The sequence below is a fragment of the Heteronotia binoei genome, chromosome 18 (assembly GCF_032191835.1).
Source record: "Heteronotia binoei isolate CCM8104 ecotype False Entrance Well chromosome 18, APGP_CSIRO_Hbin_v1, whole genome shotgun sequence".
Classification (NCBI taxonomy): Eukaryota; Metazoa; Chordata; class Lepidosauria; order Squamata; family Gekkonidae; genus Heteronotia; species Heteronotia binoei.
The window spans coordinates 39333603-39475302 of NC_083240.1; the positions used below are offsets into that span (position 1 = coordinate 39333603).

Consider the following 141700-nt stretch of genomic DNA (forward strand, 5'->3'; position numbering starts at 1 on the left):
TAGAGGAAGGGTGAGTAGACTAGGTCTGACTGACACAGTAGGGACAGTAAGTTCAGACAAGTTAGGGCATTTGTTTATTTTTCCCTTCACCCCTTTTACTGTTTTATGCACCTTGTTTGTTATATTGCACTGACCTTTTAAATCAGGGGTGGGGAACCTCCGTCCCAAGGGCCGTATATGGCCCTCGAGGTCACTTGGTGTGGCCCTCGGGGATTGCTGGACAGATACATAGATTGCCATGTGGCAGCCTCCCTGGGGCCTGGCTGGCCAGCGAGGATCGTGGGGCCCAGCCGTGCTGTGCAGCAGCCTCCCCAGGGCCAGGCAGGGATCACAGGGCTCAGATGTACTGTGCAGCAGCCTCCCTGGGGCCTGGCTGGCCGGCCAGAATTGCTGCAGGGCCTGGAAAAGTTACTGTCACGGTTCAGTTTGCACTTGATTATCCCAGATGGTGTGGCCTAATATGCTAATATTAGGGGATGGGGTCTAATATGCTACCGAGTTCCTGCTGGGCTTTTTCTACAAAAAAGCCCTGGACCTATGCATTTGCCTAGGGCAGCAGGGCGTTTGTGTGTGCCAGATTAGGCTCTCCCCACATGACTTCAAATAGAAAAACAATTATTTGCATTAATTTTGCTGGCCTGAAGCATTCTTCCTTGGCAGAGCACTGTTTTTTAAGCTGATAATTTTTTATGGCCTGCGAATGATGTTATAAATATCTATATGGCCCTTGGCAGAAAAAAGCTTCTGTCACACTTGGAACTTCAAAGTAAAACGGACCATCATTTGTAGCAAAGTTAATCAATTTATTTGAGAACTAGTGGTCTGGGACAGGTACGAGTTGAGATTGATACAATTCAAAGCACAGCATACTATTTTAACCACTCACATCAAAAGCTAAACAATAAACCCATTCTCACACTTTCCGGAGGCAATTGCCGGTTCTCAGGCCTCCTTATCTCTTTCCCAAGGAAGGAACCCTGCTGGTTACCTTGAGGCTTACTATCTTCAAAGTCTTACTGTGTTTGTTAGCGCTATGCATGGAATTTCTCACTGTGGTTAGTAACTGTTACAAAAGTGTTTAAAATGCAAACCTTTATTCACAGGGTTAGTGGAATCATTCAAAATGGAGTTAGTTAGGGCAAGGAAACATAAGCAGTTCAAGGCATGTTTAGGCAAGTAAGTTACAATGTCCGACAGGTTCCCCACCCCTGTTTTAAATAAATCTTTTTTTGTTGTTGTTCACTCTGCCTGATCCTCACACCTATTACTTGGCCGAAGCTAAGGGAGGCCTGGAAGGGCTTGGGAGGGTACTCTGAGCCTTCTCAAGAGAGACCCTGAACCCAGAGTGGAGGCAGTAATTGGTAAGACCCCCCTGAGTTGTGACACAGACAAACAAATTAAAGATTTTTTTTAAAAATAAAACATGCTGAAATGGTTAGCGCTCGTTGGTCTTAACGGTGCTTTCTTTGTATCTCTCCTGTCAGATCGAGGGAACTAGGCAAAGGACGCTCTGGCTCTTTCCTTCCTTCTCCAGGGGATCAGGACGGGGAGGAGCCTCAACTAGTAGAAGGAAGAGAGGTTTGGCTCAGTAGCTCTGCTGTGCCATTGAGAGAGCCTGGGAAAGCAAGCTCTCCCTCCCCTCCGCCACCTCCCCAAGGGAGGAGCCACAGCCAATGGAGAAAATAGAGGCTTTGCTCTGTAGCTTCTGTGCAATTGAGCAAGCCTGGCAAAGCAAGCTGTGATGCAGAAGGAAGCAAGAGAGAGGGGGAAGGAAGCAGATGGCAGCCAGTTGCTTGGGGGCCTGATTCAACTCCTGGGCTGCATGTTTGACACCCCTAGCCTAGAGAGCTGATGGTGGAGTTGGGAAGGGTCCTTGGTGAAATACAATGCCACAGTGCCTCCCCTCCAAAGCAGCCATTTCCTCCAGGGGAACTGATCTCTGTTGGCTGGAGATCATCCGTAATTCTGGGAGAACTCCAGGCCCCACCTGGAGGGTGAAGAAAAACGACAAACTCACTCCGTGTCCAAAATAATTCTCTAATCCACAAAATACAATTTGGAATTTGGAAGATGGTCTCCTGAAGGAGGATAGTTCATATCCGAAATGAAATTGGACCAGCTCTTTTTATCATTGGACTACACTTTAAACGTCAAGTCTTTTGGACAGTAGTTGTGCATTGCGGAAGGCCACTGCGATTGGTCGACCAACATCTTTTGACCATCCGTGGCCCAAAGGACGTCTGGCTTGCCTCGACCAGGGCCGGGGCCTTTTCGGAATCAGCTCCCTACAGAGATTTGGGCCCTTCCGGAGGGCCTGTAAAACGGAGCTAGGTCTTTGGTTGAGGCAAGCGGACGTCCTCACCCTACTGCACCATCCAGCTGGCCTCCCAGGAATGGCTGCCACTTCATTTGGGGACAATACTGTTGACATTTTGGGGCAACTTAGGCTGCCCACGGTAATTATGCCTCAAGCGCTTATACCATCCATGCCGTCTTGAACGATTGACTTAATGTATCGGTTTCATTGTTTTTAACTATTTTGATGTTTTATTGTCGGTTTTAATGTTTTAGCTTGTTGGAATCCGCCCTTCACGGGAAAGGGCGGGCTATAAATATACAAAATAAAGATGACTAAAAAAATTGCATTGGATGGTCTTTTGGCTGTATCATTGATTTGTTATTCAAGACTATAAATTGTATTCTGTGGATTACATAGAGAATTATTTTGTACACCAAGTGAGTTTGTTGGTTTTTTTCTTCCATTCCTTTTGCCTCCATGATCTTGGGGAGGGACGGTGGCTCAGTGGTAGAGCTTCTGCTTGGGAAGCAGAAGGTCCCAGGTTCAATCCCTGGCATCTCCAAAAAAGGGTCCAGGCAAATAGGTATGAAAAACCTCAGCTTGAAACCCTGGAGAGCCGCTGCCAGTCTGAGAAGACAATACTGACTTCGATGGACCAAAGGTCTGATTCAGTATAAGGCAGCTTCATATGTTCATATGTTCATATCTCCGCTGACCCCACCTTTGCCAGAGGAAAGGCCTTCCACTAGTAGAACGGGGCAGAGGACCTACCCCATACATTGTAGAGAAGTAGGGATGCCAACCTCCAGGTGGGACCTGCTTCCCCCCCCCCCCCCCAATTACGGTTCATCTCTGGATGACAGCAGGCCCAGTGCTAGGCTTCCTGGCGCCCTAGGCGAATCACCCACTAGCGAATCACCATTTGTAAAAAATATAGGGAAAATGAAGAGCCCCAAACTTGAAACTTTTCACGTTTTTAATTTACTGATTTTTAATTTTTCTAAAAAACGTGATAAGTTATTAAAAAATTGTGAGAATAAGGGCTTGCCGGTCACACCAGGAAGGAGAGTGGCGGGATTGGATGAGGTGGGAGGCCAAGTCACACAGCGGGGAGCGGGGGGAGTGGCTTGGCTTTGTTGAGGGCAGCTTGATGATGGGAGAGGACAAGGTGACAGTGGGCAGGAGCCAGGGTCATGCGTTGGGAGGGGGCGCCCAGTGGTGTTCCCTTGGCCAGGTGGCGCCCTAGACGACTGCCTACTTTGCCTACTCCCACGCACCGGCCCAGGATGACAGAGATCAGTTCCCCTGGGGGATATGGCTGCTTTGGAGGGTGGACTCTATGGCCCTGCACCCCACTGAGTTCCTTGTCCTCCCCAGGCTCCACCCCCAAACCTTCAGGAGTCTCCCCCGATTGGATCTGGCAACTTTCCCCCTCAACCCTCTGCCATTGGGCAACCCTGGGAGGAAGCTGTTTTGCCAGCTTTTTCGCATCTTTGCTGGGACTGCCACCTCTGGGTGGGGAATTACCTAGAGATTGGAGGGGGGGGGGGTTGAAGCCTAGGGGGATTTCAGCAAGAAACAATGGCGTGGAGTCCACCCTCCAAAGCAGCCACTTCTTCCAGGGGAACTGATCTCTGTAGTCTGGAGAGGAGCTGTAACTCCAGGGGATCCCCAGGTCTCACCTGGAGGGTGGCGACCCTAGCTGCAGCCCCATGTGCCTATAGAGCAGCCCATAGAGCAGGGGTGTCGAACATGCAGTTTGGGGGCCAAATCAGGCCTCTGGAGGAGGGCTCCTATCAGGCCTCCGAGCAACTGGCTGTCATCTGCTTCCTTCACCCTCTGGGTGGGGAATTACCCAAGATGTAGGCTGCTGTTTGTTGGATGCTTTATTTGGAGAGTATCTCTTCTTCCCCTTGCTGTAAGCTGCTTTGGGGTCCCTGTAGGGAGAAAAGCGGGATATAAATATTGATGTATAAATGCTGCATCGCTTCGGCACTGAGCTTAGGCACTTAGACTCTGAGCTTCAAAGTATAGGGCAGGATATAAATCCAGTATCTCTCTCTCTCTCTCTCTCTCTCCACCTTTCTCCCCCCTCCCTTTCTCTTTCTTTCTTTCTTTCTTTCTTTCTTTCTTTCTTTCTTTCTTTCTCTCTCTCGCTCTCTCTCTCTCCCTCCCTTTCTCTCTTTCTCTCTCCCTCTCCCTCCTTCTTTCTTTCTTTCTTTCTTTCTTTCTTTCTTTCTTTCTTTCTTTCTCTCTCTCTCTCTCTTTCTCTCTCTCTCCCTCCCTCCCTTTCTCTCTCCCTCCCTCCCTCCCTTTCTCTTTCTTTCTTTCTTTCTTTCTTTCTTTCTTTCTTTCTTTCTTTCTTTCTTTCTTTCTTTCTCTCTCTCGCTCTCTCTCTCTCCCTCCCTTTCTCTCTTTCTCTCTCCCTCTCCCTCCTTCTTTCTTTCTTTCTTTTCTTTCTTTCTTTCTTTCTTTCTTTCTTTCTTTCTTTCTTTCTCTCTCTCGCTCTCTCTCTCTCCCTCCCTTTCTCTCTTTCTCTCTCCCTCTCCCTCCTTCTTTCTTTCTTTCTTTCTTTCTTTCTTTCTTTCTTTCTTTCTTTCTTTCTTTCTTTCTTTCTTTCTTTCTTTCTTTCTTTCCTTCTTTCTTTCTTTCTTTCTTTCTTTCTTTCTTTGTTTCTTTCTCTCTCTCTCTCTCCTCCTCCCTCCCTTTCTCTCTCTTTCTTTCTTTCTTTCTTTCTTTCTTTCTTTCTTTCTTTCTTTCTTTCTTTCGCTCTCTCTCTTTCTTTCTCTCTTTCTCTCTCTCTCTCTCTCTCCCTCCCTTTCTTTCTTTCTTTCTTTCTTTCTTTCTTTCTTTCTTTCTTTCTTTCTTTCTTTCTTTCTTTCTTTTCTTTCTTTCTTTCTTTCTTTCTTTCTTTCTTTCTTTCTTTCTTTCTTTCTTTCTTTCTTTCTTTCTTTCACCTCTCCCCCCCTCCTGCTATCTATTTCCCTCCCTGCCGCCCCGTCCCTTGGCAATCCGCCGCGGTCCTCTCCCACGATCCAGGCCGAGGTTTGGCGGCAGCCGCGCGGCACGGTCGGCTGGCTGCCGCCGGCCCCTTATTGACTGAAGGGCTGAGTAATGCCTGCCAGTTGTGTGGAGCAGCCCTGGGGGCGGCAGCTGCGGCGGGCCGGGCGGGCTGTGTAGCGGGGGGGGGGGGGTCTCGCTCCGCGGCGCCTGGAGGTCCCTGCCGCAGCTCGCCCTCGCTGGAGAGAGGCTGAGGTGAGCCGCTTCTTCCCCTTTGCTTTTTCAAACTTCACTTTGCCCCCCCCCCCTCTCTCTCTCTGTGCCTTGAGCTCTCCAAATGAAATGCCGCAACCTCTCGGAGGAAGTTCGTTGCCAGTCCTGGGTCTTTTTAAAAAAACCCTAAAAGATAGGAATGTTTTTTTTCCTTTAAAAATGCATTTGTCAAAGTCAAACTCGGGAAGTTACTTGGTGATCTGAACGGCCCGCTCTGTGCAACCGGCAAGTCGGTAGGGGAAAACAGCACGCCTCCTGTTCACGCAGGCGCCTTGCGGGGCCGTCGGATAAGCGGGTTGGTGTTTTCCACCTTTGCCGCGGGCTGCTGAACCTGCCGGGAGGGAACGCTGGGCAAACAGGGACATTTGGGACAGAACGAAGTCCCCTATTCTGATTTGGAGTCGTGCACCTTTTAAATGTTAAAAATTGAAATTGGTTGCAGGTTCTACTGTTGCAAAATGGGTTTGTTTTTAGGCTTCTTGTTTCTTTGTAAGAGCTCTGGGTGGCACCCTCACTACGCTTTTCTCCTTTTTTAGCTTACCAGTAATCTTATAATGTTGTCAAGGCCCTCTTGGCCATTGGCAGGGGATGGGGGGTGAGGTTCAGGTTGCCTGCTCCAGGTTGGGAAACTCCTGGAGATTTGAGGTAGAGCTTGAAGAGAGGAGAGGGACCCCAACTGGGTACAATGCCAGTGAGTCCACCTTCCAAAGTATCCATTTTTTCTAGGAGAATTGCTCTTTGTAGTCTGGAGATCAACTGAAATTCTGGAGGATCCCCAGGTCCCACCTGGAGGTTGGCATCCCCATGAACCCTGCAAAGTAAGCCATGCTGAAAGTGACTGGCCCAGGGGGAATTTGAACCCAGGTCTCCCTGGCCTCCATTTGATTCATCTAACAACCCTGAGAGAAGAGATACAGTGCCTGAAAGTAAGTGCTTGTGTGTCTGGGAGATGTCTTTAGAGCTAGCTACCTTCTGTGCTTCTGCATGAGTTAATGTTCTGAGTGCAGGTGGTTGTACCATGCCTGTGCATCTGGAGTTATTAGACTGTCCCGTTGCAGAGGTGTGGCAGAATTGCCTTCCCAGGGGAGGCCGATTGGGAAAAGCACAGTAACTCACACAGGGATGCAGCAGGCATCCTCCTTAATTGGTGGGGTATTTGAAGCCGCAGGTGCCTTTTAAGATTGTTGTTTTATCAAAGTCACACAGCATTCACCATGTTGTTATAAGAATAAAATGAAGGCCGGGTGAAAGTAAGATAGGATAAAAATAATGATCGCCTGAATATTTTGCCCCCTTGCCCCGTTTTATCCAGATTTAGCTTGGAGTTTCACTGCAGACGCACTGAGAACTGGGCATGTATGTTCTGTATAGCAGAAATCGTTAGCGAACAGTTGGCCTTGTCAGTCTCAAGGCTACGTTTGTTGAAGGAACCAGAGGAGGCTTGCTGTTTAATTGGCTATCTTTGCTAATTAACTTTCTCTGTAACTTAACCTCTGTCACACTGATCCTCGGGCGGGAGCGCTTGTGGTTTCTTTCACTCTAAGCAACCTCTTGTTGGGGTCATGTTTTTCGAGCAGAAGGGATGTCAGATTGCAATTTGAGGTTAGGTAAACATTTCCCTCCCCCCCCTCATTCAATATTTTCCTTCATAAAACAGGCTACAAAACAGTCGGCAAGGTCTGTTGGATTGGATTACAGCTGAGAGCCGGTTTGGTGTAGTGGTTAAGTGTGCGGACACTTATCTGGGAGAACCGGGTTTGATTCCCCACTCCTCCACTTGCACCTGCTGGCATGGCCTTGGGTCAGCCATAGCTCTGGCAGAGGTTGTCCTTGAAAGGGCAGCTGCTGTGAGAGCCCTCTCCAGCCCCACCCACCTCACAGGGTGTCTGTTGTGGGGGAGGAAGGTAAAGGAGATTGTGAGCCGCTCTGAGACTCTTTGGAGTGGAGGGCGGGATAGAAATCCAATATCTTCTTCTTCTTCTGATAATAAAGCATTTGGTGCTGCTCTAAAGCCTGCTACCCAAGTGAAGCGGTAGACAATGTAAAAGCCGAATGAACTAGCGAAATTGAGGCTTCTTCCCTTAAATATCCCACGACAATGGACTTTGCATCTTTCTCCCCATAAAGGCGAGCGTGGGTGGTCGAACAGGCGTCGGCAAGAGAATCCTCAAGTTCTTTTGTCGATGCCCACACCTGATTTCATTCCAATGTGTCACTGCTGAAGGGAGACATTGTGTTGCGGGTCTGCAAACCGAAGAGTCCAATTAAGGCTTAGGCCTGGTTTGCACCTGCGGGGGACTGGAGTGGGAGAGACCTGAGTTAGCAGGATGGGCTGCATCGCTTCAGGTTGCAGGGGGAGGAGAAGCAGGGGCAATGCCGCTGCCCTCCGTCAGGACCTCCCTGGGGAAAAAGAAAAGGAAATTGACACAGCGAAGCGGAGGTGAAGAGAAGCTGTCTCCCTGCTGTTGCTAGTGTTCTGTTTGCCTAGAGCAGGGGCGGCCAAACTGTGGCTTGGGAGCCACAGGTAGCTCTTTCATACGTATTGTGTGACTCTTGAAGCCCACATTGCCCCATCGGCTGGCTTGGAGAAGGCATTCACCTCTTTAAATCACTTCTCCAAGCCAAGCCAAGTCAGTCAGTGACTTGGAGAATGCATTTAACCGTTAACACTGCTTTCTTTCCACCTCTCCTTCCCTCCTCATCTATTTTCCTTCCTTCCATCTGTCTTGCAGATCTCAACATCTGACGTTCATGCCTTGCGGCTCTCAAACATTTATTCTATGTGGCTCTTACATTAAGCAAGGTTGGCCACCCCTGACCTAGATGTTTTGGTCCTTAGTTAAGGACTATTCAAAGCTAAAGAGGTGCAGTCCATTAGCTTGCACCTGGGTTTTGTCTCCTCCTTCCCCCCCTTCCCTGCATATGCGAAGACAGCCAGTTTGGTGTAGTGGTGAAGTGCACGTACTCTTATCTGGGAGAACTGGTTTGATTCCCCACTCGTCCACTTGCAGCTGCTGGAATGGCCTTGGGTCAGCCATAGCTCTGGCAGAGGTTGTCCTTGAAAGGGCAGCTGCTGTGAGAGCCCTCTCCAGCCCCAGCCACCTCACAGGGTGTCTGTTGTGGGGGAGGAAGGGAAAGGAGATTGTGAGCCGCTCTGAGACTCTTTGAGTGGAGGGCAGGATATAAATCCAATATCTTCATTTACCTCACAGGGTGTCTGTTGTGGGGGAGGAAGGTAAAGGAGATTGTGAGCCACCTCTGAGACTCTTTGGAGTGGAGGGCAAGGATATAAATCCAATATCTCCATCTACCTCACAGGGTGTCTGTTGTGGGGGGGAAGGTAAAGGAGATTGTGAACCGCTCTGAGACTCTTCGGAGCGGAGGGCGAGATATAAATCCAATATCTTCATCTACCTCACAGGGGTCTGTTGTGGGGGAGAAGGTAAAGGAGATTGTGAGCCGCTCTGAGACTCTTTTGAGTGGAGGCAGGATATAAATCCAATATCTTCATCTACCTCACAGGGTATCTGTTGTGGGGGGGAAGGTAAAGGAGATTGTGAGCTGCTCTGAGATTCTTCGAGCGGAAGGCGAGATATAAATCCAATATCTTCATCTACCTCACAGGGTGTCTGTTGTGGGGAGGAAGGTAAATGAGATTGTGAGCCGCTCTGAGACTCTTTGGAGCGAAAAGCGAGATATAAATCCAATATCTTCATCTACCTCACAGGGTGTCTGTTGTAGGGGGAGAAGGTAAAGGAGATTGTGAGCCGCTCTGAGACTCTTGGAGCGAAGGGCGAGATATAAATCCAATATCTTCATCTACCTCACAGGGTGTCTGTTGTGGGGGAGGAAGGTAAAGGAGATTGTGAGCCGCTCTGAGACTCTTTGGAGTGGGAGGGCAGGATATAAATCCAATATCTTCATCTACCTCACAGGGTGTCTGTTGTGGGGAGGAAGGTAAAGGAGATTGTGAGCCGCTCTGAGACTCTTTGGAGTGGAGGGCGGGATATAAATCCAATATCTTCATCTACCTCACAGGGTGTCTGTTGTGGGGGAGGAAGGTAAAGGAGATTGTGAGCCGCTCTGAGACTCTTTGGAGCGGAGGGCAGGATATAAATCCAATATCTTCATCTACCTCACAGGGTGTCTGTTGTGGGGGAGGAAGGTAAAGGAGATTGTGAGCCGCTCTGAGACTCTTTGGAGTGGAGGGCAGGATATAAATGCAATATCTTCATCTACCTCACAGGGTGTCTGTTGTGGGGGAGGAAGGTAAAGGAGATTGTGAGCCGCTCTGAGACTCTTTGGAGTGGAGGGCGAGATATAAATCCAATATCTTCATCTACCTCACAGGGTGTCTGTTGTGGGGGAGGAAGGTAAAGGAGATTGTGAGCCGCTCTGAGACTCTTTGGAGTGGAGGGCGGGATATAAATCCAATATCTTCATCTACCTTGACAGGGTGTCTGTTGTGGGGGGGGGAAGGTAAAGGAGATTGTAGCCCTCTCTGAGACTCTTCGGAGTGGAGGGCGGGATATAAATCCAATATCTTCATCTACCTCACAGGGTGTCTGTGTGGGGGAGGAAGGCAAAGGAGATTGTGAGCCGCTCTGAGACTCTTTGGAGTGGAGGGCAGGATATAAATCCAATATCTTCATTTACCTCACAGGGTGTCTGTTGTGGGGGAGGAAGGAAAGGAGATTGTGAGCCGCTCTGAGACTCTTCGGAGTGGAGGGCGGGATATAAATCCAATATCTTCATCTACCTCACAGGGTGTCTGTTGTGGGGGAGGAAGGTAAAGGAGATTGTGTGCCGCTCTGAGACTCTTTGGAGTGGAGGGAGGGATATAAATCCAATATCATCATCATCTTCTTCTTTAGCAAGCCCAACTATTAGAAACAGAAGGACAAAGGGGCAAAGGGCCATGCTGCTATTGCAAACTTGGTGTAGTATGAAGTTCAAGTCCAGTGGCACCTTTAAGACCAACAGAGTTTAATTCTGGGGATAAGCTTTCTGTGCATGCAACCTTCTTATACCTGGAATAAAACTTCGCTGGTCTTAAAAGGTGCTCTTGGCCTTACACTTTGTTCTGTTGCTTTAGACCGACACGGCTGCCTGCGTGAATCTGTGTAGTAGCTCTTGTCATTACTGAAGATGGGCACCACTGATATTTTCATGGGTTAAGAGGGAAAATCCCCTTACAGTGTGGTTGCCAGCCTCCAGGTGGGTGACAAGAGTAAACCCTGAGGTTCTGTGATAGCCAGTCTCTATATCAATTCACCCAGTTTTTAATACTTATAAACCTCTTAGTACTATTTGAAACATTCTCACGAAACATTATTCCAAAACGTACGCTGATAAATAGAACACCTTTAGCGAACAAAAAGGAAGAACATAGTCTTTGAAAGTTCAGAATAAACTGTCTCATAATAATAAAGTTTCGTCCTTCCGTATGTTAAAGGGAATCCTTGGTCCGCTTGCTCCTGAGGAGACCCCACGATGTTTCTTGAAGATTCAGCTTGAGATGTACCCAGCGCAACACAGCTACGAGGTGGTACTTTTATTTTCCCTCGTTTCACCAAAGGCTTTGACCAGTTTTTTACAATTTCATCAGAGCACAGGCAAGATTCCAACTCTTCTCCTTCAAAACATTCACAACTTTCAAAATAGGACTTGCTAGCCCTCCCCTCCTTCCTCCCTAAGGGAGGCGCCTCAGCCAATGGAGAAAATAGAGGCTTTGCTCTGTAGCTCCTGTTCAGTTGAGCAAGCCTGGCAAAGAATGTCTTGTGAGAATGTTTCAAATAGTATTAAGAGGTTTATAAGTATTAAAAACTGGGTTAATTAATATAGAGGCTAGCTATCAAAGAACCTCAGGGTTTACTCTTGTCACCTTTTGCTGTGATTCTCTGTGTGTTGCTCAGCCGTCAGGTGGAGCCTGGGATCTCCTAGAATTACAATTGATTTCTAGATGACAGAGCTCAGTTCACCTGGGAAAAAATGGCTGCTTTGGAGAGGGACCTGTATGGTGTTACACCCGACGGAGGTCATGCCTCCCCCAAGCTCCGCCCTCATATCTCTTGGAATTTGGCAACCTGGAGCTGGCAACCCTACACAGGGAAGGGGCCACAACCTTTGGGTGCAGTTGAAGTTCTGTAACTTTTTGGATCCTGGCTTATATTGTGTTTTAAGATCATGTAGCAAACGAGAATGGAGGAGAGGAGGACGATGTAAGCTGCTTTGGGTCCATGTTAGGGAGAAAGGTGGCGGGGGTGGGTGGGTGTAAATGAATTAAATAAATTTAAATAAATACGTATGTTTTTGAAGCAGCTTCTAAATCAGGGGCGTCGAACTCATTTGTTACAAGGGCCGGACCTGCCGCAAATGAGATCTTGCCAGGCCGTGCCATATTTAAGATTAAGAAGCAGAGATACAAACTTTAGAAAGGACACAGACAAACACAATTAAAGGGTTTTTTAAAAAACAAAACTTAAAACATGCTTAAAGATTCGCACTCAGTCTTAAAGGTGCTTTCTTTGTATTTCTCCCATGGGATCCAGGGATCTGGGCAAAGTAAACTGTGGCTCTTTCCTTCCTTCCCCAGGGGACCAGGAGGGGGAGGAGCCTCAGCCAATAGAAGGAAGAGAGGCTTGGCTCAGTAGCTCTGCTGCTTGATTGAGAAAGTCTGGCAAAGCAAGCTGTTCTTCCCCATCCTTCCTCCCCAAGGGAGGAGCCTCAGCCAATGGAGAAAACAGAGGCTTTGCTCTGTAGCTCCTGTGCAATTGAGCAAGCCTGGCAAAGCAAGCTGTTATGAAGAAGGACGCAAGACAGAGGGAGAAGGAAGCAGACGACAGCCAGTTGTTCGGAGGCCTGATAGGAGCCCTCTGGTGGCCTGATTCAGCCCCCGGGCCGCATGTTTGACACCTTTGTTCTAAATAAACATACAGAACCATTGTTGGTCATGGAATAATGGCCTGCAGTGAGCCCATCAGTAATTGAAACTTTTGAGAAGAAAGCTGAAAACCCCACTCATCGCCTGTGTTTAATGTGGGATTTCTTCAGGCCGAGATAACGGAGACACCGAGGAGGCAGGCCTGTATGTAAGCTGTCTTCTCTGTAAATAGAGGGAGGAAACAGCCATACACAAGTTTGTCCCGGCTTATTCTTGCTTTGGGTGATCCTGAGGGTTTCACCTAGGGTAAGAAGTAGTGCTAAGTTCTCCACTGGAAGGAACAGGGATGTTTCAGAGTTTCACAGTCATGTGCTTCCACTTTCAAAATTCGCATTTGTGGCCTGGCTTTTCCCTGCTCTGGATAAACCCGCAGTTGCCCTGGGCTGGATAGCTACCTCCTTGAATATCCTCCAGGTCCCCAGTTAGGGGTCAGTCACCAGAGATCGACATAACTTCCAGGTGCAGACACACGCTCTCACACACATGCACAAAATACAAAAATACAAGAGAGAGAGAGAGAGAGAGATGAGCCTGTAGTTGGTTACGAGTGTTGGACAAGTATCTGGGAGACCTGGGTTCGAATTCTGACTTGTGCCGTAGAAGCCTTCTGGGTGACCTTGGGCCAGTGACACACACTCATCCTAACCTACTTCACAAGGTTGTTGTGAGGACAGGAGAATGATATAAACTGCTTTGGGTCCTGGGCAGGAAGGCAGGATTATAAATCGAGTAAGTCAGTCCATACATTGGAAAGCAACTAGTTCTGGCTAAAATGGCTGCCTGTTTTTGCATGAAAAGGGGATAAAACAAATTTGCAAAATAAGCACACTAGCAAAGAAACTAGGCAGCAAATATCTTAATATCTAAATAATATCTCAGTCTGACCCAAACAGAAATCTAAGGTGCTCAGTGACATCCAATAACAGCACAGTAACAGCATTTAGAGAGCCAGTTTGGTGTAGTGGTCAAGTGTGTGGACTCTTACCTGGGAGGAACTGGTTTTGAATCCCCACTCCTCCACTTGTAGCCGCTGGAATGGCCTTGGGTCAGCCATAGCTCTCGCAGGAGTTGTCCTTGAAAGGGCAGCTGCTGTGAGAGCCCTCTCAGCCCCACCCAACTCACAGGGTGTCTGTTGTGGGGGGAGAAGATATAGGAGATTGTAAGCCGCTCTGAGTCTCTGATTCAGGGAGAAGGGCCAGGTTTAAATCTGCAATTCTTCTTCTAATCAAGAATAAATAAGGACGCCATCTAGGGATTAAAATTGTGTACGTTTGAAACGTTTTAGTAACGTATTGTGATTTTATTGTAACAGTTAATTTTACATTGGTTGAATTGTTGTGAGCCGCCCTGAGGCCGCCAGGGGAGGGCGGGATACAAATATAATAAATAAATACTTGCAGCAGATCTCTGGGGAGAGAAAAGGGGGAAATGGGAACCTCTAGAAATGAATGGGAGCTGCTGCTGCTGCTGCTGTACAGGAACGTTTTTGGAACATTTGACATTAGCCAGCCCCGCTCACACCCCCACACCTCATTAAATAGCTGGAATACTAATCCAGGTTTTCTCTGGCTGCTGATAGGGTGCTTCTTCCCCCTCTCCTTTCCGGTCGCCTTTGGCCTCCAGGAGCGAATCTTTCCGTATCTCTTTCTGTTCCCTCCTCAGCTGTTGCTTCCTTGTCATAGCAACTGAGCGGTTGTTTGTTCGGGTTGCTAAGGTTTCTCCTTTGGCACAATCGGGCCCGGCTTACGCAGCTGAAGGTAATTGCACAGCACCGGTTGTTGGTGGAAGGAAAAGCAGGAGAGAGACTCCACCTGACCTCCTGAAGTAGGAGTCCTTCAGAGATGGCGGGAAAGTGACAGATTGTGGGGAGGCCCCACAGCGGCCAAGGGCTCAGAGCCGGATTAACAATTAGGCCAAGTAGGCCCGCTCCTTCAGGGCCCGTGGGCCAGCTCCTCCCCCACCCCCCAGTTTCTCCGCTGCTTGGAGCCTGCACGGCACAGCCAGCAACTGAGCTGCTCTTTGCCTGACTTGCCTGGTGCAGTTGCTGCTGGTGTTGTTGCCAAGTTTGCCTCTCGCTGCCTCTCCCCTGCTTGTCAGAGGGGCTTTTAAGAAGGTGCCTGCAGGCTGCAGTGGGGGCCATGGGCAGTGGGGTGGGCACTCGGACTCTGAGATAATTTGCAAGGGCTCCCCCCCCCCCAAGATTTTGACCACCTAGGGGCCTCCATAGGGTTTGATCCGGCACTACGAGGGCTGCTTTTGTCGGCCAGTCGCCTGGCTGTGGGTCAACGTACCAAGTTGTGCGCTTGGCAGGGATGCAAAATGGGGCAGCGCTCGCTAGAGATGATACCGAATTTCCCAGCTGTGTCTTTTGGTTTTCTTTCTCCCTTGTGAGGGCCGAAGCATCAATTCTGCACTTTCCTCTCTTGTTTTCCTCCTCTTTTTCCCCCCTGTTGAACCTGCATATTTTTGTTTCCCTCCTGAAACTTTCCCCCTCTGTTATACCTGCAGATTTCACCGTCCCATTTGTGTTATTTTCTTCAGCATGCGAGTGGTGTAGAATTCCACGTCTTTGATTCCCTGCTTGTTCCTTGGGGGAAAGTAAACCTGTGAGTATTTGTTTTGGCATTACCTTGTAGCTTGCCGCGTTGAATTTTTTCCAAAACAATTTGTGTAAATACAAATACTTTGTGTCGCTTGGATATAATCACGCAAAAGGGGGTCTCACGACAACTATGAACAAAACACAACAACTGAGGAAAGGCGTATTTGTATCCTTTCGGCTCCCCAGGATTGATTTCTGAGGGGATGAATCTGCTTTATTTGGTTTTCTAAAAAATGATTGATACCCTGATTTTTTTCCCAGTCATGACCCAAAGTGGCTTAAAATGCCATTCTCTCCTCCATTTTCTCCTCACAACAACCCTTTGAGGTAGGTTAGGCTGAGAGCGTGGCAGCAAGATTCCATGGCAGAGTGAGGATTCGAACCTGGGTCTCCCACATCCTACCCTGACATTCTATCTCAGGGGTGTTGAACTCATTTGTTATGAGGGCCAAATCTAATATAAACTATACCTCGTCGCGCTGGGCCTTGTCAGGCTGGGCCATGTGTGTACCTATTTAAGATTAGGCAGTAGAGATATAAAAAAACATGCTTAAAACACGAGCACTCGTATGTCTTAAAGGTGTTTTCTTTGTATCTCTTCTTTATGCTGGAAAAAGCCCTGTGTGAAACAATGCTGCAGTCAGGCGGCGTGGCCTAATATGCAAATAAGTTCCTGCTGGGGCTTTTCTTAAAAAAAGGATAAAGCCCTGGAGAGGTTGAAGGCAGCTAGGAAAAGAGGAGGATCCAAACTGAGATGGATTGGCTGAGTCAAGGAAGCCCCAAAGGCCGCCTCAGTTTACAAGATCCAAGCGAGGCTGTTAACAACAGGGCATGTGGGAGGGCCTTGATCCATAGGGTTGCTATAAGCGGGAAGCACCTGGACAGTGCATGACGCCCACACACAAAATAACATTGAAACCGAATTTGGTTCTCCGTCTGGAAGCCGGAAGCCGGACGGAGCTCTGGGAGTCTCCTTCTGCTGCAGCTTTAAAGACAGGGTTGCCAAGTCCAATTCAAGAAATATCTGGGGACTTTGGGGGTGGAGCCAGGAGACTTACTTTGGGGGTGGAGCCAGGAGCAAGAGTGTGACAAGCATAATTGAACTTTGATGGGAGTTCTGGCCATCACATTTCAAGGGACCACACACCTTTCAAATGCCTTCCCTCCATTGGAAATAATGGATAGGGGCACCTTCTTTTGGGGCTCATAGAATTGGAGCCCCTGGTCCAATCTTTTTGATACTTGGAGGGTATTTTGAGGAGAGGCACTGGAAGCTATGCTGAAAATTTGGTGCCTCTATTTCAAACAGCCCCTTTAGAGCCCCAGATACCTGCAGATCAATTCTCCGTTATACCCTATGGGAATCACTCTCCATAGGGAATAATAGAGTGCCCAGCAGGCATTCCCCCCCCCCCCCGCCCTGCTTTCTGATGATCCTGAAGCAAGGGGAGGGCCTCCAAACGTGAGGATCCCCTGCCCCCACCTGAGAATTGGCAACCCTATTTAAAAGGGATCCCCAGAGTCCTTCCACTCCCGCAGGAAGCTTCAGCAAGAAACGTTTCCCTGCAGAAATCAGTCATGTGAGCTGCCTGCAGCGTTCTCACCCCGCCCACCTCCGGAGAACCATGCCAGCTACCCTGGGAACGTCAAGTTCAGAGGGTTAAGGAAATAGTGGTGACATAATCTGCCCGTTTGCTGTGCGGAGGTGAAACAAGGAACAGAATAATAATAAAAATACTAATAATAATCAATAATAATAATAATAGGCTTGGAATATGGAACTGGGTTTTGTCTCCTTTCCTGCCGTCATGAGCAATTTTCCCTCTAATCTGTGGAGTCTTGTTAGCAAAAATTCTACTTTGTGAGCTGCTGGCATTAAATTTGCTCTTCCTGAGCGAAGACTAAAATGCAGGAACTGGAGGCTAAAAAACTCTGCGCTAACTCACACTAACGCAGCTTAGAGGGAACACTGCTCGCGAGTAGGTCATGCCATAATGGGGGAACCTCTGGATGCTATTACCATTGTGCAACTGTTCCCAACTTGAAAGCCCCTGCTTTCTGTTTTTGCTTCTTCCTTGGGCGAACCCTTGCGCCGTTTTCTGTTTCCTCATGCCAGGGGCTTCCTGTTAACTGTACACGATGGCCATTATTTTTGCATCCTTTGCATTGTAAAAGAAACAGACCCATCATTCCAGCCGTGGAAAATGGAAAAACAGAGAAGCTCATGAGGCATTGTGCAGAAACAGGAAAGGGATGATCAAGAAAAAAAGTTCGGCATAAAGAAGACGACGACATTGGATTTATATTCCACCCTCCACTCAGAGAGTGGCTCACAATCTCCTTTATCTTCCTCCCCCACAACAGACACCTTGTGAGGTGGGTGGGGCTGAGAGGGCTCTCCCAGCAGCTGCAAGAGACGCACAGCATGTGTGAAAGAACCACATGTGGCTCCTGAGCCCTAGCTTGGCCACCCCTGGTCTAGAGCAATCCATCCCTCGTTTCTCATTCCACATTGCTGAAGTATATGGTAAGTCTTGATTGGTCTCCCTTTTCTGAAATTCCCCCAGGGTTTGTGTCTGTGTAGCAACCCTCCCCTGCTTGCCGCAGTCTACCTTTATGCGACTGAAGGCTAGAATTTGATGTGGTTTTTTTTTTCAGTGGGTTCAGGATGCCAGATTCTGACCCTAAAATTCCCATGGTTGTGCTTTGCGGAACGTGCGGCTCCTGCGTCAAACTAACTTAAAAAAAATGTTTGCATTTTGTTTGCAGAGAGAGCCAGTTTGGCGTGGTGGTTAAGGGTGCGGACTCTTATCTGGGAGAACCGGGTTTGATTCCCCACGCCTCCACTTGCACCTGCTGGAATGGCCTTGGGTCAGCCATCGCTCTCGCTGGAGTTGTCCTTGAAAGGGCAGCTGCTGCGAGAGCCCTCTCAGCCCCACCCACCTCGCAGGGTGTCTGTTGTGGGGGAGGAAGGTAAAGGAGATTGTGAGCCGCTCTGAGACTCTTCAGAGTGGAGGGCGGGATATAAATCCAATATCTTCATCTACCTCACAGGGTGTCTGTTGTGGGGGAGGAAGATAAAGAAGATTGTGAGTCGCTGTGAGATGCAGAGTATAGGGCGGGATATAAATCCAGTATCGTCCTCCTCCTCCTTGCATGTGTGTGTAGCTGGAAGTCATGACCTCTGGTGACTGACCCCTACTGGGGGCCCTGCTTCAGGGAGGTGACTGAATAAAGCCTGCCTCTGCCCCCCCCCGGACTGCTGGTATTCCAAGGAGGTCTCCCATCCTAGTACTTGTCAGAGTCGACCCTGCTTCGCTTCCAAGATCTGACGAGATCGGCCTTGCCTGGGCTGGCCTGGTCAGGGCCTTCAAACTCACCTTTGTAGGGAGCAGAGAAATGTTCCGGCAGGGTCCCTAGCTCTTCCATTGAGTTTAGCATTTTTTTCAAAAAAGAGAAGTTCGAGGGGCAGGCCGGCATGCAATTCCTGACCGTTTGCGTCAGGTGGGAAGTGTGTTTTGCCTTTCAGAGTCAGAGCGAGTGGGTCCTTGTGCTCCCATCTTCTGCGGCTGGGAACTGGGCAGACGGGCAGCTGTGTTTGTCCGTGTATTTTTCCTGCCGGTAGATGAGCCAAGGCCGAGCTGCCTTTCCCCCCAGTTTACGGAGCCTTGTGTGAGAGAGCAGATAGTGAGGAAGGGAGTCTGCCGATGGAGAGAGGCCGAGGTTGCGAGGGAAAGAGGCTTATGGCAACTGGCGCAGGCTGTTTTTTTGGGTTCAGAGGGCAGCAGAACTGGCTTTTTGACACGCACTCGGTGAGCAGCACGCTGTGTTTTTTCTCAGGCTGCCTCCTCCAAATCTATATTTACTTGCTGGCAAATGCTGCTGCCAGGAAATGCAAATATTGAATATATGTGCCTCTAAATATTTAATAGGAAGGCTTCTGTGAGCAGCTGTGGAGAGGCCCCCGGTGGGTTGCGGAATCCCTTCGGGGTGAGTTTTGCAGCTCTCGGCGCTGTGCCCTCGCGCCTGTGTCTTGTTAAAACTGTTGGGAGGAGCAGCGGGTTGGATCCCTTCAGAGCCTTGCTGGATCAGGCCCATCTGGCCGGCCAGAGGTTGCCCCAAAGCCTGCAAGTCGGCCGTGGAAGCTGACGGCCTCTCCTGTGGGGTATTGTCTCCAGCGTCTGGTACTTGGAGGTAGACTGCCCGTTCACGTGGAGGGTTTAATGAGCTGGCATGGTTAAACCAGCTGGGGAGGGGGCAGTGAATGGAGTTGTTCGGCTACCCAATTGGAGAGCCGGTGGTTAGAGTAGTTTGTTTGGGGCTGTGAAGCTCGGAGTCCAGGCTCTGTGTTAACAGGGGAGCTCGCTGAAGGCAGTTTCCCGTCTCTGCCTGAACTGATTTCACTCTGAAGGTGGGAGGGCAAGAAACGGGGGCCATTTCTGCCTCGTTCAGACTCTACCTGAACGAGGAAGTACTTCTTCACCCAAAGGGTGATTAACATGTGGAATTCACTGCCACAGGAGGTGGTGGCGGCCACAAGTATAGCCACCTTCAAGAAGGGTTTAGATAAAAATATGGAGCACAAGTCCATCAGTGGCTATTAGCCACAGTGTATGTGTGTATATAAAATTTTTTGCCACTGTGTGACACAGAGTGTTGGACTTGATGGGCCGTTGGCCTGATCCAACATGGCTTCTCTTATGTTCTTATGTTCTTACCTACTCCAGAGAGATGATCCCTGCGCCGGGAGGCATTCTCCTCTTTTACTGTGACACACGCCATCAAAGTTGTTTTTTGAGCAGGGGTGCATTTAAAAAAAAAAATTACATTGTTTTTCATCTGCATTTCTCGCCAAAACTCAAGGCTGATATACAGTCAGCAGAATGGGACAGCCGATAAGCAAAATAATAGGAGTAGGGTTGCAGTTGTGTTGCCAACCTCCAGGTGGAACCTGGGGACCTCCTGGAATTGCAGCTGCTCTGAAGACTACAGAGCTGGGTTTCCCTGAAGAAGGAGGAGACCGTAGATTTATATTCCGCCCTTCTCTCTGAATCAGAGTCTCAGAGCAGTGTACAATCTCCTTTATCTTCCTCCCCCACAACAGACACCCTGTGAGGTGGGTGGAGCTGAGAGAGTTCTCCCGGAAGGTGCCCTTTCAAGGACAACCTCTGCCAGAGCTATGGCTGACCCAAGGGCATTCCAGCAGCTGCAAGTGGAAGAGTGGGGAATCAAACCCGGTTCTCCCAAATAAGAGCCTGCACAGTTAACCACTACACCAAACTGACTGCTTTGGAGGGAGGACTCCAAATGACATTAAAGTTCTTCCTTCTCCCCAAACCCTGCCCTTCCAGGCTTTCCCCCCAAATCTCCAGAAATTTCCCAGCCTGGATTTGATAACCTAGAGCAAGGATCCCCAACCCCTGGGCCATGGGCCGATACCGGTCCCGGTCCGTGACCTGTCAGCAACTGGGCCATGAGTTGTATAATTATTTCATGTAGTAATAGTAAGACAATGACATTGGATTTATAGCCTGCCCTCCACTCCAAATCTCAGAGCAGCTCACAATCTCCTTTATCTTCTTCCTCCACAACATACACCTTGTGAAGTGGGTGGGGCTGAAAGGGCTCTCACAGAAGCTGCCCTTTCAAGGACAACTCTGTGAGAGCTATGGCTGACCCAAGGCCATTCCAGCAGCTGCAAGTGGAGGAGTGGAGAATCAAATAAGATAAAGAGTCTGCACTCTTAACCACCACACCAAAATAAAGTGCACAATTGTATCATCCCGAAATCATCACACACTCTCCCCCTCCGGTCCGTGGAAAAATTGCCTTCCACAAAACTGGTCCCTAGTGCCAAAGAGGTTGGGGATCACTGACCTAGACTACAGATATCTGAAACCAAGCAGAAATCCATGGCAGAGCTCAAACAAAGTATAACAGTGGACATGATATAGATTCAGGTGGGAAGGCATGTCAGTCTGAAGCTATAGAACAAATGTTGAGTCTAGATGACACCTTTCAGACCAACAAAGTTTAATTCTGCACATAAGCTTTTGTGTGTATGCACACTTCTTCAGATACAGTTGGTGTGCATGCACATGGAAGCTTATACCCAGAACTAAATTCAATTAACATGATATGTTAAGCAATTCAGAAATTACATTGTACTGTGCATATGTACTGTGCATTGCAGTGTAGTCCACAGTCCCTGTCCTGTTTTTGAAGTGTTTTTCTGAACCATTTCGTTACAGTGCAGACCAGGGGTGGCCAAACCGTGGTTCGGGAGCCACATGTGGCTCTTTCAGATATATTGTGTGACTCTTGAAGCCTCCACTGCCCCATTGGCTAGCTTGTAGAAGGCATTTATTTGTCTCTTTAAATTACTTTGCCAAAACAGCCAGCTGCTTGGAGAATGCGTTTAAAGTTAAAGCTTCCTTCCTTCCTTCCTTCCTTCCTTCCTTCCTTCCTTCCTTCCTTCCTTCCTTCCTTCCTTCCTTCCTTCCTTCCTTCCTTCCTTCCTTCCTTCCTTCCTTCCTTCCTTCCTTCCCCCCCACCCCCACAAACATCTGACGTTCATGTCTTGCAGTTCTCAAGCAGCTGACGTTCATGTCTTGCAGTTCTCAAACATCTGACGTTCATGTCTTGCAGTTCTCAAACAGCTGACGTTCATGTCTTGCAATTTTCAAACAGCTGACGTTCATGTCTTGCAGTTCTCAAACATCTGACGTCCATGTCTTGCAGTTCTCAAACAGCTGACGTTCATGTCTTGCAGTTCTCAAACATCTGACACTCAATCTGTGTGGCTCTTATGTTAAGCAAGTGTGGCCACCCCGGTGTAGACTTCTCACCTGGGCGAAAAAGAATAATGTGGTTTTTGTGTCCTTTGCAGAAAAGCCAGGAGGGTGGGAGTCTTCCGGACCCCATCGGGCAGGACGTTCGTGATGTGTGGCCGTGACTGCAGTTGCAAAGCAGTTTAACGCATGTTCTCTTTTCTGCAGGCTTGATGCGACCTGCCACCTCCAAAGCCCCTTGCCATGGCTGACACGATTTTTGGCAACGGAAACGACCAGTGGGTTTGTCCGAACGACAGGCAGCTGGCGCTGAGGGCCAAGTACGTGTCCAGAGCAGCCTCCTTGCAGCCTGCTGAGTGGGTGGATGGAGTGGGGGAATCAGTTGGCAGGTTGCCTGGGGCAACTTTCAGTGTGCCTTCTCCAAGATTTTTTTTAAAAACTTAGCCACAAGGTTGCCCTCACTGATCTGAAGTTTTGTGTTTAAGGACAAAAGAAGAGTCATGCTGGATCAGACCAATAGTCCATGTTCACCTAGTATCTACTGGGACGAGGGCTTTCTTTGTGGTGGCCCCGGTTTTTTTTTTGTAGTAGGAACTCCTTTGCGCATGAGACCATAAACCCCTGAGGTAGCCAATCCTCCTGGAGCGTGCAGTGGGCCCTGTAAGAAGAGCCCTGTAAGCTCCAGGAGGATTGGCTACGTAAGAGGGATGTGGCCTAATATGCAAAGGAGTTCCTGCTACAAAAAAAGCCCTGTGGCCTCCTTCCAGATGGATGGTATGTGGGCCCTTCACAACTTATCATTTAGCTTTTCATTAGTCAGGTCTGTTTATGCAGGGTGCCTCTTAGTTTTCTTTGTATTATGTTTTTAATTGATGCCTGTTAATATTTTAGCTGTTATTAGCTGCATCGAGACCACTCGGCGGTGAGAGGCAGCATATAAATCTAACAGCAATATACAACAGAGGTTGAGGCCTTCCCCTGATGCTGCCTCCTGGCTCTGGAATTCAGAGGTTTAGTGCCTCTGACTGTGGAGGTTCCCCTCAGTCACCATGTCCAATAGCCACTAATAGACCTACCCTCCCTGAATCTATCTAATCCCCTTTGAAAGCTGTTTATTCCTGTGGCCGTCATGCCATCCTCTGGCAGCGAATGCCACACTGGAATCACTCTCTGCCTAATTTCCATTTGTCTGCCCTGAACCTACTGCCCATCAGCGTTTTTGGATGCTCTCGAGTTCTAGTTCGGCCCCTCCAGAAGGGGGGAAAAAAAAGCTTTCTAAATGTGGCCAATAGGATGCACACTGACGGTGAAATACAGCTCGTTGCTCAGTAGTACTATATAAACCCTAAACCCGACTGCGAAAATGTAAATTGTTCAGCGTGAATTCGGGCTCATAGCTAGAGAGTGAGAGTGAGAGGAGAGCCCGAGAGAGAGTAAGAGAGCGTGAGAGAGAGAGCAACACAGAGAGAAAGAGAGCACGAGATGGGGACAGTGAGAGGGAGAGAGACAGTGACAGTGAGAGAAAGCACGAGAGGAGAGCGACAACAAAAGCGAGCAAGAGAGCGACAGGAGAGAGAGAGAGAGCGCGACTAGTGAGAGAGCACGAGAGAGAGCAGATGAGAGACAGAAAGAGGGAGCGCGAGAGGAGAGAGTGACAGCAAAACTGAGTGAACGAGAGAGCAGGAGAGAGTGAGAGCATGAGACAGCAACTGAGAGAAAGCGCGAGAGGAGAGCGTGACAGCAAAACTGAGTGAACGAGAGGGCAGGAGAGAGTGAGAGCATGAGACAGCAACTGAGAGAAAGCGCGAGAGGAGAGCGTGACAGCAAAACTGAGTGAACGAGAGAGCAGGAGAGAGTGTCAGCAAGTGAGAGCATGAGAGAGCGACAGAGAGAGAGTTCAAGAGAGATCTGGGGCCGGGTGGCTGGCCGCTGGAAGAAGCAGACAAGCGCCATGGCCCTCCCACCCAAAATTTTATCACCTGCCCCTCCCAACCCCAAAATTTCTGACTACAAGGCTGGGTGAATTGATGTGTAGGGCTGCCAGTGGGGAGTGCCTGGAGATTTTGGTGGCGGAGCCCGAGGAGGGCAGGGCAAGGCATGGGGAAGGGAGGGGCTTCAGTGGGGCATAATGCCCTCGAAGTCCGCCTTCCAAAGCAGCCATTTCCTCCGGGCGAGCTGATCTCTGTCACCTGGAGACCACTTGTAAGGAGGGGGGGGGGGAGATCCCCAGCCACCACTTGGAGCCCCACTGGTGTGACATTCCTGTGTTTTGCATTGGAGGGAGCAGCGCAGAATGACTTGGCAAGTCGGTTGCCCAAACAACGTTGGGTTTTTTTTTTTAATGTAGTCGCTCATCTAAGCTTCAGAACGGTTTCCTTCCTTCTCCCCTGTTTTCCTTGTAGGCTTCAGACCGGCTGGTCCGTGCACACTTTCCAGACCGACCGGCAGCGCAAGACCCAAGCTCTCAACGCCCAGGAGATGGAGGTCATCCTGGAGGTCATCCAGCGGGCGGAAAGACTCGACCTTATTGAGCAGCAAAGAATTGGGTACTCTTGCCTCGCAGCTTCCTGCTTCCTCCTTACAAGACTTGCTGTCCTTTCCCCTTCGATTTGCTGACCCCTCGGATGGGTGGGAGCGCATCTCCACAGCTGGTTTCTCAGTTGTCCACATGTGGTGGCTGGGGGGGAGAGCGGTGGGTGCAGAGCATGCTGAGGGTGATGGGATTTCTTCTCACTGAGCCATGCTTCCTGGAGCATGAGAAACCATCTTGGAAGGGGCTATTCTTCGGGTTGCCAGCTCCTGGTTGTGAAATGCCTGGATATTTGGGGGGCAGAGGCTGGGGAGTGTGAGGTTTGGGGAGGGACATCAGTGGGGTACAATGGTATCGAGCTCACCTTCCAAAGCAGCTGTTTTCTCTAGGTGAGCTGATCCGCTGATCCACTGGTGGACCTCCTGATGGCACCTGGGTTTTTTGGCCACTGTGTGACACAGAGTGTTGGACTGGATGGGCCACTGGCCTGATCCAACATGGCTTCTGTTATGTTCTTATGGACCTCCTGATGGCACCTGGGTTTTTTGGCCACTGTGTGACACAGAGTGTTGGACTGGATGGGCCACTGGCCTGATCCAACATGGCTTCTCTTATGTTCTTACGGACCTCCTGATGGCACCTGGGTTTTTTGGTCACTGTGTGACACGGAGTGTTGGATTGGATGGGCCACTGGCCTGATCCAACATGGCTTCTCTTGTGTTCTTATGGACCTCCTGATGTCACCTGGGATTTTTGGCCACTGTGTGACACAGAGTGTTGGACTGGATGGGTCATTGGCCTGATCCAACATGGCTTCTCTTATGTTCTTACGGACCTCCTGATGGCACCTGGTTTTTTTGGCCACTGTGTGACACAGTGTTGGACTGGATGGGCCATTGCCCTGATCCAACATGACTTCTCTTATGTTCTTATCTCTGTTACCTGGAGATCGTGTAATCCTGGGAGATCTCTAGCCTCCACCTGGAGGTAAGTAGTCAAAACAATGGACTGCAGTGCCACATGTGGCTTTTTCACACATATTGTGTGGCTCTCGAAGCCCCCACCACCCCATTGGCCAGCTTGGAGAAGGCATTCCTCTCTTTAAATCACTTCTCCGAGCCAAGCCAGCTGACGACTTGGAGAATGCATTTAAAGTTAAAGTTGAACATATGAAGCAGCCTTCTACTGAATCAGACCCTGAAATCAGGTCCATCGAAGTCAGTATTGCCTACTCAGAGTGGCAGCGGCTCTCCAGGGTCTCAAGCTGAGGTTCTTCACGCCTATTTGCCTGGACCCTTTTTAGTGGAGATGCCGGGGATTGTTTTCTTTCTACCTCTCCCTCCTCATTTGTTTTCCTTCCTTGCCTTGAGACTCCCAAACATCTGGTGTTCATGTCTTGCGGCTCTCAAACATCTGACATTTATTCTGTGTGGCTCTTGCATTAAGCAAGTTTGGCCACCCCTGGACCTTGATGGTCGAAGGCAGATTTGTGTGTCTACGCACACTTCTGCTGCAGCCCCTCCCCTTTCCCCACGACACTCCTGCTTGGTGTATGTCTGCGTGACAAGGTTTGCATCCCCTTGCTGATAAGAAGGCCGGCGCCCGCAGCAGGAAAACAAATTGCGTATTCCGTCAGGGCAGCAGGAAGTGTGACCCGGCTCTGGTTGTGACAAATCCGTCCCCGGAAGATGGATTCTGCTATTGGGAGCATGACGGTAGCCGTGCATTATAAAACCTCGGCTGGAGCACATAATTGTGGCTTTCTCCTCCGGTGTCCAGAGGCTCCTTGTGAATTGACGAAGATCACTGCCGCCTTAATACTCCATTAAAATGAGAGATTTCTTTACGGCCGCGGCCCGTTTGGTGCAGCTGACGGATTGAGCGGCTCAAAGCTGGGAGTCGGATAATATTTAAGCCACTCGGAGCTTGGAGTGGCAAGCTGCCTGTGCGCGGTCGCCCACTTCATCTCTCTGTAATTCTCTGGGAAACTGTTTGCCTGGAGTTATACGCTGGCTTACCATTTTCTAGTTTTCCATCCAAAGGGTGTCCGCCACCCCCATTAGCCAGAGTTACTGGCTTATTGCGGGGGGAGGGACCCTAATCTCTCTGCTTCTCTGGTTGCTTGTGCTTATAAGAAGAACATAAGAACATAAGAGAAGCCATGTTACATCAGGCCAATGGCCCATCCAGTCCAACATTCTGTGTCACACAGCGGCTATATATATATATATATATATACATACATATACACACACACACACACACACACACACTGTAGCTAATAGTGTGCTTCTAGTGCAAACATGCGGCCCGGGGCCGAATCAGGCTCCTGGAGGACTCCTATCAGACCCCCAAGCGACTGGCTGCCATCTGCTTCCTTCTCCCTCTCTCTTGCTTCCTTCTGCATCACAGCTTGCTTTGCCTGGCTTATTCAATCACACAAGAGCTACAGAGCAACACCTTGATTTTCTCCATTGGCTGAGGCTCCTCCCTCTCCCGGTCCTCTGGGGAGGGAGGGAAAGAGCCAGAGCTTCCTTTGCCCAGTTCCCTGGATCCCGTGGAAGAAATGCAAAGAAAGCACCTTTAAGACCAATGAGTGCTAATGTTTTAAGGGTTTTTTTTGTTTTTTTAAATCTTGAGTTGTGTTTGTCTGTGTCCTTTAAAAAGTTTATATTTCTGCTACCTCATCTTAAAAGGTACAAAATAAGAGTCGATTGCACCTTTAAGACCAACTTAGTTTTTATTCAGAACGTAAGCTTTCGTGTGCTCTTAAGCACACTTCCTCAGACGAGGAATCTGGCACAGCGAGCAGAGCCACACATAGCTGGTAGGCAGTGGCCCGGAATGCAAAATGGTACAGATTGAAGAACCAATGACAGGATAGTAAAATTATCTGGTAGGGAGCGGTTTATAATGTGAAATGGTACAATTATAAAATCCGATGACAGAATAGTAAAATTTAACCAATTGAGCAAACCTTTGATCTGAGTAGCCTGAGCGTGCGAAAGCAACAAAACAGCAGTATGTCAAAATGTGAGAATGTCCGTTAATGGCTCTATTGCTATAAAGCTGGGCTAAAAGGAAGTATGGTCTTGCTCACTGTGCCGGATTCCTCGTCTGATGAAGTGTGCTTAAGAGCACACGAAAGCTTACGTTCTGAATAAAACTAAGTTGGTCTTAAAGGTGCAATTGACTCCTATTTTGTTCTACTACTTTAGGCCAACACGGCTGCCTTCTTCGATTTAAATAGGTATCCCCATGGCCCAGCCCGGTCCGACAAGGTCTCATTTATGTCAGATCTGGCCCTCATAAGAAATGAGTTCGACACCGCTGTTCTAGTGTCTTCTGTTTAAGGATGTTACCCAGTTTCATGTCTGCACTGTTTCTATTGGAAAAATCCAAAGTTCGCACATGGGTTGCATCAGAACGGCTTTGCTGCTGCTAGCAAGGTACACCTGTCTCCTACCACTGCTGGGATGCACGCCCACGATGGGGAGCCGTTTTCTCCCTGTCACATTGATGTTTGGAGTCAGATGAGCCCCTGTGGAGCTGGGCCCCCTCTGTATTATGCCCCCCAAGTAACTCTTGGGGGAGCGGTCCTCATTCTCTCCACTCAGTATGACGTTCAGTCTTTCCATGGTGATGAAACTCCATAGAAATGTCAATATTTCTAATTCTCCGTGTGGCCAAATTGGGGCATACTTAAATCCAGACAGATCTATCTAGAAACCTGAGAAAAGCCCCAGGTGTGCAAAAGAATCTGAAATCTAAAAAACAAAACAAAACTGGGGATGGGGTTTTAAACCTATCCAAAATAACTTGAAGCACCACCTGTAACTTTAAATGGCCTGTGTGGCCGTTGCTAGGCAACCACAACAGTATCACCACTTGAAGCCTTGGTTTTGAAAAACAGTACATAGCAGAGGAAGGTGTCTGGGCCTTCCAGTGTTTGGCCTTTGGGAAATAACTTGATACCATGCAACTTGCATGATAGTCTCACCCAAACCAACTGTGTGCCAGAGTTTCAGACTAGAGGTCTGGGATAGCCAGGTTCATAACTGCCATGGAATTTAGCCAGGTCATCTCTCAGGCTAACCTATTTATTTTATTTTATTTATATTCTGCCCTTTCCCAAATGGGTTCAGGGTGGATAACAATGTTTTAGAAACAGTAAAACAACAGTTAAAACCAATAAAAGTGAACAATACAGTTTGGTGGCTCAGTTGGGCACACCATAATACTCTATATCCAGGCCTTGAATTCAGCAGGAGCTCACAGGAGCACAGCTCCTGAACCTTTCTGAGGGCTCCCCCTCTTCCTCCCCACCTACCTTGTTCATTGAATAGTAGGTGCAGCTGCATAACAATCCCTGGATTAGAAGAGCGGGTAGCCAGCCAGCCATCAGGGGCTTTGTCACACCCCCAGCAGTCCTCATTAACCCCTGGAGAAGCCCACGCCACCCTTTTCCCATTTCTTATGTGATTTTGGGTGGTGGGTGTCTTGCTGGCCTTTGACCAGGGGGGGTGGGGGACGGCCAAGGAGAGCCCCAGATGAGTGAGGCCTGCTTGGGCTGGTTGGATCTCTAGCCAGACCAAGCAGGCCTCGTTCACCTGGGGCTCTCCTTTCTTGCATCGGGTTGCTTTTGGCTGGGGGGAGCATGTGCTAATGAGTTATGCTAATGAGCTCCACCACCTGTTTTTCTACAAAACGACCCCTGCCTACATCACAGGGTTCCTGTGAAGATACAATGGAAGAGAAGGCCAGGGCTTTTCTTGAGCAGGAACACAAAGGAATGAGTTCCGGCTGGCTTGGCGTCAGGGAGTGTGGTCTAACATGCAGTGAGTTCCTGCTGGGCCTTTTCTACAAAAAAAGCCCTGTGTGAAACAGTGGTGATGTCAGGGGGTGTGACCTACTAATATGCAAATAAGTTCCTGCTGGGCTTTTTCTACAAAAAAAAGCGCCCTGGAGGTGGCTATAAGCTGCTTGGGCTTCACAGTGCGGAGAAACACGGTGTATAAATGTGGTAAATGAATAAGAAATATAGGTGAAGATAGAGGGCAGATAGAAGGTAGGTGGGTGAGACGGGAGAGAAGGAAAGGTGAGAAGATGGGTGCTGCCAGGATGAGGGCGAGAGGAAACAGCAGAAATTGAAGGCCAAACTAGATGTGACGGTGTCCACGGGTTGGACCTGTGGACGCCGCTGACATTTTAAAGAGACTTACAAATGCCACAAGGGCCTGAACCTAGTTGGACCCACTGCACAGCGGCCTAAGGTGGTCTCGTCCCTCCTTCCCCATCTTTTCACGTGCGGAAGCAGCTGCAGGAGGTGCATGGCTGTTGGAGGGGGCGGGGGGGGGGAGAGTGAGTGCCTCAGCCTACCTGTCAAGCCCCGATATTCCAAATAATGATTTCCTTTGTTATTTCAAATAGAAGCATTTATTCCAACTCGAAGTGCTCCACTGAAGACAGTCAGTGGGAAAAAACTGAGATACAAATGGTTACGTGCATATTATAAAGAGTATCATAAACAACTACTAAACAGGAGGCCCCAGAGGTCAGAGGTTAAAGAAATACTCTTTAACGGTTCTACTACAAAAGGTTTCTCACAGGAATGCTACGAGATAAGGGGCTTGGAAATTAGGGAGTATGGCTTTCACACACAACAGACCTATTGAGGACCATAAACAACTCCCTGCCAGATGTCTGTGCCTACGTGTTGACTAGTAAATAATGGAGAGGGAGCCAAGGACCTTGAGGTACCAGACAGGTTTCTAGATACAAAATAAGGGGCTTGACGCTACCCTTTTGGGTAGCGAGAGCCAGTTTGGTGTAGTGGTTAAGTGTGCGGACTCTTATCTGGGAGAACCGGGTTTGATTCCCCACTCCTCCACTTGCACCTGCTAGCATGGCCTTGGGTCAGCCATAGCTCTGGCAGAGGTTGTCCTTGAAAAGGCAGCTGCTGTGAGAGCCCTCTCCAGCCCCACCCACCTCACAGGGTGTCTGTTGTGGGGGAGGAAGGGAAAGGAGATTATGAGCCGCTCTGAGACTCTTCGGAGTGGAGGGCGGAATATAAATCCAATATCATCTTCTTCTACCCTGCTGTGAGCCAAGCCAGGTTCAGGCCCTCACAGCATTTAAAAATTTTAAATGGCACAATCATCCATGAGTCTCACTTGTTGACATCTGTTTTGGCCATGAGGTCCCCCCCTCAGAAGTCCTTGGGGGCTTCCCGCTGTATACCTAGGCCATAGTGTTCCCGAGGAGAGGCTGCTGGGGTGGGGGAAGCTGAAGAAATGGGGTAAAGGTCTATTGGCTGGTGGGTGGGGAAGCGAGGAAAAGAGGAGCTGGCTCATGTTTTTTTCCAGAGAAAGGGAGGAGAACACAGATCTAGTGTGGAGGGGAAATGAGACCCACCCCCCACAAGTCCTTGCTATAGTCCACCGCTTGTTACTTTTATAACACAGACCAGTTTTTGCACCAAGAGCATAAAATTGGCGCCAAAGGAGTCAGCGCAGCAGGAAAGCCGGCAACATAAAGGAGCAAAACTGAAAAGCTCACAATGTCAACAGCTAAGAAATGAATCACCGTGTCTTCTCAAACCCTGGCCGGCAATTCAGTATAGCCTGTGGTTCCTCCAAAGCATTCATTTTGGCCCAGCGGATTCAGAAGTCTTTTAATTTCCAAGCTTGTTGAGCGAAGGCAGGGACGGGGTCTGAGGAGGCGCACAAGGACTGGTGCGCCTGGGGGCAAAGTATTTGGGGAGCTTTTCTTCCTCCTGGATTGTGTTAAACACGTTCTCTGAGAGGTGCCTTTAATTCTGTCTTGAGAAGTTCAGATCTTCCAGGCCTTGTGTGTGGGTGACAAGCAGAGAGATGTAGAGAGTGACAAGCTGCATAGTGCAGAGATCTTAGGGATGAGCTGAGGGGAATCCGTCCTGTGCTTTCGGGAGCACGGGTGGCTTTTCGTCCCTGCTGCAGACTCACCTCCTCACACTCACACACCCTACAAAACTTTACTCTCTTCCCCAGAAGTGGAAAATTAGCCTTACTTGGCGAGGGACAGTATTTTTCTATGTTTCAACAGCCATGTTCCAGACTCATCAGTGGCCGGGGAGTCAAGCCAGTGCATCACAGGGCAATTTTTGCCATGGAGCGTGAACCCATTCAGCTTCTTGGGTGGGCGGTGTGGAGAGCTGAGGGGAAAGAGGCTGTTTTTGACACTCCTCTCCAGGCCCGTACCTTAACCAGGGGCCCATGGGGCCTGGCCCCCGATGGGTTTTGGGGGCCCATCACCCCCTTCCCATGACTCAAAGCATTGACCGTGAGATTTCTGTAATGAATGTCAGTAGATCAAAAGTAGGTTTGCAACTTACAGACACACACCTGACCAACACCTGGACAGCATACTCAAGATTGCTACAGCAGAATACAACAAGAAATCTACAAAATTTTGGGTTATGACTTCAAGAAAATTGCAGAGACTTTTTTGCTTGGATTACAATTAGAAAAATTTCCAAAGGAAGACAGGACTTTAATTTGGTACTTGCTCTCAGCTGCTAGGACATTGTATGCGCAGCTTTGGAAACAAGGAAAAATACCAAAGAAATGGGATTGGATTGTGAAAGTTCTATCTTGAAGTGAAATGGACAAATTAACTAAAACTTTAAAAGTCTATGACTTAGATTCGTTTAAAAAGGAGTGGAAGAAATTCAAAGGATATATGGAGAAAGAGTGGAACATAAAAAGACATTGGACAATTTTTTAGTATTAATTAAAAGTATTATATTTTGATAGATTAGTGGTACCTTTAGAATTGAATTCAAATTTGTAACTTCGGGGAAGTCAAGATTGGAGGGAGGGGTGTGTGAAATATCATATGGTTTAGTGTAAGAAAAAGATAATTAAATATTGTAACCATGTGTTATTAATAAATTGTTAAAACGAAGATTGCTACAGCAGAGACAGGTTCTGTCTTCAGATTCTGATGCAGTAATTCAGAGCAAGAGGTGTCAGTTATCAGAGACTGTTAAATAGACACAATATTGCAAGAGTGCTAATCTAGTACGCATTTTAAAGGGTTTTTTTTTTTTAAAAAATATTTAATTGTGTTTGTCTGTGTCCTTTATCAAGTTTATATCTCTGCTACCTCACTTCACATTTTATGACACGCATGGCCTGGCCTGACAAGGCCCTCATTTATCCGGCCCTCATAACAAATAAGTTTGACACCCCTGATCTAAGCTTTAGCAGGCTTCAAAATGGGTCTAGGACGTGCTTCCTCTCAACAGTCTCCTTTTTGCAGGCGTTTGGTGGAGCGACTGGAGAACATGCGGAAGAGCATGATGGGCGACGGGCTTTCTCACTGCCTGCTCTGCGGAGAGACACTCGGCTTGCTGGGGAGCACGGCCGTCTTTTGCCAGGACTGCAAAAAGGTGAGTTGGTGATTTGGCATCTTGTGGCTTTTTGCTGCATTTGACTTTGCGTTCTGCATTGGGGTTTTAGCTTGGTCTATCCATGATTCTCTGTGCTCAAGGGGTCGAGGGTGGGAAAAGCAACTAAAATTTTGCACTGCACAAAAGGAATTCTGTGACATAAGAACATAAGAGAAGCCATGTCGGATCAGGCCAATGGCCCATCCAGTCCAACACTCTGTGTCATATAATGGCAAAAAAAAACCCTAGGTACCTTCAGGAGGTCCATCAGTGGGGCCAGGACACTAGAAGCCTTCCTACTGTTGTCCCACCAAGAATACAGCGCATCACTGCCCAGACAGTTCCAACAGTACGCTGTGGCTAATAGCCACTGATGGACCTCTGCTCCATATGCTTATCCAATCCCCTCTTGAAGCTGGCTATGCTTGCAGCCGCCACCACCTCCTGTGACAGTGAATTCCATGTGTTAGACTGTGACCTTTTGAAATGAAGCAACTGTCTGTAATTCCTGCTATTAGCATTGCCCTGCAAACATTTTGGTACCACAACATTTCCACTTTTAGAAATGTAGAAGAAATTAGGCTGATGGCTGGGGAATGTGGAGAACATAGGGGAAGGAAGGAATTTCCCCAAACCTGATTTCTTTGTGAAGGACAAAAGAAAGGAAAGGTCCCTTGTGCAAGCACCAGTCGTTTCTGACTCTGGGGTGATGTTGCTTTCACAACGTTTTCACGGCAGACTTTTTATGGGGTGGTTTGCAATTGTCTTCCCCAGTCATCTACACTTTCTCCCCAGCAAGCTGGGGACTCATTTTACCGACCTCGGAAGGATGGAAGGCTGAATCAACCTCGAGCCAGCTACCTGAAAACCCAGCTTCTGCTGGGGATCGAACTCATGTCATGAGCAGAGTTTAGGACTGCAGTACTGCAGCTTTAACACTCTGCACCACGGGGCTCTTTTCTATGTGAAGATTTCCCTACAATTTACATTCAGAACCTCTAACTTTTTACAAGTACTTGCTCAGCAAAGATTCATCAGTGGTCTTTGATGCTGAGGGACACCTAAAAAGAAGCCAATTGGATGAGCTCATACCAAGGGCTGTACCTAAAGAAGCTCTGATATGTCTCTCCCCTGGGAAGACTCCAGATGTGAAATCTAGCAGTCAGGTTAGGTCAGGGCTATTTTTTGGAGCAGGACCTCCTTTGCATATTAGGCCACACCCCTCCAATGTAGCCAATCCTCTAAGAGCTTACAGCGCTGTTAGTACAGGGCCTACTGTAAACTCCAGGAGGATTGGCTACATCAGGAGGGTGTGGCCTAATATGCAAAGGCGTTCCTGTTACAAAAAAAAGCCCCGAGTTGGTTAGATTAGAGCAGGGCTGGCCAAACTGGCTTAACACAAGAGCCACATAGAATAAATGTCTGAGAGCCATAAGACATGAATAGAAAGGAAGGAAAATAAATGGAGAGGGAGAGGTGGAAAGAAAACAACTTTAACTTTAAATGCATTCCCCAAGCTGCTGATTGGCTTGGTTTGGAGAAGTGATTTAAAGATACAACTGCCTTCTCCAAGCTGGCTCATGGGGCAGTGGTGGCTTCAAGAGTGACACAATATATGTGAAAGGGCTCTCGAGCCACAGTTTGGCTACCCCTGGATTAGAGTATTAAAGTGTTGCTTGCAGACTGTAAGCTGGGGAGTGGATTTGGGAGGCTCAAAGCCGGCCGCTAACACTTTTCAGGCTGGGTTGGTGAACCTGTCTTGGGCTCAGTTATTCCTGGGAGCAGCCTCAGCCCTGCAGCGATGCCGAGGGAAGGGAGAGAAGCATTGTTTTTGGAGCAGTGGTTTCCGAGACGGAAGAGTTCCCTTCCCACACGGGCCTGCCTGCTGACAGGAACTCCAGGACCCAAACTGAGAATTAGGCATAGGTAACAAACAAAAAAAAGCCCCGTGGTGCAGAGTGGTAAAGCTGCAGTACTGCAGTCGGAGCCCTCTGCTCACGACCTGAGTTCGATCCCGGCAGAAGAAGAAGAAGAAGAAGAAGAAGAAGAAGATATTGGATTTCTATCCCGCCCTCCACTCCGAAGAGTCTCAGAGCGGCTCACAATCTCCTTTACCTTCCTCCCCCACAACAGACACCCTGTGAGGTAGATGAAGATATTGGATTTATATCCCGCCCTCCACTCCGAAGAGTCTCAGAGCGGCTCACAATCTCCTTTACCTTCCTTCCCCACAACAGACACCCTGTGAGGTAGATGAAGATATTGGATTTATATCCCGCCCTCCACTCCGAAGAGTCTCAGAGCGGCTCACAATCTCCTTTACCTTCCTTCCCCACAACAGACACCCTGTGAGGTAGATGAAGATATTGGATTTATATCCCGCCCTCCACTCCGAAGAGTCTCAGAGCGGCTCACAATCTCCTTTCCCTTCCTCCCCCACAACAGTCACCCTGTGAAGTGGGTGGGGCTGGAGAGGGCTCTCCCAGCAGCTGCCCTTTCAAGGACAACCTCTGCCCAGAGCTATGGCTGTCCCAAGGCCATGCTAGCAGGTGCAAGTGGAGGAGTGGGGAATCAAACCCGGTTCTCCCAGATAAGAGTCCGCACACTTAACCACTACACCAAACCGGCTGGGTTCAGGTAGCTGGCTCCAGGTTGACTCAGCCTTCCATCCTTCCGAGGTTGGTAAAATGAGCCCCCAACTTGCTGGGGGGAAAGCGTAGGTGACTGGGGAAGGCAATGGCAAAAGACCCCGTAAAAAGTCTGCCGTGAAAATGTCATGATGCGACGTCACCCCAGAGTCGGAAAGGACTGGTGCTTGCACAGGGGACTACCTTTAAAAAAAAAGAAAAAGCTGATTTGCATATTGTTCATGTGGCATGTGGATTTCCCCCTCAAGGTTTTTTCCGTCACGTGTGCACTGTCTACTGTAGATTCTGTAGCCCTGTGTTGTGCTCTTGGTCTGGTTGTGTCTTTGTTTTTTGTTTGTTTGGTATTTTAATTTTTTCTTTTTAAGTTGGAGTTTTCCTTGGTTAAGAGCCCCGTGGCGCCGAGTGTTAAAGCTGCAGTACTGCAGTCCTAAGCTCTGCTCACGACCTGAGTTCGATCCCTGGTGGAAGCTGGGTTTTCAGGTAGCCGGCTCGAGCTTGACTCAGCCTTCCATCCTTCCGAGGTCGGTAAAATGAGCACCCAGCTTGCTGGGGGGGAAGCGTAGATGACTGGGGAAGGCAATGGCAAACCATCCCGTAAAAAGTCTGCCGTGAAAATGTTGTGAAAGTAACGTCACCCCAGAGTCAGAAACGACTGGTGCTTGCACAGGGGACCTTTCCTTTCCTTTCCTTGGTGTCCTCTGTTCGCCTTGCCGTTTTTCTGGGCCACGCGTTCAATCCGCTAACCCTCAAGGCTCCTTCATGCTCCACGAAGCTTTTAAATTACTAGGGAAGCAATCCCCAAATGACAGGTCAGCATGGGGGGTGTGTGTGCCTGTGAGAGCCAATTTCAGGATGGTTTCTGGACAGGTAGGAATTAAGAAAGCTGGGAGGGGGGGGTTGCATTTGTGGGGGGGAGTTCTTTTGATTGAGCTGCCAGCTCCTACCTTTCCTTTCTTCCTTCTGTTCTTGTTAGAAACGCAGAGGAATGCATCGGGGATAAGACTAAATTTTGAAAGCTGTTTTTTGATGCGAATATTCATGTTTTCCCCTTGCCACTTCTGGGTTAGAAAATTCCTGGAGGTTTGGGAGTAGAGCCGGGAGAAGGCAGGGTTGGGAAAGGGGAGGTTCCAGTAATGTAAAATCCACCCTGCAAAGAGGCCGTTTTCTCCAGGGAACTGATCTCTGTGGTCTGGTGATCAGTTGGAATTCTGGGAGATCTCCAGGCCCCACCTGGGGGCTGGCAGCTGCACCAGAAACAATCTTGCAAGTCTTGCTTTTCCCGTCAAGCTTATTTTTCCCCTGGACTATTTTTTTCACATTAAAATTAACAATTTTCCCAGCTTTATTCTTTCATTGGTGTATCTGTCTGTCGAATAACAGACCGATTTCCCACTAGTCTTCTGCTGCTCTCACACTCCTCTGCTCTGTGGGGTTCCGTCGGATGTCGCACTGTCTGCCCTGTGGTTGCAACCAGTTTCGCCTTTTTCGCGCAGCAAACAGAAAACGGTTTTTAGAGGATCTTGTTTGCTGCGCAAAAGAGGCAGAGTGAGTTGCAGCCGGCGGGGGTGGGGGCGGCAGATAGTGTGAAATCCGACGGAAGCCACGCGGGGAAGAGGAGCGTGCGAGCGGCGTAAGGCCAGTGGGAAATCGGTCAGAAACAAAGATGCAGATGACTAAGATGGTTCAGCTGTAGGAGGCGACTGTGGAAACCCCAACAGAGCTACACCGGTTTGGTGCAGTGGCTAAGAACAGTGGACTCTAATCCGGAGAACCGGGTTTGATTCCCCAGTCCTCCTCGACATTCAGCCAGCTGGGTGACCTTGGGTCAGGCACAGTACTCTCAGAGCTCTCTCTGCCCCACCTACCTCACAGGGTGTCTGTTGCGGGGAGAGGAAGGGAAGGAGATTGTAAGCCACTCCAAGTGAAGGGCGGGGTATAAATCCAATCTCTTCTTCTGGTTGTAGATGGGAGAATCCGGATTGTTAGTTCTGTAATCTGCTTCTATTGCAATTTTTCTCTCTGTCTTGCTTTCTCAGCTTAATCTGCATTGAAGTTGCTTTTAAGAGCTGTTATTTGAACTGAGCAGTGCCCCACTAAGTGTGACCCTGACTTCTATGCAAACGGAGACTCTCTGGCAAAGGGGCTCGCGTGTGTGAGCACTGGTCCGGGGTCTTCCCTGAAAAAACCACAGGGGCAGTTATGACATGAACAGGTTTATAAACCCCCTCAAAATCAAGCTGCTGCTCTGTTTGTAGATGGATAAGCAACCAAGGAGAGCCCCGTGGCGCAGAGTGGTAAAGCTGCAGTACTGCAGTCCGAGCTCTCTGTTCATGACCTGAGTTTGATCCTGGCGGAAGCTGGGTTCAGGTAGCTGGCTTCAGGTTGACTCAGCCTTCCGAGGTCGGTCAAAGGAGTCCCCAGCTTGCTGGGGGAAAAGCATAGAGGACTGGGGAAGGCGATGGAAAACCACCCCGTAAAAAGGTCTGCCGTGAAAATGTGAAAGCAACGCCACCCCAGAGTCGGAAACGGCTGGTGCTTGCACAGGGGACCTTTCCTTTACCTTTTTAAGCAACCAAAGAGAATCACAGACAGAAAGGGAAGCAACAATTATAAAACCATGATGGACCAATTACCTCCTTACCATATATTTATAATTCTGAACACCTTGTATTTTACTCATTCAGAATACATTCAACAACAGACTCTTTGTAAATATATAAATTAATACACAATACCAAAGTTCATGGAAGTAGAGTAAATTCAATTTCACAGTTCCTAAAGGTAAGAAATTCAGCCCCACACTTCATGAAAGTCGCTCCAAGCTCCAAACTTGACAGGTAGCAAGCAAGTTGTGGATTCTTGTGAGCAAAAAATTCTACTTTGTGAGCTACTGGCATTAAAGTTGTGAGCTACTACATGAATTAGTTGGCTCTGGGGCCATTTTTCCATTTGAGCTGAGACAAAAATATGTGAGCCGGAGGCTAAAAAACTGTGAGCTAGCTCACGCTAACTTATACCGTTTTCGCACACAGCTTACCTCGCAGTCACAATCCTGTTCCCTCCGCAGCGTCTGTCGGATTTCCCACCATCCGCGCCAGAGTTGCAGGAAGTGCCGCGGCGTTTGCGTAGCAAACGTAAACTGGGTTTTAGCGGTTTACGTTTGCTACGCAAAAGCTGCGGCACTTCCTGTAACTTCGGCGCAGATGGTGGGAAATCCGACCGGACGCTGTGGAGGGAACAGGATTGTGGCTGCGAGGTAAGCTGTGGGCGAAAACGGTCTTAGCTTAGAGGGAACACTGGTAGCAAGTGCTTGTAATGGAAGCAGCAAAAAGAGCTTGTAGTGCTCATTTATCTTCTCTTCATAAAGGTAAAGAACTTCTCATGCCTCCTCCACGGAGACATCTGGCTCAGTAATACTCTGTTTCAAAGGAATCTTTTTCAAGCAGGGCTTGAGAAGAATCCCAGTCCCGTGTTCCTTATATTCCAATATTTCTCAGTCTCTCTTTCTCATACAAGCACCCATTCTTTGGAGATAATGAAACTGAATTCACTCGACTTCCATGAACTTTGGTATTGTGTATTGATTTACATCAGGGGTGGCCAACGGTAGCTCTCCATATGTTTTTTTTTGCCTACAACTCCCATCAGCCCCAGTCAGCATGGCCAATGGCTGGGGCTGATGGGAGTTGAAGGCAAAAAACATCTGGAGAGCTACCGTTGGCCACCCCTGATTTATATATTTATAAATAGTTTGTTGTTGAATGTATTTTGAATCAGTAAATATAAGGTATTTATAATTATAAGTATATGGTGGGTGGTAATTGGTTCGTCGCAGTATCATAATGGTTGTTTTCCTATTTGTAGATGGAGCAAGGCTTGTCTGCAAGCTTTAAGTTCTAAATGCCTTTAAGCATCTCCCATGTGACATATTCCGCTCAAGGGAAAGTGGGTGTCAGAATTGATAGCATCCCTTTGGACTGCAGATGGCGGATTCCAACTTTCAGTGTTCATTTGTGTGTGTGTGTTTTTTTTAACTTCCCTGCAATTGGACGGCTAGTGCAGCAGGGAGAAAAATTCCATTCTGTCTCTTTGCTTGCAGGCTGGCTTTCTATTTGCAGGGAGTTTATTCACACAGTGGAGGATTCAACAATAGGATCCTTCTGCAGTCTGATGTGAGGACGGTCCATTCTGGTGAGAGCCAGTTTGGTATAGTGCAGGGGTGGCCAACGGTAGCTCTCCAGATGTTTTTTTGCCTACAACTCCCATCAGCCCCAGCCAGCATGGCCAATGGCTGGGGCTGATGGGAGTTGTAGGCAAAAAAAACATCTGGAGAGCTACCGTTGGCCACCCCTGGTGTAGTGGTTAAGTGTGTGGACTTTTATCTGGGAGAACTGGGTTTGATTCCCCACTCCTCCACTTGCAGCTGCTGGAATGGCCTTGGGTCAGCCATAGCTCTTGAAAGAGTTGTCCTTGAAAGGGCAGCTGCTGTGAGAGCCCTCTCAGCCCCACCCACCTCACAGGGTGTCTGTCGCGGGAGAAGAAGATAAAGGAGATTGTGAGCTGCTCTGAGACTTGGAGTGGAGGGCAGGATATAAATCCAGTATTGTCCTTGTACTGCTTTCTTCTTCTTCTTTCTCCTTTCTTTTTCTTTCTCCTCCTCCTTTCTTCTTTCTCCTCCTCCTCCCTTCTTTTTCTTTCTCCTCCTCCTCCTTTCTTCTTTCTGCTCCTCCTCCCTTCTTCTTTCTCCTCATTCCCCTGAACGTGCGAACGGGGTCCTTATTCTGTCACCGCAGGGACTTTCTTGGCACTTGACAACTAACAGGTTTATTGCGGCACGGCTAATTTAATCCCAGTAATCCTCAGATTAATACAATCTATTAAAGAGCAGCTAGGGAGACGAGGCAGAGAACGTTGTCCAAGCTGCTGCTTCTGCCTGGGCGGAGGGGGCAGGATTAGCCCCCTTCAGAAACCGAGGTGAATCGCCAAGAAGGGAGGGATTTAGGAGTGGGGGCTTGAGTCCCGCAACAACCCAGCTGCACTCTAAGGCTTCGTGATTTTTTAAAGCCACAGTGAGCCACTGCTTTCTGAACAGGAACCTAGAAATAATTCTTTCTGTCTGTTCAAGACTGCCCACTTCAACTGCTAGCCCGATCTCATCAGATCTCGGAAGCTAAGCAGGGAGAGATCTGGCTGGTATTTGGATGGGAGACCTCTGAGGAATACCAGGGGTGGGGCACGGAGGCAGGTAATGGCGAATCACCTCCGAAAGTCTCTTGCCTTGAGAACCCGAGGGGGCTGCTTTAAGCCAACTGTGACTTGATGGCTCTTTCCACCATCAGAGCCAGTTTGGTGTAGTGGTTAAGTGCATGGACTCTTATCTGGGAGAACGGGGTTTGATTCCCCACTCCTTCACTTGCAGCTGCTGGAACGGCCTTGGGTCAGCCGTTGCTCTCACAGAGTTTGTCCTTGAAAGGGCAGCTTCTGGGAGAGCTCTCTCAGCCCCACCCACCTCACAGGATGTCTGTTCTGAGGGGAGAAGACAAAGGAGCCGCTTTGAGTCTCTGATTCAGAGAGAAGGGCGGGGTATAAATCTGCAGTCTTCTTTTGAAGGACCCCGACTGATTTCTGTATGACTGTGTTGTGCCCCCCCAGCTTTGGTGTATGCCTTCTGTGCAAGGCGGAGGGGCACCAAAATAGGGATCTTGCCATGGCTCAAATAATAGAAGCATACATCAAGTCTTTTATTTATCATGCTGGGGACCCCTGGGGAGATCTTAATAACTAGCATTTTAAGAAAACTCAAACCATAACCTGTGCAAAGCCGTCTTCTCCCCCTCCCTCCAAGCGAAGCAAATTGTTTTTGATTCCTTCGTGATGTAATTAGGGGGAGAGTTTTGTAAAAATTGTCTTGCTTTCAGTGTACGTAGTTTGCTTTGAAACTTCCAGAAGTGCCCACAAGGGGGGAGCACTCGACTGTCATTTCCTTGGGAATGGTAGCTTTTGAAGGCTGAGCATCTCTGCCGCAGAGGGACCGAAAGAGGGGGCAGTTAATTCTTAGCAGAGAAAAGGGGTCGAGGTTCAACAAAGGATTGGGGGGGTGGGAGCTAATGATTTGAGGACAGCTGTTATCTCTCGCCCTTGGGGGCACCCTGTCTGTCTGCAGCAACTAAAACGAAAAGGAGCCTTGCGATACCTTAAAGCAGGGGTGGGGGACAGTGACTCTCCAGGTGTTTTTTTGCCTACAACTCCCATCAGCCCCAGCCATTGAACATATGAAGCTGCCTTATACTGAATCAGACCTTTGGTCCATCAACGTCAGTACTGTCTACTCAGACTGGCAGCGGCTCTCCGGGGTCTCAAGCTGAGGTTTTTCACGCCTATTTGCCTGGACCCTTTTTAGTTGGAGATGCCAGGGATTGAACCTGGGACCTTCTGCTTCCTAAGCAGATGCTGTACCACTGAGCCACTGTCCCTCCCCATCTGTGGCATGGCTTCAGTAGTTGGCCATGCTGGCTGAGGCTGATGGGAGTTGTAGGCAAAAAACACCTGGAGAGCCACTGTTCTCCACTCCTGCCTTAAAGACTACCAGATTTGTCAAAACCCAGTTTTAGGTATCAATTAATTTGGTACTCTTTTAAAGTACCACAGGCAGGTTTATTGTGGCATGGATAATTTAATCTCAATAATCCTCGGATTAATATAATCTATTAAAGAGCAGAGAGAGAGAGAAGAGGTGGAGAACTTCGTCGAAGCTGCTTTTTCTGACCGAGGGGGAGGAGGGTGGGCAGGAGTAGCCACCTTCAGAAGCCTGGCTGAATTGCCTAGAAGGAAGGGGTTCAAGATGACTGACTACTTAAAAAAAACAACAGTTATTGTGTGCATGGTTGGTTTGGTGTAGCGGTTAAGTGTGCAGACTCTTATCTGGGAGAACCAGGCTTCATACCTCACTCTTCCACTTGCAACTGCTGGAGTGGTCTTGGGTTAGCCATAGCTTTTGTAGGAGTTGTCCTTGAAAGGGCAGCTTCTGGGAGAGCTCTCTCAGCCCCACCCACCTCACAGGGTGTCTGCTGCGGGGGAAGGAGAGAAAGGAGATTGTGAGTCGCTCTGAGACTCTGATTCAGAGAGAAGGGCGGGGTATAAATCTATGGTTTTCTTCTTCTACATCAGGCCTCATCTGAAAAGGCCACTGTTTTAGGCCAGGTACACTCTCCAAACTTGCCATTTTCTCCTGGGGAACTGATTTCTGCAGTTTGGATTAGTTGTATATTAGTTACAGGAGATCACCAGGCCCTACGTGGAGGTTGGCAACCCTGTAGATACCCCATACCCAGTCCTGACACTTCAGCCACGATGTGCAGCGGGTTTCACAAAGAACTTTTTTCAGCTCTGCGATGTCCTTTTTGAGATACGGTGACCAGAACTGTATACAGCAGTCCAAATACAGCCGCACCATAAATCTAGATATAGGGGTAGGGGTGGAATTCTAGCAGGAGCTCCTTTGCGTATTAGGCCACGCATCTTTGATGTAGCCAATCCTCTGAGAGCTTACAAAAAGGAGCCTTGCAAGCTCCAGGAGGATTGGCTACATCAGGAGTGTGTGGCCTAATGTGCAAAGGAGCTCCTGCTAGAATTCCTCTCCTGTATAGGGGCATTATAATATTGGTCATTTTATGTTCAGTCCCTTTCCTTATAATCCCTAGCATAGAGTTTGCCTTTTTCACCGCAGTTAGCGCTCGTGGGCATTGGCAAAGCCTTGCAAACAGGCAGCCTTGATGTGTCCAGGCCGGTTTTTCTCCCTCTCTCAAAATACCAGAACTCAAAGGCATATAGTGAAGCTGATGGGCAGTAGTTTCAGGACAGATAAAAGCAAATGCTTCTTTGCACAACGAGCGGTGAAGATTTGGAGCTCGCTGCCAGAGGATGTAGTGATGGCCACAGGCATAGATGGCTTTAAATGGGGATTACACTGATTCACGGAGGACAGGTCTGTCAGTGGCTATTAGCCATAGTGACTAAAGGGATGGTGAGGGACGGTGGCTCAGTGGTAGAGCATCCGCTTGGTAAGCAGAAGGTCCCAGGTTCAATTCCCGGCATCTCCAACTAAAAAGGGTCCAGGCAAGTAGGCGTGAAAAACCTCAGCTTGAGACCCTGGAGGGCCATGAATGGGGCTGTGGCTCAGTGGTAGAGCATCTGCTTAGTAAGCAGAAGGTCCCAGGTTCAATCCCCGGCATCTCCAACTAAAAAAGGGTCCAGGCAAGTAGGCGTGAAAAACCTCAGCTTGAGACCCTGGAGAGCCATGAATGGGGCTGTGGCTCAGTGGTAGAGCATCTGCTTAGTAAGCAGAAGGTCCCAGGTTCAATCCCCGGCATCTCCAACTAAAAAAGGGTCCAGGCAAGTAGGCGTGAAAAACCTCAGCTTGAGACCCTGGAGGGCCATGAATGGGGCTGTGGCTCAGTGGTAGAGCATCTGCTTAGTAAGCAGAAGGTCCCAGGTTCTATCCCCGGCATCTCCAACTAAAAAAGGGTCCAGGCAAGTAGGCGTGAAAAACCTCAGCTTGAGACTCTGGAGAGCTGTTGCCTGTTTGAGTAGACAAGACTGACTTAGATGGACCGAGGGTCTGATTCAGTAGAAGGCGGCTTCATAAGGGAGCCTCTGCATTCAGAGGCAGTAAACGTCTGACTCCCTATATGAGGAGGCAATGTCAGAGAAAGGCCTCAGCTTCTATGTTGTTGGCCCTCTGGAGGAGATGGCTGTCCATTGTGTGAGAAGATGATGATGATGATGATATTGGATTTATACCCCGCCCTATACTCTGAATCTCAGAGTGGCTCACAATCTCCTTTTACCTCCCCACCCCCCACAACAGACACCCTATGAGGTCGGTGGGGCTGAGAGAGCTCTCACAGCAGCTGCCCTTTCAAGAACAACTCCTGCGAGAGCTACGGCTGGCCCAAGGCCATTGCAGCAGCTGCAAGTGGAGGAGTGGGGAATCAAACCCGGTTCTCCCAGATAAGAGTCTACGCACTTAACCACTACACCAAACAGGTTGCTAGACAAGATGGACCCCTGGTCTGATCCAGCAGGGCTCTTCTTACGTTCTTTGGAAGGCTTCGGCCTCTCTGTTCCATTGTTCCTCCAGAGGAGCCGCTTGGCCACTGTGTGAGACAGGACGCTGGACAAGATGGACCACCAGTCTGATCCAACAGGGCCCCAGCAGCGGCGCTGGCGAGCCTGCACAAGGACAGTGCCCAGGCCAGGCACCCCCACTGCCGCTCACCTCCTCGGTGAGGGTGAGCTCGATGGTGGCCCCCACCATGGCAGCTGCTGAGCCTCCTATTTCCCTTGCCTCTGAGGTGAGGGCGGGTGGGCCAAAACCAGCGCCTTCCCCTCAGGGCCGCACTCCAGGCAGCAGCCTCAGGCTGCCTAACGGACGCGCTGGCCCTGGGCCCCAGTTGATCCACAACGCATTGACCCTTTAAGCATTCAAAGGTCAACTGTTTTCTATGGGTGGAAATTCAGAGACTCCCATCTACCACCTACTGATACAGTGGCCATTTAAAGTTTACAGGGCCGATGTGGTAGGGAGCAGCTCGGAGCCCAAGCGGGCAGCCTCTGGCTCCCTCTCTCCCTGTTCCTGCTACCTTGATTGAGGGGGGCACTTTTAAAGGCGGAAAGACCCGGCTCTTCCAGCCAAAGGAAATGGTGGCCCTTGGAAGTCTGAGAGGCACAGATGCTGAAGAAGAAGAAGATGATATTGGATTTATATCCCGCCCTCCACTCCGAAGAGTCTCAGAGCGGCTCACAATCTCCTTTCCCTTCCCCCCCCCCCCACAACAGACACCCTGTGAGGTGGGTGGGGCTGGAGAGGGCTCTCACAGCAGCTGCCCTTTCAAGGACAACCTCTGCCAGAGCTATGGCTGACCCAAGGCCATTCCAGCAGGTGCAAGTGGAGGAGTGGGGAATCAAACCCGGTTCTCCCAGATAAGAGTCCGCACACTTAACCACTACACCAAACTGGCTCTCCATCACATCTCTGGAAACTTGACTCTCCTCAGGCACCAACCCCCCAAACTCCCAGCATTTCCCAGAGCAGGGCTGGGAACCCTAAATGGTGGCGCCAGTTTGGTGTAGTGGTTAAGTGTGCGGACTCTTATCTGAGAGAACCGGGTTTGATTCCCCACTCCTCCACTTGCACCTGCTAGCATGGCCTTGGGTCAGCCATAGCTCTCGCAGGAGTTGTCCTTGATAGGGCAGCTGCTGTAAGAGCCCTCTCAGTCCCACCCACCTCACAGGGTGTCTGTTGTGGGGGAAGAAGATATAGGAGATTGTAAGCCGCTTTGAGTCTCTGATTCAGAGAGAAGGGTGGGGTATAAATCTGCAGTCTTTTTACTTAGAAACAACAACAACAAAACCACAGCTTGATTTCATGCAGGTTTACTCCAAACTTAATGGGGGAAATGCCTAGAGACTGGGGGGGGTGGAGCTTGAGAGGGTAAGTTTTTGGGAGGGGATGGACAGCAGAAGAAGAAGATAGAAAATATTGGATTTATATCCCGCCCTCCACTCCGAAGATTTCAGAGCGGCTCACAATCTCCTTTACCTTCCTCCCCCACAACAGACACCCTGTGAGGTGGGTGGGGCTGGAGAGGGCTCTCCCAGCAGCTGCCCTTTCAAGGACAACCTCTGCCAGAGCTATGGCTGACCCAAGGCCATGCTAGCAGGTGCAAGTGGAGGAGTGGGGAATCAAACATGGTTCTCCCAGATAAGAGTCCGCTCACTTAACCACTACACCAAACTGGCTCTGCAGACCACTTTATCTTTTCTTTCTCCCCGGCTAAAGGAATTGAAGGAAGTGGCCAGTGGTGTGCCCCTAGTGCTCTGTGCAAAATTTGGAATGGGGAGTGACCAGAACAGCCCTCAGAATAGAAATGGGGGGTTGCAGCTACCTCACTCCCCCTCTTCTTCTCCCTAGACATCCCCCTCCCAGCCTGGAGAGTGCCTTCCAGTTTGTTGTAGTGATGAAGTGTGTGGACTCTTATCTGGGAGAACCAGGTTTGATTCCCCACTCCTCCACTTGCAGCTGCTGGAATGGCCTTGGGTCAGCCATAGCTCACACCAGAGTTGTCCTTAAAAGGGCAGCTGCTGTTAATAGCTCTCTCAGCCCCACCTACCTCACAGGGTGTCTTTTGTGGTGGTGGGGAAGGTAAAGGAGATTGTGGCCACTCTGAGACTCTGAGATTCAGAGTATAGGGTGGGATATAAATGGAATATCTTCTCCTCCCCCCCCCCCACTCTTGGGCTGCAGAGCCAGGGCAAAACTTCCTGTCAAGTCGGCTGATTCAATAACGAGGCCTTGTTGATACAAAGTAGCTAGTTTATTGATATCATTGTTCTCGACTACAGGGAGATTGGAAGACTGGGGTTCATACAGTAAAATGTATTCATATAAGGTACACTTCAAACGGATTCTTAAGGGAGGGGCACTATGCAGGGCACATTCACACATTGATGTTACAATTTCGTTCTCAGGCCGATTCTGGCCTTGAGCGTCTCCTCCCACGAGACCCAGCCTGAGAAGGCACCATAATCTCTTTCACATATTCCCATTTCAAAGCAAACTACATAACAAAGGGAAGGAGGGGGGAAAAGGAGAGTTCAAGCTAGCAGCATTGGCATACAGTATGGCTTTTACCCAGGATGCTTCCCTCCTGAACCAAAGACTGAGTACAGACTTGACCAGAATTAAAGCAGACTTGACACTTCCTCCCAGCTCCAGGCGTTGGTGACTCTAGGAAGGGCTGTTTTGGTAGCAGGACCTCCCTTGCAGATTAGGCCACACACCCCCTGATGCAGCCAATCCTCCAAGAGCTTACAGGGCTCTTTGTACGGGGTCTCCTGTAAGCTCCAGGAGGATTGGCTGCATCATGGGGATGTGGCCTAATATGCAAAGGAGTTCCTGCTACAAAAAAAAGCCCTGGCTGGGGGAATGCGAAGAGTATATTTCACTTTCCCTTCAAATCTTCCTTGTCTCACCAGCCTTTCAGAGCATATTCATTCCTATCGGTCCCTGAACAGGAAATCTGGTGCAGCAGACAGGTATTAAGTGAGCTGCCGTGTGTGTGTGAGAGCAGGAGGAAGAGAGAGTCGTCTGTCTTTCTTTAAAAAAAAAAAAAATATCACACAGACAAAGCAAAACCTTAGAGCGGCACTTGCCTGTAATAGCCCTGGGCAGAGGTGTCAAAACCAGGTGGAATTCTGGGAAGGGCTTTTGGAATAAGCATCTGCCTTTCTTTTTCTGCAAGGAAAGGTTCTGCGTTCTGCATGCCGAATAGATAAACACCACACAGTGGACCCGACATGCTTGGGAAGGCTGCATATCCCTTCTCCCTTTCCATTTCTGTATTCCCTCGTCCCTTCCCTTTTTCAAAATTTCAATAAAATACATGTAACCAAGAAAGGCTATATAGCAGGGCTGGCCGACGGTAGCGCTCCAGATGTTTTTTTGCCTATAACTCCCATCAGCCCCAGCCAGCACGACCAGGAAGGTAAAGGGGATTGTGAGCCACTCTGGGACTCTGAGATTCAGAGTGGAGGGCGGGATAGAAATCCAATGTCATAATCATCAACGTGGAGGTTCCATTTAGGCTTTGTAGTTCATCGCCGTTGATCAAACCCCTTCCTCTGTGGATTTGCCTGTGGGCCTCTTCTGAACCTAGTGGCCCCTTACAAACCTCCATGGATCTGCCTGTGCGCCTCTTCTGAATCTAGTGGCCCCTTACAAACAGGACTTATCCTGTGCCAGGGAATTCCACCGGTTAAACTAACGCATTGTGTGAAGGAGGGTGTTCTTTTTTCTATCCTGATTTCTCCTGCCTGTCGTTGTCTACTGGGTGGTCCTGACGTCTCGTATTTGGGGAGGAGAAAAAATCCCTCCCTTATGGCAGGGGTGAGGAACCTTTTTTTCTGCCAAGGGCCATACGGATATTTATAACATCATTCGCAGGCCATAAAAAATTATCAACTTAAAAAAGCCAGTGCTCCGCTGCGGGAGAATGATTCAGGCCAGCAAAATTAATACAAATAATTGTTTTTCTATTTGAAGTCATGTGGGGAGAGCCTAATCTGGCACACACACACACACACCCTAGGCAAATGCATAGGTCCAGAGCTTTTTTTGTAGAAAAAGCCCAGCAGGAACTCAGTAGCATATTAGGCCACATCCCCTAATATTAGCATATTAGGTCACACACTCATTAGCATATTAGGCCACACCACCTGGGATAGTCAAGTGCAAACTGACCAGTAACTTTTCCAGACCCTGCAACAATTCTGGCCGGCCAGCCAGGCCCCAGGGAGGCTGCCACATAGTACATCTGGGCCCTGTGATCCCTGCCTGGCCCTGGGGAGGCTGCTGCACGGCACGGCTGGGCCTCATGATCCTCACTGACCAGCCAGGCCCCAGAGAGGCTGTCACATGGCTCGGTTCGGTCCAGCAATCCCTGAGGGCCACACCCTCAGGGACGGAGGTTCCCCACCCCTGGCCTATGGCATGTCATCTGAGAAACCTCCATCATGCTCCCTCTTCCTCTCGGTTGTCTTTTCTCTGCACATTCCAAGTTTCCTCAAAGGGAAGTGGCTCCGATGCCCGGACTTCTCAGGTTGTCCTTTTCTGCGTCTCCTCCGCTTCCCGGCTGCCCGTTACTCCTTGCTATGTTTCCCTGCTCTGAGGCCCAAGATTGCATTGCTGTCAATATCTCCCTCTCTTCACTCAGTAGTCCGTTGCTTTCAAATGCTCCCGTTGATGGAGGCATTGGGAAAGATATAAACCAGGCGTGGCCAAACTTGCTTAACGGAAGAGCCGCGTAGAATAAACGTTAGATGTTTGAGAGCCGCAAGACATGAATGTCAGGTGTTTGAGAGCTGCAAGACGGATGGGAGGGAAGGAAGGAAAATTGATGGGGGGAGGGCTGGAGAGGTGAAATTTAAAGAGACAAATGCTTTCTCCAAGCTGTCCAATTTTAGTACTTTAGACTTTTTACTTGAGGCAGTGGGGGCTTCAAGAGCCACACAATATGTGTGAAAGAGCCACATGCGGCTCCCGAGCCACAGTCTGGCCACCCCTGGTATAGACTCACATTCAGGCTTTGAGTCAAGACTGAGGTTCTCGACTCAAAGATACAGTTTCCACATTGCCAAAAGCGAAAGTGTGCAGAAACATAGCCCCTTCCCCCTCCAGTTCCCATAGTCCAGAGCTAGTGGTTCTCATGGTCCCAGCCGGGAACTGTGCTTTGAAAACGTGAAGTGTAAACACCTCCGTTCCCAAGATACCATTCTTCTTTACGGCAGTCTTGCAAGGAAGCAGCACTTAGAACAGGTGGTGTGCAAAATCAACACATAGCAAAGGAAGAGAATGTTGGAAGGCCTTTAGTTGAGGCAGCGGGCGTCCTATACTAGCCAGTGTAGAGAGCCAGTTTGGTTTGGTGGTTAAGTGCGCAGACTCTTCTCCGGAAAAACTGGGTTTGATTCCCCACTCCTCCCCTTGCAGCTGCTGGAGCGGCCTTGGGTCAGTCATAGCTCTCACAGAGTTGTCCTTGAAAGGGCAGCTGCTTTAAAGAGCTCTCTCAGCCCCATACACTTCACAGGGTGTCTGCGGTGGGGGAAGAAGATAAAGGAGAGTGTAAACCGCTCTGAGTCTCTGAGGGCAGGGTATAAATCTGCAGTCGTCTTCTACTATCGGGCTCTCCATTCCATCGGCCAGCCCTAGGCTGCAGTACCATTCTGTCGTAATATTACTTTTTGCTGGGCCTAATTCTCAGTTCTATATTTTTTTAGTTTAGTTTATTTGCAATTTATATCCCGCCCTTCCCACCAGGAACAGGGGTGGCCGACGGTAGCTCTCCAGATATTTTTTGCCTACAACTCCCATCAGCCCCATCAGCCTCCCATCAGGCTGATGGGAGTTGTAGGCAAAAAACATCTGGAGAGCTACCACTGGCCACCCCTACTATATAACACGTGCCAAACCGAGCTGCCATCTAGAATTGTTTATGATTCTATTGTGCTGTTCTGTTGATATGTTTTAATTGCTCTTTATATTGTTTTTATAATGTTATCCCCCCTGAGCTCTTTCGGGATAGGGCGGAATAGAAATGCTCTAAAATAAAAATAAATAAATACATTAAAAACATCATTCAGAAGCATTAACCCCATCGTGGCCAGGGTACTTGCCAACTGCCCTTGGTAATCAGTCGGTTAGATGGGAACCTGGGACCTCAAAGCTTCCCCTTTCAGCCTTCTCAGGGATGAGCTTTCTCCTTGGCCAGCTGGTTCTCCTACACTAAGCTCACTTTGATTGGGAGCGCTGCAACAGAAGCCACCCAAAGCCCGGTTATAGTCTAGGGCTTTGTGTGGCTTCTGAGAGCTTTGGATCTGCTTTACGGCATGCGCTCACCTGTGCTGGCTCCCTTCCATCGCTGGAGCCGAGGAACCTGACCTTTCGGTGCCTTGCATAGCAACTGTGAGAACCAGCAGCCCTCCGCGGCTCTTCCCACTTTTGTACCTTTTGTGTCTTAAAAGATGCTGATTTTTCTCGTCTCTTCTTGTTTTCCAGAAAGTCTGCACCAAGTGCGGCATTGAGACTGTGGGCACTTCGAAACGGCCCCTCTGGTTGTGCAAGATCTGCAGCGAGCAGCGAGAGGTGGGTACGGTGGAAGGGCATCTCTGGCATTTGCAAATTCTCTCCTCTTCCGTGTAGTTGAACTGCAAAGGTAAAGGTAGTCCCCTGTGCAAGCACCAGTTGTTTCCGACTCCGGGGTGGTGTTGCATCATGATGTTTTCATGGCAGACTTTTTATGGGATGGTTTGCCGTTGCCTTCCCCAGTCATCTGGGCAAGCTGGGGACTCATTTTACCGACCTCGGAAGGATGGAAGGCTGAGTCAACCTCGAGCCGGCTACCTGAAAACCCAGCTTCCACCGGGGATCAAACTTAGGTCGTGAGCAGAGAGCTTGGACTGCAGTACTGCAGCTTTAACACTCTGCGCCACGGGGCTCTTCTTAATAATAAACAGACCCGACTAATAAAAAGCTAAATGATAAGTCCTGCAGGGCCTGCATACCGTCTGATAGCTGGTTCCACCTGGAAGGGGGCCACAGGGCTTTTTTTGTAGCAGGAACTCCTTTGCATACTAGGCCACGCCCCTCTTATGTAGCCAATCCTCCAAGAGCTTACAGGGCTCTTCTTACAGGACCTTGCTCGCATTACTGCAACTTCACTCTGCACAACGGGGCTTCTTCAGAAGTAGGTTAAGGGCCACCAAATTCCTTTCAAAATTGAGGAAAAAATTTCTTTGTTTTTACCCGTGAAAAAAAAGTAGCTGCAACGAATAGTATTAATAGTGATAATATTGGATTTATATTCCACCCTCCACTCAGACTCTTATTGTCTTAGAGCGGCTCACATTCTCCTTTATCTTTCTCCCCCACAACAGACACCCTGTGAGGTGGGGGGGGGGGGCTGAGAGGGCTCTCATGGCAGCTGCCCTTTCAAGGACAACTCCTACGAGAGCTATGACTAACCTAAGGCCATTCCAGCAGCTGCGAGCGGAGGAGTGAGGAATCAAACCCGGTTCTCCCAGATAAGAGTCTGCACACTTAACCACTACACCAAACTGGCCCTCTAATATGCTAGACTTAGGAGAAGGGGGTTTAGTTTCAACTGCACTCAAGAGTAGGCATTTAGCCCTCATTGTGAATCTCCCGTCCTCCATCGGAACCTGAAGTCCCCCCAGCTGGCAAGATGGCACCACATCTAAACATATTTTTTAAACAAAGCTCGGTTGTTGGCTGGTGTGGAGGCAGCTGGTCTCTGGCTCTCACGTCTACCATTTCCCAGGCGGATGGTGTCACATCTCAGATCTCAGTTTCCCTTTTGACTTCTGTAAAGCTCTTTGCTCAGTTTGCTCTGAAGGGCCATTTTCTTTCTCTCTGTGGTGCGTTTGACTTCTCCACACTCCTCGGGGTAATTGCCTTCTTTTAAAATACTTTCTCGAGGGACAATAAAATAAAAATTCACGACCGCTGCATGGAAGATGCCATTAAAACTTCTCCGGTTCTCCGAGCGTCGTAAACAGTAGCCAGCGTGCGATAACCTTCGGTGCTTTTTCTGCGACTGAGGTACTAATTCTCTCATTCTTCTCTTTATCTCCCTTTTCTTTAGGCTCAGTTCTGTTTCTTTTCTTTTTTGGCGGCGTGGGGTGTGCGGGAACGAGCGAGAAAATGACTGGGCTGAAAGAAGCCCAGTCTCCTTTGCCCTCCAAATCTGAACCTTTTCATCTTATGCAGTTTTATTGCTGGTTCCCTTTCAACTGCAGTTATGAAACCAAGAACCATGGAAGAAGGATTGCTCGCTCTCTTCCCTTAGGGCTGAAGTTTCCCCCTTCTTGCCTTAACCACATTTGCAAGATGCGTGGATGCTGGGTTTCATGTTTAATGAGGTTCCTCAGAAACCAGGATTTAACACCAGTGTGCTGTCGGAAAATGCCATCAAGACTCACACCGTTTTCGCACACAGCTTACCTCGCAGTCACAATCCTGTTCCCTCCGCAGCGTCCAGTCGGATTTCCCACCATCTGCGCCGGAGTTATAGGAAGTGCTGCAGCTTCTGCGTAGCAAACGTAAACTGGATTTTAGCGGTTTACGTTTGCTACGCAAAAGCTGCGGCACTTCCTGTAACTCCGGTGCAGATGGTGCAAAATCCGACCGGACGCTGCGGAGGGAACCGGATTGTGACTACGAGGTTAGCTGTGTGCGAAAATGGTCTCAGTCAACATACAATGACCACGTAGGGCAAGGGTAGCCAAACTTGCTTTAATGTAAGAGCCACATAGAATAAACATCAGATGTTGGAAGGAAGGGAGGGAGGGAGGGAGGGAGGGAGGGAGGGAGGGAAGAGAATGGATTTATATCCTGCCCTGTACTCTGAATCTGAGTCTCAGAATGGTCACAATTTCCTTTACCTTCCTCCCCCCACAACAGACACCCTGTGAGGTAGGTGGGACTGAGAGAGTGCTCACAGAAGGTGCCCTTTCAAGGACAACTCCTGTGAGAGGTATGGCTGACCCATGGCCATTTCAGCAGCTGCAAGTGGAGGAGTGGGAAATCAAACCCTGTGAGGTGGGTGGGGCTGAGAGAGCTCTGACAGAAGCTGCCCTTTCAAGGACAACTCCTGTGAGAGCTATGGCTGACCCAAGGCCATTCCAGCAGCTGCAAGTGGAGGAGCGGGGAATCCAACCCGGTTCTCCAAGATAAGAGTCCATGCACTTATGATGATAGATAGGAAGGAAGGAAGGAAGGAAGGAAGGAAGGAAGGAAGGAAGGAAGGAAGGAGAGGGAGGGAGAGAGAGAGAGAGGTGGAAAGAAAGCAACTATAACTTTAAATGCATTTTCCAAGCTGTCAGCTGGCTTGGCTTGGACTTGGACAAGTGACTAAAAAGTGACTAAAGAGAGAAATGCCTTCTCCAAGCCCAGCCGATGGTATTTTCCACACAATATGTGTGAAACATAAGAGAAGCCATGTTGAATCAGGCCAATGGCCCATTCAGTTCAATGCTCTGACACACAGTGGCCGAAAAACCCGGGTGGCAACAGGAGGTCCACTATTGGGACCAAGACACTAGAAGCATCCCACTGTGTCCCCCGCCCCACACACATGGCTCCCGAGCTGCAGCTTCGCCACCCCTGCTGTAGTGTTTTCAAGGCAAAGGACTGTGAGAGGTGGTTTGCCATTGCTTGGTAGCAGAAACCTGGTTATCCTCGACGGCCTCCCATACAAATACTAACCAGGGCTGATGCTACTTAGCTTCTGAGATATAACAAGCCTGAGCCATATAAGAGCGTGCCGGCACTTTGCATATTGTGTCATTAGTAATAATAATGTAAACTGTTGCGCTCGCTGGCTAAATGGGCTGGAGCGCCTTGCATGATGCTGCATAGAAAGAAGGTAGCGGCAGTACACGCTCTGTGCATTCTGCCTCCACACAAGGGCAAATATCGGTACTAGAAGTTGAATTCAGCAAGTGGATGGTTGCATCCTGTGCATAGCCGCTCCGGTCTACACTGAGAGGCTCTCACTAGTGAACTGTGTAGCTCTATGCAGGGCTTTTATTGTAGCAGGAACTCCTTTGCATATTAGACCACACACCCCTGATGGAGCTTACAGATCCTACTGTATGCTGTCGGAGGACTGGCTTAATCAGAGGGGTGTAGCCTAATATGCAAAGGAGTTCCTGCTACAAAAAAAGAAAAGAAAAAGCCCTCTATGCATCTCCAAGGCTGTGACTAGCAGAATTAGAATCAGTTATGCCAGTTAAACAAATACCCGAAGGCTGCCGCAACATTCTGCTACGTCGTCTTCTGTGAGCAGCCAGTTAATAAGTACATATTGAGAGGGTGCAATTCTGTTGCGCTTGCTAAATCCTATTGGGTGCAGAAATTTGATATGAAGATCAGAGGTATGGAGAGTCCAGCAAGTGCCTCCCCCCCGAGAACTGACCCGTCTGTCTTGCTTTTGGGCTCTGCTTCAGCATTGAGATGAGTAGTTGAAATGCTCTAGGGCACTGTTTCCCATTTGCAGGGTCGGGACCCGGTACTGGGCCATGGAAGCCTCACTACCGGGTCACAAGAAAAGCCAAAGCTAGCCCCGCCCCCAGCAAAGCATGACCTCTGCTCTGTTTCCTTCCTTCCCCCATCTCTGTGTTGTGCAGAGAATAGCTAGCCTTGAAGACTGACACAGGCTGCAAAGCCTGAGCTCCATTTGGCTTCCTTCCTTCCCCTGTCTCTGTGTTGTGCAGAGAAAAGCTAGCCTTGAAGACTGACACAGGCTGCAAAGCCTGAGCTCTGTTTGCCTTCCTTCCTTCCCCCATCTCTGTGTTGTGCAGAGAGGAGCTGGGCTGCCTCTCCTATCTTCTCCCCCTCTCCCAGTGTTTGAGAGAAAAGCTGGCATCCACTGGCACTTTAGATCCATGAAGTGTTCTTCAAGGTATGAGCTTTCATGTGCCTTGCAGTATGTTCCTTTGGGAAGATTTCCCGGGAGGCCTGGGCAGCAAAGAAGGGGTGTGTGTTTTTTTCAGCCGGGAGGGGCGGGGAGTGGGCATTCCAGTAGCTATTTTTTTTACCAAACGACCCCTGGGCAGAATTGTTGCTGGCTGGGGTAATCTGATGGTGAGTAAGGCTTTTTTCCCCTTTGTCCCCCCTTATTTCTTTTTCCGTCTGCAAGGGATCCTCTGTCTGTATTCTTGGTGCTGGGAGTTGGGGGAAGCAACAGTGGGAGGGCTTCTAGTGCCCTGGCCCCACTGGTGGACATTCTGGTGCTTTTTGGGCATTGTGTGAGAGAATTTTGGACTGGATGGTCCACTGGTCTGATCCAACATGGCTTCTCTTATGTTCTTATATTCTTTCTTTCCATGTCTTTCTTTTCCTTTCCTTTCCTTCCATTTCATTCTTTTCCTTTCTTTCCTTCCATTTTTACTGGATGAAACTTTTCTGTTCATCATACTGTTGTTGCAGACATAGGAGCTCTGTCAGTGAAACATTGGCATCCCCAGTTGTAGCCAGCTGGCCTTTCTATGAGATTTCTGTGTGAGTGAGTGAGAGTTAGAGGTGTGGGGCAGAAAGAGATCATTGGAGATTACTGCTGTATATCTCAACAGCCCTGGAAGTGATAGTACTATAAACTTGGCACCATTTTACTGGTCCTGCTTTTAACAGCTGTCTGACACCAAAATTAAATTCCTCCTGTAGATATTAAAAAGGATGAAAGAAGTTCACTGGCTAAATATCTGCACAACAGGTTGCTTTTAAAGGCATGGGAAAAACAGCCAGTAAAAAGCCGCAAGCCCCTCATAAATATCCTTTTTGGGATAACTGCAGAAAAGCTTATAAGAACTTTATATAACTTGAAATTAATTCATTAATTGCAGTACAATTCTCTGCTATCTTTTACAGCAATTTCCCAGTGTTTCAGTCAAGGAAAAGTATGAAAAATAGCTGTCAAAAGATTTTCTTGAAACCAAGCAAGTTTGGTTATAGCTTGAGGCAGGGTTCCAGTAGCAACAACTGAAGGAAGGGCCTACTAAATTTGTCAGCATATTTTGAGGTATAGCAGCTGCTAGGGCCCAGTGTGGGTGGTACACAGCACTGGCATTCCTGATGGCAATGACAACAGCACTTCCAACTGCATACACTGGCCAGTGCTGTTGAGGAAGGGGTTGTAGGTGGTGCAGGCGATTGAACATGGGCATTAGGAGTGCTTGCAAGCAGGAGAAGAACACACAAACAGATAGGTGCATGCAGGTGCGAGGGTGGAAAGAGAGGATCCTGGGAATGTATGAAAAAGTTGCAGACCACCCACTTTCCACCCCCATTTTGGCTCAGCGTGAGTTTCAGAGAGATTTTTCTGAAAATGAAGTTACTTCAGAAGGTTTGGGGGAGTGCCCTGGAAGTGACATCACAGGAAAAGGTGGAGTTTTGGTTCAGTGTGCCCTGGTAGTGACATCACTTGGCCTTGACCTGGAAGTGACGCCACAGGAAATGACATAATTCCTGTCTCCCGGCTCCACTCCCAAAGTCTTCTGGCTCCACCCCTGAATTTTAGTGGGCCACAAAGGAGAAGTGTAAAAATAATGGGGTAATGAGAAAGAAAAGTTTGGGAAACCCTGCTGTAGGCCAGAGGAGTCAAACATGAGGCCTGGGGGTTAGGACCGGCCCTTGGGAACATAGCACCCTAGGCAGACTCGGCCTGCCGCACCTCCCCCCCGTGGCACCGCACCCCCTCCTCCTCCCTTCCCCCCCAAGTCTATTTAAGTGCCTGGAAACAGCAGTGGAGCGCCGCACTCCAGGCTATCTAAAGGCGTGCCCCCTCCACTGATCAGCTGATCTGTGGTAAAACAGTGGCACTCTGTCAATGCCCGGGCAGGCCAGCAGCAATGGACCACAGAGCCTGAAAGGGCGACCGCGGTGCTGCCTCTTCCCCACTTTCTTCCCATCCAGGAAGTGGGAAGGAGGCAGCGCTGCGGCCGCCCTTTCAGGCTCCGTGGTCCGCTGCTGCTGGCCTGCCCGGGTATTGACAGAGTGCTGCTGTTTTACCAGCTAATCAGCTGATCGGTGGGGGGGCATGACTTTAGATAACCCAGAGTGCAGCGCTCCGCCACCGGTTCTGGGCATTTAAATAGACTTGGGGGGGAGGGAGGAGGAGGCTGTTGAGCAGGCAAACTAAGCGTTTGCCTAGGGGGGAAGGCCGAATTTGGTGCCCCCACCCTGCCGGCACCCTAGGCAACCACCTAGTTTGCTTAGCGGGTGAACTGGCCCTGCTGGGATCTGAATCAGGCCCCTGGAGGGCTCCTATCAGGCCCCCAAACAGCTGGCTGTCATCTCTCTTGCGTCCTTCTGTATCGCAGCTTGCTTTGCCAGGCTTGCTCCATCGCACAGGGGCTACAATGTTCCCTCTAAGCTGTGGAGTCTTGTGAGCAAAAATTCTACTTTGGGAGCTACTGGCATTAAAGTTATGAGCCACTGTATAAATTAGTTTTCTCCAGGGCCATTTTTCCTGAGCTGAGACAAAAATGTGTGAGCTGGAGGCTAAAAAATGCTGAGCTGCAGAGCAAAACCTCAATTTTCTCCCATAATTTGAGCGAGAGAGAAACCTGTTCCAGAGTTAAAACCATTTCTTAAAAGAAAACCCATACCGCACACCTTTTCAAGCAAGAAGCAATTGCAGTATTCATTTTTGCAGAAGAGAAAAGGATAAAGCAATATTTATAAATGCAAATGTGTCTATTTAGGAATGCACTCCGGCACTGTCAAGGCCTAACCATGAGGTTGGCAGAGAGCCCTTAGTATCTCAAACACTGGGGTTAAATCCCTTTAGAGTCCAGATTAGCTGCCAATCAAGAAACCGGACGGCCCTGACTAAACCCGACCCTTCCTTTTTCTGACCAGAAAACACTGACCAGAGTCGTTAGGTCAGAAACACCCTCCGTCTCAAGAGCTCAGAGCCACAGCGCTTCACATCTAGATGTTTTGACTCTGATTGGGCTGATTCCGCACTAACCTTGCTCCACGCCAGGCTTCCGTTTCTCTCTGGAGCAAGCTAGCGATTTCGTACCAGCTGCTCCATGCCACCATTTTGCTCGGGGAAAACCCGTGTAAACCTGAAAAAACAGGTTTACGGTGCAGCACGGCAAATCGTGGGTTTTCCCTGAGCAAAATGGCGGCAGGGAGCAGCTGGTGTGAAATCCTTAGCTTGCTCCGGAGAGAAATGGAAGCCTGGTGTGGAGCAAGGTTAGTGCAGAATCAGCCTGGAACTCATCGATGTAAACAGTTCTTTTTAGAGCAGAGTGCAGAATGAAGAGCCTCCTGCAATGCCTTATGGGAGGCAACCAGAGTGGCCTAAGCAAATGCAGGCTGCTATATAGAAGGCCGAGCACAGAAGAAGAGATGCTTTTATGCTGTGGTGCCGGAGAAGAATCGAGAGTCCCTTGGGTTGCAAGAAGACCAAATCAGTCAGTCCTAAGGGAAATCAACCCTGACTGTTCTCTGGAAGGTCAGATGCTGAAGCTGAAGCTCAAATACTTTGGACACCCAATGAGAAGGGAGCACTCACTGGAGAAGACCCTGATGCTGGGGAAGACAGGAGGCAAAAGAAGAAGGGGACGGCGAAAGATGAGATGGCTGGACAGCGTTTACTGATGTAACAAACACCAATTTGAGCAGACTTTGGAGGATGGTGGAAGACGGGAGGGCCTTGCGTGACTTGGTCCATGGGGTCGCAAGGAGTCGGACTCGACTGTGCGACTGGACCACAACAGCATACAGAACTGCCCCCATCTTGCCTATAATTCTGCCACAGAACCTAAGAAGCAGCCGACAGGGAACATTCTTGCGACAGCAGGACCAGTTCTAGGTGGTCTTGTTTGGAGAGCCAGTTTGGTGTAGTGGTGAAGTGTGCGGACTCTTATCTGGGAGAACCGGGTTTGATTCCCCACTCCTCCGCTTCCACCTGCTAGCATGGCCTTGGGTCAGCCAGAGCTCTGGCAGAGGTTGTCCTTGAAAGGGCAGCTGCTGGGAGAGCCCTCTCCAGCCCCACCCACCTCACAGGGTGTCTGTTGTGGGGGAGGAAGATAAAGGAGATTGTGAGCCGCTCTGAGACTCTTCGGAGTGGAGGGCGGGATATAAATCCAATATCTTCTTCTTCTTTGGCTAGGACTCTTAGAACCCGAGGGCCTTTCTGTGCCCCAAGGCTCACCCTTCCATCTTTCAGTAATGAGAATTCAAGGCCTGCAGAGTGGTCATTCCAATGCTCTTTCAGTACAAGCTGGGCTAATCAGCCCAAGGTGCCAGGAAGGGAAAATAATTTCAAGGTCAACTGGAAAGCTGGGAGAAAAGCATACCTTGCAGATTTAGGTCCAAACCATCTAAAGTTCAGTGCACGCTCCAGCAGGAACCACTCCCTGTGCCTCTCCCCCAAGGCTAATTTTTTTCATTTCCTTCCCATAATTTTGCTACTAAGCGTTCTAGAGGGCAGACTAAGCCAGTAGCTGCACTTTTTAAAAGGTGACTGCCCTCTGGAAGCAAGAGGATTAATTCATTAAAGTCTGTCACCCAGCAACAGGTCATGGGGATGCATTAACAGAGTTTGAGCTGATTTAGTGGGGGTGTTTTGGGGTGCCTGGGAGCAGGGCTGAGTTTATGCTGTGATCCTGTAGAAGCTCAGAGAAGCTGTCAGGGTCCCATTTTCCTGAGAAGGTTGCATTTGTTTTTAAAAGCAAGGCCCTAGTCCTCAAGGCTGCAAATACACATTTAAAATTGCAGAAATGTGTCCGTTGAAATCTTGGAATCGCAGAAGTGGCTGAAGGAGGGCCAGACCGACAATACGTTTGACGTGATTCCTCCAACCGTTGCGGTCGTACATGCCAGCAGGGCTTTTTTTGGTAGCAGAAACTCATTTGCATATTAGGCCACACCCCTTGAAGCAGTCAGTCCTCCCAAGAGCTTACAGTAGGCCCTGCAAGAAGAGCCCTGGAAGCTCTTGGAGGATTGGCTGCGTCAGAGGGGTGTGGCCTAATATGCAAAGGAGTCCCTGCTACAAAAAAAAAAAAGCCCTGCAAGCCACAGGGAACGAACGTTCTCATGCATGCCAAGGCCTGATTTAGGTCCAGACTACTGTGTAGAATAAGGTGGACTTTGACCTTCCCTCCCATGCTGTTTTCCTGAGCCAGAGTGGCCAGGTTGGTGCAGTGGTTAAGTACGCGGACTCTTATCTGGGAGAACCGGTTTTGATTCCCCACTCCTCCACTTCCAGCTGCTGGAATGGCCTTGGGTCAGCCGTAGCTCTCGCAGAGCTGTCCTTGAAAAGGCAGCTTCTGTCAGAGCTCTCTCAGCCCCACCTACCTCACAGGGTGTCTGCTCTGGGGGAGGAAGGTAAAGGAGATTGTGAGCCGCTCTGAGACTCTCAGATTCAGAACGGAGGGTGGGATATAAATCCGTCATCATCAACAGGGAACACTCTGCTTCACTAGAGGGCTTCACGTAGAGCTGACAGCAGCACGTGGAGCTCCGCAGCTGGGCAATGGGGCCCCCCCCTTAGCTGTTTCAGCTGTGGAAAACTGTGCACGAAGGAAGGCCGTAGCCCCTCCTCCCCCGTTGCCACGCTCACGAGGCAGTGAGCCCCGACAACGTTTGTTCTTGCCCTGACGGAATGTGTGACTGCGCGTCACTGGTGTCAAATGTGTCATCTGGCCTGGCCCAAAGGCTCGCGGCCTTCCGTGCTTTGGGGCCTCTTTGATGCTTAGGAGAAGCAGCAGAAGCAATGCAAAATAGTAGGCCTGGCATGGATTAAGCAAATGTACACGAAGCAGATCTGCTGGAAGGAGGAGGTGAGCTTCTGCGTCGCTTGAGAAGATTATCCGGAGCGGATATTGAGCAGCTTTCAGTCATTTCTGGGGTGAACGGAACCCCCAAAGCCTATCTGCCACGGTATTGCAACTCAGATGTCTCTAGTTTTGCCTCTTTTTTTGGTTTGGCGCTCTTCCTCCCCCTTTCCAAACCTTACAACATAGTCCTCTGACTTCATACATCTGTTCGGGGCGCCTTGAATGGGGCCAGGAACCTTACGGTGGACGTTTCGAGCTCAGCTCTGACGCAGATGCCAGATTTGGTCTTGCCTAATAAATAGCTGGATTTGTCATCGGGAGTTCTTGTTCTGCTTCTTTTAGAAAGGCCGAAGCCTTGAACGCAGAGCATCTGAGCAGAGTGTTTGTGCGCGAGGAACAGAGGCAGGAAATGGGGCGGTTTCAGTTCCTCCACGACTTGTTTTGGGATGGCACTCACCACTGCTGGGCAGCGTTTCCTCTAAGCTGAGTTAGTGCGAGCTAGCTCACAGTTTTTTAGCCTCCAGATCACACATTTTTGTCTTTGAAAGGTAAAGGAAAAGGTCCCCTGCGCAAGCACCAGTCGTTTCTGACTCCGGGGTGACGTCGCATCACGACGTTTTCGCGGCAGACTCTTTTTACGGGGTGGCTTGCCATTGCCTTCCCCAGTCATCTACCCTTCCCCCCCAGCAAGCCGAGGACTCATTTGACCGACCTCGGAAGGATGGAAGGCTGAGTCGACATGGAGCCGGCTACCTGAACCCAGCTTCCGCCGGGGATCAAACTCAGGTCATGAGCAGAGGGCTCCGACTGCGGTACTCCAGCTTTACCGCTCTGCGCCACGGGGCTCTGCTATTTTTGTCTTAGTTCAGGGGAAGTGGCCCCAGAGCAAACTCATTTATGCAGTAGCCCACTATTCCCAGTAGCTCAGGAAGTAGAATTTTTGCTCACAAGACTCCACAGCTTAGAGGGAGTATTGCTAGCGAGTACCGGCACTTTATTTTCAGGGCTCTGCTGGGTTCTGATACTTGTATACCCAACCTGCGTCATTCATCCAGAGGAAGAGAGAGTGGACCATCAGCAGCTGCCTATTGTGGCCAAAAAACCCAGGTGCCATCAGGAGGTCCACCAGTGGGGCCAGGATGCTAGAAGCCCTCCCACTGTGCCCCCACCCCCAAGCACCAAGAATACAGAGCATTACTTGACTCAGACATAAGAACATAAGAGAAGCCATGCTGGATCAGGCCAGTGGCCCGGCAGAGCAGAGGGGAACTGGTACACATCAGGGCAACCTTATATACTTTTTTCCACAAGAAGAGCCTGGGATCTGTCAGAGGGCAGTCCTCCCTTAGAAACTGAACTGTCTTTGTATTGCTGCCCTCACTTCATACACCCTGACTTTACAAAGTTCCGGGGTACCTAAGTCTGTTTCCTTAAGAGCAGCAGAAGCTTAGTGCATTTGCAGTGCACATTTAAGAACATAAGAGAAGCCATGTTGGATCAGGCCAGTGGCCCATCCAGTCCAACACTCTGTGTCACACAGTGGCCAAAAAACCCAGGCGCCATCAGGAGGTCCACCAGTGGGGCCAGGATGCTAGAAGCCCTCCCACTGTGCCCCCACCCCCAAGCACCAAGAATACAGAGCATTACTTGACTCAGACATAAGAACATAAGAGAAGCCATGTTGGATCAGGCCAGTGGCCCATCCAGTCCAACACTCTGGGTCACAAAGTGGCCAAAAAACCCAGGCGCCATCAGGAGGTCCACTAGTGGGGCCAGGATGCTAGAAGCCCTCCCACTGTGCCCCCACCCCCAAGCACCAAGAATACAGAGCATTACTTGACTCAGACATAAGAACATAAGAGAAGCCATGTTGGATCAGGCCAGTGGCCCATTCAGTCCAACACTCTGTGTCACACAGTGGCCAAAAAACCCAGGTGCCATCAGGAGGTCCATAAGAACATAAGAGAAGCCATGTTGGATCAGGCCAGTGGCCCATCCAGTCCAACACTCTGTGTCACAAAGTGGCCAAAAACCCCAGGTGCCATCAGGAGGTCCACCAGTGGGGCCAGGATGCTAGAAGCCCTCCCACTGTGCCCCCACCCCCAAACACCAAAAATACATTGCATTACTTGACTCAGACATAAGAACATAAGAGAAGCCATGTTGGATCAGGCCAGTGGCCCATACAGTCCAACACGCTGTGTCACACAGTGGCCAATGTGTGTGTGTGTGTGTGTGTATATATATATATATAGTTTAATTTATTTTTTTATCTAATCAGATTTATATCCCGCCCTCCCCTGACAGGCTTAGGACGACTAACAACAAATAAAAGCAACATAAAATATTAAAAAACAAAACAAAATATACAATAAAATCCTTTCCGTGCATTTTATAGTCATTAAAAGTTCAAGATGAGCGTTGATGTTCTGGTTATTCAGATGTTTCTGGCTTCAGTTACGTTAGTTCAGCGAGACTGTCGGTGCTGTGGATAATAGCCACCTTCCCTTAACGGTTAAAGGCAAGTTTGAAAAGTTCGGTCTTAATGGGCCTGCGGAACTGTGGCAGGTCCCGCAGGGCCCTGATGTTTTCGGGGAGGGCATTCCACAGAGCGGGGGCTATTTCCGAGAATGCTCTGGCGGTTGACAATCGAGCGTCTTTTGGTCCAGGGATCTTAAGGAGCTTTTGGGACCCTGCAGGGGGTGGCGGCTAAGGGACATTTAGGGAAGTAAGTGATTTTCCATCTGGTTCATCTTTTGTAGGATTTGTTTTTCCTATTTTATCTATTTAATTTCTCCTCGTTGGGAACCCAGAGTGGCTTAACTTTGCTCGCCTCTCTTCCATTTGACCCTCGCAGCAACCCTGTGAGCTAGGTTAGGCCGAGAGCGCATGACTGGCCCAAGGTCGCCCAGCGAGCTTCAGTGGCGCGCAGCGGGATTTGAACCTGGATCTCCCCAATATTCACCCGACACTCTTAACCGCTACACCGCACTGGCTCTGTTTTTTTTGTGTGAGAAGGCAGAGGTTCGATATGCCGCCAGGGCCCAGAGATGCTGACGGGTCTCCCCTCCATCTGTTAAAGACACCGCTTAGCTGCCGTCCCCTGCCTTCAGTGGCAATGAGTTCCAAAAGAGTTAACCCTGGTTCTGAATGGACTCTGGTGAGTGGGGGGAGGCAAAAAGAAGAAGAATTGCAGATTTATACACTGCCCTTCTCTCTGAATCAGAGAGCGGCTTACAATCTCCTAGACATTCTCCCCCCACAACAGACACCCTGCGAGGTGAGTGGGGCTGAGAGGGCTCTCCCAGCAGCTGCCCTTTCAAGGACAACCTCTGCCAGAGCTATGGCTGACCCATAGCCCATGATGGGACCCATAGCCCATGATGGGACCCTTGGACCATCATTAGGACAGCCAAAGGATGCATCACACAGACCCCAGGAGGCTGGCTGGGCAAAGGCCTACCCCATATGAAGCCACCTTTCCCCCTTCCCACTGATCAACCAGCTCCAGCCAGTTTGGTGTAGTGGTTAAATGCGTGGACTCTTATCTGGGAGAACTGGGTTTGATTCCCTACTCCTCCACTTGCACCTGCTAGCACGGTCTTGGGTCAGCCATAGCTCTGGCAGAGGTTGTCCTTGAAAGGGCAGCTGCTGTGAGAGCCCTCTCAGCCTCACCCACCTCACAGGGTGTCTGTTGTGGGGGAGGAAGGTAAAGGAGATTGTGAGCCGCCCTGAGACTCTTTGGAGTGGAGGGCAGGATATGAATCCAATAAATCCAATATCTTCTTCTTCCTCTTCCTCCTTTTTCTTCCTCCTTCTCCTTCTTCTTCCTCCTCCTCCGGTTCTGCCCCCAGGAATCTCCCTAGAGCTGGCAACCCCCACCTACCTGCTCCGTACCCCTCTTGGCTGTGATTTCAAGGTCTCGCCCCCTGCCCCGCAGAAACCTCTTTGAGGCCAGTTCTTGTAATAACACTTTTTATGCAGCGCAGATAAAACTGCTGTTTCTTCCTTTTGTCCCAAGCAAAAAAAGTCTTTTAGAGGCTCTTTAATCTTCTGCCTGAAATACGTTTTTTCTAACGCTTCTCTTCTCTGTTTTTAAAGAAAGACATCCCCCCCCCCTCCTCCTCGGGACGAGGTGTCTCGTCAGTTCATTATTAGCTTTGCTGCCAGCCACAGAAGCAAAATTGGGTTTTTGGATATTGCTTCATTTTCTCCACAACTGCCCCCCCCCCCGCCTCCTCCTTGCTGCCTTTTCTTTGTAGCGAGAGCTGTGTGTATTAAATGTGTTTAATAAGCTCCCTTCATCACAATCTTGCTCTTACCATCTAAATTGGAATGTGAGGCGTCGCCTTCCAGGAGCCCCGATGCACGCTGGGCTCGGCTGCGCAACCCGGCCTCTTTCTCTCTCGCTCTCTTTTTGCTTAAGCATCCTCCCTCAGCTTGACTTCCTCTTCGGCCGAATCGCCCGCGGGCAATCCGCTTGGCCTCTTGGAGCGCGTCTTGTGCTCGCTGCGTTAAATACCGTACTCTGCTTGTCCTCTGGATTTCGGAGAGCATCAAGGAAGGCCCGCGTGTTTTGGGGAACCCCTGGGAATCTCCGTGGCAGGTTTCTGCCTTGGATGCAGGGCCGGCTCACCCACTAGGCAAGCTAGGCAGTTGTCTAGGGCGCCGGCAGGGCGGGGGCACCAAATTCGACCCTCCCCCTACGTAAATGCCTAGTTTGCTTGCTCCCCAGCCTCCCCCTCCTTCCCTTCCTGCCAGGTCTATTTAAACGCCCAGGAACGGGTGGTCGAGCACTGCTCTCCCAGGCTATCAATCAATCAATCAATTTATTCGGCCAATGACCAGTACAAGTCAAAAGCAAAAAGTATTCAATAAAACATTTAAGAATAAAATTGATCTAAATATAACACGAATATCTCTAAGATTAAACATTTAAAATCCATACATAAGAATTTGGAGAGCCAGTTTGGTGTAGAGGTTAAGTGTGCGGACTCTTATCTGGGAGAACCGGGTTTGATTCCCCACTCCTCCACTTGCAGCTGCTGGAATGGGCTTGGGTCAGCCATAGCTCTGGCAGAGGTTGTCCTTGAAAGGGCAGCTGCTGTGAAAGCCCTCTCAGCCCCACCCACCTCACAGGGTGTCTGTTATGGGGGAGGAAGGTAAAGGAGATTGTGATCTGCTCTGAGACTCTTCGGAGTGGAGGGCGGGATATAAATCCAACATCTACCTCACAGGGTGTCTGTTGTGGGGGAGGAAGGTAAAGGAGATTGAGAGCCGCTCTGAGACTCTTTGGAGTGGAGGGTGGGATATAAATCCAATATCTTCATCTACCTCACTGGGTGTCTGTTGTGGGGGAGGAAGGTAAAGGAGATTGTGAGCCGCTCTGAGACTCTTTGGAGTGGAGGGTGGGATATAAATCCAATATCTTCATCTACCTCACAGGATGTCTGTTGTGGGGGAGGAAGGTAAAGGAGATTGAGAGCCGCTCTGAGACTCTTTGGATTGGAGGGCGGGATATAAATCCAATATCTTCTTCTTCTTAAAGTCTGAACCTATTATATAGCTCTAAGATTTAGAATCATGAAATGGAATGGCCTTGGTTCAGCCTGGAATGGTCTTGGGTCAGCCATAGCTCCCAGGCTAACTAAAGGCACCCCCCGATCAGCTGATCAGCTGAAAACCATGTGGGAGACTCCAGGCTCCTCTGCCGGCCCTCCCACACACTCACTGGCAGCGCTGGGTTGAGGGAGCAGACCAGCAACAGCGGGAAGCACCAATGAGCCTCTGAGAAAGTGACTGCTGCCGCTGCGTCCTCCCCACTTCCTTCCCAATTAGGAAACGTCGTTCCCAGGCATCGAAACAGACCTGGCGGGGAAGGGAGGGAGGAGGAGGCACGGTGGAGGGGGGCGGTGGGCCATGAGTCTGCCTAGGGCGCCGTGTGGCCTAGGACTAGTCGTGCTTGGATGCAGGGCTGGCCCTGCCGCTAGGGTTGCAAAGTTCAATTCAAGAAATATCTGGGGACTTTGGGGTGGAGCCAGGAACAAGGTTGTGACAAGCACAATTGAACTCCGAAGGGAGTTCTGGCTATTGTTTAGGGTTGCCAGGTCCAATTCAAGAAATATCTGGGGATTTTGGGGGTGGAGCCAGGAGCAAGATTGTGACTAGAACGATTGAACACCCAAGGGAGTTCTGGCCGTCACATTTAAAGGGACTGCACACCTTTTAAATGCCTTCCCTCCATTGAAAATAATCAAGGATAGGGGCACCTTCTTTTGGGGCTCATAACATTGGACCCCTTGGTTCAATCTTTTTGAAACTTGGAGGATGTTTTGAGGAGAGATACTGGATGCTATGCTGAAAATCTGGTGGTTCTACCTCAAAAAACAGCCCCCCAGAGCTCCAGATACCCACAGATCAATTCATGGTACCCTATAGGAATTGGTCTCTATAGGGAATAATGGAGTGCCCAGCAGACATTTCCCTCCTCCCCACCCCCGGTTTCTGATGACCCTGAAGTTGGGGGAGGGCTGCCAAACCGAGCGATCTCCTGCCCCCACCTGGGGATTGACAACCCTAAGAAGAGAGCATAAAAGGAGGAGAGCCAAGCACAGATAGGGTGGGTTCTCTCTGGGAAAGGCTGCAGGATAGAAGGCAGCAGGGGAGATCCCTTACCCAAGGGGGTGAGTTCTGGTATTAGAGGAAGGGAATGTCTAGCTAAAGGCGTCAGGGCTTCTGTTTCTTTGCACCCACCTTTACTGTATAGATATTTCACTGTTTTTACCCACTTATTATTTGAGCACTGTAAATAAACTTGTCGTTGTTATCCTGCCTGGGTCCTTCCGTCTCCTTGGTCACAGTTAAGAGGTATTTACTAATAAGAAAGATAGAGGGGTGGTTGGGTGCTCTGGGCCCTCCCATGCAGACCCTTTCCGGAGTGGTGGCAGCCAATAGAAGGCCCTCCGAGGCCCCTGCTGTGTGGACAGGAGGGTTTATTTCCGTTAATCTGCAAAATTGTATTTTTTAATGAATACCGCAGGAGCCCCTGGGGGCCCTCCCTCGTTTTGGGCAGACCCATGAGATTGGCACAAGCAACTCCGTTTCCAGTTGGATGCCGTAGTTATTGTTGTCCCTTGCCCGTTGTGTTTGTCCTTAGGTCTGGAAGCGATCCGGCGCCTGGTTCTACAAAGGCCTCCCCAAGTACATCTTGCCCTTGAAAGGCGTCGGCCGAGCCAAAGAGCTGCCCCTGAGGCCTCACCGTGTGGAATCGCCAACCCTGGAGGTCAAAGGCGTCGCCACGACTCGCTCCTACACCTGGGCCAGGGGAAGAGGTCAGCCTTCCCCCTCCTGCTGTTGCCAGATAATGGGCCGCTTGGGGAGGGGGGGGGAGTCGGCGCCTTTGTCGTCTGTCACTCTCGCGTCAACCTGCAGAGCCGCCTGCTCTGTACGAAAAGATAAGAGCGGCCCTGCCGAATCAGACTGAAAGGCTGTGTAGCATCCAGTTTTGCGCAAAGATTAACCCAGCTGCACCTGGGAAATTCGCAAGCAGGACACAGGCGTTCCTGTTGTCTCCGCGCATCTGTCATTCAAAGACAGACAGTGACCGATTTCGCATTAGGCTTGTTCCAGGTGGAGAGCCCTTTTGCTACCAGGGCGGCTCTGCATTTTTGCACAAGTTGCCCTGGAGCTGTGAGTTGGCGGCAAGCAGAAACTGCTTGTCAGAGGATCTCGTTTGCTGCGAAATAGCGGCGCGCCAACTTGCAGCTCCGGGGCAATTTGTGCGAAAATGGAGAGAAGCCCCGGTAGCCAAAGGGCTCTCCACTTGGAACAAGCCTAATGCGAAATTGGTCTGCCTCTGACCATGGAGTTTCCTGTTTTGCAGCTGGAGAAATGAGACCGGAAGTGAGACCTGAGCCAGGGCTTCCCAGTCAATGTTCCAGTTTGGTGTAGTGGTTAAGTGCGTGGACTCTTATCTGGGAGAACCGGGTTTCATTCCCCGCTCCTCCATTTGCAGCTGCTGAAACGGCCTTGGCTCAGCCCCAGCTCTTGTAGGAGCTGTCCTTGAAAGGGCAGCTGCTGTAAGAGCCCCACCCACCTCACGGGGTGTCTGTGGTGGGGGAGGCAGGTAAAGGAGATTGTAAGCTGCTCTGAGTCTCTGATTGAGAAGAAGAAGAAGAAGATATTGGATTTATATCCCTCCCTCCACTCCGAAGAGTCTCAGAGCGGCTCACAATCTCCTTTATCTTCCTCCCCCACAACAGACACCCTGTGAGGTGGGTGGGGCTGGAGAGGGCTCTCACAATAGCTGCCCTTTCAAGGACAACCTCTGCCAGAGCTATGGCTGACCCAAGGCCATTTCAGCAGGTGCAACTGGAGGAGTGGGGAATCAAACCCGGTTCTCCCAGATAAGAGTCCGCACACTTAACCACTACACCAAACTGGCGGGGTATAAATCTGCAGTCCTCTTCTCTTCTTACTGCAGCTGAACATCAGCCCCTCAGTGAAGATCCAAAGCACCATTTAAAAAAAAAAAAAAATAGCACAGCTATTCAAATTTCGAACAGCCAATCAGAAGGCTGGCTGGGCAAAAGCTTTACTCGGCCCTGCCCGCTTCCTAAAAATATCGGACAGGTGCCGGAAAAGATTTCAGCAGCACGTGCCCGCTGGCCAGACGTTGGGGACGCCTAGTCCAACCCTTCAGTCTGCTTGTACAGCTCCATTGGAACCTTGCAAGCTTCCCTTTTGGGTCTCCCTTCAGCTGATGCTCAGGGATATACTTCCTGATGGAGGCCTAACTGTTGACTGATCTAATTTTTTTTTTTTTAAAGCCCTCCTTGTGCTTGGTCCGTCACTACAGCCAGCCCTTGAATTCAGCAGGAGCTCACAGGAGCGCAGCTCCTTAACCTTTCTGAGGGTTTCCCCCTCCTCCTCCCTCCCTCCCTACCATGTCCATTGAATAGGAGGTGCAGCTGCATAACAATCCCTGGATTAGGAGAGCGAGCAGCCAGCCAGCCACCAGGAGCTTTGCCATGCTCCCCCCCCCCGGAAGCCCTCATCAACCCCTGGAGGAAGCCCACACCACCCTTTCTCCACTTCTTATGTAATTTTGGGTGGCGGGTGGCTTGCTGGCCTTTTGACTGGGGGGGAGGGCGGCCAAGGAAAGCCCCAGACGAGTGAAGCCTGCTTGGGCTGGCTGGATCTCTAGCCCAGCCCAAGCAGGCCTCGCTCACCCAGAGCTCTCCTTTCTTGCTTTGGGTTGCTTTTGGCTGGTGGAGGGCAGCATATGCTAATGAGTTATGCAGTAAGAGCTCCACCACCTATTTTTCTACAAAAGGACCTCTGACTACCTCCGCCGTTGTTATGGGGCCTTATTCCTTGAGGTCCTTCAGCTGATAACTGACATGCTGCCCTGTCCTTTTTTAACACAAGAGTCCCCAAACTCTACTTTCTGCTTCCCTCTCTCCTGTGCCACAATTAAACCCCCTGAGCATTTTAATCTCTAACAATGACCTCCCCCACTTCCTTCCCCCGCTGCCGGATCAATAGCCGGGAATGAGTTCTGTTTGATTTCTTTTTGAATGCTGAGATTAGCAGTCCCTTTTCAGCCTCCGGTTTATCAAATGTCTGCAGTCGGCATGCGGGAAAGGAGACTGCTGGCTACTGCAGCTGCTTTGGGCTTGGTCTCATTGGCGGCAGCCCGGGAAGCGACGTGAGGGGGCCTTTGGCTTTCTTTCTGCCGGTCTTTTAAACCCCATTCCTTTAACGAAGCGCTCCCAGCTCAGAGGTAATGGTGTCATTAAGGATGAAAGCAACCGGCGGGCAGCTGCGAGGTTAGCGTCTCTCGGACACTGTCGGCCGTTCCAGCTGGAACCTGCGCGGCTCAATCATTAGTGCTCTTTTTTTCTTTTTTCTTTTTTGGTCGAGCCAAATTGATTTTATTTATTTAGGGGATTTTTAAGCCTCCTGCTCAGAGGCAGCTTACGATTAAAATCGTAAATTGTCACTAGAAGAACGAGTAGGCCATCAAGACATGGAAATGCAGCCCCATGTGTTGTCTTTACCTCTCTTGAGCCCTTGGCTCAAAAAGAAGACCGCAGATTTATACCCTGCCCTTCTCTCCGAATCAGAGACTCAGAGCTGTTTCCAATCTCCTTTATCTTCTTCCCCCACAACAAACACCCTGTGAGGTAGGTGGGGCTGAGAGAGCTCTCCCAGAAGCTGCCCTTTCAAGGACAGCTCTGCAAGAGGTATGGCTGACGCAAGGCCATTCCAGCAGGTGCAAGTGGAGGAGTGGGGAATCAAACCCGGTTCTCCCAGATAAGAAGAAGAAGACTGCAGATTTATACCCCACTCCTCTCTGAATCAGAGTCTCAGAGCGGCTTACAATCTTTTATACCTTCTCCCCCCCACAACAGACACCCTGTGAGGTAGGTGAGACTGAGAGAGCTCTCCCAGAAGCTGCCCTTTCCAGGACAACTCCTGTGAAAGCTATGGCTGACCCAAGGCCATTCCAGCAGGTGCAAGTGAAGGAGTGGGGAATCAAACCCGGTTCTCCCAGATAAGAGTCCGCACACTTAACCACTACACCAAACTGGCTCTCATAGTGTCAGCCTTCTTGCCAGGGGATTCACCTGTCCCTTGGCCTGGTGGGGGATCCCCTCTCCAGGTCAATCAGCCTGATCTTTTCTCGACGGTTATGTTGCCATCATTCTCTTGTGGACAGTTTCCCCCTGAGCAGTTCAGAGCTACTATAGGGGTTTAAGGCCAGGTTGCTATAAGGTTGCCAGGTCTTTCCTGGCTGCTGGAAGACTGTGGATGTATACCCCACCCTTTTCTCTGAATTAGAGTCTCAGAGTGACTCACAATCTCCTTTATCTTCTTCCCCCACAACAGACACCCTGTGAGGTGGGTGGGGCTGAGAGAGCTCTTCCAGAAGCTGCCCTTTCAAGGACAGCTCTGCGAGAGCTATAGCTGACCCAAGGCCATTCCAGCAGCTGCAAGTGGAGGAGTGGGGAATCAAACCTGGTTCTCTCAGATAAGTCTGTGCGCTTAACCACTACACCAAACTGGCTCGGGGGGGAGGCTAGGGTTGCCAGATTCAGATTGAGACGCTCCTGGAGATCTGGGGATGGAGCCTGGGGAGGACAGGGACCCCTGGGGGTACAATGCCATAAGATCCACCCTCCAAAGCATCCATTTTCTCCAGGAGATCTGGTCTCTGTAGTCTAGAGATGAGCTCAAATTCTGGGGGATCCTCAGGCCTTTCCTGGAGGATGTTAAGAAGAGAATCCACCATTGTGTATTCTTAACCAACCAACTAGAGCTAACCGTGTAGCACAGAAAGTACATATTATCGACAATATCAGTATTTCCAGGGAACAAAGTAGGAGTCAAACGGCACCTTTAAGACCAACAAAGTTTTATTCAGAATGTCAGCTTTCATAGGCATGCTTGCTTCTTCAGACGAGGGGAGTATTTTCAGGGCTTTCTTTTGTAGCAGGAACTACTTTGCATATTAGGCCACACCTCCACGATGTGGCCAATCCTCCAAGAGCTTACAGGGCTCTTCGTACAGGGCCTACTGTAAACTCCAGGAGGACTGGCTACATCAGGGGTGTGTGGCCTAATATGCAAAGGAGTTCCTGCTACAAAAAAAAAGCCCTGAATATTTCCAGTATGCACATAAGAGACTATAGATTACAATAGAATGTTCCTGATAAATACAGAGGGTAATAAACAGTGTGTAGCCACAACACAACGCAGCTAAATATTTTCCGTATGACTAAAGCATCAGCCAGTGTTTCAAATAAACCTGGATTTTGAAATATATCCAGTGTGGTAGGCTGGCATCTTTAGGTTGCTAAGCCTGACCCAGAAGCTGAGCTTGGCTCCTAGGAGGGGCTGGAACCATACTGTGGGTTAATTAGGGAATTTTAAAAAGCACACCTAGGCCACTAGACCATCCTTTCCTTTTCAAATGGCACCATCAGGGTTGAAGCTTTGGGAAGTGGGATTTTGGGGGGCCAAGAGCTTCTATACGTCAACTTTTGGGAAAAAAAAAACACACACGAGGTATACACTTGTTTTCATAGCTACAGAAATGTGCCTTCGCTCTTCCGACTGTTGCCAAGGAAACCCAACTCAAGTTCTAGGCCTCAGCCTTCTCTCGATTTGTCACTGGGCTGCTGTTGACAGCAGCGTTTGGCGGCATTTGTAATCGGCTGTGAGCCCTGGCCGTTCAAGGCTAGCATACATCTTTTCTTTTGCTTTAAAAAAAAAATATTTGCTTGCACTTTTGTTGACTTTCAGTTCTCTTCTTTTTTCCACGTTTGCAGAGCTGCATGCCTTTGTAGAGCTGCATGCCTTTTATGCGGGTGTTTATATGCAGTGTCTATATTGTCTGTGCCTGCATATAGATGTGTACGGTGCTGATTTATTGATGGACGAGGAACGTGGGCAGGGGAAAAACCCTAATGAGAAAACGCCACATCACAAACATACAGAATCACAGGTTCAGTTAGCACAAGGGATGAATAAAATCAAAGAAGGGACTTTTGGTCTCGCAACAGTAGGGAAATCCAAAATCTTTTCTACGTCTGGGCGTTACATGCCACGGATTCTCAATAGACAGATCCTCAAACCCAGCTAAGAGAAATTGTGGCCCAGCCTCTGGTTTCAGTGCTTGTCAAAAAAGGGTTTAATTAAACCTGCATGCTCTTTGCCTTTTGGCAGATTTCTTTGACCTGCCAAAGGAACAGCCCTCATGTTATTGAAGAAGAAGTTATTGGTTTTATATCCCACCCTATACTCTGAATCTCAGAGTGGCTCATAATCTCCTTTTACCTTCTCTCCCCCCACCCCCCACCACAACAGACACCCTGTGAGGTAGCTGGGGCTGAGAGAACTCTTACAGCAGCTGCTCTTTCAAGGACAACTCCCTACAAGAGTTATGGCTGACCCAAAGCTATTCCAGCAGCTGCAAGTGGAGGAGTGGGGAATCCAACACTGTTCTCCCAGATAAGAGTCCGCACACTTAACCACTACACCAGACTGACTCTCTCTCTTATAAGTCTGTAGAGTCCTGCTAAAAGGATATTGAAGCTGGGGCTATAGACAGCTGTGCCCAAATTTGAACCCAGGCTCCCTGCGATCGGTTGCTGTGGACTGGGGTGGGGATAAACCATAGCATGAAGCGCCTCCAGTAGAAGGTGCTGTTCCATTGACTGTATAAGGACAAAAGGCCAGGCTTTCTAAGTGAGGGCCAGTTTGGTGTAGTGGTTAAGTGTGCGGACTCTTATCTGGGAGAACTGGGTTCGATTCCTCACTCCTTCACTTGCACCTTTTGGAATGCCCTTGGGTCAGCCAAGGCTTTGGCAGAGGTTGTCCTTGAAAGGGCAGCTGCTGTGAGAGCTCTCTCAGCCCCACCCACCTCGCAGGGTGTCTGTTGTGGGGGGAGGAAGATAAAGGAGGTTGTGAGCCACTGAGATTCGGATTGGAGGGCGGGATATAAATCCAATATCATCATCATCTATTGTATACCTGGCCTGCCAAGTGGAGGACCTGATGTTGCTCACTTCTGAGGCCTGCAGCGACCTGTGCAGGGCCAGCGCTAAGGGTTCTGCTGCTTGAGGCAGACCCCCGCGCCGCTCCCCCCTCTCCAGCTCTCTTTTTTTCTTAAAAGTGACGTCATCGTAAGGGGAACTAGAGGGCCACTTCCCCCCTGCACTACACTAGTTTTTAAAAGGCGACCGGCCGCTTTCGGGTTGAAAGTGGCCGAACGTCGCCTTCATGGAAAGGTGCCCCTCGGGTGCTTTCAACCCGAAAGTGGCCGGGCGCCGCTGAGAAACTACGCTCTTTGGAGGCTTTCAAGGGAGCCTCCAACGAGTATAGGGGAGTAAGGGGGCGCCTTGTACTGCCCCGAGGCGGGGTAGCGCCCGCGGCCGCCATCTACCCCGCCTACTCCCACGCGCCAGTCCTGGACCTGTGCCATTCATACCTGAGTCTTGAAATTCTGGTTTCGGATCCCACAATTCCTGCCAGCACCAAGGAGAACTTGTGATCAGCATTCTAGGAAAACAGTAGGAGGACATGGTTCTCTTCACAGCTATTGTTTTCAGGGGAGCTGTCCTTCGATTCTCTTCTGTGCGCCTTGTTTATAAGAATTAGACGTGACAGTCACCTGGACAAAGCCGTGGGTGGATTGAGGACGAGAAAAATTACTTTTGTGTTGGAAGAGCTTTATGTTCCTTTGCAAGTGAGCTCAGAAGGAGAAGGGCGTCCAGAGCCGGTGTTTTGCCCTCAGTAGGATTCATAGTTTGCGCGTCTTGGTGTGAAGCATCCCCAGTTTTATGCCCGGTCTTTTGGAAAAGGCTCTGGGGTTGAACATGAGATTTGCCACTGGGGGAGTCACGTGAGAACTGTTGTGATGGTCAGCCATTGTCATTCTGACTAAAAGAGAGAATTCTCCCCCCCCCTTCCACACAGTCCCCCCCCCATCAAACAGCTGGCAGCTAAATTAGATTTCTCTCTCTTTTTTTTTACACGGTGCTTAAATAGCAGAAGTGCTTGCAGATTTTCGCGGTGAAGAGGGAACAGTTCACCAGTTCAAGTAGCGCCGTTAGGTTTGTGTCAGCAGAACTGACGTGTGTTGGTCTCACTTTCCCTTTCTCTCTCCCCTTTTTGGAAACACTGAGAGAAGGGGTAACGTTTAATGAGGCCTGTCTTTGGCACAGTCTCTTCTCGGTTCCCTCCCGCCCTTTAAAGGAGAAAGAACTGACTGATGGCCAATCAAGGGATATGGGACGCACAAGGTTTTTGTTTGTTGTTGCAGGAACTCCTTTGCATAATAGGCCACACACCCAGATGCAGCCAATCCTCCTGGAGCTTACAGTAGGCCCTGTACTAAGAGACACACACCCCATAGCCTAATATGCAAGGGAGTTCATGCTAGAAAAACAGCCCTGGAGATGCACCTTTCCCCTTTCAAAATTGGCAACCGGATGTCTCCAGAATGGAAACATTTAGCCTTGGCAAGTTTCTTTCCTCCTGCGGGATCACACAACTGAAATTTTTAGGGATGCCAGCTTCCAGGTGATTGATGGTATTGGATTTATATCCTGCCCTCCACTCCGAATGTCAGTCTCAGAGCGGCTCATCAATCTCCTTTATCTTCCTTCCCCACAACAGACACCCTGTGAGGTAGGTAGGGCTGAGAGAGCTCTTACAGCAGCTGCTCTTTCAAGGACAGCTCTGTGAGAGCTATGACTGACCCAAGGCCATTCCAGGAGGTGTAAGTGGAGGAGTGGGGAATCAAACCCGGTTCTCCCAGATAAGAGTCTGCTCACTTAACCACTACACCAAACTGGCTCTAGGTACCTCACTCCCTAGGTGAGGTAGCCTAGGGACTAGTGTTCTCTCTAAGCTGAGTTAGTGTGAGCTAGCTCGCAGTTCTTTAGCTTGCACACTTTTGTCTTAGCTCAGAAAAAATGGCCCCAGAGCAAACTGATTTATACAGTAGCTCAACTTTTAAGGCCAGTAACTCACGAAGTAGAATTTTTGCTCCCAAGACTCCACAGCTTAGGGGGAACATTGATGGAGACCCCCCATAATTGCAGCCCATCTCCGCACTTCAGAGACCAGTTCCCCTGGAGAACGTGGTGCCTTTGGAAGGGGGGACTCTGTGGTCTTGTGCGCCACCCCCAAATCTCCAGGAGTTTCCCAACTGGGATCTGGCAACTCTAGAAATTTTGTAGCATAAATCCTAACATTCCCCCCCCCCCTCCAAAAAGACATTTTTTTCATGAACCGACTTTCTCAAAGGATGTCCAGAAGCTATTTCATAGAACGTTTGGGTGGATATGGGCAGCCGATGTTATTCAGTGCGACTCTTCTTCTGACGGGTGGGAGCTTCAAAGCAGACTTTTTGAGCTACTTTTCCATTGGAGGTGGGGAGAAGAAGAAGACGGCAGTTTTATAGCCCGCCCTTCTCTCTGAATCAGAGACTCAGAGCAGCTTACAATCTCCTACACCTTCTCCTCCCACAACAGACACCCTGTGAGGCGGGTGGGGCTGAGAGGGCTCTCACAGCAGCTGCCCTTTCAAGAACAGTTCAGCGGGAGCTATGGCTGACCCAAGGCCATTCCAGCAGCTGCAAGTGGAGGAGTAGGGAATCAAATCCGGTTCTCCCAGATAAGAGTCCACACACTTAAGCACGACGCCAAACTGGCTTTCCATGGAGAGTCACAGTAGCCTTGTAAGACTTGTTGCAGTGTGCAAGGCTGAGCTGGCATTAGATGGGCATAAAAGCAACCTCCCAGGGAGCCAGTGCCCCAAGGAAACATCTGTTCAGCATCTTCACTCAGCTCCCAAACAGCATTTTCCAGCCGCTTGTGCCACCTTTCGGCAAGGCTGGCGTCTCTCAGATTAGAGCCCGTGAACTTAACCACTACGCCAGTCTGGCTCTCAGTAATGCATCAATGTCCACTTCGTGCTCCATTGCAAGGGAGGGGCCATGGCTCACTGGCAGAGCATTTGCTCGACACACAAAGGTCCCAGGTTCAATCCCCAGCAGCATCTCCAATTAAAAAGACCGGGCAATGTCCAGGACCTCCGCCTGAGACCCTGGAGAGCTGCTGCCAGCCTGAGTAAGCAATACTGACCTTAATGAACTGATGGTCAGATTCAGTATGGCAACTTCATGTGCATGTAAATACCCCAGGTCGCCCCAAAACTTAAAAGGGATTGTTTCATTTTACTTAACATCACAAAATACAATAATATTTTAGCGAGTGGTGTGCATAGCCAAGTATGTGCCCTCAAAGTATAGTTCTGGGCCTAGAATTCCAGGAGTCCTGAGTTCCAGTCTTACCTCTGCTATACGGCTTGACCTTTGAAATGCGAGAGAGAAGCTTTCTGGGCATGTGGGCTGTGGCTTTTGTGTATGGCAGTGGTGTCAGCGTTATCATTCAGAAATATCCTAAGAAGAACGTTGCTGGATTGGGCCAATGGGACCTCTGGTCCACCATCTCTGACGGGGGCCAGCCAGGAAGCCAAGTCTAGGCATAGACAAGCCTCATTTTGTGTTGCATCCTTTGCATCTGCTTTTCAGAGGCACGTTGCCACTGTACGTGGAGGTTCCACTAAGCTGTCATGACTTGTGGTAGTCTTGTGGTAGCTCTTTCCTCAGTGCGTTTCTGCCTAATTCTCTGTAGCCAATAGCCATCCGTTACCCTACCTTCTGGCAATGAAGTCTATAAATGAATTAAGTGTCATTCGCAGAACGACTTTCTCTCGCCTGCTCTGTATTGCCAAGCTGTTTCATTTGATTGAAAATGTAATTGCCATTTTATTACACCTTTTTTCCCGGGGAATTAAAATGGGGCCAAGGCAAGTTACAAACTAGCAATGAAAACCCAGGGAAAAAACAACCGAATGTTGGCGTACTGGCATGCCAGATTGCACTAACAGGGCTCTGAAAGATGGAAATATTACAAAGGTTGGGGAAAGGAGCATGGGGAAGGGAGGAGTTGTAAGACGCTCCTCTCCCCTGCGTGTGGATCAGGGCTTCCCTAGAAGCTGGAAGGGTTGCTTCATGCATGCAGGAGAATATGGGAGATAATTCTGCTATTTAGCTGAACTGCGTTGTTTAGGTCTGCAGTTGAGATCCCATTTACTTTACCTACTTCAAAGGAAAGGAAAGGTCCCCTGTGCAAGCACCAGTCGTTTCCGTCTCTGGGGTGACGTTGCTTTCACAACGTTTCCACGGCAGACTTTTTATGCGGTGGTTTGCCATTGCCTTCCCCAGTCATCTACGCTTCCCCCCCAGCAAGCTGGGTAATCATTTTACCAACCTTGGAAGGTGGGAAGGCTGAGTCAACTTCGAACCGGCTACCTGAAAACCCAGCTTCCACTAGGGATCGAATTCAGGTTGTGAGCTGAGCTTAGGACTGCAGTACTGCAGCTTTAACATTTTGCACCATGGGGCTCTTACAAAAGCTCCATGCAAATCAAAAATCAGTTCATCAAACAAAGATGGGGGAGCAGAACCTGTTGTGCTAGTTTTCTGCTTGCAGGGTATTTATTCATTTGTGGAACTCAAGGCAGCTTACATCATTGAAAAACATTATTAAATGCACACAATAAGAACAACAATTAAAACCCTGATTACAAGTCATTAATTTAGAAACTCCAATTTAGGACTGTCAATAAAAACTGAATCAGTCAAATGTAATCCTAAATAAAACAGCCTTCAACTGCCTCCTGAAGATCGACAGTGAGGAGACCAGGTGCACTTCCCCGGGGGAGGTTGTTCTGTAATCATGGGGCTGCCACTGATAAGTCCCCGTCTTGTGTACCCACCAAATGAGTATCTTTAATCGGTGGGACGCACAGGAGAGCATCTCCCTGAGATTTTAGTTCCTGGGCTGGAATGCACGGGAGAAGGTGGTCTTTTTCTGCCAAGGCTCATTCAGAATTAAATCTGCCACCTACAGTCTGAAGGAATGCATTCCCTCCTCTCTCCTCAAGGCTCAGCCTCCACATCGTGTTGTCACGCGAGGAAGTTCTAGCTCAGATCTCTCTGTTCTAGCTTCTTTAAGAAAAGGGGGGGATTAAATAAAAAAAGACAAGTGGAAAACTTCCTTGGAACCTTGTGTCTTTAAATGCTGCACAGAAGCCTGGCGACTTGGAGGAGGAGGCCAATATGCTCCCTCTGGGCTGCAGAGTCTTCTGAGCAAAAATTCTACTCTGCGAGCTCCTGGCATGAAAGTTAGATCCAGGTGGGCAGCCGCGTTGGTCTGAAGCAATAGAACAAAGCAGTAGACAAGTGCACCTTTAAGACCATCCAAATTTTATTCAGAATGTAAGCTTTCGTATGCTCTTAAGCAGACGTCATCAGACAAAATGGAATGGCAAGCTGTCTTTAAATGCAGAGAAAGCGGGCAGTGAGTGGGTATGCAGAGTCACGGGGATGTTTTTAGCAGATTAAAAGAATCACACATTGGGGGGGTCTGTGTTTGTTTGTTTAGTATTGTTAGCTGGGCTGTGACAGCAGTGGAGGGTGTCCGTCGCAGCCCAGTTGACAGTACTAAACGAACAAACACAGACCCCAATGTGTGATTCTTTTAATCTGCCAAAAACATCCCCGTGACTCTCCATACCAACTCACTGCCCGCTTTCTCTGTATTTAAAGATGGCTTGCCATTCCATTTTAATAATAATAATAATAATAAATTTTTATTTATACCCCGCCCTCCCTGCCGAGGCAGGCTCAGGGCGGCTTACAAGACATGATATAAAATATCATGATATAACAATAAAACAATATACATCAATACGAGTAATATAAATAAATACAATATAAGTTAACATTAAAATAATTAATCTAAAAGCAGTATAGTGGTGCTACCGTCTCAATTATACAAAATGGCTTGATGTTAATCCCTGGGTTCTGTCTTAAAAGGCCAGTTGGAAGAGGGCGGTTTTGCAAGCCCTACGGAACTGATTAAGATCCCGCAGGGCCCGCACCTCTTCCGGTCGCTGATTCCACCATTGGGGTGCTTTTATAGAGAAGGCCTGCTCCCTGGTTGTTTTAAGCTTGGCCTTCTTAGGCCCAAGCTTGCCTGATGACGTTTGCTTAGGAGCATACGAAAGCTTACATTCTGAATAAAACTTGGTTGGTCTTAAAGGTGCCACTTATCTACTGCTTTGTTCTTCTGACATTAAAGTTGCGAGCTGCAGAAGTCAATGTGCTCTGGGGTCCTCCTTCCTGAGCTGGAGGCTAAAAATCTGTGAGCTAGCTCACGCCAACTCAGCTTAGAGCAGTGGTCCCTAACCTTTTTGACACCAGGGACCGGTTTTGTGGATGACAATTTTTCCAGGGACCAGGGGGTGGAGTGGGTGATGGTTTCGGGATGATACAATTGTGCACTTCGTTTCTATTAGTTTGGTGTGGTAGTTAAGTGTGCGGACTCTTATCTGGGAGAACCAGGTTTGATTCCCCACTCCTCCACTTGCAGCTGCTGGAATGGCCTGGGGTCAGCCATCGTTCTCGCAGAGTCGTCCTTGAAAGGGCAGCTGCTGTAAGAGCTCTCTCAGCCCCACCCACCTCACAGGGTGTCTGTTGTGGGAGAGGAAGGTAAAAGAGATTGTGAGCCACTCTTGAGACTCTGAAATTTGGAGTGGAGGGCAGGATATAAATCCAATGTCTTATTATTACTACATTGTAATATATAATGAAATAATTCTACAACTCACTAACAGGCCATAGACCGGCACTGGTCCATCGCCCAGGGGTTGGGGACCCCTGGCTTAGAGGGAACACTGATTGGGATCCATGCTGAATTTTGCAACGTTTCATTCTGTGCTGCTTGGCAGCTGCTCTCAAGGCCTCCCCTCTCCCCCTCTCTTTCCACAGTGGTCTCCAGTGACAGCGAGAGCGACTCAGAGTTCAGCTCCTCAAGCCTGGATGATCGCCGGTCCTTGCCTGCCAGATTGAATGCTGTCAGAATTAAAAAACGAGAAGACGCAGGTGAGAGAAAAGAGCCAGCATTTACACAGGCGCTCTGCTTCTACGGGTAACCCTCACATTTTCATCCCGCCCTTGCCCCAAGGACCTCAGGGCCTCATGCATGCTTCTCCCCTCCTCCGCTCTCTTCTTCCAACCCTGCAAGGTCAGGCATGGGGAGAGTGGCTGGCCCAAAGGCACCAAGTGAACGGTAGGGGACGGGAGGATCTGAACCCGAGTCTCCCCGGTCTGACCCTCTTTCTGGGTAGCATATAAGGTCCTTCCCTCACAGGAGCCCTCCGAGGTAGGTTTGGGGAAGTGAGCAAGAGAAAGCGGCTGGCCAAGGTTGTTCATGGAGCTTTGTGGTGGAAGGGGGGCGGGGAGGATCTGAACTCAGGTCTCCCAGATCCCAACTTAACACTGTGAACATTACACTTGGCTGGCTCTCTGAGTGCGATTCTGATCTGATGTTTCTGACCTTCTTTTGATTGCTAAATCTTTATGGGGGGGGGGAGGCAGTGGAAGGCATGAAAAAATTATTGCTGAGGGGGGAAATCCCCTGTGAACAGTTCTATCCAAATGAAAGAAAGTGTGTCTAGTGTACAGAAATATGGATGATTTCCCACTAGCTGTCTCAGAAAACGTGAATTAAAAACAACAGAAGGTTTGCAAAGTCCCCTCTCCCCCTCCCACCAGCCCCCCCCCCTCCATTTTCAGGAACGTACCTCGGTTTCCCAAGCCTTGCGCTTCCCCTTGTCTCCTTTTTCATGTGGCCTCACGTCTATCGACTGGTTTTGTAGCGTAATAAATGGCTGAGGATTTAATCTGCTACATGTTTTGGTGTTCCTGAATTCCTCTTCGATGAGTTCTTGAGTGATTGCCTCAGTATTATGCATCGTTTTATGCGGAACTGAGGCAAATGGGTGTTATTGACAAGCTCTGATGTAGGTGTTCCTTAAAATAGGTGAATTTGCAGGGGCCCTGCGTATTCTTCTCACGTCTCATTTCATTGCTCTCAACACACTCTGGTGGTTTCGTCCCCTAAGGGAGAGCCACGGCTGCTCAAAATTTGTTGAGACATTTCTGGTTTTTGGAGTAAAAGGCTTAACCCTCATATGGGGGGTTTCCACTAGGAATCCAGCACTCTAGCCAGTTTCATTTCTAGTTCTTTTTATCACTCATGGCCTGCCTTCCTTTCTTTCCTTGCTCTCTTTGGTGATACTTCTGTTCAGGCCTTGAATTCAGCAGGAGCTCACAGGAGCGCACAGCTCCTGAACCTTTCTGAGGGTTCCCCCTCTTCCTCTCCACCTACCTTGTCCATTGGATAAGAGGTGCAGCGTCATAACAATCCCCAATAGAAGAAACATCAGGATGAAACTGTAACAATCCCTGGCATAGGAGAGCAGGCAGCCAGCCAGCCACCAGGGGCTTTGCCACATCTCCAGCGGCCCTCATTAACCCCTGGAGAAGCCTGCGCCACCCTTTCTCCACTTCTTATGTGATTTTGGCTGGTGGGTGGCTTGCTGGCCTTTGACCGGGGGGGAGGGGGGGTTGGTGGCCAAGGAGAGCCCCAACTTAGCGAGGCCTGTTTCTCTAGCCAGCCCAAGCAGACCTCACTCGCCCAGGGCTCTCCTTTCTTGTGTCAAGTTGCTTTTGGCTGGTGGGGGGGGAAGGGCGGTGTATGCTAATGAGCTCCATCACCTATTTTTCTACAAACGACCCCTGCTTCTGTTTCCTTATGTCATTTATAGCCTGCCTTTCTCCCAAGTCTCAGTGTAAGTAATAAGAGAAGGCATGTTGGATCAGGCCAGTGGCCCATCCAGTCCGACGCTCTGTGTCTCACAGTGGCCAAAACCCAGGTGCCATCAGGAGGTCCACCAGTGGGCCCAGAACTCCAGCAGCCCTCCCACTGTGGCCCCCCAAGCACCAAGAGTACAGAGCATCAATGGCCCAGACAGTGTGTTCCTTGTGGCTAACAGCCACTCATGGACCTCTGTCAATGTAACCAACAGGGTGGGACATCCGATAAACAGTGCAATAGGATTTGGGATTGCAGAAATGTGAAACGAAGTGTAAGTATTAACGTGACATGTGAAATGACGGAGAAATTACAGTGTAGGATCATATTTATAGCAACAGCGGTACTGTTCACAGTAGACACAGTTGCTATCCCTTTACTGAAGCATCTTTTGGAACAATATGTTGTCAAAGGCTTTCACAGCCGGAGTTCATTAGTTGATGTAGATTTTCTGAGCTGTATGGCTGTGGTCTTGGCATTGTAGAACCTGACGTTTCGCCAGTAGCTGTGACTGGCATCCTCAGAGGTGTAACACAGAAATCTAGAGTTCTCTCTGTGTCAGAGTGAGAAGAAGATGGTAGGCAGGTAATTTATATCTTCTCAGAAAGGCGGAGGAGGGCTGAGTCATTATCTTGTAGGAGTTTCCCAGGCTGTGACATGCTAATAGAGGATCTTTCCTGAGGAGGCTCTTTTGTTTATGGATTGACTGTTGAAATTCTAATCTTATCTGTAATGCTGTTGTAAGTAGTGCTTTTGGAACGATTTTGTTACAGTGCACCTGTGTATGAAAGACCCCCAAATAATTAGTTTTGCATCTTTTAGAAAATGCTGGGAGAGTGGGAGCCTTCCTGCCCTCCTCAGCCAGGCCATTCTACAAGGTGGGGGTCACAACAGAGAAGGCCACGTGTGCGGGCAGTCGTCGGCTGTGCCCATTTTCAGGGTGGCATCTGTTTTGACGAGTGAAGCTGTCATGGTGGAGCACAGAGGAAGAGGCCATCCCATAAATATGGTGGGCCAAGGCCATGAAGGGCTTTGCATTTGGGAGCGGCCGTGGCTCAGAGGTGGAGCCTCTGCTTGGCACGCAGAAAGTCCCAGGTTCAATCCCCGGCATCTCCAATAGTTAAAGGATCAGGCAGCCAGTGGTGGGAAAGCCCTCTGCCTGAGATCCCGGAGAGCTGCTGCCAGTCTGAGTAGACAAGACTGACCTTGATGGACCGATGGTCGGATGCAGTATAAGGCAACTTCATGTATACATGTGATAGCCAACACTTTGAATTGAACCTGGTAACCGATGGGCAGGCAACGAGGTAACTGGAGAATGAGAATAATGCTACTTTTTTTTTTGTGAAAATGTCATTTGTACATCATTTTGGAGAGGAAAATTTGACACAAGGCAAGAAAATTGTCAGAACAATAAAGACTCAGCTTCATTTCTTGTGTGGGAGAAGCAAAATAAAAATGGAAATAACAACAAAAACAAACAAAACAATATTATTATTATTATTATTATTATTATTATTATTATTATTATGACTTAAAGAATTGTCCCATCCCAGCCAAAGCCAGACTCTGGGCGACGTACAACAACCAATAAAACAATGAATAAAACCAGATTCCAGATAAAAAGCCATTTTAGTCTTGATGGCATCTTTTCAATCGCTGCAGGTCTCAATTTCAGATTTCAAATTTCAGCTCTGAATCGAATTGAACAAGTTGTGAAATCCTCTCCCCTCCTTTGTTCCTGTTGCTGATTGTGGTCCGTTGGCCACCTCTTAAAGGCAATAAATCCAAATCTTTGTGCGCCAGCTGAGAGTTCCATCCCTCCGTTTTCCCTCCAGCCAGCAGAGGCGAAGCTGCCCGGACCCTGCCCAGAAACACCGGCCGGCCTCTGGGGAGCACCTTGTCGGAAAGCCAGAGCAGCTTGAGCAGTGACCGCGGTGGGGTTCTGAGCGCCACCGAAAGCTGCCCGAGTGACCTGCTGATTGAGGACGAGGATAGCGACGCCAGCCGCAGCACCGCCGGTGAGTTGGATGGGGGTGGGGGTGCTATAGAAGGGGTGGGGTCTCTCGCTGCGAGGGTGTGGCATTTGAAGGGATGGAAGGAAACTTGTCTTAGTCCGACCGCAGGCCTCTGAAGCCTGCTGAAATCTCTATTAAGAGTACAAGAGAAAGGACAGGTTCTGGCGTAATGGCAACCACAAAGGATTTCACCGAAATAAATAATATTCCTTCATAGGCATGAACAATGTGCAACTTCCTACATTTTTGTATAGAAAACAGTTTCAGACACTAAATGACAATACAACGCTAACGGAAGAATAAGCTGTAAAAGTCCGTTCCAAATAGCTTCCGGGATTCCGTGGGCTCGCTGTCTCTTTAAGTCCGTATGGCTTCGATAGTTATATAGTTATATAACAGGAGGCGCCAAACTGCGGCTCAGGAGCCACATGAGACTCTTTCACTCATATTGTGCGGCTCCCAGATGTTGAGGAGGAACTTAATGCAGGGTTACTCTCAAGTAAGCATGCTTAACATCAGCCTCTAAGCACTAACCCCTAGGTAAGCAACTATTTCTGCTGTGTGTGCAGCAGAGAAGGAGGGGGGAAATAGGCGGGCTTGCAAACTCTTCTCCTCCACCGCAGAGGTTGCCTGCAGATCTAAAGTAGGGGAAGAGAGCTAAGGGAGTCAATGGAAGGAAAGATGGAATTGGAGAGGGTGGCACATGGTCCCCCCTTAGTTTCATAGCTCTTATAGGAACTGTATTTACTAACCTTGGTGTCAAGGCAAAGAGAGATGCTTAATAATGCAAATAGTGGCCAGTGATTTATATGGTACATGTGTGTTTCCTTCTCCCATTGTGGAAACCCCCCCCCCTAACCTTTCCCTTTGCTGATCATATGTGGACTGTTATTCCCAGCTTTTGTTTTTTTTTTAAAAAAAGTCTCCTAGCATTGTTGTGTTTTAAAGTGCATATATATATATTTATCTTTCTGTTTTAATACAGATGTGTGTAATATTTGTTCATGTCTTGCAGCTCTCAAACACCTGATGTTTATTCTATGTGGCCCTTACATTCAGCAAGTTTGGCCACCTCTGTTATATAGGGAGTTCAACTCCTAAATATGCAGTAGTACAAAAAAACCCCAACACCAGTGAATAATAATGATATTGTTATGAGGAATTGAGCTGATGAAGGTAGCAAAACCGTCATCAGGTTCTGGATTTGACGAGTACTCCTCCTCTCTTGAGTGTGTTTTTTTCCTGTGGATTCCTATCTGTATGTTTACCCCACTACTTTGGAGCACATTAGACCAAAAGTGGGTGTGAGCTGTGCAGAAGAGATAACACAATGCTGAGTGTAACCCCTGAGGTGAAAAATTTCCTCATTGTCATCAGTAAGCTTTTAGCCTCCTCAGTGCTTGCCTTGATATGAAAAGACCGGTCCTGATTAAAGTTGTGCCACAGAACTAAGTATTTTAAATGCCAGACTTGTTCAGTTTGTTTTCCACATATGATTCAAGGGTCAATGTTAGTCTGCCTAAAAGTTGGAAAGAAAACCTGTTATTTTAATTTTTCATAATTTATATTCAAAAGTTCCTGTGAACAGTATTGAATAAATATTGTTATAGCTCTGTGTAATCTGGAGGGGGCTGCGCAAGCAGAACTAAATTGTCTGCATACCATAACAATGAGACTGGAGTGCCAGCTAATATGGGGGGCATGCATATTCATAGCCGAAAGTAAAGGTGCAAAATCATTTGTATAAAGCAGGGGTGGCCAGACTCGCTTAACGTAAGAGCCACATAGAATAAATGCCAGATGTTTGAGAGCCACAAGACATGAACAAATATTACACACACATCTTTGTTAAAACTCTTAATACTTTCTTTGCGCACAAAGATAAAATATATAGGGATGCACTTTACAACATGACCATGCTAGAAGGAGACCTTGGAAAACAAAAGCTGGGAATAACAATCCCCGTAAGACCAACACAGGGAAAGGTTGGGGAATTATTTTTTTGGCACCAGTGGAAGAAGGAAAAACACATGTACCATATAAACCACTGTCTGCTGTTTGTGTCATCATGAATCTCTTTTTGCCTTGGCACCAAGATTAGTAAATACAGCTCCTACAAGAGCGATGAAACTAAGGGGGAACTCTGCACCGCCCTCTTTAATTCCGTCCCTCCTTCCAGTGGCTCCTTCGACACTTGCGCTCTCTTTCCCTGCTCTAGGTCTGCTCTAAGTCTCTGGGTGACCTCTGGTGGAGGAGAAAAATGTGCAAGTCCCCCCCCCCCCCTTGTCAGAACTTGGATGAACTTCAGAAGAGTCCAATACTTGTTGCAAGTTAGGAATCTTTATTGGAAGAACTTCAGTACTATAGTAACGAAATAACAGTAATGGCGATTCTGGGCAGTTGGTTACATTTTATGCCCACAGCAAAGCATAATAAAACAATAAGTCACAGTAATTCACACGGTCCCAAGCGGTTGTCTCTCCTTCCCAGCCTTCGTTATCAGCAAAGGAGGATGCCCCCCTATTGCGAAGGCCAAACGGCCCGGCTTCAAAGGGCACCTGTGGATGTTAAGCAGAGACTCTCTGCCGCCTGTCTTACCGCCCTAAATATTTAGCATAGCAAAGAGGCTTGGGTCAATGACCGCTGTCAGTATTCTGAGTTACAACATGGAGACAGTTTGGCTAAGCTAAGAAATCACAGTTACAAGTTCTGACACCCCTCTTCCCTGCTTGACACACGGTGGAAATAGTCACCTACCTATGGTCAGCGCTCAGAGGCAGGCTGAGGTCCCAATGCTACGCATGCTTACCTGAGAGTAAGCCTGTGTTAAGTGCCTCCTTGACCTCCGGTAGCTGCACAATATGTCTGAAAGAGCCGCATGTGGCTCCCGAGCCACAGTCTGGCCACCCCTCATAAAAAGAGTAAAAAGATGTGGGGCTTCTGTCCCTCCTTGTCTCACACCTTATTAGGAAATGGATGTGACCAGACCTATTTGAAGCTCTAGAAAACCTCTTTGAAGTGCTAGTATACTAGAAAAAACTGACCCGGAGCAGCCTTTAAGCCGGCTACTGAGAAAGTCAGCAGAATGCCTGTCAGGAATGAAAAATGTTCCTTAACGTCTGAAGACCACTGCTGGATCAGACCAAATGATCCAGTTCGTCCTGACTCCTGTCTCACACAGTGGCCGACCAGTTCCTCTGGAGGGCCAACAGCAGGGCGTAGAGGCCAAGGCCTTCCCCTGACGTGACCTCCTGGCTCTGGGATTCAGAGAATAAGTGCCTCTGAATGTGTAGGTTCCCCTCGGTCACCGTGGCTAGGAGCCACTGAAAGACTCATCCTCCGTGAATCTATCTAATCCCCTTTTAAAGCTGTCTAGGCCTGTGGCTATCGCAACATCCTCTGGCAAATGATTCTCCATTTTAATCACCCTCTGTGTCAAGAAGTATTTCCTTTTGTCCATCCTGAACCTACTGCCCATCAGTTTCATTGGATGCCCCCAAGTTCTGGTATTTTGGGAGAGGGAGAACAATGTCTCTTTGTCACTATCAAAACCTACTTTTAGGCTTGAGTTAACCTAACTTTTAGGCTTGAGTTCACTGCCACAGGAGGTGGTGGCGGCCACAAGCATGGCCACCTTCAAGAGGGGTTTAGATAAAAATATGGAGCAGAGGTCCATCAGTGGCTATTAGCCACAGTGTGTGTGTGTGTATATATATATATAAAAAATTTTGGGGCCACTGTGTGACACAGAGTGTTGGACTGGATGGGCCATTGGCCTGATCCAACATGGCTTCTCTTATGTTCTTCTGTGACACAGAGTGTTGGACTGGATGGGCCACTGGCCTGATCCAACATGGCTTCTCTTATGTTCTTCTGTGACACAGAGTGTTGGACTGGATGGGCCACTGGCCTGATCCAACATGGCTTCTCTTATGTTCTTATGTGACACAGAGTGTTGGACTGGATGGGCCACTGGCCTGATCCAACATGGCTTCTCTTATGTTCTTCTGTGACACAGAGTGTTGGACTGGATGGGCCATTGGCCTGATCCAACATGGCTTCTCTTACGTTCTTATGTTCTTAACACGTGACCATCTACAAGACGCACAGAACAGGTTTGGAGGCTGCCACCTGTTTTGAGGTTGTGCTTTGGCGTTCTCCGGTGATCGCACAATAAAGAGTTTGATCCTGCAGTAAAGAGCTCAACAGCTTTGGAGATTATCTTGGCGTCTTTCTTTGACGAAGGCGGTTCAGAACCAAGGTCGTTCCTTGCTAAGGAATGAGCGTGAAGGAGCTGGCGGGCTCTTAGCTGTCCAGAGGCTCACCTCAGCAGACTTTTGGGGTTTCTGTCCCGCAGGTGAGGTAGGGGCAGGAAAAAAATGTTTCCCCTGAGGAGTTAGTGCTTCACGGCCACTTTCAGGGAGCGGTGGGGAAGGTCAAAGAGCCCTGGTTCTGAGTGGGAGCCAGAAGCGAGGGCTGCGTGTTGCTCTTGTCCGTCCTTTGCTCCGTTGCACCCTCTCCGTTATTGTTTTTTTTCGCACGCTGGTTCTTAAGGTGCAAATAAGCTTGGCAAGAACAGGGAAGTTTTAACTAAAATTAAAAAGTGTGACTTTGTTCCGTTGGGTGGAAATGCAGCGTGCACTGCCTTTTCGAGGGTCTTTAATTAACAGAGGTGTGGAACATTTTAAAAAACAAAACTGGAGCTGTTTTTCCTCTGGTATCTGCAAACGCAGGGCCGGCGCGTGGGAGTAGGAGGGGGAGGCAGTGGCCTGGGGGCGCTCCCTTACCCACGCAGAGCGCTCCTCCAACCCTGCCTTGAAGGCAGAATCAGAGGAGGGCTTCCCTCCCTGCAGTAAGCTCAACGCATTGTTTTAGTGGCGCCGGTCACCTTCAGGTTGAAAGTGCCCGAGCGGCGCCTTCCAAAAGCGCCGCTCGGCTGCTTGCAACCCAAAAGCAACTGGTGCCGCTAAAACAGCGCGCTGAGCTTACTGCAGGGAGAAAATGGCGGTGCGGCAGCACTCTTGTGCACCGCCCGTCACTCTCTCGTCCCTGCCGCCCTGTACAATGACGTCACTTTTGGTGACGTCATCGTACCGAATGCATGCGATACGAGCTCCATAGAGAGAGCTTGGGGGGGGGGGACACGGCGCAGGAGGCTGCCTCGAGTGGCAGAGCCCCTAGCGCTGGCCCTGTGCATACCACCTCTCCTTTGGAAAGAAGCCGTCTTCTTTTCTTTCCTTCCTCAACCCTCTTCCTTGGGAAAACCTCAGCGAGGAAAGAAGACGGCAGGAGATTGAGAGCTCTGCTGAGTAACTTTGGGCTCATTGGTGGCTGAAGGCGAGGCTAGGCCCGCTGCCTGGGTCCCCCAGAGTCTGGCCCTCTGACCACTGGCAGCCCTATCCGATTTAAAAAAAAAGAGGAGGGGAGAAAACAGCAAAAAGCCCACCCTTCGGGAGGAAGGTACCTCGCCCACTGAATCCAGTTTGGTGCAGTTATCTGGGAGAACCGGGTTTGATTCCCCACTCCTCCACTTGCAGCTGCTGGAATGGCCTTGGGTCAGCCATAGCTCTGGCAGAGGTTGTCCTTGAAAGGGCAGTTGCTGGGAGAGCCCTCTCAGCCTCAGCCCCACCCACCTCACAGGGTGTTCTGTTGTGGGGGGAGAAGATATAGGAGATTATAAGCCGCTCTGAGATTCAGAGTGAAGGACGGGATATAAATCCAATATCATCACCATCTTCTTTTCTTCTTCTTCCTGCCACTGGAGAGGCAAAGTAGTGTTGTGGTTAAGAGGCAGACTGGTATTTAAGAGGTCTGAACCCCCGCTTGTGCCATGGAAGCTCTCTGAGTGATCATCGGCCAGTCACACTCTCTCAGACTAACCTCCCTCGCAGGGTTGTTGTGAAGATCAAACAGAAGAGAGGAGGCTCCTGCAAGTTGCTTTGGGGTCTCCACTGAGGAGAAAGGCAGGATATAAATAGATTATTTCAAAACCCACCTCCCCCCCCCACTGCCAACCATTTCTGCTCTTTGCACCTCCTTAGGTTGGCACACCTTGAGTCGCTGTTGCCTGGCAACCAGAGCCAGAAGATGGGGGCGGGACTTCCTTGACCAGGCCTTCCTGTCAGCAAAAGTCCTTTCCCTTTTGTGAGGACTTTTACTAGCCAAGGGGCTGTGGAAATTACCAAGGGACCAGGGCACCTTTGGCACGGTTCTGCCGGGGCTTTTTTTTTTTGTAGAAAAAACCCAGCAGGGGCTCATTTGCATATTAGGCCACACCCCAACACCAAGCCAGCCAGAACTCCGTTGCTGCTCAAAAAAGCCCTGAGCACTGCCATTGCGACCACCAGGGAAGAGGGGAGGGACGGTGGCTCAGTGGTAGAGTAGCTGCTTGGTAAGCAGAAGGTCCCAGGTTCTATCCCCAGCATCTCCAACTAAGAAGGGTCCAGGCAAGTAGGCGTAAAAAACCTCCGCTTGAGACCCTGGAGAGCCGCTGCCAGTCTGAGTAGACAATACTGACTTTGATAGACCCAGGGTCTGATTCAGTATAAGGCAGCTTCATGTGTTCAATGTAGCTGTGAGCTTTTGGATGAAGCTGTCTTCACTCGCTGCGAATGAGCCAACTTCTTAGTCAGCCGGAAGAGCTGACTTACCCCGAGAGAGAGGCTGAATGAGGCCATCTTGCCACCTCCTCCTTATTGTGGGTGTGTGTGTGGTGGGTGGGAGTGGTTTCATAGTAGAATTGTTTTAACTTATGTTGCTATCTGCCTTAAGTGTCACTTTGGTTGGTGTGGTAGGAAGGCAAGACATAAATCAAAACGTGTAAGTAAGTAAGTAAAATTTTATTTGTATCCCGCCCTCTCCCGCCGAAGCAGACTCAGGGCGGCGAACAACACAATGACCAATGGTACATTAATAAATGGAACAGTAATAAACAACACAATGACCAATGGTACATTAATAAAATAATTAATACATGGTCCTTCTAGAGCAGGGGTGGCCAAACTGCAGCTCGGGAGCCACATGTGGCTCTTTCACACATATTGTGTGGCTCTTGAAGCCCCTCCCCACCTCATCAGCTGGCATGGAGAAGGCATTTGTCTCGTTAAGTCACTTCTGCACGCCAAGCCAGCCAGCAGCTTGGAGAATGTACTTAAAAGTTAAACTTGCTTTCTTTCCTCCTCCCCATCTATTTCCTTCCTTCCTTCCTTCCTTCCTTCCTTCCTTCCTTCCTTCCTTCCTTCCTTCCTTCCTTCCTTCCTTCCTTCCTTCCTTCCTTCCTTCCTTCCTTCCTTCCTTCCTTCCTTCCTTCCTTCCTTCCTGTCTTGCGGCTCTCAAACATCTGGCATTCATGTCTTGCGACTCTCAAACATCTGACATTTATTCCATGTGGCTCTTCTGTTAACCAAGTTTGGCCACCTCTGTTCTGGAGGCACCTGATTCTTTCAGGACAAAAGGGCAGCATGGCTGTTTCAGTAGTTGCTCTCCCCTGCTGCTGCGGTTTCCCCTGCTGATTGGATCAGCTGATCAGCAGGGGGCGGGGGAGGTCGGCCTGGAAAGTGCTTCATGGCACCTTCCCCGACCTTAAAGTGGTGAAAATGGGGACGGTGAGGCTGCGTGGGGGGGGGGGGGGCGGCTGCACAGCCCACTTGGAAACATCCACGGACCGGTCCGTGGCCCAGGGGTTGGGAACTCCTGCTTTAAGGGAACCTGGAAGTGTGACCATCATGTTGTGGATGGGGCATTTCAGCTTGAAAACCTTGAGTTGTGATGCAAGGAAGTGTCTTGTCCAGGGCTTTTTTTGTAGCAGGAACTCCTTTGCATATTAGGCCACACACCCCTGATGTTGCCAATCCTCCAAGAGCTTACAGGGCTCTTAGTCCAGGGTCTACTGTAAGCTCCAGGAGGATTGGCTACATCAGGGGTGTGTGGCCTAATATGCAAAGGAGTCCCTGCAACAAAAAAAAGCCCTGATCTTGTCCTAAGCCAGGCCAGTGGCTTCCTCCAGATGAGCCCTACACGTTGGTAGCAGGTCTCCGATGGGTCTTCCCAGCCCTGCCACCTCAAAGCCGAGGACTGATCTTGGTACCCATCCAAACCCCTAACGATAGCAAGGGCTTATGCCTAGGGTGTGCCGACACATAAACACACAGTCTAGATCCCGTCCCAGTGTTAACCCACATGTTGTGACAAGGCAGGCTACGTCCTGTGGCTTCCGTAGCCGACTCGGCTCTCGGATTTATTGTAGGCCACCGAGTTCTGCAGGTGGCACCCCGTCTTGCCGCTTCCGTGCGCTCCTGCATAATTGCGGCAAGTGCCAGGCCCTTCTTTCCCCTCCTCCGCAAACCTTTGCAAACAGCAGGCTCTCCCCCTCCCTCTTGTTTTAGGCTCTCCCCCCCGCCCATGCTTTCTCCTTTCCGCTCCTCTCCCGCAACGGCTTTACTTCTGCAAAAGCGTTAATGGACCTTGTTTTCTAACAGCAGCCGGGCTAACAATCCATAACTCTCCGCGTCATTATAGCTCTTAGCAAGCTTTTAATGGTTGCTGCAAAGGGCCGAACACCAGCCCTGGGAATGTAGAACCGGAGCGTCGTGGGGAAAAAAAAGATCTGCGGGAAGCGGAGCTTGATCCCCTCTGTGCAAAAACCTCTCCTCGAGAAATGAATGTGCGTGATAGAAATCTAGGATTAGAATTGTGGGCTCTTTCCGCACCCCCCCCCCCCTCAAATGTGCTTAATTTACATTTTAATACCCTGTCTTATTGAATAACGTCTGAGCAGCTTCGGAGGGGGAGAAAAAAGTCATGAGTTGCCGTGCTATTTCATTGCACCTTGCAGGAGGCTGGTAATTGGCGATCTGTCAGCGTTTCATTAATGACCACTAATGCCCCAGCAGGCTGCCTTTTCCCCCCAGAAATCCACTGTGGCAGGTGCCTGAAGTTTCGTGTTTTTCTGCAGGTGGAGACTGGAAAAGAACGGTTTGTGTCACAGCTTTGAAAGCGGAGCGAGAGAGGGCTGGATCCCAGTCTAGGCTAACGGGGTCTGAGCTTGCCGAGAATTGAGAAAGGGAGAGATTTTGGAGTCGTAGCGGATAGCGCAACCAAAGCATCAGAGCAGCAGCGGAAAAGACAAACCGTGTGACCCAAGGGTGTCAAACACGCAGTTTGGGGGCCGAATCAGGCCCCCGGGCAACTGAGTGCCATCTGCTTCCTTCTCCCTTTCTCGTGCTTCCTTCTGCATCACCGCTTGCTTTGCCAGGCTGGCTCCTCCTGGGACATTGGCAGCCCTGCTTTGGAGGCTGGGGGCGGGGCCGGTGACGGCTGCAGGGATAAGGTCAACAGAACGTTGGGGTCGTCATTTAAAAACCAGACCTGATATACATTCATAATGGAGACAAGACATGCTTATCAAAGCGAATATAAAGTTTGCTAAGAAAACATCAGGAAGAGGTACTTGGGAATGAAAGAAACCAAAACAATGCATTCTGCATGACTGACTACATCCTTGCAGCTCCATGGCTATCATCACTGTGGTGCTCCTTGACTTTCTTCTTTCCAGAGAGCACAGGGACTTAGAAGTTCAGCTGTTAAGCTCGCATACAGGATCAGAGACTTCTTACACACAAGGTGCTAACTAACCAATAGCGAGGTTACAGGCCAAACCATTTCCTTCTTGGTTTTCCCGGGCTTTCTACAGACAGCTTCTCATTGGATACAAACTGCAAATCCATCATATCCTGTTTACCAGCAAAGTAACATTTGTTCACCCTAGACTGGCTGCAATGGAAATCACTTGAGTTCAGGGCTTTTTTCTTGTAGCAGGAGCTCCTTTGCATATTAGACCGCACACCCCTGATGTAGCCAATCCTCCAAGAGCTTACAGTGGGCCCTGTAAGAAGAGCCCTCTAAGCTCCAAGAGGATTGGCTACATCGGGGAGGGGGGGGGACAGGGCGGGTGTAGCCTAATATGCAAAGGAGTTCCTGCTACGAAAAAAGCGCTGCTGGGTTCCAGCACAGAACCTGCCTGTGAATCTGCTCACTTCCCCTTTTCGGCTTGTATTTATGCAAATCTCCAGCACTTGTTCTTCACTAAGAAACTGAGCCTGCTGTTAACATCCTTCAGCTCAAGCAAGTGAGAAAACATCATCTTCAGATGAGGAACAGTTTTACCCAGGGGTCGTTCTGTAGAAAAATAGGTGGCAGAGCTCATTAGCATAACTTCCACCCCCCCCCCCCCAACAGCCAAAAGCAACCCGATTCAAGAAAAGAGAGCCTCGGGCGAGCGAGCCAGCCAAGCAGGCCTCGCTCACCTGGGGCTCTCCTGGGCTGCCCCCCCCCCCAGTCAAAAGACCAGCAAGCCTCCCATCACCCCAAAATCAAGAAGAAGTAGAGAAAAGGGGTTAATGAGGGCTGCTGGGGGTGTGGCAAAGCTCCTGGTGGCTGGCTGGCTGGCTGCCCGCTCACCTAATCCAGGGATTGTTATGCAGCTGCACCTATTATTCAATGGATAAGGTTGGTGGGGAGGAAGAGGGGAAACCATCAGAAAGATGCAGGAGCTGTGCTCCTGTGAGCTCCTGCTGAATCCGAGGCCTGGTTTTACCCTTGAGTAAACACCAAGTCTGGTTCCAACATCCAATGGTAGCTCTCCAGATGTTTTTTGCCTACAACTCCCATCAGCCCCAGCCAGCATGGCCAGTGGCTGGGGCTGATGGGAGCTGTAGGCAAAAAACATCTGGAGAGCTACCGTTGGCCACCCCTGTCCTAGCTGTATTCTGTTGATCTGATGGGAATCTGTGTTTGACTTTGAAGGAGGGCCACAGTTCCATGCCCTGACTGGCATGCAGAAAGTCCCAGGTTCAATCCTTGTGGAAGACCTTTATTTGCTCAATCCTCTGTTCTCTCCCCTGAGAGCTGTTGGGTCTGGTTTAGGATGGTTGGTCAGGCAGCTATCCTTACCTTTACTTAGCAGAGTGCTCCTTCTAAGCTCAGCGCAGCAGTGTGGCCTAGTCTAATGGTTACCACCCTCTCTCACAGATTGCACAGAGAGCCCTTTGCTTTAAGTCAATAAACCAATACTGGTGGGTTTATTAACAGAAACAACATAAAAGTGTAGTGGACAGAAAAGCGTGACTAAACTATTCTATCTAACTGGATGGCTTGGATTGCAGTAGGCCATATGCTCAGTTCAGTTCCGGAGGAGAGACACCATGCTGTTCCTCCTGATGCATGTGGGAAAAGAAGAAGGAAGAGGAGGAGAAGAACAGACAGAAAGAGAGTTCCCTGAGTTACATTCTATTGGTTAGAGGGGTGAGTGAAAGCAGACAGACGGGATGGGGACTGATATTGAACCTAGCTATCTGAGTAGCTCTGTGGTGTTTGTAGTTTTGGAGGACTGAGCAAGGAGCCATTGCCAGTCTGTTCTTCTAGCATGAGCATCAATAGTCTCCTTGGGCCAGCTGCTGACTTCCAGTCCATCCGCAGATCCACTGCGGATTGCCAGAAATTAAACAAACACACACACACAAAGACACACACTCTGTTTTTGAACTTAACATTGAGAGGACAAGAAATTAGTTTTCCTCAGACATAAACCAGACGCTTCTTGGCTTCCGAAGCTTGCTCCAAATTTCATTCCTGCACAATTGTGATGTTTTGCCATGTAAATACTGTCTGTTTGTGTGTGTTTTGCTCAGAGAGAGGCTTGGTGTGAAAGAGTGCGTGTGCAGAGCTCGAGTGAGGTGCTGTGGCATGCTCCAAGAGAAGCCTCCGTTCTGAGTGGACGTTGTTAGCCAAAGCGGCAGATAATTCTGGCCTCCCTGACTTCTTCAAGGGCAGGCCTGTCTTTCCAGGCTGAATTAATTTTGCTTTCTTTCGTCTCCTTCCCTTTAACAGGGAAAAGGCGTCTCCCGACCATCCCCTGGCGCTGAGGGCAACCAAAGACGCTGAGATCCGAGACGCTTTCTTTTCAACTCACCTCACGGAACTTTGGGGGGGACGGCAACCGCAGGCCATGGCTCCGTCCCAGCCTCAATGACGCAGCTTTGGCAAGTGTGGAGATGAGGCCATCGCCATGGTTGTCCATCTCTTTTGTGTCGTTCCTCCTTTCTGTTCTTCTGATCGCCGAAGAAGAAGCCGGAACAGTGGGGGACCCTGAGGAAGCCGTAGAATTGGCCCCGCCCACCTTCATCAAGTTTTGGGTCATGAGGCTCTTCTGCTTTCCACTGTTCAGTGCGTAGGTTCTGATGAATCTAGAGACTTCTAAAGACACGGTGCTGAGGAGCCATCAGAGGACAGAGGCGGGCCGGCTCCTAGGAGAGGCCCTGCAGACCGCAACAGTTCTTTGCATGCGCCTCAAAACGTTTCTTGTGAATTGGCTTCTGTTTTGTCGCTCGCTTGGCCTCGCAGGGAAGGTGTGCAGAAACAAAGAATTATCCGTTCCCTGCAAGCGGAAAGCATTCCGCGGAGGTCTTGTTTCAAGGAAGGAGGGAACTTTAAGATGGCAGCAACCAGAATTGGTGCGGAGGGGATAGAGATGCTGGGTCTCTGTGCTACAGTTTCATTACAGAAAATGGTTGGAAGGGGAGAGAAGCAAGAGACCTTCCTCTCCTCACAGTTGTCTTTTGAGCCCAGTCTTGGGTTTGTGTCTTTCTGCCATGCTTGCTTATCCATAGACAGATGCCCCTCTGTTTGTCAGGGTAGTTTGGAGGGTTGTGGCACTGGGGGAAGAGCTGTCCCCCCCTTGCCACACCCTCCGTTTTAAAGTCTGTGTGTGTGTGTCATACAGTGTGTTGTGTGATGTTTTGTGGTTTGTTTTATTTTTAGTGGAAATGTCTGTCTCACTGTATCCTCTTGGTTTTCTTGATGGATTAAACTCGTTGCTTAACCCTTGAAACTGTGTATTGTTGTTTCTTACATGATTCCTGAGCTCTCTGTGGGAATAAAATTCTGCACCCTTCCTCCTACCCCCCAACCCCATAAATAGCTTCCTTGTATTCTTCATTAGTCCCTGGTGCCAAATAGAGATTTGTGAGAATGTTTGCTTTTTGGAGGGTTCACCCGTGTTCCAATAGACTAAATCAGGCGTGTCAAACATGCGGCCCGGGGCCGAATTAAGCCCCCAGAGGGCTTCAATCAGCCCCCCGAGCAATTGGTTGTCATCTGCTTCCTTCTCCCTCTCTCTTGCTTCCTTCTGCTTCACAGCTTGCTTTGCCAAGCTTACTCAATTGCACAGGAACTACAGAGCAAAACCTCTATTTTCTGCATTGGCTGAGGCTTCTCCCTTGGGGAGGGAGGGGGGGAGGAATATTTCGCTTTGCCAGGCTCCCTCAATTGCTCTTTGGAGGGTTCACCTGTGTTCCAGTAGCCTAAATCAGGGTTTCAAACATGCGGCCTCAGCAGAGCTACTGAGGCAAGCCTCTTTCCCTTCTATTGCTGAGGCTCCTCTCCCTCTTGGTTCTCTGGGGAAGGAAGGAAAGAGCCAGAGCTTGCTTTGTCCAGTTTCCTGGATCACACGGGAGAGATACAAAAAGCACCTTTAAGACCAACGAGTGCTAATTTTTAAAGCATGTTTTATTTTAAGCTTTTAAAAAACCTTTGTGTTTGTCTGTGGCCTTTATAAAGTTTATCTCTCTGCTACCTGGCATTACATTTGATGACGCACATGGCCTCGCCCAACAAGGTCTCATTTCTGTCAGATCCGGCCCTCATAACAAATGAGTTTGACACCCCTGACCTTTATGCTCTGCTGTGAAATATATCAAGTGATGCTGGGTGAACCTCTTTAAAAAAAAAAGAAAAGGTCAAGGTAGTCCCTGTGCAAGCACCAGTCGTTTCTGACTCTGGGGTGACGCCGCATCACGATGTTTTTACAGCAGACTTTTTTTACGGGGTGGTTTGCCATTGCCTTCCCCAGTCATCTACACTTCCCCCCAGCAAGCTGGTGTCAATTCGGCCGGATTCAATAACTAGTCTTTGGTTGAAACAAAGTTGCTAGTTTATTGAAAGTAGAGCTGAAGACCATGACAGAGATTGAAGGACTGGGGTACATAGACATTAACCAAGCTTTTAAGGTATAGATCAAAGGATTCCTACGGGCGGGGCACTCTATGCAGTATATTTTCACACTAGAATGTTACTCCCTCATTCCCAAGCTAAGGCCTTGGCGTTTCGCACTCCCACAGACACCCGGCTTGAGAAGGCTCCACTATCTTGTTCACATATCAGCATTTCAAAGCAGACTACACAACAAAGGCACAGCTAAGAAGAGGGGGGAGGGAGAGGTAGCTAGCAGCATATCGGTGTTCAGTACAAGCCCAGAATCCTTGCTTCTGAACCAGAGTTAGGCAACATGTTCATAAGAATACAGCAGACTTGACAGCTGGGGACTCATTTGACCAACTTCGGAAGGATGGAAGGCTGAGTCAACCTTGAGCCGGCTACCTGAAAACCCAGCTTCCGCCGGGGATCGAACTCAGGTCACGAGCAGAGAGCTCAGGCTGCAGTACTGCAGCTTTACCTCTCTGTGGGGGTTGGGGGGCTTTAGGAGCCCCACACTGGCTCCTGAGCTGCAGTTTGGCCGCCCCTGCTCTATGGTTTGGAGGAATACTTTCCCTGCTCTTCATCAGCAGTGCATATTATTGGGACAGACAAGCTTGCAGGAAACGGGGAATCCTCCCTGCTTGGTAGAGCCATGACCCTTTGCCATGAGGGAGTATTCCGCCGCTCTCCAGTTGAGGCCCATCGTTCAGCTTTCAGCTGCCACGGATGAGGCTAGCAGGGGGCTGGCAGAAAGCCACTTAGCATTGGATGTGGAAAGGGCCGTCAAGTCACAGCCAACTCATGACAAGCCTGTACGGTTTTTAAGGCAAGAGAGACTCTGAGGTGGTTTGCCGTTGCCCACCCTTGCATAGCAACCCTGGATTTCTTTGCTGGTCTCTCATTGAGAGCCAGTTTGGTGTAGTGGTTAAGTGCACGGTGTCATGAGCCCTGACGAAAAGGAGCTGGAAGGGTTAACAGACCTGGAAGAGTTGCCAGCCAGTTTCTCAGCTGAACAAACAGCAGCTGGCCCATCAATCACTCTCCAGGCACCAGCTGTTGACGATCAATCTCCTCCAAGCTCCCCCCCCCCCATCTCAAGAGTTCGAAGCAGGCGCCGGAAAGAACTTTCAGAGCGAAGACATGAGGTAGCCGATGCTTCAGATCTCACAGCCCTGAGTTCTAGCAGAGTTACTGCTACCAGGGAGCAGGCTGATTGAGACTCCCATATAGCTCCCACCCAGGACCTGGTAACCTTGTGGAAGCAACAAGTCTATTCTCTGGCTTGCATCCACACTCCTTCCTGATCCTGACCTGCTTGATTCCTTGGCACCCTGACCTTTTGGCTTTTGGACATTGACTTCTGATTCCGGTTTGTGATTCTGCATTGGTGACTTGGCTCCTGCTTGACTTCCTGGACTTTGTCCTTAGACTGGCTTTGGACTCCTGCCTGCCTGCACCCTGGGAACGTGACACATGGACTCTTAGCTGGGAGAGCTGGTAGCAGAGATTTGAGCATGTACGCGTTGATCCGTGATTGAATTCTTTGTACTGTAGCTCCAGTTAAAACAGCATTGAGAGAAGACTGACGAAGGGTGAAGGGTGAAACCAACAAAACCGTAGGAAATCCAGGAAATACGGTCTTTTGAACTCTTTGTGAAAAGTTGTGCAGAACGATGCCGTTGTCTCCACCCAGATTCTGAACTGCAAGGAGCGGTTAAAGGCAGTGCTTCTGAGACGTGACTTTAGAAAACAATCTGGGGGAGCGTCGGGTGGGTGTTCGTTCTATAACTTTGCTGTATGGACTTATTATAAACTGTGCACTAAATGTTTGTTTACACACTTTTTGTGTGAGAGTGATAATTCAACCAGTGAGGTTTTGAAGGATATATTGTGCTTGATACACTGGTACCTGTGCTATTGTATTACTTCTCTCAAGGCTGTTCTGCTCAAGAGCAGTTCTGGGAGAGCTCTCTCAGCCTCGCCTACCTCACAGGGTGCCTATTGTGGGGAGGGGAAGATTTGTGAGCCGCTCTGAGACTCCTTTGGCTAGCAAAGGGTAGGGTATAGATCCAATTTCTTTCTTTCTTTCTTTCTTTCTTTCTTTCTTTCTTTCTTTCTTTCTTTCTTTCTTTCTTTCTTTCTTTCTTTCTTTCTTTCTTCTCTCTTTCTCTCTTTCTCTCTTTCTCTCTTCTCTCTTCTCTTCTCTCTTTCTCTACTTTCTCCTCTTTCTCTCTCTTTCTCTCTTTCTCTCTTTCTCTCTTTCTCCTCTTTCTCTCTTCTCTCTTTCTCTCTTTTTCTCTTTTTCTCTTTTTCTTCTCTTTTCTCTTTTTCTCTTTTTCTCTTCTCTTCTCTTCTCTCTTTCTCTCTCTTTCTCTTTCTCTTTCTCTTTCTCTCTCTTCTCTCTTTCTCTCTCTCTCTCTTTCTCTCTCTCTTTCCCTCTCTCTCTCTCTCTCTCTTTCCCTCTCTTTCTCTCTCCCTCTCTCTCTCTCCCTCTCTCTCTCCCTCCCTCTCTCTCTCTCTCCCTCCTCCCTCCAACTCCTAACCTGGGCCCACCCTGCTTAGCTTCCGAGATCTGGAGAGAACAAAGCTAGCCTGGGCCATCCCAAAAAGGTCGTTTTCGTTTTGCTTTATTTTCGCATACGTTCGTTGTGTTGCCATTGTGCCTCTCTTCTAATTTTTCTCTTTTGTTTGTTTCTTCTGTGCTGTTTATGCACACAAACATGAGTCAGTTCTCACATCACTCGATCAAATTTCATTATCGTCGACGAGGAAAGAAGATCGTTTCCTGAGCTTTTGTCAGAAGCTGAGATTTTTTTAATCAAAACCTCCACTGAGCCTGTGTGTCGTTCCAACAGAGCGCTCCAGTTCTTCTAGCTCTCTTCTAGATGCTCTTGCTGAAAGGAAAACGCAGGGCATAAAGGGACAAAGCCAATATCCTCAGATTTTGAAAGCTAAGTGGGACCAGCCCTGCTTAGTACTTAGATGCAGGGGTGGAATTCTAGCAGGAGCTCCTTTGCATGTTAGGCTCCTTTGCAAGACTCCTTTGCAAGACTCCTTTGCAAGACTCCTTTGCAAGACTCTTTTTTGTAAGCTCTTGGAGGATTGGCTACATCAGGGAGGTGTGGCCTAATATGCAAAGCTCCTGCTAGAATTCCACCCCTGCTAGATGGGAGACCAAGGAAGCTCAGGATTGCTATGGAGAGGCAGAAGACGGCAAACCACCTCTGAATGTCTCTCGTTTTGAAAACTGCAGGATTGTCGCAAGTCAGCTGTGGTTTGGCAGTGCTTTACACACACACACAACCATGCCTTCCTCTATCATGTCTGCAACCAGCTGCAGCAGAGAATCTCTTCTCCATTAGGTATTTCGAATGGTCTTTGCTGGAAGTTGCTTTGGGAACCTTGAGTTCCTAGCAGGGGAGCGCAGCTATCGTATCCTCTGAGCCAGTTTGGTGTAGCGGTTAAGTGCACAGACTCTTATGTGGGAGAACTGGGTTTGATTCCCCACTCCTCCGCACGCAGTCAGTCACAAGTTCTCGCAGAGTTGTTCCTTTCAAGAGCTGTTTCTGTCAGAGCGCTCTCAGCTCCACCTACCTCACAGGGTATCTGTTGTGGGGAGGGGGAAGGGAAAGGAGATTTGTAAGCTGTTCTGAGATGACTCCAGGTAGTGAAGTGCGGGGTATAAATCCAATCTCCTCCTTCTCCTCCTCCTCCTCCTCTCCTCCTCCTAAGAACGGTACACTCCTATCTTCTTCCACCGAGCTTGCAGCTTCAGGAGGGACACACACAGAGCGGTGAAGGAAGACTACAGATTTATACCCCGCCCTTCTCTCAATCAGAGACTCAGAGCGGCTTACAATCTCCTATGTCCTCTCCCCCACAACAGACACCCTGTGAGGTGAGTGGGGCTGCGAGGGTTCTCACAGCAACTGCTCTTTCAAGGACAACTTTCGATAGCCTGGGAGGAGGCGGCTGAGAGGTGATATGATCACCATCTTCAAGTACTTGAAGGGCTGTCGTATAGAGGATGGTGTGGAATTGTTTTCTGTGGCCCCAGAAGGTAGGACCAGAACCAATGGGTTACAATTAAATCAAAAGAGTTTCCGGCTCAACGTTAGGAAGAATGTTCTGACCGTTAGAGCGGTTCTTCAGTGGAACAGGCTTCCTCAGGAGGTGGTAGGCTCTCCTTCCTTGGGGATTTTCAAACAGAGGCTAGATGGCCATCTGACAGCAATAAAGATCCTATGAATTTAGGGGGAGGTATTTGTGAGTTTCCTGCATTGTGCAAGGGGTTGGACTAGATGACCCTGGAGGTCCCTTCCAACTCTATGATTCTATGATAGCTATGGCTAACTCAAGGCCATTCCAGGAGCTGCAAGTGGAGGAGTGGGGAATCAAGCCCGGTTCTCCCAGATAAGAGTCCGCACACTTAACCACTACACCAAACTGGCTCTCTAGTTAGGGGACACCCGCCTAGCCAGCCAGATCAGCCGAATCAGTCCTGGCGATCTGTGAGATGACAGTGTGATCACTCTTGCACCCTAACAACCACTTTCACCACGTATAGTTATACATCCACAGTATTCCAATGTATCTCTCTTTTAGAATAGTGTATCAGAGTAATGTTTTTTGTATTTTTTGTACACTCAAATAAGGGATGTTATTTGGCTGTTTATCTCATTACATATACTAACCCATCTTTCACTATAGAAGATAGAAGAAGATATTGGATTTATATCCCGCCCTCCACTCCGAAGAGTCTCAGAGCGGCTCACAATCTCCTTTACCTTCCTCCCCCACAACAGACACCCTGTGAGGTGGGTGGGGCTGGAGAGGGCTCTCACAGCAGCTGCCCTTTCAAGGACAACCTCTGCCAGAGCTATGGCTGACCCAAGGCCATTCCAGCAGGTGCAAGTGGAGGAGTGGGGAATCAAACCCGGTTCTCCCAGATAAGAGTCCGCACACTTAACCACTACACCAAACTGGCTCTCCTTTTTTTCCCCTTTTTTTTCTAACGGCAAACTAGAGTGATGTTTATATGTATGTTACATGTTTAAATTAAACCTCTGAGAAATCTATGTCCTCATTGTAACCCAGAACTAACATTACGGCAGACTCTTATTTATTGCACTTCGCACCTAGGAAACTTAATGACATAGACATCAAGCTGCTATTCTGACTTATATTGCCTTCGTTGTTGTTTCAGCCCAGTCAACAAAAACTAACCATCGCCAGACCCCCAACTTGTGATTCTTTTAATCTGCTTAAAAACATTTCCATGATTTTGCATACTAATTCACTCTCTCTATATGTAGGACTGCTTGCCATTCCATCCTATTGTCTGATGAAGTGTGCTTCTAGCACACGAAAGCTGACATTCTGAATAAACCTTTGTTGGTCTTAAAGGTGCGACTGGACTCCTGATTTGTTTTACCCTGGCAATCAGTGAGGTGACTTTGTGATCGCCCTCACAACCCTACTTTGGGAACCAACGCCGGCTGAGAAGCGAGGGGGGAATTGACACCACGTTTGTAGCAAGACCGACAACTGAGAAATCCCACGCCAGTTATAGCGGCCGCAAGAATCACCATTGCTTCAGTATGGATATCTCCTTCACCTCCCTCTTTAAGAGCCTGGTACGATAAAGTATGGGATCAATTTATTATGCATAAAATTTCGACTTTTGTGAATTACAACTTTACAGGCTCGGAAAGAGTTCATAATAAATTTAGATCTATCTGGGCCCCGGTATTAAGTTTTATGTCGGAACACTGCTTTCTTCCCTTGAATTGCTCTTATCATTCTTGGCTTCGTTTTTAATAATATATGGCCTGGAAGGCCCATCCCTGAGTGAAATCTATTGGTGGCTCATATTGAGATAGGATTCCTCTGTTTATGGTATTTTATGCAGTATTTCTCTTGACTATTTTAATGCCATGCAATTGAATAATATACGTAATTGAATGCTCGTTTAAAAATGTATTTGTAAGTTTCAGTCCATTGTTTATAATAAAGATTCATTTATTAAAAAAGAAAGAAAGAAAAAGAAATCCCGCCAGAAAACCCAGTTGCGGCATCAGCCGTGCCGGCAGCGTTCACTCATCACACTGCTTCCCAAGGCAGCCATGGTTGAACTTCTCTGTTGGGTCTCAGGAGCCTGGAACTCTTCCTGTGGGCGGTTTCTGCAGTTCCAAACCAGGACACTCAAGTCACACTTGCTGAAGGGCCCTCGTTGCTCTCTGAAAGCACTGGGGAGGGACGGTGGCTCAGTGGTAGAGCATCTGCTTTGTCAGCATTGGGCACTTTAAGGGGAAAAGTGCTGATGCACTGTTATGTAACTCCTACTATACCTGCTAATGAAAGGCATGTGAGAATCATGTGCAGCTAGTTAAGAATTGGGTAACATGATTGGCTAGCTGCACTATATCAACAGAGAGCCTAACTCTCATTCTCTGTGGGTTGATGAATACGGAGGACGTGCAGAGGTGTGGAGAGCTATTTGTGATCAGAGGCTGTTACTCTGTCGGACTGACTGATGATGATGATGACTTGGTATGTGTAGACTACTCTCTTGGACTGTGACTGTGTACTGCTAACTTGGATGGACTGAACTTACTGTGTATTGACTATCTGGACTGACTATTACTACTCTTTTTTGCCTTACCCCAAATACAACTGTTTCAACTGGCTTGTTGAAGTTTGTGTCTTCATAGAGTTTTTACTGGTGGCTGCACTTATCAGGCACTCATACCTGCAGAACTTCCACGCACACTGACATGCTTGGTAAGCAGAAGGTCCTAGGTTCAATCCCCGGCATCTCCAACTAAAAAGGATCCAGGCAAATAGGCATGAAAAACCTCAGCTTGAGACCCTGGAGAGCCGCTGCCAGTCTGAGTAGACAAGACTGACTTTGATGGGCTTGTGAGTCTGATTCAGTATAAGGCAGCTTCATATGTGAGAGGGATGGTGGCTCAGTGGTAGAGCATCTGCTTGGTAAGCAGAAGGTCCCAGGTTCAATCCTCGGTATCTCCAACTAAAAAGAGCCCAGGCGAATAGGTTTGGAAAACCTCAGCTTGAGACCCTGGATAGCCACTGCCAGTCTGAGTAGACAATACTGACTTTGATGGACCCAGGATCTGATTCAGTAGAAGGCAGCTTCATATGTTCAAATGAAGTTATTTTAGCATCTTTCCACGTGGCCCAAAAAAGCAATTACACTCGGACTGGTTAGTGGCAAAAGGAAACCAGGCAATCAAAGAACACAATGGCTAGATGCCATAAATGTCAACACCAGCCTGAGCATGGAACACCTCAAAGAAACAGTACAAGATCGGAAAACACAGAGAGCTGGCCCACAGGAATCACCAAGAGTCGGACACGACGGGTTCCAATTCCAAATCCAAATCCCTTTATTGGCATGGAAATAAAAAGTACAGCATGGCAAATTTACGGAGTTATAAAACCCAGTCAAAAATCAAGAAGGAGAGCTAATTTTTTGCTCCCTGATTGTTATGGCAGCCAAAAGGTATTTTGCATCCAGGCTTGGAATATGGGAACATTGGTCAGATAATAGAAAGAAAACTAACTTTGCCTCAGGTAATCCATAAAGGTTAGACAGGCTAGGTTTGATTAGTCCTGGACTTCTCTGTAAAAATTGCAATGAAGGAAGGCACGGACGACCGTTTCGAGGTGCCATTGCATGGGCAAAAGCTTTCCTGATAAGGGATATTATCAGACCTCCCAGACAGTACTGCTGAGGGTATAACATTGAATCTTGCTAAGACAAAGGAGTGGCATAACTGGGGTGAAGTAATTTGGGACTGGTTATCGACAACAACACACGACCAAGCTAAGGAGTAAGTCAGTGTAGAACCAAGAGGAGGAGACTCAGCGTGGCTGGAAAAGGAGCCCACTTAAACTTCTCCATCTTCCCACACCGGCTGCTATTAATAATGCATCTTTCGCCATCCCATCTTTTGCCTTTTCTACATCAACATCTCCCCCCCCCCCTCCCCGCTTCTGCTGAAAACCACCCAGCATAATGTAGCACTTAATCGCAGCTGCAGAGTCCTCATTCTTGGCCTTCGGCTTGTCATTCAATTTGCCCGACAATGAGAGGGGCCATTCAACGTTTTTCCCACCAAAGAAATCGCTGTATTGTTTGTCAAAATCGTATGGCTCTATATATATCTGTACCTTTTGCCCTGCATTCAGTCTCAAGGTTTTTAATACCTGGCTTCTCCTCCTCCCCCCTCTCTTTTTTCTCTTTTGCAATTTCTGTTTTTAAAAAAGCCCTGCGTTAATTGCAGTTTGGATTTTGTTTTAAACCAGCAAGGAGGGGCTGTTGTTTTGCTGGGGAAATGCTACCTTGTCAAGGACTCTCTGGAGCTGCTAACCCAACTCTCACCCCCATCGACGGTCTCCATTGGCCAGTTTGAACCCGAGTTTCTAATGCAGGGGTGTCAAAGATGCACCCTGGGGGCCAAATCAGGCCCCCAGAAAGCTCCTTATCAGGCCCTCAAACAACTGGCTGTCATCTGCTTCCTTCTCCCTCCATCTTGCTTCCTTTTGCATCACAGCTTGCTTTGCAAGGCTTGCTCAATTGCACAGGAGCTGCAGAGCAAAGCCTCTATTTTCTCCATTGGCTGAGGCTCCTCCCTTGGGGAGGAAGGGGGGGAAGGGAGAGCTTGTTTTGTCAGGCTCTCTCAATCGCACAGCAGAGCTACTGAGCCAAGCCTCTCTTCCTTCTATTGGCTGAGACTCCTCCCCCTCCTGGTCCCCTGGAGAAGGAAAGAGCCAGAGCTTCCTTTGCCCATTTCCCTGGATCTCATGGGAGAAATACAAAGAAAGCACATTTAAATCCAATGAGTGCTAATGTTTTAAGCATGTTTTATTTTAAGGCTTGTTTTTTTAAAAAATTGTGTTTGTCTGTGTTCTTTATAAAGTTTATATCTCTGCTATCTAATCTTAAATAGGTATACACACATGGCCCGGCCCGACAAGGTCTTATTTATGTCAGATCCGGCCCTCATAACACATGAGTTTGACACCTATATTCTAATGGGAAAGGTTTTATGCATCTCAGTCAGAGTCAACGTCCATTGGCATTCAGATACTTTACATGGGGACATTTTTAAGCCAGTGCATGACAGCATTTGAGAGGGCTTGTTTTTGATGCTGCATCGCAGCACGTTTTTGCATTTTCTCTCCCTCTTGCTCAGTAAATGATGCCAAGAATGGTGTCCTGGAGGTGGGTATCATCTTCCATTCCATTGTCGAAGGGAAAATGAAAGGGTGGTGCAGGGCTCTTTTTGTAGGAAAAGCCCAGAAGGAACTCATTTGCATGTTAGGCCACACCACATGATGGCACCATTGTTTCACACAGGGCTTTTTTGTAGGAAAAGCCCAAAAGGAACTCATTTGCATGTTAGGCCACACCCTCTGATGTTACCATTAGCCGCCCTGAGCCTGATAGGGCGGGATATAAATACCGTAAAATATTATTGTTGTTGTTGTTGTTGTTTCACACAGCGCTTTTTTGTAGGAAAAGCCCAGCAGGAACTCATTAGCATGTTAGACCACACCCCCTGATGTCACCAATTTTTCACAAGGCTTTTTTTTTAGGGAAAGCCCAGAAGGAACTCATATGCATGTTAGACCACACCCCCTGATGTCACTATTGTTTCACACACGGCTTTTTTTGTAGAAAATGCCCAGCAGGAACTCATTTGCATGTTAGGCCACACCCCCTGAAGTTACCATTGTTTCAGCAAGAATTCATTTGCATGTTAAGCCACACCCCCTGACACCAAGCCAGCCAGAACTGCGTTCCTGTGCGTTGCTGCTCAAAAAAAAAAAAGCCCCGGGGTGGTGTATTTTGGCATCTTCTCTCATTCTCTTTATGTCCTAAATCAGGGGTGTCGAACTCATTCATTATGAGAGCCAGATCTGACATAAATGGGATCTCGTTGGGCTGGGCCATGTCAGATTGGGCCATGGGAAGAAAATAAAGGCCGCTCTGAGACTCTGATTCAGAGAGAAGGGCGGGGTATAAATCTACAGTCGTCGTCTTCTACCACTGAGCAGCGAGCCCTCCTTGAGAAGGACACAGGAAACTCTGGCTTTTGTATTCTGCCTGCGGGCTTCTTGAGAACGTCTCCTTGGCTATTGTGGGAAACATGCTGTGCTGGATGTCTCTTTGCCCTCAGTGCCAGCGCTAGGGCCTCTGGTGCCTCAGGCCAGTGCTCGCCCCACTGCCCCCGCCACCCCCCACTCGTGCCTGCCCCACTGCCTCACACCCCGCCTGTGGGGAGGGCAGGCATGGTGGTGTGGCATGGAAGAGCTAGGCAGACTCTGGGTGCTCTCACAGGTGCTCTGAGACTGCTGTAAGATAGGCAGTCTCGGAGTGCCTCTGATAGCTCACTACGCATGAGCGGCTCAGCTGCAGCCCCCACTCAGCCTTCTCGGGCAGATCCGAGAAGGCTGAGCGGGGGCTGCAGGCAAGCTGTATGTATGCTCTCGGCAAGAGCTGCCGGGCGAGGCGTGCTCTCCTCTGAGCTCACCTTCCCTTGCAAGGGAAGGCAGGCTTGGAGGAGAGCACTGACGCCCTGCCTGGCTGCTTTTGCCTTCAAGGCAAGAGCAGCTGGGTGGGGTGCACTCTCCTCGGAAGACCGGGAAACTGAGAGTGGTGGGAAGGGGACACCTTGTGTCGCCCCTGTAGGCCAGGTGCCGCACTAGGTGACTGCCTGCCTGGTTTACTCCCACGCTCCGACCCTGTTTGCTGTAATCCAGCAGAGCACTCTCTCTCTCTTCTCTTTCCATTTATTTAGCATTTTTATCCTGCCCTTCCACCAAGGATCTCAGAGTTGCCCATGGTTTGGTTTAGTGGTTAAGTGCGCGGACTCTTATCCGGGAGAACTGGGTTTGATTCCCCACTCCTCCACTTACAGCTACTGGAATGGCCTTGGGTTAGCCATAGCTCTTGTAGGAGTTGTCCTTGAAAGGGCAGCTTCTGGGAGAACTCTCTCAGCCCCACCCACCTCACAGGGTGTCTGTTGTGGGCGGGGGGGAGGGGGAAGGTAAAGGAGATTGTGACAGCTCTGAGACTCTGAGATTCAGAGTATAGGGCGGGATATAAATCCAATATCATCATAATCTTCTTCTTCTCCTTCTCCTCCTCCCCTTTGCACATACCCCAACCATATAAGGTAGGTTAGTCAGAGAAAGAGAGAGGCAGAGACTGAGCCAGTGAGTTTCATGGCTGAGCGGAGAATTGGTCTCCCTCTTCTCTTTAATCCCTGGCCCCCTTTCCTAAGGGCTCCCCATGGGGCTGGTTTTCCCCAGCTCAGATTTGCCTCCTGCTCTTTAACTCCATTCCTGCCCTTCCGCTCTCCTGATTTCAGCTTCAGCGTACTTCCTAGGTCCCTTACAGGCCTTCTTCATTGGCTTGTTCCCCGTCGGATTTCTTCCCGTCGTTCTTCTAAGCTCCTTTTTTTCCCTTCGCCAGGCACACTTGAAATCCAGATCCTCTCAGAAGCTGAAACCTCCGTCTTTGAACGCCAGTCCCCGTGGGCTCTGAGCCACTGCTGCTGTTGGAAGGTGAGAGGCATCCGTGCAGGGTGTCTGCCCGTAGAGCGAATGCGTGCAAATGTTTCCACTCAGCTTGCTCCTTGCCATTTGGATGGAGAAAGGATTTTTCTTTGTGTGCTCTAATGAGGCAGAATTTAAACCCTGGGGGCTGCGATGCCACCTCGCGAGGGCTTCCCTCTCCTGCTTTTTGGTGACTTCCCTGAAAATTTTTTTTTTACAGAGCAGGAAGATCTTGTCCTGTAGGGTTTTTGCGCCATCGTTCTAATATAGTGCGTTCAAAGCGTCGAGGAGACGAGGCAACAGTGATAACAGCTCTTTCTTAGAGGCAGGATGGCAGATGGCTGCACTAACAAGACTGAGAGATGGGCCCATGGGCCAAACCTATATACAACTGATGGTTCCCGCGCAAGCACGTTATTGGGTCATTCAAACAGACGGGGCCTGGGATTGGTGTAGGGCAGCAGGTATTTGGATCCTACTGCCCATTCCCAAGTCCCCAAGCTCTGCTCTCCTGGCTCCAATGAGCCAGGCAGGAATCACATACTAAAACTATATACATAACAATCGTGTACCCAGGGGAGAATGAATTTGTATACCCTTAAGAAAAAGGAGTACCCAGATTACTGGGGGGGAAGTGTAGAACAGGGGTGGCCAACGGTAGCTCTCCAGATGTTTTTTGCCTACAGCTCCCATCAGCCCCAGCCAGCATGGCCAATGGCTGGGGCTGATGGGAGTTGTAGGGGGAAAACATCTGGAGAGCTACCGCTGGCCACCCCTGGTGTAGATGACTGGGGAAGGCAATGGCAAGGAAAGGAAAAGTCCCCTGCGCAAGCACCAGTCGTTTTCGACTCTGGGGTGACGTTGCTTTCACAACGTTTTCACGGCAGACCTTTTTACCGGATGGTTTGCCATTGCCTTCCCCAGTCATCTACGCTTCCCCCCAGCAAGCTGGGAACTCATTTGACCGACCTCGGAAGGATGGAAAGCTGAGTCAACCTCGAGCCGGCTACCTGAAAACCCAGCTTCCACCGGGGATCGAACTCAGGTCATGAGCAGAGGTTAGGACTGCAGTACTGCAGCTTTAACACTCTGCGCCACGGGGCAAAGGCAATGGCAAACCACCCCATAAAAAGTCTGCCGTGAAAACATTGTGAAAGCAACGTCACCCCAGAGTTGGAAACGACTGGTGCTTGCACAGGGGAATACCTTTACCCTTTTTAAAAAAAAAAGAAAAAGAAAAAGGAATCCTGTGTTAAAATTCTCTGGAAGTTTCCAGAGCTCTCTGGAGTTATACAAAGGAATATGTTGAATTTCTTCCCCCCATTTTGAAAAGCTGGTCGCTCTGCTGCTGTGTGTGAAACCAGAGCTAGCCAACCATCCCTTCTCTGACAGATTTGTGGGTTTTGCAGACGTCTGGCTGGCCTCTGGAGGAGGAAGAGGAAGTATAGGTTTTCATGCCCTGCTCTTCGCTACCCAAAGGAGTCTTGGAGTGGCTTACAATCTCCGTCCTTACCTCTCCCTACAACAGACACTCTATGAGGCAGGTGGAGACTGAGAGAGCTCTGAGAGAACTGGGACAGACCCAAGGCCACTCAGCAGGCTTCAGGTGGAGGTGAAAGGGGGAACCGAACCCAGTTCTCCAGATTAGAGGCCGCCACTCTTAACCACTACGCCACACTGACTCTCTGCTGAAAATGGAAGGATGGATTTCCTATGCTTTTCTGGGTCCTACTTGGGAATCATCTACTGCACTGAGCCCCCTTCCAAACTCCTCTGTGTTGTGCACACAGCCTTTTAAAGTTGCTTCTACCATCCGGATTGCATTTAGTCCCATTGTGGTGAATTAGGGGGTGGGGGTGGGCTCCCTCTGGGAATCCTACCCCCCCAGGGAAAGTGCATGCGCAATACATAGCCTCTCCTCTCCCGGTGTAGTGAACGCCGCGTGGTCACTGTCTGGCTATGCCTGGCAGATGGTCACTGCAATGGCCTCTCCTGCATTACCGCATCCGTAGCAACACCTTCTCGCTGGTCCCCCCCGTTTTCACAGAGTTTGCTACGTCATGGTGCGACCGAATGTCCGGCGGTATAACCGGATGGGCAGGCTGGGCCCACCAACCTCGCCAGCCTAAGAGAAGGAAAACTCTAACATCAAACCCGGGCAGATAGAGCTCGTTAATGTAACACCTACCACCTGGAGGACTCGCTGCCGGCGTCCCGGCTTACTGGGCCATGGCAGATGACCCCCAGGTGAAAGGGTGGAGCCAGTACCGCGCACACTGCGCTTCACCTAAAAAATTCCTCCGCGCAGGCCTGAAGGGCATATCCACACACACAACACACAACGCATCAAGTCCTGCAGCGATGGGCAAGGGGCGAAACGGCAGGTGGAAGGTGCCACTGGAAGCCGCAGTCCCGATCCTGCATGTAGGCGGTTCAGGATATTGGTCGCCTGATGCTAACCTGGAGACGAAAGCATTTTTCGCCAGCACCCTGAACGACCAAGCAGCCTTATCTAGGGACAGCACTGCTTGCTCCATACAGAGAGGGGCCTAGAAAAGGTGGCCTAAACAAAGCTCGTCTCCCCCACCCCAGTTGGCTAGCCGCGGTCAACGGGCATCCTTACTTGCGGTCGAAAAATAACAACAAAGAAAAGGCATGCACCTGCCTCACAAAGTGTGCAAAGACTAAAGCTTGCGTGTTGGAACATCAGAACCATGCTTGACACAGTAGGCAGTGGTCGCCCTGAACGACGCTCTGCTCTAGTTGCCCACGAACTTCTCAGGTTGAATATCGACATAGCAGCTCTCAGTGAGGTCCGTTTCCCTGAGGAAGGTAGTCTTCAAGAACACGGTGCTGGCTATACCCTCTACTGGTCGGGTAAGTCAAAGGCTGAGAGCCGCCTTTCTGGCGTTGGCTTCATGGTCAGGAACTCCATTGCCTCCAAACTCGAAAACCTGCCAACAGGTCACTCAGATCGCATCATGTCCATGCGCCTCCCACTTCAAAACAAGCAGCATGCAACACTCTTCAGTGTGTATGCCCCAACCCTTCAAGCAGATCCTGCAGAAAAGAACAAGTTCTATGCTGATCTACGCAACCTCGTACGGAAGACCCCTACAGAGGACAAGGTGATCATCCTTGGCGACTTCAATGCCAGAGTAGGTAAAGACTCGGAAGCCTGGAAAGGAGTACTTGGCAAACATGGCATTGGCAACTGCAATGACAACGGGCGCCTCCTACTAGAATTCTGCATGGAGCACCAGCTCACCATCACCAACACTATCTTCCAGCAGAAGAACAGTCTGAAGACAACCTGGATGCACCCACGGCCCAAGCATTGGCACCTTATCGACTACATTCTGGTGCGCCAGAGAGACCTTCGAGATGTCTTACACACCCGAGTAATGCCCAGCGCAGAATGTCATACGGATCATCGTCTTGTACGCTGCAATCTCCGTCTTCACTTTAAACCCACACCCAGGAGAGGAGGTATCCCTCGGAGGAAGTTTCAGGTTGGCAGCCTCCAGTCAGCCGAAGTTAAAGCTGCCTTCCAGGCAAAACTCCAGTCAAGAATTGAGGACCCCAGTTGCCCCACAGACCCTTCTCCAGAAGCACTCTGGGAACACCTAAAAACTACCGTCCTGCAGATCTCTGAAGAAGTCCTCGGGTTCTCCACAAGGAAGAACAAGGACTGGTTTGATGAGAACAATCAAGAGATCCAAGAATTACTGGCAAAAAAGAGATCTGCCTACCAAGCACATCTTGCTCAGCCCTCCTGTCCTGGGAAAAAAGCAACCTTTCGCGCTGCATGTAGCAACCTCCAGCACAAGCTTCGAGACATTCAGAACGAGTGGTGGACCAAGCTTGCAGAGAGAACCCAGCTGTGTGCAGACACTGGTGATTTAAGAGGGTTCTACGAAGCCCTGAAGGCAGTATATGGTCCATCATATCAGGCTCAGAGTCCCTTGCATAGTGCAGACGGCCAAGTGCTCCTCACAGACAAGGCATCCATACTGAACCGGTGGTCGGAGTATTTTCAGGTTCTCTTCAGTGCCAACCGCGTAGTTCAAGATTCAGCAATCCACCTCACCCCACTTCAACCAGTGAAAACAGAGTTGGATGAGATCCCCACCCTAGAAGAGACTGTTAAAGCCATCAAGCAACTGAAAAGTGGCAAGGCAGCGGGAGTTGATGGAATTCCACCAGAGATCTGGAAGCATGGGGGCACAGTACTACATAGCTCACTTCACAAAGTACTTGTCACCTGCTGGGAACAAGGCAAATTACCACAGGACTTTCGTGATGCAATCATCATCACCCTATACAAGAACAAAGGGGAAAAGTCAGACTGCTCCAACTACCGGGGGATAACCCTGCTCTCCATCGCAGGCAAAATCCTTGCCAGAATACTCCTGAACAGACTGGTGCCCACCATTGCAGAAGAACTCCTCCCAGAGAGCCAGTGCGGCTTCAGAGCTAACAGGAGCACCACCGACATGGTATTTGTTCTCAGGCAGCTCCAAGAGAAATGCAGGGAGCAGAACAAGGCTCTGTATGTGACTTTTGTCGACCTTACCAAAGCTTTCGATACCGTTAGCAGGAAAGGCCTGTGGCAAATCTTGGAACGTTTAGGATGTCCCCCAAGGTTCCTCAGCATGATCATCCAGCTACACGAAGACCAGCGAGGCCAAGTCAGACACTGCAACGACCTCTCGGAGCCCTTCCCAATAGGCACAGGTGTAAAGCAAGGCTGCGTTCTCGCGCCAACTCTCTTTACAGTCTTCTTTAGCATGATGCTTCAAAGAGCCGCAGTAGATCTAGATGATGACAATGGTGTCTACATCCGCTATCGCACCGATGGCAGCCTGTTCAACCTGAGGCGACTAAAGGCACACTCCAAGACAATGGAAAAACTCATCCGAGAGCTACTGTTTGCTGATGATGCTGCACTCGTCTCCCACTCGGTATCAGCTCTGCAGCATATGACGTCCTGCTTTGCAGAGGCTGCCAAGCTATTCGGCCTAGAAGTTAGTCTGAAGAAGACAGAAGTTCTCCACCAGCCTGCACCCCAGGAAGATTATCACCCCCCCTGCATCACTGTGGGTGAATCAGTTCTGAAGACAGTCCAGCAGTTCAGCTACCTGGGGTGCATCATCTCCTCAGATGCCAAGATCGACAAGGAGATTGACAACAGGCTGGCAAAGGCAAACCGTGCATTTGGCCGACTGCACAAAAGAGTGTGGAGCAACAAGCATCTGAAAAAAGGCACAAAGATCAATGTTTACAAAGCGGTTGTGATGACAACCCTCATCTACGGCTCTGAATCGTGGGTTTTATACCGTCATCACCCGCGACTCCTTGAGCGCTTTCATCAGCGCTGCCTTCGCACCATCCTCAACATCCACTGGAGTGACTTTGTGACCAACACTGAAGTCCTCAAGTGGGCGGAGGTTACCAGCATAGAGGCACTGCTGTTGAAGACGCAGCTGCGCTGGGCAGGGCATATTTCTAGGATGGAAAACCACCGCCTTCCCAAGATTGCCCTGTATGGCGAACTCTCCACCGGCCATCGAAATAGAGGGGCACCAAAGAAGAGGTACAAGGACTCCTTGAAGAAATCCCTTGGCACCTGTCGCATCAACCATCACCAGTGGTCTGACCTAGCCTCAGATCGCAAAGCATGGAGGCACACCATCCACCAGGCTGTCTCTTCCTTTGAGAACGCACGCATAGCTGGTCTTGAGGACAAAAGGAGATTGAGGAAGAATCGCACTGCTACAGCACCAACCCCAAATCAGACTTTTCCCTGCAGCCACTGTGGCCGGACCTGCCTGTCCCACATTGGTCTTGTCAGCCACCAGCGAGCCTGCAGCAAACGTGGACTATTGCACCCTTCTTAAATCTTCGTTCGCGAAGGCAAGCCGAGAGAGAGAGGTGAATTAGGCCACCGTTTCCCTATCTCTACAACAGCTGGGTGCAGTAAGAGTTTGAAGCATTGGATCATTTGAAGCGCCTGGTCGTGAATGAAATCTTATATAAAGCTCTGGCAAAAACGAGGCCAGAGTATTCCGGGACTGCTCGTTTAGTTATGGTTTAGAGCAGGGGTGGCCAAACTGTGGCTTGGGAGCCACATGTGGCTCTTTCACACATTTTATGTGGCTCTCAAAGCCCCCACTGCCCTGTCAACTGGCTTAGAGAAGGCATTGGTCTCTGTCAATCACTTCTCCAAGCCAGCTGGTGGCTTGGAGAATGCATTTAAAGTTAAAGTTGCTTTCTTTCCACCTGTCCCTCCCCTCCCCATCTATCTGCTCCCCTCTCTCCCTCCCTCCCGCCATATCTTGCGGCTCTCAAACATCTGATGTTCATGTCTTGCAGCTCTCAAACATCTGGTGTTTATTTTCTGTTAACTCTTACGTTAAGCAAATTTGCCCCCCCCCCCTTGCTGGCTTAGAGCCTTGGAAATAACACTGCACATTGGAGAATCTGCCTTCGGTCTGAAGTCTGTCTGCCTTCCCCCTTCTTCCGTCCATTCTGCTTGTCGTTTGGCCTGTGGGGATTGCGGACGCTCACTGAGAAGAAAGGAAGGACTTACCTGTTGAAACTGGTTGGGAGTTGTCCCTTTCTCATTGTTTTGGTTCTGTTTGGGATGAAGGCTATATTGTGATGGGATAGAAATAAGTAATCATGCTAAGTTTTTCAATCATTGTATACCTATAAGAAAGAGTCTGTAGACATTTAACGTGGAAGCCCTGCTTTCTCTCCCAGACATTTCTATCAGTGGGACCCACCCTTGGGCTTTTTTTTGTAGCAGGAACTTCTGTGCATATTAGGCTACGTCCTCCTGATGTAGCCAATCCTATGAGAGCTTACAGGGCTCTTACTACAGGGCCTATTGTAAGCTTTTGGAGGATTGGCTACATCAGGGAGGTGTGGCCTAATATGCAAAGGAGCTCCTGTAGGGTTGCCAATCCCCAGGTGGGGACAGGGGATCCCCTGGTTTGGAGACCCTCCCCCCGCTTCAGGGTCGTCAGAAAGCAGGGGGAGGGGAGGGAAATGTCTGCTGGGAACTCTGTTATTCCCTATGGAGATTTATTCCCATAGAAAATCATGGAGAATTGATCTGCGGGTATCTGGGGCTCTGGGGGGGCTGTTTTTTGGGATAGAGGTACCAAATTTTCAGTATAACGTCTAGTGCCTCTCCCCAAAATATCCCCCAAGTTTCAAAAAGATTGGACCAGGGGGTCCAATTCTATGAGCCCAAAAAGAAGGTGCCCCTATCCTTCATTATTTTCTATGGAAGGAAGGCATTGAAAAGGTGTGCTGTCCCTTTAAATATGAGGGCCACAACTCCCTTTGGAGTTCAATTATGCTTGTCACAGCCTTGATCTTGACCCCACCCCTAATTTCTCCCTGCCCCCCAAAGTCTCCTGGCTCCACCCCCAAAGTCCCCAGATATTTCTTGAATTGGACTTGGCAACCCTAAGCTCCTGCTACCAAAAAAAGCCCCACTTGTTGCACAAATCCCCAGTTGAGGGCAGGGAACCCCCTGGTTTGGAGGCCCTGCCCCCGCTTCAGGGTGAGCAGTGAATGAGCTACATACATCTTTTGCCGACTTGTGAATTCCTTCTGCTGGGCGGCAATGCCGACTTGCATATTCAGCCCGTGGACTGCACTAGCACTACGAGGCAGGCGATCGCCTTGTTTGTACGCGTGGTTGTAAAGTAACTTTGCATTCTTATTTTAAAATGTACTGGGTCCGATGCGTGAAGGCACTCATGCAGGAGTGGCTTCAGCTCTTCAGCGATTCAGCACGGCGAGATAGAAAACTGAATCACAGGATCATAGAGCTGGGAGGGACCTCTGGGGTCATCTAGCCCAACCCCCTGCACAATGCAGGAAACCTGCATCTTAGATACATGCAAATAACCCCACCCCAATCAGACAATTATCAAGTGGGAAGGGGGCCTGTAGCCACAGAGGGGCCTGTGGGGGCACTGCCCCCTGACTTCGAGGCAGGGACCCCCCAACTCCCAGGGGGCCTCCAGCATGCAGTCTGCTTTTTTCATTTTCTTTTGGCTGCCATGGTTGAGTCGGCAAAGCGTCATCAGTGGCAGCCAGAGCCGGGAGAGCTGAGCAGGGCGCAGGGCAGTGCAGCAGCAAAAGCAACCGGTGGGGAGAAGGGAAGCAGAGGAAGCCATGTGGAATGGGCTGGGGATGGGGGGGGATGGGTGGAGCTCCTGGCTGCAAAGTGCCAGAGTGGGAGAGAGGGAGGTGGAAGGAAACCCCCCCTACTAGCATGCATAGTGCAGTCTCTTCTTGACTCCAGAGTCTTAGGGTTGGCTGCCTCAGTTTGGCCGCATTCAGAGCCTCCAGCTTTTGCCCCTGCCTCAGAAAGCTTCTGAGTGGATGGGAAAGGGCGTCCCCTTTTTAAAAAGCTTCCTGACTTGTAAAATCCTGGCTATGGCCCTGGTGGGAAGGGCTGTAAAGCATTTGGACATATATGGACATATGAAGCTGCCTTCTACTGAATCAGACCTTTTGGTCCATCAAAGTCAGTATTGTCTTCTCAGACTGGCAGCGGCTCTCCAGGGTCTCGAACTAAGGTTTTTCACACCTATTTGCCTGGACCCTTTTTTTGGAGATGCCAGGGATTGAACCTGGGACCTTCTAATTACCAAGCAGATGCTCTACCACTGAGCCACCGTTTTAAATGCTGGCTTAGGCTGTGAACAAACTGTGTCATAACTATTGGCACAAGTGCTGGCCCAATGACTCCCGATTGGCCTCCTCCCAGAGTCCAGAGGGCTATTGTTATGGAGCCTCGAGCTCAGCAAAGTCTTTAGTAAAAGCTTAGGCCGAGTTCCAGTCCCAACACATAACATATTTGTTAACAGAACTCACTGGAGCTGTTTCTCCTAAATGAGTTTGTATTAATACAGCACTACACGGTTCTGATTTGGATTAAACTACTCCAGGTGGCGGCTGAAGATCTCCTGGGGTTACAGCCGATCTCCAGGCAACAAAAGTCAGCTCCCCTGGAGAAAAGGGCTGCTCTGGTAGGTGGACTCTATGGCACTGAACCCTGCTGAGGCCCCTCCCCTTTGTAAGCCCCGCCCCCAAAATCTCCACATATTGCCCAGTCTGGAGCTGGCGACCGTAGATAGAGCTCGTGATGTTGGCTCTCTGAATCCTCCATTTTTTCCCCAGTCCTTTCCCCATCACTAAGGATATGTTGGAGCTGGTGCTGTGTGTCTCCAAGGGCAAAGGCAGGCATTGTGTTCGTCACCCCCAGTGTGAGCTTAATTTTGTTCGGCTTGGGCAGCTTTCACACTGCCTGTGGAGTGGCTATAATTAGTACGCTATTAGATTAATGTGGGATCTAAACCATCTTGCTGCCAGCTTATTGTATTCCAGAGTTTTCTGTGGCGGTGGTCTGTTGTTGTGCAGACCTGGTTTGTGGTGATTTAAAAAATAAAAAGCCAACAGCATTAACCAGTTGCCCCGTATAGAGAGTGACCATGTTTCTGAGGTTTGGCAGGGTAGCTGGCCCTTGAAGTTTCCTGCCTTTCCTTTGTTCCAGCATAATTACCTTCCATTCTTTTATAATTTTTTCCCCATGGATCAACTATAAATTATTATGTACTTCGGTGCTGTGTTTACTTTTCAGCCGACTGAAATCACTGTTAATTTTAATAGTTATTTCACAGTTTTGTTGTTATGATGATAAACAATGTAATTTTTTAAAAGGCAAAAAAAAGACTTTGTCCAACTGCAAAGTGAGTCCTTAGCATACCCATTTCTAGAACCAATAATTTACCATTTCAGAGGGAGCCCGGGCTACCTTTCCACTGAATATTTCAAACTGGAGAGCCAGTTTGGTGTAGTGGTTAAGTGCGCGGACTCTTATCTGGGAGAACCGGGTTTGATTCCCCACTCCTCCACTTGCAGCTGCTGGAATGGCCTTGGGTCAGCCATAGCTCTCTTATCCGGGAGAACCGGGTTTGATTGCCCACTCCTCCACTTGCACCTGCTGGGATGGCCTTGGGTCAGCCATAGCTCTGGCAGAGGTTGTCCTTGAAAGGGCAGCTGCTGTGAGAGCCCTCTCAGCCCCACCCACCTCACAGGGTGTCTGTTGTGGGGGAGGAAGGGAAAGGAGATTGTGAGCCGCTCTGAGACTCTTCGGAGTGGAGGGTGGGATATAAATCCAATATCTTCATCTACCTCACAGGGTGTCTGTTGTGGGGGAAGAAGGGAAAGGAGGTTGTGAGCCACTCTGAGACCCTTCGGAGTGGAGGGCGGGATATAAATCCAATATCTTCATCACCTCACAGGGTGTCTGTTGTGGCGGAGGAAGGGAAAGGAGGTTGTGAGCCACTCTGAGACTTTTCGGAGTGGAGGGTGGGATATAAATCCAATATCTTCATCTACCTCACAGGGTGTCTGTTGTGGCGGAGGAAGGGAAAGGAGGTTGTGAGCCACTCTGAGACTCTTCGGAGTGGAGGGCGGGATATAAATCCAATATCTTCATCACCTCACAGGTTGTCTGTTGTGGGGGAGGAAGGGAAAGGAGATTGTGAGCTGCTCTGAGACTCTTCGGAGTGGAGGGTGGGATATAAATCCAATATCTTCATCTACCTCACAGGGTGTCTGTTGTGGGGGAGGAAGGGAAAGGAGATTGTGAGCCGCTCTGAGACTCTTCGGAGTGGAGGGCGGGATATAAATCCAATATCTTCATCTACCTCACAGGGGGTCTGTTGTGGGGGAGGAAGGTAAAGGAGACTGTGAGCCACTCTGAGACTCTTCGGAGTGGAGGGTGGGATATAAATCCAATATCTTCATCTACCTCACAGGGTGTCTGTTGTGGGGGAGGAAGGGAAAGGAGATTGTGAGCCGCTCTGAGACTCTTCGGAGTGGAGGGCGGGATATACCGTAAATCCAATATCTTCTTCTTCATCGTCTTCTTCTAGTACAGAGGTCACATCCCAGCAAGCCAAATACTGGATCAGCCGTCAGCCTTGTCCTTCCTGGTGAGCGTCAATCTTGGTTTTTCTCTGCCTTTAAAAAAGGGCACTGATGCGTCCTTATTCGTTTATATGTCCATTTGGCACTCCATACAAACAAACAAACTAAAACCCTGTGCAAACATATGCAGGCTGTTCTGGAAGTTGATGTTTGATCAGGTGGGCACCCTCCCTCCCAGCGGATCTTTAACATTTTTGAGCGCATGCAGCCGTGGGGGCGGGTGGAAGGAGCGCTTGGGTGTTGGCCAAAGGACGTGGAAGTGGTTTTGGTGTCCCTCTGCATTCCTAGGCAATCTAATCCTTCAATCACACATACAGCTGCAGAACAAAGTTTGAGCCCAATGGCACCTTTAAGAGCAACACAGATGGATTCCCCACTGGCCTTATGCCGCTCTCACTCTCTTCTCGATGGGGCTTCTGTAGGGTTTCCCACTAGCTGCCCCAGGACTGCAACTCGCTCTGCCTCTTTCGCGCAGCAAACAAGATCCTCTAAAAACCGGTTTCTGTTTGCCACGCAAAAGAAGGGACATGAGTTGCAGCCTTGGGGAAGAGAGTGCAAAATCCGGTGGAAGCCCCATGGAGAAGAAGAGCGTGAGAGCAGCATAAAGCTAGTGGGGAATTGGTCACAGTTTAATTCTCCAGATATATGTAGCTGCCTTCTACTGAATCAGACCACTGGATCATCAATTTCTTTTATTGATTTGATTGGTATTTATTTGATTTGTATTCCACCCTCCCCGCCGAAGCAGGCTCAGGTCGGTATTGTCTAATCAGACTGGCAGCGGCTCTCCAGGGTTTCAGCCGCATCACATACTGTGTGGTCCTTTTGGCTGGAGATGCTGGGGATCGAGCCTGGGGACTTCTGTGTGCCAAGCAGAAGCTTTTTGACTGAGTGACAGCCCTTCCCCACTTTCTGGCTCAATATGGGTATGACTTGGAGTCAATCACAAGTTCTCTCAGAGCTCTCTCAGCCCCACCTACCTCACAGGGTATTTGTTGTGGGGAGGGGAAGGAGATTGTAAGACGCCCTGAGACTCTTGAGTGAAAGGTAGGGCATAAAGCCGATCTCCTCTTCCTCCTTTTCTTCTGCTGCTGCTTTTGCTGCCGCCGCCGCCTTGGAATTTAATTTTGGTGAATTATCTTGAGAGCCAGTTTGGTGTTGTGGTGAAGTGCGCAGACTCTTATCTGGGAGAACCAGGTTCGATTCCCCGCTTCTCCCCATGCAGCTGCTGGAATGGCCTTGGGTCAGCCATCGCTCTGGCAGAGGTTGTCCTTGAAAGGGCAGCTGCTGGGAGAGCCCTCTCCGCCTCACCCACCTCACAGGGTGTCTGTTGTGCGGGAGGAGAATAAAGGAGATTGTGAGCCATTCTAAGTGAAAGGCGGGATATAAATCCAATGTCTTCTTCTTCTTGATGCTGCAGCGGGGCAACCCACGGCAGAAAGCCGACCATAAACCTTTTCCATGGTTATGATTCCAGACCGAAACAGCTCTGCCTGGTCTTGATAAGAGAAGCCAACTTGAATCATCTCGCTGAGCAATACGGGTGTCCAAAAGGAGATGACGGGATTGGGAGGGACAGCTCCGGTCTGTACCTTTTCATCAAACACGAGTGTCAGACTTGGAACTTCAAAGTAAAACGGACCATTCTTTGTAGCAAAATTAATCCATTTATTTGAGAACTAGTGGTCTGGTACAGATACGAATTAAGTTTGATACAATTCGAGGCAGAACATACTATTTTAACCCCTCACATCAAAGCTAAACAATAAACCCTTTCTCACACTTTCTGAGGGCAATTGCCGGTTCCCAGGCCTCCTTATCTCTTTCTCAAGGAAGGAACCCTGCTGGTTACCTTGAGGCTAGATATCTTCAAAGTCTCACTACATTTGTTAGTACTATGCTAGGAATTTCTCACTGCGGTTAGTAACTGGTACAAAAGTGTTTGAAATGCAAACCTCTATTCCCGGGGTTAGTAACAATATTCAAGATGGAGTTAGTTAGGGTAAAAGAACATAGCTGGTTGAAGATACATTTCAATAAGCAAGTTACAATGTCTGACAACGAGGCCAGTTCGCAGGCTCTTTGTCCCTGCAGCCAACTGTTGCTCAGGAGCCTGGTTTTAAAATAATATTTGTAGCAAGCAGTGTTCCCTCTAAGCTGAGTGAGCGTGAGCGAGCTCACAGATTTTCAGCCTCCAGCTCACAGATTTTTGTCTTGGCTCAGGAAGGATGAACCCAGGGCACAATCGTTGATGCAGTCGCTCATAATTTTAATGCCACAAAGCTCACAAAGCAGACCGTTTGTTCACAACGCTCTGCAGCTTCGAGGGAACATGGCTAGTGAGCATGCTCCAGGGATGCTACTGAGTTTTGCACCCCATTGTTTGGCGAAAAAATTTCGACTCTTCTCCCTTGTGCAGCTTGAGCCCCTAAGTCTGCGGTGGTGGAAACCGCCATCAAGTCGCAACTGACTTACGGCAACCCCGAAGGGTTTTCAAGGCAAGAGACGAACAGAAGTGGTCTCGGGCGTCCTTGGTGGGCTCCCGTCCAAGTTTTAGGGTTGCCAGGTCCAATTCAAGAAATATATGAGGACTTCGGGGGTGGAGCCAGGAGGCTTTGGGGGTGGAGCCAGGAACAACGGTGTGACAAGCACGATTGAACTCCAAAGGAAGTTCTGGCCATCACATTTCAAGGGTCAGCCATAGCTCTGGCAGAGGTTGTCCTTGAAAGGGCAGCTGCTATGAGAGCCCTCTCAGCCCCACCCACCTCACAGAGTGTCTGTTGTGGGGGAGGAAGGGAAAGGAGATTGTGAGCCGCTCTGAGACTCTTCGGAGTGGAGGGCGGGATATAAATCCAATATCTTCATCTACCTGAGAGGGTGTCTGTTGTGGGGGGGGAAGGTAAAGGAGATTGTGAGCCGGTCTGAGACTCTTTGGAGTGGAGGGCGGGATATAAATCCAATATCTTCATCTACCTCACAGGATGTCTGTTGTGGGGGAGGAAGGGAAAGGAGATTATGAGCCAGTCTGAGACTCTTTGGAGTGGAGGGCGGGATATAAATCCAATATCTTCATCTACCTCACAGGGTGTCTGTTGTCGGGGGGGGGGGGGAGGTAAAGGAGATTGTGAGCCTCTCTGAGACTCTTCGGAGTGGAGGGCGGGATATAAATCCAATATCTTCATCTACCTCACAGGGTGTCTGTTGTGGGGGAGGAAGGGAAAGGAGATTGTGAGCCGCTCTGAGACTCTTCGGAGTGGAGGACGGGATATAAATCCAATATCTTCATCTACTTCACAGGGTGTCTGTTGTGGGGGAGGAAGGTAAAGGAGATTGAGAGCCGCTCTGAGACTCTTCAGAGTGGAGGGCGGGATATAAATCCAATATCTTCATCTACTTCACAGGGTGTCTGTTGTGGGGGGGGGAGGTAAAGGAGATTTTGAGCCGCTCTGAGACTCTTCGGAGTGGAGGGCGGGATATAAATCCAATATCTTCATCTACCTCACAGGATGTCTGTTGTAGGGGAGGAAGGGAAAGGAGATTGTGAGCCGGTCTGAGACTCTTTGGAGTGGAGGGCGGGATATAAATCCAATATCTTCATCTACCTCACAGGGTGTCTGTTGTCGGGGGGGGGGGAGGTAAAGGAGGTTGTGAGCCGCTCTGAGACTCTTCGGAGTGGAGGGCGGGATATAAATCCAATATCTTCATCTACCTCACAGGGTGTCTGTTGTGGGGGAGGAAGGGAAAGGAGATTGTGAGCCGCTCTGAGACTCTTCGGAGTGGAGGGCGGGATATAAATCCAATATCTTCATCTACTTCACAGGGTGTCTGTTGTGGGGGAGGAAGGGAAAGGAGATTGAGAGCCGCTCTGAGACTCTTCGGAGTGGAGGGTGGGATATAAATCCAATATCTTCATCTACCTCACAGGGTGTCTGTTGTGGGGGAGGAAGGTAAAGGAGATTGTGAGCCGCTCTGAGACTCTTCGGAGTGGAGGGCGGGATATAAATCCAATATCTTCATCTACCTCACAGGGTGTCTGTTGTGGGGGGGGGAAGGTAAAGGAGATTGTGAGCCGCTCTGAGACTCTTCGGAGTGGAGGGCGGGATATAAATCCAATATCTTCATCTACCTCACAGGGTGTCTGTTGTGGGGGAGGAAGGGAAAGGAGATTGTGAGCCGCTCTGAGACTCTTCGGAGTGGAGGACGGGATATAAATCCAATATCTTCATCTACTTCACAGGGTGTCTGTTGTGGGGGGGGGGGGGGGGGAAGGGAAAGGAGATTGTGAGCCGGTCTGAGACTCTTTGGAGTGGAGGGCGGGATATAAATCCAATATCTTCATCTACCTCACAGGATGTCTGTTGTGGGGGAGGAAGGGAAAGGAGATTGTGAGCCGGTCTGAGACTCTTTGGAGTGGAGGGCGGGATATAAATCCAATATCTTCATCTACCTCACAGGGTGTCTGTTGTCGGGGGGGGGGGAGGTAAAGGAGATTGTGAGCCGCTCTGAGACTCTTCGGAGTGGAGGGCGGGATATAAATCCAATATCTTCATCTACCTCACAGGGTGTCTGTTGTGGGGGGGGGGGGAAGGGAAAGGAGATTGTGAGCCGGTCTGAGACTCTTTGGAGTGGAGGGCGGGATATAAATCCAATATCTTCATCTACCTCACAGGATGTCTGTTGTGGGGAAGGAAGGGAAAGGAGATTGTGAGCCGGTCTGAGACTCTTTGGAGTGGAGGGCGGGATATAAATCCAATATCTTCATCTACCTCACAGGGTGTCTGTTGTCGGGGGGGGGGGGAGGTAAAGGAGATTGTGAGCCGCTCTGAGACTCTTCGGAGTGGAGGGCGGGATATAAATCCAATATCTTCATCTACCTCACAGGGTGTCTGTTGTGGGGGGGGGAAGGGAAAGGAGATTGTAGCCCTCTCTGAGACTCTTCGGAGTGGAGGGTGGGATATAAATCCAATATCTTCATCTACCTCACAGGGTGTCTGTTGTGGGGGAGGAAGGGAAAGGAGATTGAGAGCCGCTCTGAGACTCTTCGGAGTGGAGGGCGGGATATAAATCCAATATCTTCATCTACCTCACAGGGTGTCTGTTGTGGGGGAGGAAGGGAAAGGAGATTGTGAGCCACTCTGAGACTCTTCGGAGTGAAGGCCGGGATATAAATCCAATATCTTCTTCTTCTTCAAGGGACCGCACACCTTTTAAATGCCTTCTCTCTACTGGAAATAATGAAGGATAGGGGTACCTTCTTGTGGGTCTCGTAGAATTGGGCCCCCTATTGGTGGGTGTTTTGAGGAGAGGCACTGGATGCTATGTTGCAAATTTGGTGCTTCTTCCTCAAAAAAAAAAAAAGCAAGCCCCCTCCCCCCCCCCCCCCCCACCCCAGATACCCAAGGATCAATTCTCCATTACACCCTAAGCTATGGGGACTGGTCTCCATTGGGAATGAAGTGCCCAGCAGACATTTCCCTCCGCCCTCACACTTTCTCATGACCCTGAAGTAGAGGGAGGGCCTCCAAACCAGGGGTCCCCTGGCCCCACCTGGGGATTGGCAACCTTACCAAGTAGTAACCCTGGCCGACTCTGCTAAGCTGACAAGATTCAACTAGCCTGCATTATTTTTGCATTATTTCCTGACTTCTCAGTAGACAATTTCCTGTCTAAATGTATGCAGCGTTTTAACGTTTTTGCATCAGCTGAGTGTAAACGGCACGCAAGAAACAAGCAAATGGGAACAGGCAAAGCACAACAGCAAACGAAAAGAACAGGAAATGAAGAAAGGCAGGTTCACGCCCGTCTCTTTTTGGGAAAGGGGAGTTGCTTTAAGGAGATTTGGCAGGTTCAGCCTCTCCCCAAAGACATCTGTCTGCCGCTTGAAGATCAGATCAGTCGGTGGAAAGAAGCAGCTGGGCCTTTTCGCTTAGGATCCCTAGACTTGTTAAGGTTGTCACTTTTCATAATTGCCACGCACTATCTAGTGGGCAAAAGCGAGCAGTTTGGCACAAGGTTTAGCGGAGAGAAGGAAGTCATGGTGGGATAAGCGATATTTTGAAAAATTCCAACAGACATTTGGACAGCATTCTCAGTACGGTGCCACGGGGGTAGAGACGGTGCTTGAGAAGAGAGAGAGGACGGTGCTGGAACGCTGAGTAGGATGGCCAGGTCTGATGGGGATTTGGGGGTGGAGCCAGGAGACTTTGGGGTGGAGCCAGGAGACTTTGGGGGTGGAGCCAGGACCAAGGTTGTGACAAGCACAATTGAACTCCAAATGTTCTGGCCATCACATTTAAAGGGACCGCACTCCTTTTAAATGCCTTCCCTCCATTTGGAAATAATGAAAGAGAGGGGCATCTTCTTTTGGGGCTCATAGAATTGGACCCCTGGCCCAATCCTTTTGAACTTAGGGGAGGTTGTTTTCAGGAAAGGCACCAGATGCTATGCTAAAAATTTGGTGCCTCTACCTAAAAAAATTAGCCCCCCACCCCAAGCCCAGATACCCAGAGATCAATTCTCCATTACACCCAATGGAAATTGGTATAATCAGGCCTCGGATTCAGCGGGAGCTCACAGGAGCACAGCTCCTGAACCTTTTTGAGGGTTCCCCCTCCTCCCTCCCACCTTGTCCATTGAACAGTATGTGCAGCTGCATAACAATCCCTGGATAGGCTCCACCACTTATTTTTTCAACAAAACGATCCCTGGGTATAATGGAATGCCCAGCAGACACCCCCCTCCCTCTTTCTGATTAACCCTGAAGTTGGGGAGGAGGGCTTCCAAATTGGGGGTCCCCCTCTGCCCTAACTGGGAATTCCTCCAGTAAATAATACGTCACAGTCTTTACCATGTGGTAGTATATAGTGATACCAAACAAATACTTCTCATGTAATGTCAAAATACACAGTAAGCAATGAAAAACATTCAATAGTACAAATAGAAATTGCACACAACGAGATTCGTACAAAACATATGCCCAAATCCATACTTCCATGAGTCAAATCTGCTGTCCAAAATTTTGTTACAAATTTCCCAGGTAGCTCTCTCTATGAGTAGCACCACCAGAGCCTGTTCCATGTAGCTACTGAATGCCAGAGGACAGAGACTTGTGCAAAAACCTGCACATCTCAGTTGCCAGTTTGGTGTAGTGGTTAAGTGCATGGACTCTTCTCTGGAAAACTGGGTTTGATTCCCCACTCCTCCACTTGCAGCTGCTGGAATGGCCTTGAGTTAGCCATAGCTCTCTTCTCTGGGAGAACAGGGTTTGATTCCCCACTCCTCCACTTGTAGCTGCTGGAATGGCCTTGGGTCAACCATTGCTCTTGTAGGAGTTGTCCTTGAAAGGGCAGCTTCTGGGAGAGCCCTCTCAGCCCCACTCACCTCACAGGGTGTCTGTTATGGAGGGAGAAGATAAAGGAGATTGTGAGCCGCTCTGAGACTCTGAGATTTTGGCGGAGGGTGGAATATAAATTAATTATGTCATGTCGCCAGTCATAAGGCTATATGATATCTTATTCTGGGAATGCCCCGCCCCCTCCATCCTGCAAACTATGGATGGAGACTCGGTTCATGGAGAAGAATTGCAGATTTATACCCCGCCCTTCTCCCTGAATCAGAGACTCAGAGCAGCTTACAATCTATATCTTCCTCCCCCACAACAGACACCCTGTGAAGTGGGTGGGGCTGAGAGGGCTCTCCCAGCAGTGCTATGGCTGACCCAAGTCCATTCCAGCAGGTGCAAGTGGAGGAGGGGGGAATCAACCCGGTTCTCCCAGATAAGCCCGCACACTTAACCACTACACCAAACTGGCTCTTCAAAGTGAGAGTGAAGTCAGTTGAGACTGCTACAAATCAGTGCGACTTCTTGAAGGAAAGTCAAAGTGCAAAGCTGGCCGACTCCTTCACATCTGGGGATTGCTGACTCTGGGTCGGGAAATACCTGGAGGGTTTGGGGGTGGAGACTGGGGAGGCAGAGTTTGGGGAGAGGAGGGGCCTCATTGGTATATAATACCTTAGAATCTGCTCTCCAGAGTAGCCATTTTGTCCAGAGGAACTGAACTGAGCCAATTTGGTGTAGTGGTTAAGTGTGCGGACTCTTAATCTGAGAGAACTGGGTTTGATTCCCCACTCCTCCACTTGCAGCTGCTGGAATGGCCTTGGGTCAGCCATAGCTCTTGCAGGAGTTGTCCTTGAAAGGGCAGCTGCTGTCGGAGCCCTTTCAGCCTCACCCACCTCACAGGGTGTTTGTTGGGGGGTGGGAGAGGAGATGAAGGAGATTGTGAGCCGCTCTGAGTCTTTGATTCTGAGGGAAGGGAGGGATATAAATCCAATATCACCATCATCATGACTCTTTTCTAGCAGCAGCTCCTTTGCATATTAGGCCACACCCCCCTGATGTAGCCAATCCTCCAAGGGCTTAGAGGGCTGTTAGTACAGGGTCTACTGTAAGCTCCAGGAGGATTGGCTACACCAGGGGACGTGGCCTAACATGCAGAGGAGCTCCTGCTAGAAAAAGAGCCCTGATATCTTCATCTTCTCCTTCTCCTTCTTCTCTGTTGTCCAGGGATCAGCTGTAGTACTGGGAAATCTCCATGCAGCACCTGGAGGTTGGCAACCAGTCATGGCGACATGTGGGGCTCAGAAACGTTGTCAAGGTCTCTCCCCAGTCCTCTGCTCCCACCTGCTGCTGGCTGCATAGCAGGGCTCTCATCTTCCCTCTCTCCTGCTCCAGGGCCAGGTAAATTGAGGCAGGGAGCCTTCTTATCCCTCCTCCCTTCCTCAACTCCTTCAGATTATCATCAGGTTTGAATGGATGGAGCCGCGGGTTCCCTTTGCCGGTGCCATTGGGGCAGGCCCACGAGAAACAGCCTCCCTTCAACTGCTGAGCAAAAAGCAGAGCTGAAATGCTGGGGCCTCCGCAGCTGTATCGGCATTACCGAGTCCACGCGCTGACACCCCTCCAGGGGTGGCTTTTCCATCTGCCTGACCTCTCTGGAATTGCAATTTGCATAAGGTTAATTACTTTGGCAAGGAGACTTTTGTTGAATCCAGCGGCGGCAGCCTGTCCGCTTTCAGGCTGGCAAAGAGGCATTGCTGACGCTTTAATTACCCTTGTACCGTTTGTAAAACAACGCACTGAAATTGGATCAGTGGCTTTCAGCCGCCACAATTCCCGGGACCAGGCTGATGGGACGTCTTCTCTTCACGTCAGATAATAACACAATGGCTCTTCTCATTGGGATAAGCACAGTCGTGCAGGGATCAAAAAGCTTTCCCTCTTGAGCTAAGGTGGGGGTGTCAAACATACGGCCTGTGGGCCAGAACCGGCCCATCCAGGGCTCTTATCCGGCCTGCAAGCAACTGGTCATTATCTTGACTGTTAGCCACAGGGGATTGTTGGAACCTCTGTATGGGGCAGTGATGCCCTGTATTCTTGGTGCTTCGTGGGGGGCAACAATTGGAGGGCTTCTCGTGTCCTGGCCCCACTGGTGGATCTCCTGATGGCACCTGGGTTTTTTGGCCACTGTGTGACACAGAGGGTTGGACTGGATGGGCCATTGGCCTGATCCAACATGGCTTCTCTTGTGTTCTTAATCTAGCACAGGGGTCCCCAACAAGGTGCTGTTGTTGTGCTGCCAACCCCCTGGTCCGCGCAGGAAATCTCCCGCCCGGGAGGTTCTCAACCCGCTGGCCCACATTGGGCTGGTGGGGGAACCCACCCCCCTGCGTCGCTGGCGCAATAACGTCACCCAGAAGTGGCATCATCAAAATGGCAGCGCCTGTGCAGGGCTGCTCTAGGCGTTCCCAGAAAACTCTATGGTTTTCCCGGACGCTCTAGGCATTTGGGAGGTAAAACTCTATGGTACGAATGTCCTCCGCTGGGGGATGAAGAGGACTTGGCAACCCTATGCTGCTGATTGAAGGTGAGAGTAGTGAGCAGTTTTTATGGAGAAAACTGAGCGCAACTTCTGGCCTAACCAGACTTGAGGGCAACTGGTGAGGTCCACGGTTTATCTGTGGGCAGCTGAAGCATAGCTAGCATACCAATGAGCTCCCAAAGGGAGAAAAGCTTTTCTGTAGGGACCCCCACATGGCTTTGCTGGAACCCTGAAACTGAAGAGGACTAGCTGAGCCAAACTGGAACCTGGGGCTGTGACTGGGCCCCTTCAATTTAATATGGAGCAGAGGTCCATCAGCGGATGTTAGCCACAGTGTATTGTTGGATCTCTCTGTCTGGGGCAAGTATTGCTCTGTAATTTTAGTGCTTTGGAGGGGGGGGGGGACAGTGGGAGGGCTTCTGGTGTCCTGGCCCTACTGGTGGATCTCTTGATGGCACCTGTGTTTTTTGGACCACTGTGTGACACAGAGTGTTGGACTGGATGGGCCACTGGCCTGATCCACCATAGCTTCTCTTATGTTATGTTATCTTCTTATGACTGCCAGATGACAGAGGCTATAAAGCATGTCCCTGCACAGGGCTTTTTTGGTAGCAGGAACTCCTTTGCATATTAGGCCACACACCCCGATGTAGCCAATCTTCCTGGAGCTTTCAGTAGGCCCTGCACGAAGAGCCTTGTAAGCTCTTGAGGATTGGCTACATACTGTAAGGAAATACTGTAAGAGCATCACTGTTTTAAGCTTGTTTGTACTTTGAGGAAAAATATGTAGTTAATTGGGTTTTCCTGTGTCCTTTATAAAGTTTATATCACCCATACTTGGCATTACATCTTATGGCACATGTGGCCGACTGTCTGGCTCTGACAAGAAGGCCCTATTCATAGGGTTGCCAATCCCCAGGTGGGGGCAGGGAATCCCCCTGTTTGGAGGCCCTCCCCCCACTTCAGGATCATCAGAAAGTATGGGGGGGGGAGGGAAATGTCTGCTGGGCACTCCATTCTTCCTATGGAGTCTGATTCCCACAGGGTATAATGGAAAATTGCTCTGTGGGTGTCTGGAGCGCTGGGTTAGAGGCACCCAATTTGCAGCATAGCATCTGATCCTCTCCTCAAAACACCCTCCAAGTTTCAAAAGGATTGGAGCAGGGGGTCCAATTCTATGAGCCCCCAAAGAAGGTGCCCCTATCCTTCATTATTTCCTATGGAAGGAAGACATTTAAAAGGTGTGCGGTCCCTTGAAATGTGATGGCCAGAACTCCCTTTGGAGTTCAATCTTGCTTGTCACAGCCTTGCTCCTGGCTCCACCCCCAAAGTCCCAGATATTTCTTGATTGGACTTGGCAACCCTATAAAAAAAACTCCAAAACCAAGTACCAATGCTGTTATTAAAATTGCCAGTTTTTTGCATCAACAATATAAAAACGGCATAAAAGAAATGAACAACATGCAGAAAGTTGCTAAGATAGCAAGCAAGACGAAAATGCTCCTAATGAAGGCAAAGAGCATCTTTTGTGTCTCCCAAGCCTAATACTGGACTGGGAGCCATCACCGTTTCCCTCTTGCATCATAACTGTTTGGGGCGCATATTTGTCAGCTTGGCGCATGCGGGCGCATGTAGATCAATGCTGGAGTTTTGCAACGACCTCCTTTCAGTTGCCTGCTGCGATTAGCAAGCGAGCCCTTTGCAAGGGAGGGGTGATCCGATGCAGGAGGCTTTTAATTGCCGGCCCCCCTCCCTGCGTTGACGCCTGCTCCAGCTGTGAGCTGCGGAGAGGTTGATCGGATGTGACTTTCTAGTCTAATGTGGCTGTAAATTAATTTCTCAAGCTTGCCCTTCTGGCTCTGAATTTGCATGGCTTTCTCATTGTTCTCCCCGTCCTCCCCCCCCCCCCCCCGCACACACACAGTTGCTGGGTCCTTTTAACTTTATCATTTTTTGGCACACCGAGGACAGGCTCTGATAGCCGGAGCTGCCTGGAGACCAGCCGGTGAAATGGGGAGATCTCAAGCACCTTTTGAAATATGCAGAGATGGAAGGAAGTGAGGAGGTTCCCCCCCCCCCGCTGCTGCTCATCCAAATCACCCTCCAACCTGTTGCTAACCTTGGAAGGGGAGGGGAGGCACCCACTCAGGTGGGAGCTTTCAGATTGGACTTTCAGGAGTAGCGACAGCAGATGTGTGCATGTGTGTGCAGGGCCAGCCCTAGGGCGCACAGTGCCCCAGGCAGCCTTGCTGCCCTCTGCCCCTTGCACCATGCCCCACCGCTCCCTCCACGGCTTCTCCTCCTCCTTCCCTCACAGTTTCACTGCCCGGAATGGGCAGTGAAGCACTGCACTCCTGGGGCTCTTTAAAGGCCGCCCCTTCCCTTGCCAATCAGCTGATCGGAGGGTAAAGCGTCAAGGAGGCCGGCGGCTCCTATGCCTTTTTCAGTGGATTGCTCGTCCTTCCTGCTGCTGCTGTCCCAGCACTGATCGTCCTGAGCATGCTGGAAGGCACGCATAGGAGTGGCCAGCCTCCGTGCTGCTCTACCCGCCGATCAGCTGATTGGCGGGGGCGGTCGTTAAAGAGCCATGGGAGCGTGGCACTCACCACTCATTCCTGGCATTAAAATCGGGAGGGAGGGAGGGGGAGGCAAATAGGGATTTGCCTAGGGGGCGGAGCGGGGGCGAGGGTCGATTTTGGTGCCCTCGCCCTCCCGGTACCCTAGGCAAATGCCTAGTTTGACTAGTGGGTGAGCTGGCCCTCTGTGTATGCCAGTGTTGATTGGTGATACCAGAGCTTTTTTTGTAGCCGGAACTCCGTTGCATATTAGGTCACACACCCCTGATGCAGCAATCCTCCAAAAGCACACAGTCAGTTCTGTACGAAGAGCCCTGTAAGCTCTTGGAGGATTGGCTGCATCAGGGGTGTGTGGCCTAATAGGCAAAAGAGTTCCTGCTACAAAAAAAGCCCTGGGAGACACCCCCAGGAGGAAGGAGTCCACCTCTTCAAAAGGGTTGTAGCTCAGGGCTAGAAATAAGGATGCTGGCTCTGGGTTGGGAAATACCCAGAGTTTTTGGGGGTAGAGAAGGGAGCTTTGGAGAAGGGAGAGACAGCTCAGCCAGGGTATATGGCCATGCAGTCCATCCTCCAAAGCAGCTGTTTTTTCTAGGGGAACTGATCTGGGTCACCTGGAGATCAATTGTAATAATGGGGGGTCATTGGGTGCCACCTGGAGGTTGACAGCCCTAGGTTGAGGAACACCTGCTGGCCATATAGAAGGTTGCAGGTTCAATGCCCAGCGTCTCTAGATGAAAGGGCCAGGTAGCAAGTGATGGGAAAGACCTGTGCCCGAGAACCTGGAGAGCAGCTGCCAGTCTCATTCGACTTTGATGGACCCGTAGTCTGATGCAGTAGAAGGCAGCAGCTTGGTGTTGTACTCTCCTTCCCCTTCATGGCTGCAGCCCTCCATGCAAGGACACCATATAGAAGAAGAAGAAGATATTGGATTTATATCCGCCCACCACTCCGAAGAGTCTCAGAGCGGCTCACAATCTCCTTTCCCTTCCTCCCCCACAACAGACACCCTGTGAGGTAGATGAAGATATTGGATTTTATATCCCGCCCTCCACTCCGAAGAGTCTCAGAGCGGCTCACAATCTCCTTTCCCTTCCTCCCCCACAACAGACACCCTGTGATGTGAGTGGGGCTGAGAGGCTCTCACAGCAACTGCCCTTTCAAGGACAACCTCTGCCAGAGCTATGGCTGACCCAAGGCCATTCAGCAGCTGCAGGTGGAGGAGGGGGGAATCAAACCTGGTTCTCCCAGATAAGAGTCCTCACACTTAACCACTACACCAAATTGGCTCTCTCTGGGCCTCTCCTGAGTTTTGACCCTCAGGGTCACCTCTTCGGGTAGGGGGCGCAGCCTTTTTGAACACATGGTCGTTTCTTGAAATTCTGATGCAGGGGGGTGGGTGAAAACACAAAATGGCAGCCACGAGGTGGTGCCAACCACAAAACGTCAGGGGGTGAGGTTAGACACAACTCTACCAGGAGCTCTTCAGCATTTCAGGTGTGTTTGCCAATCTCTGGGCAGAGCTTGAAGATCTCCTAGAATTACAACTCATCTCTTGACTACAGAGAAAATGGCTGCTTTGGAGGGTGGACTAATAGGGTTGCCAACCTCCAGGAGTGGCTTGGAGATCTCCTGGAATAGCAGCTGACCTCCAGACAACAGAAATAAGTTCCTCTGGAGAAAGCGGCCACTTTGAAGGATGGACTCGATGCACTTAGAGCCTGCTGAGGCCATTCCCCAAGCCTCACTTCCCCCAGGGTCCACCCTCAAATGCCCAGGAGTCTGCCAGCCCTGAGTTGGCAACCATAACTCTATAGCAGGGGTGGCCATGCTGGCTGGGGCTGATGGGAGTTGTAGGCAAAAAATATCTGGAGAGCTACCATTGGCCACCCCTGCTCTATGGCATTGTATCCTGCTGAGGCCCCTCCCATCCCAAAACCCTGCTCTGTTCTGGGGATGGGCCCCTGGGAAAGCAGGGTTTGGGAAGATTTGGGGGTGGGCCCCTGAGAAAGCGGGGTTTGGGGGGGAAAGGGGACATTAGCAAGGTGTAATGGAGGGGTGGGCAAACTTGCTTAATGTAAGAGCCATATAGAATAAACATCAGATGTTTGGGAGGAAGGAAGGAAGGAAGGAAGGAAGGAAGGAAGGAAGGAAGGAAGGAAGGAAGGAAGGAAGGAAGGAAGGAAGGAAGGAAGGAAGGAAGGAAGGAAGGAAGGAAGGAAGGAAGGAAGGAAGGTAAAATAGATGAGGGGGAGGAGAGAGGGAGGTAGAAAGAAAGCAACTTTAACTTAAAAATGCATTCTTCAAGGCTTGGCTTGGAGAAGTGCTTTAAAGAGACAACTGCCTTCTCCAAGCTGGCCAATGGAACCATGGGGGCTTCGAGAGCCACACGATATGTGTGAAAGAGCCACAAGCACAATTTGGCCACCCCTGATGTAATGCTATCGAATCCACTCTCTGGGCTCCAAAGCAGCCATTTTTACCAGGGGAAGGGAGACCAGCTATAATTCTGGATCTCCAGGCCCCACCTTGAGGCTGGCAACCCACCTTCTCCATGGACACGCGTGTGAAGTGAGAGAAGCTGATCAAGCCCTGCAACGGGGCCGTGTCTTGAATCGGCCTCCTTTGGCCTCCAGTGCAGCCAGGGAGGGTGTGACCGCAAGTCAGCCCTGACTGAGAAAAATACATGGATTTTCAACATTATCTTTGAGCTGATAAATCTCCATTATTTACAATACGAGTTGCATAAAAAAGAGCCATGCGCTTTGCATACAGAACGCCCACAAATCCATACAAACAAGGTTAAAAAGGAAAGCATCAAAGTCGCAAACAAAAACGTGAACAGACACGAAAAGGAATATTAAAGATTCATTGATCTCTGTCCTCCTTGGCATTGCTGGAGTAAAATGGGCTTTCCGGCAGAAGCGCTCTGTAAATCAGGTTGTTTTCTCGAGGCTTAGGGGGATCGTGGTCTTGTCAGCCACCAGCGAGCCTGCAGCAGACGTGGACTACTGCACCTTTCTTAAATCTTCGTTCGGGAAGTCAAGCCGAGAGAGAGAGAGAGGGGGGGGGGGGGGATCGTAGCTGAATTCAGGTAGCCAGCTCCAGGTTGACTCAGCCTTCCATCCTTCCGAGGTCGGTAAAACGAGTCCCCAGCTTGCTGGGGGAAAGCATAGATGACTGGGGAAGACAATAGCAAACTGCCCTGTAAAAAGTCTGCCATGAAAATGTCATGATGCGACGTCACCTCGGAGTCCAAAACAACTGGTGCTTGCACAGGGGACTACCTTGACCTTTTTATTCTGCCTCTACAGAGAGCTGCAGCTAGACAGAGGGCTGCCAGTTCCAGGCTGGGAAGTTGCTGGGGATGGTGGGATTTGGGGAGGGGAGGGTTGCCAGCCTCCAGGTGGGGCCTGGAGATCTCCTGCTTCTACAACTGATCTCTAGCTGGCAGAGATCAGCTCCCCTGGAGACAATAGCAAAGGACAGGGCTGGGATGACGAAAGGAGAGTGATTAAACAAAACTTCCCCGGAAATAATAATGATGATGATGATGATGATGATGATGATGATGATGATGATGATGATGATGATGATGATGATGATGATGATGATAGGGGAGGGACGGTGGCTCAGTGGTAGAGCATCTGCTTGGTAAGCAGAAGGTCCCCGGTTCAATCCCCGGCATCTCCAACTAAAAAGGGTCCAGGCAAATAGGTGTGAAGAACCTCAGCTTGAGACCCTGGAGAGCCGCTGCCAGTCTGAGAAGACAAGACTGACTTTGATGGACCGAGGGTCTGATTCAGTAGAAGGCAGCTTCATATGTTCATCATGATGATGATGCAAATCTAGAAACAATGAAGCAATGTTATATGGAAAAATTACCAAAAATACTAGAAAATTTCACAAAAATTACGATTTTTTTTTACTAGAAATAGAGTAATTACAGTATTGTAATCATAACACTCCAAACATAGAATCCAGCTGACAAGCAAAGGCACACACTGGTCAATGAGCCAGAAAGGATATGGATGTAAACTAGTGAATCACTTTCACAGTCAAAGTGTGTCTGCTCTCAACAGGATCGGATGGTTATTATCACCTGTTTCAGTAGCTCTACTTTTTTAACAATATTATTATAACAATTTCAAGACCACGATGGGTATCAAGCCAGGGGAGTTCCAAACACCTCACAGACAGAGCTTTTTTTTTTTAGCAGGGACATACCGAAACGCAGTTCGGGCTGGCTTGGCATCTGGGGGTGTGGCCTAATATGTGAATGGGTCCCTTCTGGGTTTTTTTTTCTGCCAAAAAAGTCCTATGTGAAACAATGGTGACATCAGGGGGTGTGGCCTAATATGTGAATGAGTTCCTGCTGGGCTTTTTCTACAAAAAAAGCCCTGCTCACCAACAATGCATGACTTAATAGTAGAAACTGTCCAAGGTCTTTGTTGCTTTTAAAGGTGTCACAGGAACTGGACTCAGACTTCATTCCGTTGCTTCAGACCAATGCGGCTATCCACCTGGTTCTCTTTCTCTCCATGTTATGGCTAGATAACTGGACTGCCCATGTCTCCTTTCTTGCCATAGTGTGAGCCTTATTAACCGTCAAGGACATCCCTTTCTTTCTTCAGTAAAGCAACTAGCCTTGTGTGGACTTCATTCCCCAAAGCATCATTTCCCACCCCACCTGCCTTCCACTGGGCCAGCCAACTTTGCAGCTTTCACCCAGGAGTCCTTTCTGTTCACAAAGAAATGGTGCCTCTTCTCCACATGATTGGGATAATACCCACATCTTCTGATCAAAGTAACCAAGTAGGGTTGCCAAGTCCAATTCAAGAAATAACTGGGGACTTTGGGGGTGGAGCCAGGAGACATTGGGGTGGAGCCAGGAGCAAGGGTGTGGCAAGCAGAAGTGAACTCCAAAGGGAGTTCTGGCCATCACATTGAAAGGCACCACATGCCTTTTAAAAATGCCTTCCTTCCATAGGAAATAATGAAGGATAGGGGCACCTTCTTTTGGGGCTCATAGAATTGGACCCCCTGGTCCAATCTTTTTGAAACTGGGTGGGTATTTTGGGGAGAAGCACTGGATGCTATATGGAAAATTTGTTACATGTACGTCAAAACACAGCCCCCCCCAGAGCCCCAGATACCTGCAGATCAATTCTCCATTATTTCCTGTGGGAATAAGTCTCCATTGGGAAGAATGGAGTGTCCAGCAGACATTTCCCTCCCCTCCCCCTCTTTCTGATGACCCTGAAGCGGGGGGAGGACCTCCAAACCAGGTCATCCCCTGCCCCCACCTGGGGATTGGCAACCCTATAACCAAGCCATCAGGTCTTTGTGCTGTGTGAATCAGCTATAGTGCTAAGAAGAGAGCTGGCACTAAGAAATAGAGGAATTAGACACCCAAATGGTTACTTCATTAGCTGCTACTGCATTTCACAGCCTTGCAGTTTCCGCTTGAAAGCTCTCATTTGGATCTCGCTTTTCCTCCTGCAAATGGAACTTTTCTCAGCATTCTCACCATTTACTGTTTCCTTGTGGTGATCCCCCCCCCCATGTTAAAAATACATGTTTTGTTGCTTTTGCATCAAATCTTGGCATGCAACATAAAAAATAAATGAACGGAGAATGTCAGCAATGTAAATGGGCAAAATACGGACAGGCGTACGAAAACAAACAAATGATGGGAAAGGAACAGTTTTGTCCCACATGCCCTCCACACCCTATTTGTTGGGGTCTTCAGACCCTTGAAAGCAGCAGCGCCTTTTCAGTCCTGGCTCCGAGACTTCCAGAAGTTTCTAGGAGGCCTTCTTCTTCTTCTTATCTGGGAGAACTGGATTTGATTCCCCACTCCTCCACTTGCACCTGCTGGAATGGCCTTGGGTTAGCCATAGCTTTCATAGAGCTGTCCTTGAAAGGGCAGCTTCTGTCAGAGCTTTCTCAGCCCCAACCACCTCACAGGGTGTCTGTTGCAGGGGAGGAAAGTAAAGAAGATTGTGAGCTGCTCTGAGTCTCTGATTCAGAAAGAAGGGTGGGGTATAAATCTGCAGTTTTCTTCTTCCTCTTTCTTGGTCTTTTGGTGCTTTTGCCTTTGACAGAGGAGAAGCAGGACAGAAATGTTTTATACCAATGAAACCCCATGTCGGCTGTGGGAAGAAGCCGAGAGGGCTGTCGGCTGGCTAATCTCTCCGAATGACAGCTCACGGCGGAGTGAGGCATTACAATTAGATGGCATTAACCTAATAAGGGATGATGAGCCACAGGACTTCTCCCCCCCTCCGCTCTCCGGCACATGGCTTGGCCTTGCCATGTAGCTGGGAAGGGGAGACAGAGTGGTGGGTCCCTTCTCCAGGCCTTTTCCAGCATGTGTGCATCTGCCGTGTGGCTTCTGCCCTCCGGCTTCATTGGAGACGAAGGTCGGATGCAGAACGTGGGAGGAGCGATTGTGATTGCGTGCAGGGCACTTTCGCCTCACTGTTGGCCAAGCACAGGGGGTTTTTTGCAGGAAAAAGTCCAGCAGGAACTAATTTGCATATCAGGCCACACACCCCGACATCACCATTGTTTCATGCAGGGCTTTTTTTTTTTGCAGAGGGAAAAAAAACCCCAGCAGGAACTAATTGCATATCAGGCCACACCCCTGGCATCACCATTGTTTCATGCGGGGCTTTTTTTTGCAGAGGAAAAAAAAACCCAGCAGGAACTAATTGCATATTAGGCCACACCCCTGGCATCACCATTGTTTCATGCAGGTTTTGTTTGTGGAAAAAAGCCCAGCAGGAACTAATTTGCATATCAGGCCACACCCCCTGGCACCGAGCCAGCCGAAACGGCGT

At 49.5% G+C, this 141700-nt stretch overlaps 1 protein-coding gene and 2 non-coding genes across 6 annotated transcripts; all 3 read left to right on the plus strand.

Moving 5' to 3' along the window:
* Window positions 1-5419: 5419 nt before the first annotated feature.
* RPH3AL (rabphilin 3A like (without C2 domains)) lies at window positions 5420-98648 on the plus strand. 4 transcript variants are annotated; one of them, XM_060258823.1, is made up of 11 exons: window positions 5420-5554; window positions 15024-15121; window positions 17482-17644; window positions 22116-22228; window positions 24311-24454; window positions 32740-32869; window positions 51128-51214; window positions 68600-68774; window positions 81857-81970; window positions 85583-85765; window positions 97649-98648. In XM_060258823.1, the coding sequence occupies exons 4-11, from the start codon at window positions 22152-22154 to the stop codon at window positions 97681-97683; spliced, it is 945 nt and encodes a 314-aa protein (XP_060114806.1). In that variant the 5' UTR covers window positions 5420-5554; window positions 15024-15121; window positions 17482-17644; window positions 22116-22151; the 3' UTR covers window positions 97684-98648. The 4 variants fall into 4 exon arrangements, with proteins under 4 accessions (XP_060114806.1, XP_060114804.1, XP_060114807.1 ...); XM_060258821.1 differs by lacking the exon at window positions 17482-17644; XM_060258824.1 differs by lacking the exons at window positions 15024-15121; window positions 17482-17644.
* Window positions 43682-43753, plus strand: TRNAT-AGU (transfer RNA threonine (anticodon AGU)). The gene has a single exon. It is a non-coding gene; the product is annotated as a tRNA-Thr (tRNA).
* TRNAT-AGU (transfer RNA threonine (anticodon AGU)) lies at window positions 43820-43891 on the plus strand. The gene has a single exon. It is a non-coding gene; the product is annotated as a tRNA-Thr (tRNA).
* Window positions 98649-141700: the final 43052 nt, after the last annotated feature.

What these genes read in the sequence shown, in the direction of transcription:
- RPH3AL (XM_060258823.1), top strand. Translation starts at nt 22,152, where the DNA reads ATGGCTGACACGATTTTTGGCAACGGAAACGACCAGTGGGTTTGTCCG. An exon ending in TTTGCCAGGACTGCAAAAAG is followed by an intron (nt 32,870 to 51,127) that starts GTGAGTTGGTGA and finishes CTTGTTTTCCAG; the next exon opens with AAAGTCTGCACCAAGTGCGG. An exon ending in TCTGCAGCGAGCAGCGAGAG is followed by an intron (nt 51,215 to 68,599) that starts GTGGGTACGGTG and finishes GTTTGTCCTTAG; the next exon opens with GTCTGGAAGCGATCCGGCGC.